Source organism: Manacus candei, unplaced genomic scaffold (genome assembly GCF_025592945.1).
Source record: "Manacus candei isolate 608988 ecotype Guabito, Panama unplaced genomic scaffold, ASM2559294v1 h1tg000028l, whole genome shotgun sequence".
NCBI classification, from domain to species: Eukaryota; Metazoa; Chordata; class Aves; order Passeriformes; family Pipridae; genus Manacus; species Manacus candei.
This window is the reverse complement of record NW_026138076.1, coordinates 19,167,479-19,311,657: the sequence shown is the minus strand read 5'-3', so window position 1 is coordinate 19,311,657 and position 144,179 is coordinate 19,167,479. Positions and strand designations below refer to the sequence as shown.

At 35.2% G+C, this 144,179-nt stretch overlaps 1 protein-coding gene across 1 annotated transcript; it reads right to left on the bottom strand.

Annotated features, from left to right (window-relative positions):
* Positions 1–23,692: 23,692 nt before the first annotated feature.
* GPM6A (glycoprotein M6A) lies at positions 23,693–142,377 on the bottom strand. Its single transcript, XM_051790216.1, has 7 exons — positions 141,771–142,377; positions 60,773–60,965; positions 47,873–48,029; positions 35,276–35,429; positions 33,179–33,255; positions 31,870–31,935; positions 23,693–25,940 (listed from the first exon to the last, which is right to left on the bottom strand). The coding sequence occupies exons 1-7, from the start codon at positions 141,805–141,807 to the stop codon at positions 25,788–25,790; spliced, it is 837 nt and encodes a 278-aa protein (XP_051646176.1). The 5' UTR covers positions 141,808–142,377; the 3' UTR covers positions 23,693–25,787.
* Positions 142,378–144,179: the final 1,802 nt, after the last annotated feature.

Genomic DNA, 144,179 nt, shown 5'->3' with positions numbered 1-144,179 from the left:
AGAAATCTTATATACATGAGCAGAAAACTTGACCTCAGTGAAGAGCCTGCATAAGACGGCTGCCTGTGACAGTGGTGTCTGTTCTTTCTGACTGCTGAGCAACCATTTTAGTTGTTCCATTTTCTTGTCAGTGGCAAATTAACTAATTAATTTTTCATTTAAAACATCTTCTGTGAAAATGATGGCTCTGCACTGTACAAGTGACAGCTGAAAGTCTTCAGGGTGTTAAAATCTGATACATGAGTTAAATCTGCAACATTAGGAAGAAGGAAACCAAACCTAAGATAGTGATTTACTAAGTCAGGCCCAAAATAAATCCTTTTGTAAAAACTTCAGAAAGTTCTAATTTACTTCTGTTCTTTCTGCAGCTGGATGGCTGTTATATCGTTTGGCTAGCTGCACTTTTTTTTTAGCATCAGTTCTCAAATATTTTGAACAGATATCCATTCTCATTCACTTCCCTTTCTTCAAAGATGAATTGCAATAAACTTCTTGGGGCATGTAGGTTTACCTAGAGCTATATAGCAAATATTAATGTAACCATGACTTTTATCTGTCTACAGATTTCTCTGACTTATGCACTCTTGAACCGTTGAATATTTCTTCAGTGTTTTTTTAATTTCATGTGAACTCCTTCAGTGACAGCCTTGGGTTTCTTTCCTTAGATATTCTCTTTCTAATAATTTGGGCAAGGCAAATGTCACCACGTTGCCTCCCCTCCTTTGCTAGTTCACAGCTTCTGAACAGAAAATTCCTGATAAAAGTTGAAGATTCGTTGCAAATGTTTATCTTAATATTTCCTCAGATTGTACTTACACATTTGCAAGGCAGTTTTCTGGTTTGGGATAGAACAGAGACTTTCTGATTTCACATTTTGAGGATCTAGACTTCTTTATAAAAATAATAATAATATAATTTTGCTTGTGGTGTATTACTAGATTTCAAAGACTTTTTGTAATTTTATTTAATTTTTTTTTTTTTTTTACTTTTGAAAGACAACTTCATAAAGGTAATTCAGAACTCAAACCCCTTCCCTTTGAACTAGGTCATAGTGTACTATAAATACACACACACATACATATAGATATGCACATACATATATGTAGCCAAGTCTATGTTCTGTGGGGATTGTCAGGGAATTTATGGAAGACAAGCATTGACCATCCTTTTTTAAATCTACAGTTTTTAAAACGATGCTTGATTTTCCTGAATATTATATGTGGCAAATCTGATGAAATGCTTACTTACTGCTTTTCACTGCACACAGACAGTGCTATACAGGGTCTCGGCTGAAGTATGGGTATGTAAAACCCATTTGGGCTTGGGGGGATCACTGGGGGAGCCATCAGTTGACTGAGGGGGAGGGGAAACACCATTTTACTGCTTGCAGCAGTACAGTGGGAAGTTCAAGGAAGGGAAGGAGTTGGCAGGGTGGATAAGAGCTGGTGAGTTCAGCTTTGCCAGTGGCTGAACATTCTCACTGAAAGAATCAACATCAGACTGAAAGCACAATCATCAGTTGCATTAAGAATCAACAGAAACACGATGTGAAAGCTGAGGCAGCAAATGAGTTTTGCCAAAAGAAGGTTGCTGGAAGGCTGCAGTACAACAGTGAACAGCAAAAAGAAGAGGAGGCATGATGAGAACACAGTTCCTTCAACTACTGTTGGTGAGGGTAGCTAAATATACCTACTACTTACAAGAGTGGGAATGAGTGGGAAGAATGGTGAACTTTCAGCTGAGCTTTCCCAAAAAGTTATTGTGAGATCCAGGCTTTAGCTCTAACATGGAGTTGAACACTTAGTAGGGAGCTGCAGTTTTTCAAACATTACTGGTGTGCAGTTGACGGACTAGAAATTGCCAGCGTTAAGAATTATTTTCTACTGCCAATAATTTTAAACTGCCTATTGGTGTTGTTTAAACTACAAAGTATAGGCTTGAAAACCTTTGGCAAAAAATAACTGCCCATATTTGCTATGAATAATCCCATTTCTATTTGCTGTTAACTTGAGCTGATAAGTAGCATATGCAACAATGCTATCAGATAGCTTCAAACCATAGGAACAGGATCCAATGTGTTGGAAGAGACCTCTGGAGGTCCTCCAGTCCAAGTTTCTGCTCAAAGAAAGTCAAGGTGAAACTGGTTCTACAGCCTTTCTATGCAACAGCTTCCAGTGCTTGACAGTGTTTCCTCAGAGCAGAAAAAATCTTCATGCCTTTGAAGTTAACTTAAATTTCTCCATTCACTGTATTTCTGTGAAAATTTGGTAGCTCACAAGGTAATAAATGAAAAGTCTTATGTGTTTTTCACCAAATTATGGTTGCAGAACTTTTTGTTTTTACTTAAACTGGCATTCCAATCAGAATAAAAATCCAGCAAAATTTGTCTAACTTTACATTTGGAAATGCCTTAGACATCTGCTGGCAATCCTCACTAAGCCATATGCCAGAAAGTGCCACTCTTCTGGCAGAGGTATGAATCCAGTTTCCTCAGGCACTTTGACAGTATCACACCTTGATTCTCTAAGGACACTGACCCAGAAAGCAGCAACAGACAAAAAGGAATTTATTTGAAATTACCCGATAAGGCAGAAAAAGGCCACCTTGTGCTGAAGAGTCTTATTCAGGGATTTCAAACCACCTACACACAGCCAGCTTTTTGACATCTATGAACAAGCACAAGCACCAGGAGGTTTTGTGTGACAGTAATTGTGCATGTGTTGTTTTGTTTTGCTGGACAATAGATTGTTACTGTCAGTTAACTGCCAGTTAACATCAATCAGCTCATTAGAAGCTCTTGGCTTTCTCATCCAAGCTACTCACAAGGTCCAGTAAAAGAATGCAGGCAGTCCTGGGCTGGCACTCCCCCTCAGGATATCAGAAGATGATCAAGAGAATATTGTGTTGGTGAGGTGATAAAGATTAGTAGCAAGACTGAGATGAAGACATGATTTCTGGTGCTTCTGCAATCATGAATAACAACACTGAGGAGGTAGAAAAGAGCATGAAATTTGTTTACTGCTACTGTGAAAGCAGGGGACTAGCAGCATGTATCCAAACCCCAAGGTAAATTGCATTTGGTACACCTCATCCAAACTGTTCCTCACTAATAACTAGGTGAAAAGTTCAGATTCACTTCCCGCACTTAAAAAGGAAAACAATAAAAAAAAAAGAGGAAAAGAAAAATAATAAAAAAGAAAAAATGTGAGAAAAAGGGAAGTTTTCCTAGTCATCAGGTCATTTATACAGCTTACTACAGTGTAAGGCATTCTTGTTCTTCCTTTGACTGTAGTCAAGAGTGTAGGTTAGAATACGAGTACTGCAGTCCTAGGCATGATGCTATATACAGCTACAGCACATACTTAAGAAGGTACAACCTATTTCTGATTTGTTTATTGTAGATGGATTTTTGTTTCATGGGGTTTTTTGTTTGTTCATTTATTTTAGTTTAATAAAAAAAATGTAATCTCAAGATTACAAACAGAGAACAACTTCAAGTCAACTTGGTTTCTTCCCCCAGCCCTGAAGAGGTTTTTTGCAAATCACACAAATTTCTAAGAGATTTTCAAAATTATTGCACCCTTCACAGGAGGCTTCCCTATATTCTAGAGTTCAAAGCCTCTCTTCAACCTTAAAACTGACAAGTCCTTAGAAAGAAGTCATGATTCTATTAATTGTAATTGAGGTATTAATCAGGTTCCACCACTTTGTATTACTCTAACTGTTTTCTGAAATTTTATCGAGGACACAAAGTTCCAAAATAACTGTTATAAGACAGGAGCGGGTGAAAATTCAATAGGAACAGTAGGATTCCAAAACTCACAAAACTTTCTTGTGGCAAGGGAACTTGTGCCAAGCCTAATGACAATGCATAAGAGCTGTCTGCCCAACTTAGATAAATCCACCAGTTACTTTTTGGACTCCTCTTCCTCAACAGTGGGATTTTTTGCTGTAAAAGCAGTCAAAGTAAAATCAAGCTTAAGTTAATCTTGCAGACTCACAATTACGTTAAAGAATAGGTTTCATTTGAGACACAAAATACTATTATCACAGAAACACATGTGGGAATCTGCTTATTTTCTATTCCTTCATTCAAATTTCTTGAGTGCACACTATAAATATCAGATTAGAACAGAATGGCCCCTCTCTTATGTGTTTATTCCCCTGATATTTGATATCATAATCTAAACTCAATCTTTAAAAGAAAAGAGTGAAAAACTCATTAGACTTTATTGCTATTGTAAATTGTCCCGCAGTGCACAAACTATCCTTTTATTACGATCTTGATTACAACAAAATTGTGCTTGTCTTTGTATCAAAGTTAATGACCCAAGAGAATGAATGGAGTTGCTAGCAGCAAATAAAAGTGTTATTAAGGGAGGTATGCAATTAAATAGCTTCAATTAAAGTGTTTATGTCTTACTGATAGCAGAACTATTCTTCCATCTACAAGGAACTTCCATCATGAGAAGAATTGCAGAAGTTGTATACTGATGAATCTTTATAGTAATAGAATTGGTCAGTACATACCATGATTCAGAAGATCAAGAGCAATACCTTTAAAATTGAACATAGAAGACAGAGCAGTGACAAACAGTCCTGAAAAAATATGAATACTAGTTACCAGAACAACATTATGGATCCAATTTTGAACATGTAATTTTTAAGCAACTTCAAAATAAAATACTGGAAAAGATGTTTATGGGCTTAAAAACAATGAAAAGTATGTAGTGGATATTTGCAGTGTTATAGGGAAAAGAATATAAAAACAAATCAATATGTAAATCTATATGGTGTGAACTAAACACATGGTGCTGCTTATGAGTGGAATCTGAGTTTGTCCCTAGCAACCAGATAAAAGAACAAAATCGATAGAAATGTCGTGATAAAGACATAATGCATAATTAATAGATGCCAGAAGAATAGATCAAAAGTCACTGATTTAGGATCCAGAGCCTAGATCCAGGCTGCTGTATGAATGTAACTTGTTCACTTAGTGGGTCACCAGCACATGTACCAGTCACTACACTTCCTGCCTAGTTTATCATTCTAATGCAAAATAATAGCTCTGGTGTCAAGTGGAGTTTTGCTGATGAACCAGTTTGATCACATCAAAAGAGTTGTGAATGTCTTCCTGACCTATCCAGACCCTCAGGGAAGTGTTTAGTGGCTCAGCTCAACGTAGAGTAATAGAGGGTAATATCTGAGTACCAACAAAATGACCTTTGAAGAAAGTAGAGGACTTGAGCAAAACAGAAACTGGAGGGGCCAGTGTTGTGCCTTGGAGCATACAGACATTGGTCATGGGGATCACATATGTATTGTGATCCAACTGCATGTTCCAATTGTTCTGCCTAAATTGTGATTTCAACAGATTACTATCTCATGCTGCTTAATCAAAGTCCTGTGTAGAGTCAAGTGTCTTCAAAAAAGTAAATTTGGTATTAAAACATTAAACCCTTCATGTGTGGAATATCTAAAAGACCGGTTCAGAAAGTATTGGAACCTGACATAACCAGTCACAATTATGTATAATTAATCTAGACTGGAAATTTGTGTGCTCAGTTTGCCAACAGGCAACTGTATGCAAGTCTCTTCTTGATTTGATTTTAGCCCATTCCTCTTCTTAAGTCATTATATGCAGTATTTTCTCCATTTCTAATGGTCTGTAACAACACACAGTTAAATTAATATGCTTGATTAGTAAGCAGATTCAAAACCCATGAACATTCTGTTTCCTGCAGCTTGATCAATCCACTGCTTAACTTCCTCCTAAATGAAAAAAAGCTTTTAAAATGTCTTTCAAACAAGTGGGTGAGCTCTGAAATAATTTCTGTCTCTGCTAAACTAAGTACTAGCCAAACCAGGCAAAATATTCTAGCAAAAGAACTCATTAATACCATGAAGATGTAAATCCTTTTATTCATATTATACTTATTTCATAGTTTCCCGAGGTCTGATCTATGTGTATTAGAACTTTTTGCATTTAGTTTCCTCTTATAGAGTGGCAACAACCATTCTTATTTGGATTCGGCATTATAAGATGAATTTTTATAAACCAGTATATTTTTCCATAACTATAAAACTAGAATGTTGACATTTAAATGCAGGATAACAAAACATTAGGTGAATGAATCATAAGATCAATTTTAAATCAAAAAAATGCAGAAAATGTTGAATTGAGCTCTTGTAGAACCAGTACTAAGTAACCCTTAGGATTATACTGTCCAAGTTATTGAAACAAGTCTACATGGTACCCTACAACACCCAGTGAAAAGCTATTGTGCTTTCACTAATATTTTATTTGAATCATTGATTTGTAAGATGAAATTTCTCTTCCACAGTTTTCATACAGGAGTACAAACTATAAACTATAAGCAAACTTCTTGACATGAAACATCACTTTATCCCCACCTTGTGGAAATTTTCTGCATATGCTATTACTTAGTGAAAAATAAATTTGTGGGTATGATCTGAACGAGTCTAGTAATGTAGCTGTAGTATGTAATGTATCCATAGAGATCCTCTTACATTCACCTTGTCATGGAGTTTATAACTCCAAAATTAGGTTTTCATTTAGATGAGCCTGAGCTGAATCTGTTAATCAGGAACACCAGGAGAAAGGATGAAAGGGGAAGAGAGGAGATCACAGCAGCAGAGCAGGTAAGAATTCAGATTTGAGTTTTGTTCCAAAAACTGTTGATTCCAAACTTGGATCTAAAACATAGATAATAAGAAATGAACTGAGCTGAAATTTTGTTGTTGGATATTGTACAATACAGCTGTATTTCTGAGCATTAATCCTATCCATTCTACAAACAATTCACTGAAGTACTGAATAGTTCATTTATACAAAAATAAACCAGGAACATGGAGAAATAATGAAAAATAAATTAATAAAAAAATTAATTCTTACCTTGATCTGGAGTTGAATCCCATAGAGTAAAACTTCTTTGACAGGTCCACTGTAAAATCTGCTTCTCCCAGTTCTCTTCTGCAACTGAAAATGCATTATCTTCTTGCATTTAGTGGTCTGGATAAACCCAGAAATGCAGAAATAGAGTGATCCCTGGCATCATTGCATTTGGTTCCTTTCTATTATTAAAAATAGTATAAAATAATTTCAAAATCACTATTCTGTTTATGATGCTGAAAATATAATATTTTTTGCTCTTTCTATTTTGCCATTAGAAGGTTGTTACAGAAAAGCTTTACATCCAAGGTTAGGAATCTTGTTTTTAATTTGCAGCCTAAAACCAAGCTGGTTAACTTTTACCTATTTATTCTTTTTCTAATGTTAGCTAACTGACCGAATAACTATTTGCCCTTCCCTAGTGTTCACTGTCACACAAGTTTTCGGTTACTGACAAGAAACAAATTCTCTCAGCCTTGATCTGCTTGGCTAAATATGTTGTTCCCTTCATGGCCTCTTTTCCATTTACCTGGTCATCTTTGGAACATTTCCATGCATTTTTACTAGAATCAACTCCTTTGAACTGCACACAGTGTCTTAGTTAAGACCTTACACAAGGTAGTTCTGCTATCATATTGAAGTGTTTATTCTTATTTTGCATGACAACAGAATCACAGTTCTGCAGAAGGTCTGTCCACTCTGCCTGCATTCAATATGTTCAGAAAAATGTATGTTTTCTTTAAATTTTTTGTTTACCCTCATTCTGTTGGCAAGTTATTTGTTTATGTGGATAGGAGAGAAACAGCATTAAAATGAGAAAAGGGGGTTTCACATTAATTTTCAGCTAATAAAATACCATATCTTAAATGTTTTAGGTTTTTTTTCCTAGTCTTTATTTAGTGAGGTTTCAGATCTAATATGTATATATTAAATATGGAATTGCTTATTTCCAAGTCCACAAAAGAGATGAAATTTTACTAGTCAGGTAAAAAAAAATAACAGAAGTAACATAGACTGAAATAGTAGTCTTAATATTTTTTTAACTGGTATATTTCTTTCTACTATTCTTTGCATGTTATTTTTCATTTCATCTTAGGGAAAATAAAAAAAAAAAATAAAAATGTTGAGTTTTTTCTGACTTTAGAGAAAGGCAGTGTTTTACTTCTTGTATAAAACCTTCCAGGATTTTAAATCTCCTGCTCCAAGCTATATCTTAATGGAAGAATGTCAAACCTTTCAAAAACACAGAATACAAGGTACTGACACCAAAAATGCTAACAAAAGGAAGGTTACGTAAAAAACAGAACAAGGCAAGGGACTGTTATTTCAGTGCAAATCTAAGTAGTACAGACTGGTCCACATCCATGCTGTACAGCTCTTGACTGTGCCTCTCCTCCAGCCTGTATCTGGTATCTTTACAGCTCTGAAATATAATTGTTATTTTCTTTAATTACTTAAAACTTCACAGTGAAAAACATAAAATGAAGGACATATTGTAATCCATCAGAACATTTTCCATGCAGAACAGAGGAAGAGTGTCACAGAAACATGAAACTATGGAGAAATAACAGCAACAAACATTATAAGTGACTGGTCAGGGACTTTGCAAACAAAACCTGTCACAGTCTCATCGTTTTTGCCTAGTACACATCATCCCACAAAAACGAACCTTGTCATTGTCCGTCTGAAAATATATCGGCTGGCAAACCGAATTAGCAGTGAATCAAAATGAATAACCAGATATTCAGTGCTTAAATTCACCTTTCACTTCAATCAGAATGTAATCTTAAGGGCAAAACATACAAACTGGCTTCCTGTGTGACATTGTAATTATATTTTCAGATACGGAAAGCAAGTGCTTCATTGGTGCATTGCTCCAATGAGCTCAACAAAGCATCAGTGCTGGGTGCTGGGTGCAGAGCTGGTGGCAGAGGACATAAAAGGCTTTGAGCTTAGGCTTCTAATACTTCCTTGATACATCACAGTGTCAGTGATCTTTCTTTTTTGTTTTTGGGTTTTTTTTCATTTTATTACAGTGAATACCTAGTTTTTATTTTCTCGTTGTGATAAACTTGTAAAACCATATTTTATCTGCCTAAATCTGCAGAAAATCTGAAAGAAGGTCTGAGAGGCTTTTTTCTAACCATATGTAATCATCAGGACCAGTCATCTGGAGGGATTCACATTCAACTCTTCTCTGTCTTACAGGGTCAAACAGAAGCCTCTTGCTTTTATTCCTAAGTTACAAATTTTCCATTCACCTTATAAGAGATTTGCATACTTTTGATATCCTGCTAGGGAGAGGCAGAAATCCCTGATTTCGTCTCTCTGCTGAGGAAGTATGCCATCTTCACTCTGGTTAAAGCAGCATTCTGACAGCCATCTTTTTTTTTTTTTTTTTTTTTTTCAGAAACGCAGCTATGTGGGGTTTTTTTTGTGGATATGTAAGTAAGAGATTTTGGGAGTGGTAGCTATGTAAGTATATGTAGAGCAGAGACCTTAATAGTCTTCTAGCTGACATTCTGGCACAGCATCTAATCCCACATTTTTTTTTCTCATGTATTTGCACAAGTAAAAAGTCAACACAAATAGTGTATCATTGCCATTTTTTATATGGTTATTAAATTAGTCAGAAGGGTTTGCTGTTCTTTTCCAGTCTCATAAACAAACTCACATACTCGTCTAGAAACTACATCAGACACTAAATATTTTCTCCTTGTTTAGAAAGTACAATATTACAAAACTAACACAATCCTATGCGTAACCATTCCAGCCACTCTGTGTGACAACAGCAGGTGGCAGCAAGGAATATGGATTTAGTCTTTAGAAAAAAAAAGAACAAAACATCACGGTTTACAAAGCATGGATACAGTAGGGAAACAGTTATTTTCTACAGGAGCAGCTCCTCTTATGAAAATAATTTCCTCCAATCCAAATTGCTATTTGGGAAAGTGTTTCCAAAATCTTTTTGATTGAAATTGAAATAAAATAATTTAGTTTGGTTTAATTCTACTTATCCTGAAGCTACCTGACATGTTTAATTTCAAAATGATTTAGAAAATCCTAAGACACTAAACAGTTTCCTTAATTTAGGATATTTAGGAAGAGGTAACATGAGTCTACCTAGTTTCCTCAGCTAAGCTCCTGAATGTTCCAAGAGCAGTCTGAACATTGAAAATATGGGCCAACCAGCTCTGACAGCCAAATCTGCAAGGACATACTGAAGGCTTCAATTTTCATTCATGTGAGGAATAGCAAAATAATTTGATGACCAAATAAAATACTTCAATTTCAGATATCCTGAAACAAAAGGTAATAGGAATATGGAAGGACATGTTCACACTATGCAAAGTCAATTTTTTTAGGGCTTTCTATTTTTTTTTTCAATTTTTGAATTTTAAAGTATTCAATTTACACATTACTAAAACAGAAATATTTCTGAATTTCACTAATTTCTGGCTATCTTCCCTCTGCCAATTCTAGTGTTCTCCAGCTAATCTGAACAGACCCTTACCAGAACAGACCAGAAACACTTGTAAGGAAGTAGGCAATCTTTCATAGCTTTCATTTGTTATGATTGTATCACCTGGCATCCCCAGGCCAGCATATTTTTCTGCTTGTTGCTAGACAAATATAGGGTAAAAAAGGCTTCCTGATAGTTGAAAAACCGTATAGCAATGAAGATGCAGTAGACAAAAGGAAACTAGGAGATAATCCTAGCCAACACGAAAGGCTATATGGACTTCACCATCTCTCAGGAGTCAGAGACAGCCACCACCTCCCCCAACCTTTTAAAGAAATGCTCTATAGACAAGTAACACAATAGACAATTCCTATCATGCAAAACAAATGGACAAAACAGATGCTGATAAGGACAGCTGGGATGATTATATAACAAAATGAAGAGGTATTAGAAGAAAAGTATTGATGCTGCCTTCTCCTTCAGCTCATATCAGAGAGACTTCTATGATGGATCTAGGAGGCTTCATCTGCATTAGTCCTGGTTGAAAGATGGATAAACTTCTGCTTCCTGGGAGACTGTTGATTTCCTCCTGGTGGGACAGCAGTGTAGACAATTCATTTTCCTCAAAAGATATGTCATGCTAGAAATATGAAAGTATAACACCTTCTGAACCTAAAAGCAAATATTTTCACTGTACTTAATTTCCTTGGTTTTGTTACATTTATCTTTTATAATTCCTATTCTTATTCTCCTAATTCTAAAAGAAACAAAGAAACAAAACAAACCAAACAAAAAATTACAAGCAAGTGGTACCAGCCTAATCACATAAGCTAGAAAACCCTTTGTGGTGTTCAGAGGTACATTAATAGTTTTCAGATATGTGAAGACTCAGTCACAATATGATAAGACATTTTCCATTTCCAAAGTCATGGAGTAGAAAAACAAACTACAGAAGACAGAGCAAACAGTAGTATAAAGTACATCAGTACATTTGTATTTTTATGGAAAAAAATTACCTTTGGGAATGATTGTTTTATTTCCTGCAATTATATACTGTATATATTTGTAATACTCTACACAACTTTTGAAAACATGGTAGAGAAGTCTCATTAGATGTTTGAAATCTTTTTGCAGTTGCTATAAATCTGATGTCAGAAATAAATTCAAAAGGAAGTACTTTTATTTCATTCTACTCTCTGGCCACAGGGGATCTTCTCCCTCAGTCTCAATGACTGAGTCACTGCAAAGTCACAGACTTATAGAGGAATATCTTTCTTCTTCCTTTTTGTTCAGTATTTCAGCCTTATTATAGGTGTTCTCAGATGTCTGACTGCCAAGAGGCATTTTATATAAATGTCTCTCGACAGCTGTATTTTTTATTTTTTTTATTATTATTTCAAGGTCCCACTGAGTTTGTAAGTTGAGCATAACTACTTTCTCTCTGGACTTATGTCCAGGGTCTCCAAACACTGCTAAATGGATTTATATCTCTCATCACAATACCTATTTTTGAGTGTTGTTTTTTTCATATGCTTTCATATACTTTTGTATGTTCATTCAGATCTGTGCTCTAGTCTCATGTCACATTGGAAATTATCTCCCTGCTTGGTGCTTAGGGCATGACCCATGGCTGCTGTGCTTCCACTCTCAGGGGTCCCTGCTATATTGTATCATGTTCTGTTTTGCTCCCATCCCCTTAAGGCCCTTTGCTGTTTTTACCCTCTCACCATTTTTTTTTGGTTGCTTATTTTCTTATTGCATCCTCTTTGCCTTACTAACAATAGCCATTTGTTCATTTTCCAATCAACTGCTTTGCATGTCCATCCATTCCGTTGCCTGCACCAGTTTATTGGAACAATTTCCTCTGCTCTCTCAACACTGGCTCTGAGACAGGTATACACAAACTACCAAAATGTTTAACAGCATTATGTATAGCACAGGTGGTTGTGTGGCAGTTAAGGACAGACAGTGTCACCATCAGCACAAGTACTGATATGTGGAAAATGTAGTGTACAAAATAAAATTATCAGATATGTATATTATAAAACTGCATGCTAATAGTTCCTTTTCCTGTGCTTAGCATCAGAAGCCAAGTTCCAGGACTCTTTCCAGACCACAAAGACTGCAGAAGTAACAATGAGAGGCATACAGGAAGATATATCACACATTTGGGGAATGAGAGGGAGGAACAACAGCAAATTCAGGTTTTGAGAACTAATGTGCTTTTAAACCCTGCTGACATTCCCACTGGAGCTAGAAATTTGACTACAGATATTCTGTCTTTGAATTTGTGTAATCACTTATTCTAGTGCCTTATTCTGGGCTTAGAGACTAACTGACTGTGCAGCCAGTTCTGAATTACTTTTAAGAGGAAAGGTTTGTGAAGAAGCCAGTGTCTCAACAAGGAAGTCTAGGGTTCAGGAACACAGTGAGGATCCTTTCTCATCACAAATTCACTGGTTACCTCTCTCTAACCATTTTTTTTCTTCCTAAACTGCATGGACCAAAGTCCTGTATTGCAATCCTTCTGCTCTGTTTCATATGCTCATACCTCAGCAACCTCTTTCAACTACAGAGGAAAGACAGAGCCTTTTGTCTCTTTTATCTCTCCCTTTCCACTTGTAGCTCTTGTTTCTTTGTAATTTACTACTCTTCCCTGTCCCTGTGCTTAGAAATTTAGTTATGACATTTCTCTTGATCCTGTTTATTTCATAGCACACCTTTCATTTCACCTCCAGCCTTAAGGATTTATTTGAAAATCTTAAAAATATAGCCCCATAATATCTGCTAGATGAATATCTGTTTGAGCCTGCAGTAAGGTAGAATAGGACCTCCAAGAGATAAAACAGTTCCAGGCATTTCCAGGACTTTTGTGAAGAAGGAAAAAAACAGCAGACCCAGCTCTGACATCCAAGCAGATACAGTTTGGCCATGGGATAATATCTTGCTTTTTACCAAACACCAGTTGCAAGAGCAGAGGAGACTTGTGACTCAAGTCTTCTTGATTATCAGATTTGGATTCAAATTAAACTAACTTGAGTTCATAAGGCTGTACTTTTTGGTCTGAATTAAATTTATCACAAAAAAAACCCTGAAGTACTTATAGCATGTCTTTATTAGTCCTGGAACTCTGTACATTTTGGTCATGTGTTTACTTCTCAAATAACACTCCTGATACTTTTGGAATTATCAGGATGCTTGAACACCTGAGTTCATGTGTTTGTATGTAAGAAAACTGTGTAAGATCTCTTCACAGCTAATTTAGATCATAAGTTCAACTCAGCTGCCTGATTGCATGTAGAGCCTTATGAGATTATGCTCTAGCATACCTGTGATATGCGTGTGGAGCTGGCATGTGAATCCCAGGAGACTTAGACCTCTCTGTACTGAAAACTGGAGGTCAAGTGGGATAGCCTACAACAGCTCACTAAATACATCTAGGCAACTGAATCAAGCAATATCAATAATCAGTGGAGCTTGCAGTGATACAGCCAGCAAGCTCCTGGGCATCATCTTTTGCTGATCTGAATTGTTTTCTAGACTCATTGTACTGGAAGAGGAGCTTAGACACTAGGTAAGATCATATACACACCTCACACACACAGATGCTTCTAGTTGTCTTCTTGTACAGATGAATTAGTCTCTACTGTCCCACTCAATAGCAACACTCATCTGTGATCCCATATAGATCAAAGAAGGACATTATATTTTTTTTAGGAACACAGTAGTCAAATCATACATTCAGTCTGTTAATATATTAAAAAAAACAAAACCAAAACCAAAAAAAAAAAAAACAAACAGAAATGCAACTTGGTTATGGTCATTACTAATGAAAAATGATTCTACTGGTTTTGACCCTGTGATGGGAACTTTCTAAAACCACTTCTCTGAAATAAAACTATATTCCAAACTAGTCCAAGTTACTAATGTTCTAAATAATATTTTTCTATGTGTGTGTTTAAAAACACTTAGCAAATATGTCTTTATGATTTTTCAGTTATATTTGCAATTACTCATCCCTAAACATTAGTGATGCCCATGAATACTGAAATAATAATTTTAATGGGAATAGCCTTTAAAGAAGACATCGCCTCTTCCTTATTATCTCTAAGAGACTATTGTCCTTTTTGATTTTGGCAAGAAACATTTGTTGACAAGTAAATAATAAATGCTTCAAATAAAACCAATATTTTATACTCAAGATGCTTTTTACATTAATTTTCCAGTTATAATAAGGTAATTTGCTATCATATTGTGGCATTAACCATCTATGTTTTCATATAGTAATGGCATCAAATAATCTGTTAGACCTTTACATTTGGTACAGAAAGAGTTTGTATCACCATATTAATTCTTACTGGAAAATAAAATCACAAAAGTGGTCAAAATGTCAAATTCTGCATTTTCATTGATGTTAAATTTATAAAGATTTTACAGTAAAAGACAGTAATTTTCAATACCGGTCAAAGCACCTCTGGTAAGAGGTAACTGACATTTTTTTCATGAACACTAAACTGAATCAAAACTGTGATAAAAGTTACTGCCCAGTTTTCAGGATGTTAATAAATCATGTGCACTATGTCTCTTCTTCTTAGGAATCACAGAAAAAACAACCAAGTAAAAAAACTACTTATGTGAAATCATTGCTCTTTGAACCAACAGTTCTAAAACTCATAGAGAAGCAAGGGCTTAGCTGAAGGGTTTCATAGAATGCTTCATTAAAGACAAAAGTACAATAACCTAAATTCAAATAAAATTAGTCTGGATATCTGGAAAGTCTTAACACAGTGGGCTCCAGAAATCAAAAATACATATTTATTATCAAGAAGGAAGTTCTTTATGCTTGTTTAGGGAGATAAAACAAGTTTTTCTGAGAAAGGTCTCCAATTAATCTTAACAATTGTTTCAATCAAGCAAGAAAAAAACATGTAATTTATGCCAGCTATTGTCCTCCAGACAGGGTTTATAGGCAAGTAAACTTAAGTATCTCCTAAAATTAAGCAGTGGCTAAAGCACATTTCCCATACTTAAATATATCAAGAAAAAAATTGTCAAGAACACTATTTTTGTGCTAGCCTGGAAGTTTCTTCCTGGAAAGGAAGAATGCATTGTTAAACTGAATTAAGAAAGAACTAAGAAAATTATATGTTTGGTAAGGCATTCAGCTAATTTTTTTTTTAATAAGGCTTTACTTCCCTTGCTAAAATAGTGTTTTCATAATGAATTAATTCCTGACAAGTTTCCCTACATTTAGGGAAAATACCATAAAAAATCAAACCACATCACAGCTGAATTAGTGTTTTTTAAAAAATATTTTCCATTTCAGTCACCAAGAAAGTCTACTTTAGAGAGGCACCAGAATGTGAAGGGTTAAGGTTCTCTGCTGCCCTAAGCGGTAATCCTACCTATTTTCATTATTAAATCAGATCTATATTTTAATTATCTGTTAAGGGGAAATGCTATATCAAGAGAAAGGCTACACGTGTGATGTATGTACACGTTCCTCCAGCTGCGATTCCGTGAGAGCCGGAAGAGCCACAGATGGATTTACACGTGTTGTCTTCCTGCCAAGGAACCCAGACTGGAGAGCTGAGCCAGGGACAGCAGCACAGGGCTGGCCCTACAGACTTTGCTATGCTGAGAAGCCCGAGCCAAAACACTGAAGGTTTGGAGAAGTAAGACTCACTTACCTAAGCGTGTCATTTTTTGGTGTCATTTTCCATATTTCAGTGTTGGATACCCTTCACAGGTATCACACCCTACCAACAGGTGCGAGATGTCATGTTTGACACTCCTTCTGGAGAAGTAGCTGAAGACTAGGTGAAATACCCTGAGGCATCTAAAATGGCCATAAAGCATCATCTGGTCTATGCCCCTCCATGTTTTAGGCTCTAGAGATAACACAACTTATTTTTGGACAGCTGCTTGGCTAGGTAGATACCAAGGCAACTTCAATCTGTAGAGGTAACACCACTGACCACAGTAATTAGTTGCTCCACAATCCCACGGCTTTTGAACCAAGCACATCTTAGCACCACAGAAACTGTTCTTGTTGTTCTAATGCCAAGGGAGGTTTAGATATATCTGGAAGTTGCTGCTACTAACACTCATTAGTTTATTAAATGTTCTATTCTAGAAAGTGACAAAGTATTTCTAAAAGGCTAGCATCCCTAGTTTCCCACTAGGTAAGTCAGCATCATAAGAAGCATTTTTATAAATTGTACCTGTAAAATACAAAAAAAATCACTCTACTGTACAAATAAGTGTTATTTTGGGGGAGGTGGTGGGCAGTGTATGCGTGATGATTCAGAGAACTATCTTGCAATGATAACTATGTACAAATGCCATTTCTAAAGTAGATGGGAAAACCTGCTAAAGATTAAAAATCCTTTTAGAATAATAAGCAATGCCAAGAAGTCAGGTTTCCCACTGAAATCCTTTAATTATTCACTTTCTGTTACTTGACCAGTTGTGACTAATATTTAAGGGATGAATCTACTTATGTGTGTATATATATATATATATATATATAAAATGACAGTGTGTTTGTGTGCTTTAAAGTCGTGCTACAGAATAATTTTTAAATATACCGAAGTATAAAAGAAACAGATTGATCTTCTGAAAATGATTATTTAAAATCATACTCTCAGACTAATTAGCCACATCCTTCGGTTTAAGCAGTTTTACCACCAGATGTCAGTAGTTTACAAGTTTCAGTGAGAGATTTACCAGTCTTCCCCTTCAGTCATTTTTCTCATTGTCATTAAAAGCTACAAAATAATACCTGACATGTATAATCTCCTTGTGTTGTGTTTTGGGGGGGGGGGCGGTTTAATATGCAAAAATACTTAAATTTAATCAGGAATAAGCAAGAAGATCATCATGTTTTCAGTTTATCTACAATTGAGTCTATTAATAGAACACTCAGCTCTGTCATACAGCCGGGAAAAACAATCCATAATATTTTCACTTCTGTTAGGGTTTTCACTGATGTTTATTTAAATTACACTAAGGAGGTGTGACGGGTCTGGTCATCAAGAAACAAACTACTTGAATTTCAAAGGAAGATTTCTGCTGTTTGTACCACATGCTGACATGTAATTCAGGACTGAAAAATATGTCTAATATCCAGTTTCAGTGTCACCACAGCACTTTTACTTGATTAAACCTTTTGGGATTTTTTGTGAATCTAATTATTTAGGTAGAAGAAAATGTATCTGATTCTTCAGATACATTTTGAAACTTTTAATGTTTCAAAAAGAAAGGTTAAGTACATTAAGTTAGTTTAGTTATATTTCTCAGTCTGAACAAATTCCTATAAAGAAATAGAGCTGGAATTATTGCATTTTCAAAAATTCATATGAAAAAAATTATTTAAAATTATAAAAAAGGGTTTTAAAATTACCAAAAAGCTCAACATCAAACAAATTGAATACTATTGAGAAAGTCTCTCTACTTACAACACAGAAGAAATTAAATTAAGTCACCTGTAAGTATATGAAGTCAGGACTGCAGGTGCAAAAATAAAAACATAGAATAAGTAAGGGTTACTTCCTGCAGACAAGTGAGAATTTTAACACCAGATTTTCAAGGCCATACAGTCTGTTGTTCATGACCTGTGCTTCAGAATGGAGAAGAAAATAATAATCTCTGCAACATTTATCAAATTGAAATGTAGCACTAGCTTATGCATTTGTTGCCCCTGCCTAGCATCAAACTAAAAACTCACAAGTATAGCCAAACAATGTTAAATCAAACACAGATTGTTTTCCACCCAGAAGGCTCTCTATAATTTTTTCTTTTTTTTTTTTCCAGGTTGATAAAACAAATCAAAACAATTGAACTGTTAGAAAGACTATGATCCTAGAAAGAGATGCAAACTATGAAGTCTTCTTAGTTAGCCTCCTGGGAAAACCTGTGACACAGAGTTCAACTGTAATCTTCTGGAACATAGTCAAATTTTCTGCATGTCTATTCATAAATACCTGTTCAGCAGATCCGGCCCATATACTAGTCCAGGAACTGAGTGGATTTTGTTCTCAAGAATTTAATCCAGTTAAAGAGATTAATGCAGATAACAAACTCTTACTGCTCCTCATGGCACACAGGGAAACCTTTGGTAAGAGGAGACGACTTTCACAGTTCAATAGGTCCTTCAATGCACATGGCCTTCAGTTATATTTTAATAAAATTAAACACAAATGGATATATGAATCTGTGCATTTGTTGTCAAAACACAAAAATTTCACACTATACACTAATTACCAAAACATTAAAATGCATGCCAATTCTGAGTACTGTTAGTTAGTATTGTACTTCAAATAAAGACAGTCTTTTAATCTCTTCTTTTAATAAACTTTTTTCCTTTGGAAAAATGATTAACATCTCCTAAAGTTCATTGAAGTATATCACATAAATTATTGTATGAACTCACATAATTATTGTCAACATTTTCTTTGTAAACCTAGTGGATTTGGGTTTTTTATTATCATTTGCTTTGCCCCAGATAAACACCCTTCCTGATTTAGGAAAACATTATTTTCTCTAATATTACTATTTATCATTTTGCTTGATTTTAAAGAGGAACAATAATAAATCTTGAATATCAGTTGAAAAGTATTGCCTATCACAAATTTGCATAGGATTTACTGTAACATGATATGTATAAACTTCCTGATTTCCCTTATGGTTACATTAAGATTATCGAAGGATGATAGAAATTTCTTTAAGGAGCTCAGATTTTTCTCCTTAGTTAGTGTCTTCTCCATACTCTTCTTCACGGGGTACCCACATTACCTCATATTTGAATAATCAGTTTGAGAATGTGCTAGGAGAAGCAGGATGAATAACCATGGACTTAGCTGGGTACAGCATTGTGCTTGATCCAAGTCAGGTAAGGTTAATCCTAATGCCATTCTCAGCTGCTTGCAGGTGGAGCAAAGCAGACTTGCAGAGATGAAGGTGGAAGTCAGGCCCACCATGAGTTTGCCCAGTGCCAGTGATGTGTGGGTGAAGGAGATACCGGGAAAACGCTAGGAAAAAGTGAGCATGAAGGCACAGCACCTGTGGAAACACTCTGGAGGCTGTGCAGTGAGAGAAAAACAGTATTGAACTTGTTAAAGAAAGACAGAGAAAAACATCTGCTCATGCATGTACTTGCATATGTTAAATGCTGTCCTAAGTACTTTTGTGCTTAACATTTCTGTCTGGATGTTCGGAAGAGCTGTAGGGGAAAAAAAGAATAACACATTGAAGGCTCATAAAGAAAAGTCAAAGCTGCTATTATTTCCAAATGATCTTATCATTTGCACAAGTATGTGACGAATATGATAGAGTAAAATTCATGCCAATTCTTGTGTGAAAAAAATTTCACCTAATCATTGAATTTGCTCTTTTTCTTTAAGGATGGCATTAATATTACTGTAGCAGAGAGGTTTATTAAAAATAATATATTTTATAGACTATATATTGTATGTGTGTGTGTATGTTATGAAAGATGAAAAATGCAAGTGCTTAACTTTAACTACTACATTACAAAAACCCCTAACATGTCTCACATACAAACACCAGACTTTCCAGACTGCTCAACCTCAAATCCTGACTTTGTTTCCTTCTGTTAGTGAAAAACAACCTTGCTCCAGTGGGACCAGGATTGTCTGCAGTGGTAGTCCTCTTCCGCATCATTCCATGAGTTGCTTTAAACGACAAAAACTCTACTCCATTGTTCCATGCAGCTGCATATGTAACACATTCTGCTCTGCCATCATATTACTCATGCTGGGAAGAGATCTTGAGAACACATGGTCAGATGACCAGTGACTTGGTCCTGCTGTGACAATTAAAGGTGACTTGCAGCTACAAGTTTTCCTCAGCCATCTGCTCCTTTAAGGAGAAATATGGGTTTGGACTGTCCAAACCCAGTATGTTCCAAGCAGTACTTGCCCTTTGTACCTTGTCAAAAACTCTCACTACTCTTTAAGCCCTAGTTCTGTGAGGCATATTTGTATATAATGCTTTAATTGAGGCATAGGTTTGGAGCCCAGCTTATTAGCTTACAGCTAGGGCTTACTAGGAAAGGAAAATCTTACATTTCCTTTTCCCTACCTTGTTTTTTCATTACCCTCATCCCTCTTTCCAAGCATGTAGTACATCACCACTCTGTGACATTAGTGAGATCTCCCCTTCTCAGTAGCAGTAGTTTTATGTTGCTTCAGTTTCAATTCAAATTATGTCACAAGGAACAGCATGTCACAGGGAAGAAGCAAATAATGAAAGGAGAATACAAATATGAATTAAACACCTTAATGCAGTATTCCTGCCTAACACATTGTTTCATATTTCAGAAGATAGCATCAAATGAGGCTTTCAACACTACCTTCTTGGTAAAGGTTTACATCTGCTTAGTCAGTTCAAACCAGTCAGCTGATGAACTGACAATTTTCCTCTGTGTCTAACCATGTGATTTAGTTTATTATTCCAAAAAAAATTATACCAAAGTTGTGAGGGTGTGATTGTATATCCAAACTAAACTTGCTGAATTATAGAATTCCAGGAATTAATTTGCATGTTTAAGAGGAACACTAATTTGTCAAGGATAAATTTGTTTCCCGATGAGATTTGTTCTTAAATTAATATTTATTCTTAAGAAGAAATACATGTGAATAAATCTGTTTAAAAAAATGCAGGATTTACAGTCTCAAAGACTAAAATATTCTTTATTAACCCCAGGAAAGTGATTCATGCATAAATATCCTTTTCCTGGACAACTGAGGAGAAAAATATTTAGATCTTTTGGAAAACCTAGCTCTTATCATCACTTTTCTGGCTTACACAGCATTTCTGACTTGAGTAACTCAACATGCAGAACCATAGGATATTCATGCAAGTCTCTAATTTGTTTGGTTTGGTTTTTTTTTTAAATAAATCCTAAAGGAGATTCACCTGCCCACAAACCACCCCTTTCAGCCACGAGGAGTTCAGCAATGCCAATTCAAAGATCAACTAAAATGATCTTCCCTGGGACTCACATTTATCTGACTAGACTCTAGTCGACTCAGGGAAAGAGTCCCCAGTAGCTTGTACAATGTGGGCAGAACCCTTTTCACAAGGTAAATTTCTCCTTGCAAATAGCTGCAAATGTGTTTAGACTACTGCAAGCCAGAGATGCTCCACTTCTCTACTAGTCACTACTCTCTTGCTGTGCCAGCAGAATCACTTACCTGTCATTGTCATTGCTAACAACTGTTAAACACAGAAGTAGCCCTCTGATGTGTTGGGATCCTCTGCAGGCACCTGAAAGAACAAGAAACTACAGCTGAAAACTCGAAATTAAGACACTGCTGGAGTTTCTCTATTTTATAAAATGCAAGTTAGAAGAATTCATGTGGGGCAGAAAGAGCTGTTACATATACTAAGTGCTTTGAACTTGGTCTTTTTAATTGATAGCTGCCTCTAAAATGGAGGCAGTGCTGAAACGTGATATCACCTGGAGACATAAATTGGTTTGCTGCTTAACTATATATATATGTGGAGTTTCTGTGCAACTCAATGAATATGTTGCTTTTTATAAGAGAGAGCTCCTTTCCTCCTGGAATGAAATGTATTATAGTCTGCTCTTCTATGTTTTATAAATTGAGCTGTGTTCTTCAGAAAACTAGCTACATTAGCACTTGTGGTAACCCAGAACTTAATAACTGAAAAATGCATTGGATATTGGATCTTGACGATGTAAAAGACTCTATAAACTGTCGCCATTGATTATTATAGAAGTACACTACAGAAATATTCTGTCTTAAAATCTACTACACCAAGTGAAGGTGAATTGCAACCATGGTAATGTTCAACAAATCCTTACGATCAATGCAAACATAATAAAATTTAAATAATTGCACTATAATTAAGATTAATAATTGCATATATTATTAAAAATAATTTATAGATATATTTTCAGTTATAGTTTAAATCCTCTTACTTTAGCTCCTGTGACAAAAAAATACTATTGTTAACTATTTAGAAATAGTAAATTAACAAATAGTTTCAGTGCATCCTGCTTTTAACTATACCACATAACTATATGTTACATTGGCTTCAAGAATAAGGCTGCCTTAAGAATTCCCTTTCTCTCTACCCCTGGTGCAAACACAGCCCCACATTTGCAGTGCACTGCTCTATTGCCTGAATCATGCTGATTGAATGTTTTATGTGCTTGTGCTGGAAACAGAAACGCTGATATGATCCTGCTGAGGGAGAAAATAACCTTATTCAAAAAAAAGGAGGTGATGTGAGTGGTGGAAAATGAGTGGGAAGGATTTCTACCTGAAATAACTTTTTGGATCTGTTTTGTAACATGCTATGAGCACTATTGGTGGGGCATAGTAAACTGTGAAGAAAATGCAGAACTGAGTAGCTAGGGCTGGAAACTTAAACTGAAATTTTTAATTTAACTGCACCCTTTTGTGCAGCAAAAACCTGCACCAAACAGATTGATCTACAATGAGTTTTTTTGTTTCTGAAAAGCACAATAGTCAGATGTTTAGACTAAGCACAGAAGAGTCTATAGAAATCAAGATCCATGCAGCCTACCTCAGGAAAAATCAGCTTAGGGTGTCAACAAACAGAGAAGAGTCTGGAATAAACCAAATATGCACAGACTTTGAAGTGAATCAGTTATGACTGGTGTGTTGTGCTATGGGAAGCTCGTCTCCTCCCTTGGCTTGTGCTGCTCCTGAAAAATTGTTTGCTATTATGGCACATGTTCTCACAGAAAGCACACAAAGAGCTATATAACAGCTAGTTTACCAAGAATAAACACATTGTGGAACTGTATTTTAAATAATTTTCTTTAGTGATATCATGTTATTTGGCACAGCTATAGATTTCTCTTAACCATTTAATTTACTTTCTATGCACATAGCAGTATTGTTATCAAGGTTTCATAGTATTAGCTACTGTAACATCCTGCAATCAGTATCCTCAGCAACATTCAAACTGATGTCAGATCACGTTCTGTTGAGCTGTTCCAAATGACACTGCAGTAATGTTGTGCCCAGTTGTTCTTTTGACTGATATGTTAAAAATATAAGAATGGCTCATGCTACATGACTTGTCCTAGACTGTGAAATTCTGCTCTGAGAAAATATTTTACTCTCTCATTCTTAGGATATATAATTTCTGACACTAAATTCTGATTAAGAGACATATTTGAAGCAATCTGCACAATAGCAAGGTTAATAGAAGGAGCAAGCTTCTTCCCTTTCCGGTTACAATGATTTGTTCAGTATAGGCAAAGAAAACTACACAAAGAATTAACAAGAACACAAAGTACACAAGTGTGTTTATTACATTTTTGCAAGCACTTTGTTCTACATTTCAAAAACGCCACCATCAAGCTGTTGGCACATTTATGTACAAAACAGATTAATTGTAATGCCTGCTACAAAGCATTCTTTGTGAAAATACAAACTCTAATACCAGAGAAGAGCCAAAAGCATTAACATCATTACATGAGTTTAAAAGACATAGTTTTAAAAATCAGCACAAACATTTTAAGACACAAAACTGAAACACTACAATATAGAATCCAAAAAGAGGTTCCTAATACTTTTTGCAGAACTGTAATACCGGTACTGCACATTATCAGAAAACTGTTGACCCTGTAGGACAGCCTAAGTGTAAAAAAAACCAAACCAAAACCAAAACCCCAAATCAAAAACACAACCAAAAAACCCCCAAAACAATCAAAAGAAAACAAAAAGAAAAAAAAACTCAACCAACTAATACTACTTAATGCATTATCATGCCACAAGTAACTATAGTATTACCTTCTACTTACTACAAGAATTGTTAAAAATTACTGATGATGCATGACTAGTAATAGTACAAAGAAGAGTTTTACTCAATAAGTTTTATTAGAAATGCACTTACACTGAGAGAGAATTCACAATGGTCCAATAAGTGCACAAAACTACCTAAGATTCTTAACACTGACAAAAATGTCTTGTCAGGCTACATCACTTTAAAAGACACTTTACAGCATTCTTGTAGCATTAGAAATAGGCAAAATTAAAAAAAAAATCCACCAAATTTGGTCCAATAATACCGACTGTTCTTAAATAGGGTTTTTTGTTCTGTTTTTGATATAGGTAATTCTTTCAAATTAAGATGACCTATCTTTCTGATAACATTTTCCTATCAAAATAAAGGTTCAAATATATTGCTACACTTTCAAATAATAAGCTCTGTAGTGGTCGTTCACCTTACTTCAACATAATACAGGTAAACCATTATGTGTAGGAAAGCTAGAAGCCAAGCTATAACATTTACGGAAGTCTCCTTTAATGTATCTTTGACGGTTCAGACAGGTGCAATCCATTTAAATTTTTAAAGCAGGTAAAAAGACATCTGACTCCTATGGTCACTGTATTTTTGATATATTACTTTCATAAATGTAGCCAAGCAGTAATTTCTTACATCATCACATGAACAGCTCCAATTTAGCATAACCAGCATTGAATTAAAGAGAGATCATTCTGTAAAAAACTATGAATAACTATATCACTTAATTAACAGTTGTCTATATACCATAACTTTTTAACAGGTAGCCGTGGTATTGAATTCCTCCAAAAGGCAAGTGGCCATGCATTGTTAGCACCACGGACTGCATGCTCACAATACAAACAGGAATTATCACCCATGGAACTTGGAACAAGAGAATATTCTTTAAAAACATCAATAATAATACAATGTTAACAAAGATAAGAAGCACTTTTTTCTTTTTTTTTTTCCTTTTTTTTCCTTTTTTCGCTTTTTTTTTCATTTTTTTTACCCACTATTACAAATTTAGAAATTGCACCTTTGAGCGTTTAAAACGTTCTTAGGACCTTCATTCAAGTTGATCAGGGTCCATCTGGCAGATTTTCCAAATATAAAGGAAAGTCATCAGAGTGTTTTCTTTATATATTGTACACCATGTACAATGGTCCCTTTGAAGTATACCTGTAGTTAAAGTAGTTACTTAACTCAAAACTAAAAAGTATAAAAAGCTACTTTTTTTCCAAAAACATATAAGAAACGATGCAAAAGGTGTTATGCATAACACATACAAAGTGATTAAAAAAATCAAACACATAGTTGTATTTGACAATAGTTTAGTATCCTTGATCTATCAGAACTAATCAGCTTAAAAGGATTCAGGAAAGGCTATTTAGGAGCTCTGTGGTAGAGAATGGTCACACAAAGTAAGAACTAATTAAGAAACCAAGTGCTAGACAACCAAGAATTGTATGTAGGTGATATGTAAGTCACCCAAACTATCTTTTGTGAGAAGCACTTTCAATTGTTTTTAAAATGGTTGGATGGCCTTTAGTTAAACAACAAAGCATTCACATGTTAGGAAGTAAAACAAGGTTTCTCTTATGTGTAAGCGTTGAGCCGCTCTTTAGAGCGAGTAGAATGAATATCATGAAGCTCTTGTTCCTCCTTTGATTTAATATCCTCATATTTTTGCATTCTGCAAGCATCTTTCACATAGGCCCAGTTGGCAGACAAGACCATGAGATAATGGACCTGTAAGAGAGGTAACAGAGTTAGGAACCAATAGATCTAGTCAGAACTGAGCATGTTCAAACTTGAAAGTTATAGAGATTGGGTTCTTATCTGCTGGAACTAGGCATTCTTAAGTCAACAAGTAGTACAGCACCATGATGGTAAGTTCAAATTTGAACTTAATTAATCCTCAGATTAGTCATCTCGCAGCTGTTACTGTTATTATGACTAGTAGTTGGCAGCAAGGCTTGTAAAAAAAATTAAAAACTGAAAAATCAAGAAATCATCCCTGCATTACTGTTACGGCTAGTCTGCAAATCTACGTATGAAAATGCCTTCTGGTTATTTATTGGAGACTTTTCCCCACTGAATCACTATTTGTTAAAATAGTTCTTAAAATAGAAATATGCGGTCAACACATCTATAGTCTTATAGTTACATACCTAATACGATTACAGAAAGTTTTGCTTTTTATTTTTTGTTAAAGTTAGCATTGTCTTTCCATTTAGCCATGACTTACTTCTTTCAACTATAACTCTAGCTATTTATTTACCAGCTAATTTGTGAAAAAATTGTCAGCAATTGAAAAATAAATTCAAGTAGGCAAAATGTGACAACTTATAGCTACAAAAAAATTGGATGCACTGTTGACTTAGTATTCCTCCAGAAAATAAAAATGTTCAATAATGATATTCAACTGTTTTATGCTAGGACCCTCTGGACAGTTATTCCTTCCCTAGCAGGCTTTCAGACACTTTCTGATGAGATAATCTCTTAAATTTATGTTTAAGAGGCAGTGGATAATTTCCTGAAACCCAAAAGATTCCACCCCTCCCTAAGAAATCAAGAAGTTATACTGGGTTTCAATTAATTCAACTCCTGTTCATGTTGCACTGTTGTAGATATGAGCATCTTAGATTCATAGTAAATGAATGATCCATCTTAATAGGTTCTTTTTCTTTTGAAAATGCCAATGTTGGCTTTTTTCACAAATGTTTGTTGGCAATTTTTGCCAATTAGTGCAGGCAAAAGTGCATTTGTTAATCTGGATAATTAAGATCAAGGAAAGCATTCTGAAGTCCTCCATAAGATAAAATATTTTCGGTATCTTTTTTGTCCTCATGTTTTACGGCAAGCTCCAAGTTAATCCTTATTTGAGCAATACAGACTGGTTTGAGGACCCACAAAATGGAAAGAAATTGTTCAGAGAATCTGTCCTCTGGAAAAAGAGTACAGAGAGTGTTTCTACATATCTTTAGGAGTTCCTTAATATCTATACTACAGTATCAGCAGCACAGCCTGTGATGATAGTACAAGTGTTGTATATGGCAGCAATTAATGTGTCTCTGCAACACTTTCTGGTCATAATTTAGCACACAGGAAAAAGAAACACCTTCTATCTAACTCAGCTGTTCCAAAAGCTTTCACCATGAGTAGTTTCTGGATCAAGCATTTCTAGATCGAATGAGAGGCCCTAACGCTGCATCCTCACTGTGCTGAATAAAATGCCTTAAATTTCCTCCATAGTAAAACTGTTGAGAAAAATCAAAAGAAATAGGCAAGTAATTCTAATTCTGTCATCTCAGACAATTACAATTTGCATCTAATGGAAACATGAGTGCTGGTCTTCTGAGGGCAAGATTTCAAATAAAAAATACTATCTGAACCTCAAACAGATTGTAGACATGAGAATCCTGAAAGTGGGGGGTATTTGAGCAGTGTACTCATATCTTCCTGACCTTTTAAAACACATCTACCAGAAAACCTTGCAACTGAGGAATGTGTGATGAAAATGGGATGATGTAGGCACATTTCTTATCCTCACAAAATATATGGTAATCACTCAGTAAGATGCAAATTTAAACCCAATATCTTGCAGTATCACTTGTCATTTTTCTTTTTTTTATTAAAAAAAAAGGACAAACCATTTTGAAGGTACATTGGCCACAGTCTGACCTTCATTAAACTCCCATTCTTTGCCCATACCTTCCTTTAAAGTTACTAAACCAAACTGCTAGAAAAACCATTGAAGACTCTTCACATTCACTGTAAGTAGGAAGACTTTCCTGGAAACAACTACTTTAGCTCATGTAATCTCAAATACATATCAAAGTTTTATAATGACGTATACCTTGAACAGTCCTGCCACCTCTGTTTTTTTGTTTAACACCAAGTTCCTAGATAACATTGCCACACTGAGGAGGTCATCTCTAAGTGGCTGTCTAATTGCACTTCACAATCCACGACCTGAATAGCCTGATGCCGGGGGGGCCCCATGAGGGCTTATTTAAATTGAAGCTGGGCAGCTTCCACAGTCTGCCCCAGGATGTTTCTATTACAGACATGCAAGACAGTGCAGGGTCTTTCCATACCTTAGATTTCCTCACAAGGTGAAGGTTGGCTTCAACCTTCTCAAACTCGAATTGCAGCTAGGATAGGAGGGTTCTTGTTTTGTTTTGTTTTGTTTTTCCATTCAGGACACATCATTACTTCCACGGGACCCAAGTCTAAATAACTTTTTTCCTGTCTTTGCATGTATCTACTATCATGCAGAAGAGCACAATTATACTGGGGAGAGAGACTAGACCACTTTTTTTCACTTGTTCCTGTTTCAGGAGAATTCATCGCATCTCCATCTTACAGGACCTAATTTCTGTGTAAGTCCGGGCAAAAGAGTACTGCTCACTTTTTGAAAAGGGAAAAGGTGCATCTCATAATTAAGTTTTTTCTGTAGTGATTTTGGGAAAACATCACAGGTGGGATGGATACTGGCTTTACAATGAACTCTTTGAAATGCTAGATTTTACACTTAAACAACTTCTGTCTTCTATCAGACACAAGATTGACAACAGCAAAATTAATACATATTACTGCAATGATCTTTTCTGTATCCATTGATTATCCATTCAGACATAAGAAAGAACAGTACTTTTCAGAATCATACATTGTACAAATTAAATATGATTCAAAATCCTGGCTATTTTTTCCATGATCAAGATCATAAAAAGCATTTATGACATAAATTATGACATTCTATCAGGGGTTTTTGTTTTTTTTCATCTTGGTCTGATGTCTAAGAATAATAAATTTTCAAAGCAAACTATTTGACATCTTCCTTTGCTACAAAATAAAGCTTTCTCTGACACATACGGTAAAAAATATGAGGTTTTCTATACATCAGTCCAAACACATACGACAGTTCTCCTTTTGAACCCCAAATCAGCACTCTTCTTTGCAGATTAAATATTAACATTCATATACAAATCTGAGCCCAAGAGAGAGGTTAAATAGTAGATATGGAGAAATTGTGACTTGTGACTAAATGTTTTTTCAAGTATTAACAATTTTTGTCATGGATTTGCAATAAAAAACTACATTTTTTAAAAAATATGTTTTTAAGATACAGTTTCATGAGAAGTATCCTGGAGAGAGATGGCCTTAACATTTATGAACGATCTGGTTCTTTGGTGAATTTCGTAGAATCATACTGGCATTAAAGAGTTCAAGAAATCTTCAAATATCAAATAATCTGGCACTTGCAAACGTCTACAAATCCAGAAGTGAGGATATAGCTGAGTATATTGATGTCATGACTTAAAATGTCATTTCATAGAGCAGATTTTACCAACTCGGTTATTCAGCAGTCTCATTGATGATGCACTACTATTAACGGCTGGCCATAAATACAATACACTCACCACTTTAGTCAGATGGACCTATTCTAGCTTAAAGTAACTGTTTGCAAGAAATGTTTTAAGAGGGTATTAATTTCACAAGCTTTCTTATTTGTAAAGGATTGGTATTTTAATCTCATTTTTCTGTTAAGTCTTGTTGAATTTCACAGACATGGAGATCTGCTGCTGTTCTAGATATACAGAAACATTATCAATTCATATTTGTGATTATTCTTACAACAGTACATATAGTGAAAGGCATTCATTCTCCACTTACTTAAATGGCTTCTGCACACTTTGTTCTGTGCCCTAGCCCACTGCTGATACATTACCTCCATCTACTAATCTGAGTGTGGATATTGGGGGGAAAAAAAAAGGACTTTTTCTTCTTTCTAGATGAGATATTTAGGACAAAAATTCATTTTTTTCTCCTTTAAATTACTTTTTCCTTGGGAAAGTAAACTTCCCTAAAGGAAGAACCTGCATGTCCCATCACAAAATTCTGAATTTTCCCTCGTATCCTGTCCCTTGTCATTGAGCTATTGTGTCAAGTGTGAAGCACACTACTCAATCTATAAATGTGGCCTGGTATGCTGGATTTAGAAATTATCACCATCAAAGAGTGAAATGTGCTGGTCTTCACTAGGTACCTAGCAGATTACAATGATGGGTTAAAAGCAAAAAATACAATTACAAAATTGAAATATATATAACACAGTTGCAAAAATTAAATAAAACTTATATTTACCAGCATTGGGACACTACACAACTTAGCAGCACTTAGAATATTAATTTATATTGTTGTCGAAACAGTGTTATTGTGGCCACTCTGTGCAGTCACAGAATCCAATAGAAAGCACACTTGGGTATGGGTAACACTTAAAAAATATGTGAATAAATATGCACCATCACAGTGAATTCCTAGGGGATATGTTCTTCTTGTAACACATCTATGGCATCTTTGATATGGTGAGCTTTGAAGGGTGTTTTTTAAAACTTCATTGAAAGTATCATGTATTTAAACTATGTGGCTCAATGTACTACTTAATTTCCTTTCACTGAGGATGTGTTCCTTTTCATTGAATATCTTTTGCTGGCTATTCTGACTCAAAACTCTTCTTTGAAACGCAGAATTTTTATCTGAACAAAATAGTATTTGATAATTACCACTGATAAAATTAAAAACAATAATGCAATGGAAAACTAATGATCTCTTGGATAAACTTTCCTGACACTAATGATATATTATAATAATAGATATGTGGTCACAATTTTTGCAGCTGTAATGAGACAAATCTCAGATTGGAAAATCAATTAAATTATTAATATGAAATGTATTCTACTAATATAATTATTATTTGTGGTCTTGAAACAAAAATTACATTAAAATATCTATTTTTAATTTAGCTATCTTTGCTATATTGGCAGGCTGTCATGTAATACTGAAAAAAAAGAAGGGAAGAACAAAAAAAAATCAATAATATTACAGGAACACTAGATTCATTGAATATTCTCTGACTGTCCCTTTTTATAAATGTAACTCTGAGGATAACAAAAAAATCATGGCCCTAGGATTCAACAGAAAATTACTAGTATAAGTAGTATATAGTAATCACCACCAACAACACTTTTCTTATGAATGCATCAGTACCACGTAATAGTTATTTTTCATTTTCCATTCCAGTGTGCATAATACAAAGCTACAGTGGTACAGAATCATGAGTCTAAAAATATCTTTATGTTTAAGCAGATACAGCAGACAAAAGGCAGAAGAGCAGGGTAATAGCTCTTACACTTTTTTGTCAGTGGAGCATTCTCATTGACAAAATGTCATCAAATTTAAAGTAATCTTCATTATAAAGAAGCTAAAAAATTAGACTTGACAGAAAAAAACCCACAACATTCACATATATTCACAGAACTGACAAAAGTATTCTGCTCCTAAAATAGCATCACAGATCATAAAAGTATAATACTATGGTCATGAGGCAGACACGTGAATTCAAATACTTGTATGAACACAGCAAGAGAATAATAAAAATTCTTAGCATGTACTTACACGTGCTTTTTTATTTAAAAAACTAATAATGATATTCTACTTCAAAGGGAAATCATCAATATATTTAAAAAAAAGAAAAAGATAAAGAGTATTAAATTACAGAATTATATTTTAGTAATAGCATTCAGTGATAGTACAGAAATGGAGCAGCTGATCCTCAGTCAGAATCAGAATGTATTAGCATTTCAGATGAGGAGTAGAGTATTGGTCAGCTTACCATAGCAATGACTGCTGCTCCAGCTCCAGCAAGTGCCACAATGAACAAGTGGAATGTCATATTTAGCTGCAAAGGGAGACAAAGAAAGGGACTTTTGTGGTTGTACACCAAACAGAAACTGAACAAAAGTCAGAATAACGTAGTGCAAATAATTACCTCCCTGGTGCCTGACTAGGAATACTATTTCCAAGAAATTAACATGTACATCACTACATAATGCTTGTTTTTGTTACAATACTCATATTGGAGACAAAGCATTACTCTATTTAAAAACATACCATTTAAATAATAAAATATTAAGAAAACTATTTAAAAATAAACACTACAACATTTATTTTTTGTTACAATATTAATCTACAGATTTATGTTTGTGGTGGCTTCTCTAGAGTCAGAGCCAGCCTAAGAAAAAACCATTTTTCCCTTGTTAGCAATAGCTTTCTATCTTCACATGTTGATCTACTTTACTCTCAAATTTGCTGATTGAATTTGTTCGTAGTGATATAATATAAACCAGGTTACTTGCATAATCCAAATTAACCACCTTCCTCACCTCAACCCAAATCAAATGATTACATTTGTTTTTAATTTCAGTAACCTGGTTTACACAGCAGCCACAGAGAAGAGTTGCACTGGAAGAGTTGCATTGTATTAGATGCTAAAAGGTATAAGGGCAGATTGTGCACCTCCACTCAAAGATTTGTTCAAACATAGTAAGACCCAGTGAAACATTTAGCAAAGCACCCTTTAACTTCAGAGGGATCAACATTTTAGCCTCTCTTTGTTTTAGGTAGATGTAATTTTGTTTTGTCCCTCCTTCATCTTTTATAACTTAAAAAAACCCAGAAACCTCAGCTGCACTGAAACAGGTGGCATTTGCCCAAGGGAAAAGCTACAAAGAAAAGTGTACTGTTACCACCCTAACACACTACAGGGCCTGGCCAAATCCATTTGAAATCTTTACTCTCCTGTCACAACTGTAATCATAAGATCTTCAATAATGATTCAATATAAAGATTATTCATTGTGCAGCAGGTGTGTTAGCTTTCACAAACATCTCAGTAACGAAGTAGATGATAATGGAATTATTAAAAAATCGCAAACAAAAAAACCATAAGTGTATTTAGAAAACAAATGGCTGGAGAAATTGCACTGACTAAATTTGGTATTTGGCAAAAGACTAGTTTTCATTATGATTTTATTCATCACCATAAGTATAATTAGAATATTAACAGTAAGAAAACACACGTCAGTTCCTTCCTACTATAACATATACTATGGATTTACCAAAAATGTTATCATACTTATTCACCTCATTAGAGTCGCACATCTTGATGAAACTTTCTGATGAGGTGCAAACCTTCTTTTCCTCCCCAATAGTTACAATACCTGAAGAAGAATAAATATTCACATTACTTAGTATGCCTACTATATATATACTTACTTATATGAGAAAAGCTAAGAAATAAAAATTTTATTCTTCTTTGAAGAACTTATTTTAACATTCAAAATCTGATTTTTGTTGACAATCAGAGGCATGGAGCAACTCTCCTGTGAAGACAGGTTGAGACACTTGGGATTGTATAGCCTGGAGAAGAGAAGGCTCTGGGGAGACCTTACAGCAGCCTTGCAGTAACTAAAAGGGGCCGACAAGAGAGACAGAGAATGACTTTAGGCAAGTGCATGTGGTAATAGAACAAGAGTAAGGGCTTAAACTGAAAGAGGGTAGAGTTTAGATTAGATGTAGGGAAGAAATGCCTAATCGTGAGAGTGCTGAGGCACTGGATCATATTTCCCTGAGAAGTGGTGGATGACCTAATCCTGGAAGTTTTGAAGACCAGATCAGATGGAGTCCTGAGGAACCTGATCTAGAGGAAGGTGTCCCTGCCCATGGTTGGGGATTGGAACCAGATGATCTTTAAGGATTCTTCCAACACAAAATATTCTAGGATTCTACGATAATTTCAGCCACAGAGCTACCACATCATCTATTTAGTAAAAGCCCTAGAAAAAAATATGTGAGTAATAATTTTTCAGGCAGTTTTGAAAATACCTTAATTCTTCATTTTTATCAGTATATACACTTACCATGTTCATATTCTCTACCTTCATGTGGAGAAATTTGCTGTATATTTTTTTCAGACATGTTGATCAGGTACAAAGCTGCTTTCACAAGTTATAAAATAGCATTGCCCAAATATATACTTTATTGTAATGATAGTTTCTCTATCAGCAAGAATAAGTAGAAACTGCTACCTTGCTTCCTTTAGTTAATGTCCAGATAATAAAGACTAGTTTGAAGAAAACTGTAATAACTCAATTATAATGAAAAATGTACTGTTCTTTCCTATTAATAATCAGTCAGTTTTGCACTGAATCTATAGGAAACAGGTACGTTATACCCACTTTATACGTTAGTGTTCTATACACATTTTAAGTACAATTAATAAAAAAATAGGCATGAATATTAACAAAATAAAAAATAATACTCTTGATGGGACCTATACAGATAATGGCTTTCTCAACTCACCTGTCATGCAGTGTAGGGAAAAAAAAACCAAAAAATAAAAAATTCCAACTTTTTTTCCCCTCTTGAAAGCAATAATGTCAAATATTTTATTTCAGGTCAATTGGAATGTTTACTGTGAATGAAACTGTTTCATGCCCAATCAACACAGTCTCTTTTATATATCAAAATAACAATTAAAATTTACTGTGATTTTATATTAGACCAAGGCAACAAAAGAAAACCAAGGAACTGCCTAACAATAGTAAGATTACCCAAAGAGAAACCATTGAGGCCAGAACATCTAGAATTAAATCAGTCTTGTGGAAGAGAGGAATTGAATCACCATTACTCACACAAGAATTCTCAGACTTTTTAAGATTCAAATCCCTTTTTATCCAAATTTCCCTTCCCATCAAAACACATGTATGTGTATATTCCTCACACTATTCTAACCTCCACCATTCAGGTTTTAGCCCCACTCCTCTCTCTCATTCTCTCTCTCTCTCTCTTTCTCTACCATTCTCTACTGTTATCAAAACTTTTGAAAGCAATGAACCTTGTCCTGTCCCAGTTCACCTCCGCAGGGACAGATAATACCCAAGGACCTCACATCTCCAAGTCAGTGTCCTACCACAAGATTTAAGAGTCATTCTTCAGGTAAATGACTAATTAAGCATTTTAGGCAAGTTCCAGCAATCTCAAAAGAAGACACTAAACAGAAGCCCCAGACCAAATTTTCAGTACTCTGGGAAGATGGACAAGGCTGACTCAATTTTATCAAGTCTGGAAATGCAGTTCATCTCTCATACACTGCCTTGACTAGTGGGTAAAAGGATAGAAAGAGACGCTTAACAATTTTGTTAAATCTTGCTTTATATTCTGTGTTCTTCATTCACATACCATACTGGCGAAGATCCAAGCAGAGATTAGCTCCATCCACTACAGTGGCATTTCGGCAAATGGTCCACAGGTTGAAGTACATGTAAACAGGCAGAGAAGTGAAAGCTGTAACGCCAAGCCAGGCCAACATAAAGATGTATGTCAGCATAATAAACTGCAGTAGAAAAGAGAAAAACAAAACCAGTGGTAAGTCAGAACTTAACTGATACTCCATTGCATAAAAAGGAACCACAGAGAAGTAACAAATGCATTTCTGACTGGTTTTGTCAGTTTCTGTCCTCACTGGAAAGTGAGTGACTAAATAGAGAAAGTGATAGCAAAGTCTATAACAAATATACAGTATCTTACAGTAGATATTTTTTGTGTCTTATTTGCTTGATATAATAGATGAAATTCTATTTCATCTATTGCAGGGAATATAGTCAACACAAATAAGTACTGTTCTGTACATGCTCTTTGTTTTTGTTTGTTTTGTTATTGTTCTTTTACTGTTTTCTTTTTTTTTTCCTCTCCATATTACAGTGTTAAAGCTAATGAAACATCTTCTGGTTCATTCTCAGGCACTCATTTACAAATAAGTACTTGGAAAATTACTTAGAAATGTAGATTCTCTTCAGGGCTATGAATTTTCGACTAAAGTGTTACATCTCAGTTTATTATCAAGCTAAAGAATTGCACACATTTTTTTCTAAGGCAGGAGCAAGAAATAAGAAAGAAGACTGCCTCAGTACAGACTTTAAATTTTCATTTGCCTATATTCTAGAAGTACTTTAAAAGTAAAACCAGCAACCTAGCTTGTATTCTATGAGTTTTTCAAAACCAAGTAAGTCTGAAGCCTTACTTTTGAGCCTTCCAGAATTCATGAAACAAGTCATATTTAATAAATTTAGTATATCTCTCAGTGTAGCACATCCATAATAATTTAATGAAGTCCTAAATCTTTTATATTAGTTACACTACTGAAATGTAATAACTGTTTTTATGACTGGGCTCCACACAGATTTGAGAATCCTTCTATTGTGTGATTATCACCAAATGGAGGAAAAAGATCAGTCTTACGATGCGAATTAAAATTCCTATTTAATATCTTTTTACTTTCTGATCTGTAGTAAGGATAAAACTCCCTGTAGCTTTGCTTACTTAGGAAGCCTGCTGAAATAATACAAAGCATTGGTATAGCAAACTGGGGAAAAAATTAGAGCTTATTAGCCTCTAAAAAAATCTGCCTTGGGCACAAAATAATAGCAGGAGAAAACTGTCAGATGATAGCTGCCTTCTCAGAGAGAACTGCCTGATTGTTTATGGAAGGGATTCTTTTTTAAAAAAAGAATCTGATTGGTTATCTCAGAAAAAAGTGGCTCAAGTGATGATTTCATTTTAAAAACATATTTTAGAAAAGGAAGAACTTCAGTTTTCCTCTTTCAATCACTTCCAGCTGAACAGCCAGTGACCAATTGCATGTTAAATTTCATGACATAACACCAAGAAGACAGAGGGAAAAAATACAGAAACTTCCTTTGTTTTGAGTAACTAAAATACAAAACTTCAAATTAAACCACTTGGTAGATGTGAGCTATGCCTGGAAGCTGCAACCACTGATATCAGTAAAGCAAACCACAGAAATGTGATCTGGGCAGTAATATATTTCCTGCTGCAAGGACTGTAAGAAAAAGGTTAATTTCGCACATTTATAAATTCTTGTTAGAATTTAATGAAATTGTGAATTATTAAAAAAAAACAAAAAAACAAAAAACCAAAACACTGGAAAGACTAAAGTCTTTTTTTAGATAATTTTCTCTGCTATTACAATCTTCCGTCTTTGCTCTAGAGAACTTGTAAGGAATGCTTAAGGAGTCTGTTCACTCCAGGAATTAAATTCAGAATTCAATCTCCTGAGATTCAAAGGGATCTTTCTCCTTTGAAGTAGCATTCTGCTATGTGACAAGCTGAAGATTTCTGAAACAGCATCTTAAAGAGGTATCACAGTTTGTTCTTTAGTATGCTACCTATTGCATTTATAGTGAAAATTACTTTCTCTGATCAGTTTGATTTTCACTCTAAGGAAACCCAAAATAAACTGGAAGTGATAGGGAAATTCATCTACTAAATCATGAAGATAAAAGTTCACTATTTGATATTCAGTTCACATTGCCAAAAAATAGCTAAAGTGAATAATTATTTGAACAAACAAATCTTTAACCTCTGTAGTGGTTATATTCTTGTACCAACACCAAGGCTGGTAAAACCTTCTTGCCAGACTATGTAAACCTTTCAGTGCCAGTAATGGCTTTCCTGAGTTATGAATTATTAAAGTAGGCAAATCATGAACCTTCTGGAAAGATTTCTTTTTACAAAAACAGATCAGTGTCAGGAAGTAGATATTTCAAAGTGTATTCTGAAATGGTATGTATGCAGCACAACAGTTTTCATGGTGGTCATAGCTGGTTTAAATCCTGTTTCCACAGAAAACATTACCCAAATCCTATCTATTTTAATAAGATCAAGATTTCAGTTACTGCTTTATTTTTTCCTTCCTTCTTTCTAATTTATGGGTACTTGTCCCATGAAAAGCACATTCATTAAATTTCAAACACTGTTCTTGTTTTAGTTTTGTTATAAATATTTTAATACCCCTGAAGAAACATTGTATGATGGCTTCAGTGACCCTAGGGATAGAGACAGTGACATCATATCTAGAAGGTACTGTTACTACAGAGAGACATGGACTGAAATGGAAACAAACATTCATTTTATTTTATGAAGACACTACTGCTTACAAGAAAAATAATACAGAAACATAACAACATATTAAGAAGTGCCCAAATAAAATTTAATTCCAGAAAACTCATGTTGTCATGTAATTTTAATTTTGTTCCAAACCACTCAATACTTACTTTTACACTTCCTCTCAATCTAATCATATAGTTATAATATATGAACTCCATGACATGAGCTCTTGTAAAGAGATGTACACATTGTTGCGTTTATATTTCATCTAGATTTATTATCTTATGCTCACTCACACACACACACACAAAATGTTTACTTCCAGCTAGATGATCTAAGAGGTTCCTTCCAAATCTCTTCACAGCCTCAGAAATTCCTTTTGACAGTTTTTACCAGAAATCAAAACTGCATCTAAAGAGATCATGTACCTCCATCCTGCCCAAAGCCTATTGTGCTTCATTATGAAACCCTGTCAGTGCTGGACATCACCTAAGATGAGCCCAGGGTTAGCCTGGCTTTCTCTTATGTAATACTGGGAAGCAGAGCAGCTGACCTCCACAGTGCATTGTGTGGTTGTGTTTCTGGGTGCATTTCCCCAGCTGCATGTCAGAGCAAGGCTCTGTGTACCATTTGATGGCCAGTCAGAGCATGAATGGAAAGAGTTTTTCAGTTTCTTCCTGAATTACCCTGTCTCTCAAACATCTCATTCACTTTCAATTGCCCATATATTTGATTTTAATATTAACAAAAACTTTTTAACTTTAGCACTTTACCCAGTTTCAAGTTCATAAGTGACCTTGGCTTTCAAGCCTTCTGCCTCAGGCTTGTTAATTTTTACTAAAAGAAATTCCTCTGAGTTAATGCTACTGTCTCCTTATCCTGCGAGCATTCTGCATAAACACATTTACACACTCTTTTTAAATTATTCATTGCAGTTGCCACATATTTTCTCACGTGCTAAAATTTGTCTTGATGAAGTTGTACTGATAGAGTGCACGGTTCTTTCTTCAGTTTACAGGAAGTCAAATTTAAAAGTACTAACATGTATTCCTATCTCAGACCTATTGTTTATTTGCATTAAGTGTTTTATAATGTATGATTTGGACTAGTACTTTACATCTACAGTCCAGACTAAGTAACCTCCTTTTATCAATAAACTTTTACAACAGATTAGTGTAAAGAATAGATATTTTGTTCCTGTTCATCATCTGTATTATTACACCGCAGGTGTTTAGTTCTCACTTTTGATAGGTTCCGAATTCATCCAGCAGACTTTTGCAATATTTTGCATTTTTAAAGAATGATCTCTACATAAATACTTTAACTTCTTCCCAATGTTTGTTTGTAACATCATCTTAAATGTGGAATTCCCCATATGCAAATATGAAAGAGAGTAAGTAGGAAACTTTCTGAATTCCTCTGGAAATTATTTTAACAATGAAGAAGCTAAAAGAGCCTTTGCTGCTTAGTTTAAAGTGAACCAAAAATACTATGATTTATTTAAACCCAAATAAATCAGACACTGAAAAAATTACACGGATGTCTTTAAACTCATTGATATATCAATGTTACAATCACCCTTTGCCATCCTAACCAATCTCTCCTGGTATGCACAGACCCCCTTATTACACACACAGTATAAAATCTAAATATGTTTAAGAAAGACTGTTGACTAGCTTACAAGAAAATGGTCTCTAACATTCTAATTTCTGTGCTAACTAGCATCTCCAAATTCCTGCCTCATTCATCAAGAGAAGTAAAAGATGAAGTAAAATTTCAAATTATTGCATTTTACGTACAATGTTGCTGGAAGAGACTGTTGTTCGGATATTACCACTATAATGCACTGTAAATCACAGAAAATGCACACTTACAAAGTCTCTTCTGCTTGGTCTATAATATCACTCTCATTGCTAACAATCACTTGTTGGGCATTTATTATTGTCTCTTCAAAACATGTTCATCCCTCTCTCTCTCTAACATATTATACTCCCAGGCACAGCTCCAAGAGTCTTGTTGAAACATGGATAGATTTCATGGTATGCTATTACTGTCATATGGTTGATTCTTTTTGGCTTGCATTCAAGTCAACTGCTTCAAAAAAAAAAAAGTCAATATTGGTCCCAGTTTCTTTTCATAGGCTTCTTGGGTTTCATCCATATAGTAAATACTATCAAAGTGTGACACTCCTTTGATAGTTAAAATCTATTATCAGAAAGTTATTAAATGCCAGAAAATTGGAATTCCATTTTATGGTACAGTTTTGTTTAGGGTTTTTTAAATATTTTCCTTCTACAAATAGTTTAGATGGAAGAAAAATTGATTTTGTGAAAACTAGGAGCAATTCTCACAGTTAATTTCTGCTTTTTCATCTGTGAATACATTTTTCTAAAATTTCCTTTAAATTTGTAATTCAAAGTTAAAATATTCCATGCATTATGTCTATTGCTTTCTAACCATTTAGATGCACATAAAAAGCTGGGTTCCTTTCTGATTTACACTGTTGATTTGTTAGTAACAGTGGGAGAGAAGATTTCCCCTGTCACCTCAGAAATAAAAAGAGAAGATTTTCTAACAAATTGATTCACTTTTTGAAATGTTTTGTAAAAAAATCCATGAAATATCAGTTTGAAGAAGATGGCTTAAGGCAAGACTAGATTTTCCCTGAAGATCATATAATTTGTCTGTTAGGTACTTCCTCAAAAACCAAATAGTCTAATTTTTCTTTTATTTCTGAATTTTCTTTAGAATGGTGATGGTTTTGTAGCATTGTGTTGCTTAAAGTTGTTAGCATTAGTTATTTTATGTGTCCTTCAGGCAACAGTGTAATTTTTGTAGTCCAACAGGCTTCTGGAGCCCTACAGAAATTTATCTTTGGATCTTTACTGCTACTTAACAAAATCAGAACTTGCTATTTAATTTTGCAATCTTCCAGATAGGAATTACTTTTTCTCAAAATGCATATATTTTCACATTCTCAAAGTTATCCTCCTCGTTTTGGTTTTCTTTTTGGTGGTGTTTTTCTAACACTGTCTGGGAACATAGCTAAGCTATTGGCTTTGTGTCTAAATGTAATTACAGATAAATAATCTGGCTTTAAAATTGCTTTTTTAAAAATGTGGAGTAGATATCTTCATTAAATACTCCTTCTTCATGGGATCTGCAGACTATGGTCACACAACTATTCAATTCAAAGACATAAAATATGAAAAATCAGTTTCATCATGACCTACTCCCTGCCAATGTAGGCTGGTCCTAGTAGTAAATTTTCCAGGTATTTTGTTTCCAAATAGTTGATAACCTATTTAAAAAATCCTGATCTATACTGCAGTGGTCTTCAGTGGTGCAAAGTTTTCTATACACAGAAGATATAGCATTCAGCTGGGAAAAGACTGCACTATACAAATGGTTTACATTTTTCACATTGCCAAGATTGCAATTTTTGTTCAGGAAGTTTGCATGGATTGTACTTGGAAACAAGACAGTGAAGCTTAAACTAGAAAGCAGAAATAACACTTATAACTTCTCTAAACAGATGTTTATACTTGGCTGTCAAAAATATGAACATGAGCTCTTTCCTTATGTATTCTTAATGGGGTTTGAGAAGCCTATGAGAGAATGAAGGGGTAGGGACCTTTCTTTCTCATTTTCTGTCTTGCTAAGCACTGAAAGTCAATAACAATAATCACCCAAGGAATTCTAAAAATGTGACCTTTAAAAAGTCTTAAATAAAATGTAACCACTCTGGGCAGCTTATGGTTTACATCTGGAGTGCAAAACCTCCTTCCTGGGCAATCGATGCCAAAAAATATTTAGAAAGATAAATATGAGTTTATAAGACATCAATAGGAAGATGTACTTCATATGAATGAAGAACTGTTTACAGTTTCCATGGATTTTGCAGACAGTAACTTTAAGTGGGAGAACTGAAAAACAAGCAGGCTAGAAACCACTGAATAATGGATAATGATTACATCTTGCACCAAAAGAATCATGAATTTATGATAATATCACTGAAATTCAAAGGTTTAAATAAGTATAAAGAGAGTAAGATATCTAGATGTACTGAAAAATAATAAGGGAGACAGGTGCAAACAAGGATCAGGGAAAACAGTGATCATCTGATGAAGCATTCAAGTTAAAACTGAGAAGGATTATTTGAACATAGGGGAAATAAAGCTATCATCTTGAACAATATATGATGATCCATAATAGAAAGGTAAAGCCCATGGAGAAAGTGTAACAGCTCCCACTGTCAAGCACACTTTAGAAACGTATGGCAGCACATTTTCAGAAAACAGTTTCGTTAACAAAAGTTATTTATTGACTGAGCTTACAAGCCAAGAAAAAAATCTGCCCTTGATATGCAAGACACACAGCACAATCTGAAGTAAAAACCTTTTGTCTGGTTTATCACTAACAATGACATTTCTGTCAGCAAGCAGCAAGACCAAGAGGAGCTACTGGTAAGGCATATTATAATGTCTACCACACTCCTATATTAAAGGAAGTAATGAACACTGCAGTCCACAAAAGGACTGAATATACAACACATGGCAAGTTATGTGAGAAAAGGAATGATCAGATGAAAGTATGATTTTATAAGTGTGATATCCCTGAGTGAGAAAATCTGGAAGTATACAATAAAGAAAAAAAAAAAAAACAAAAAATCCTGGACAGATTAAAGAAGTAAGACAGAACAAAAGTAGAAATATATAACAAAATAATTTCTGAGCTCACTGCAAAAAAATTCTCAAAGTATAACAAATAGAGAAAAAAAGCCCTTGCATTCTTTCTTCTTTTTAAGTAACCGTATGTATCTTAACAATGTAGTTGGAAGAGCAATGGCATAAAGATATTTCTCTCAGCCACTCAGCTGAACTCTGAAGTATTACTAGGGCTTGTCCTTCCTATTTCAAGAACAAGTGCAGAAGATTGCAAGGAACCCAGTCCTCCAGAGAAATTCTAACACTGGTTATTTTATCCAGGGATAAAATGACTAGCAGAAATTGCTAGTATGTTTTATTTTAGTACTAACTCCAGCAGTGTTTAGACAGTAAATGTTATTCATCTAAACTCCAATTAAAGAGACCAAGCAGGATACATCCAACTAAATGTAGATAATTGATTTATGCACTTAATATAAAGGACATAACTTTAAAGACTTGAGGGTTATTGTCTTTGCAGAAAATAGGATAGTCACTAGCAGAAAAATTCAGCTTATCTGAGAATGTCTGTCTAACCCTCTCTCTCCTTTAACTACTGAAGGAGCATAGGCCTTTCTCTTGACAACCTTAGTGACATTCCTAGTTAGGTGGAACACATCTGTGTCACAATAAATTCTCTCTAAAGGTGACTTCACCATTAGCTTCTGGGTGGATGATTTCTGGCAATAATTGATGTTTCTGTTTTTCAACTAGGCACTCTAAAAGGCCAGAGCACCATATGAATCTCATCCTCTCAATTTCCCATGTCACTGTCTCAAACTACTTATGGCATACACTGCTTAATGTGTATGGGGACAAGTGGTTTTTAGACACTTTCCTTATTTGATTGGATTAAAGGATTCTAGACCCATAAGTACATCTGCTGTCTTGGAGAGAAGGTCCTTTATTTCTCATAAATGAAGAAGCATGGTGGTATGAAGCATTCTGCATTCCTCAGATAGAGCAGTATTCAATCAGAGGCAAAGCCTCCCTGTCTGTCAGCTCAGCATTTTTGCACCAGATAATTCAGATATGGTATCTAATTTCCAGAAATGAGAGCTTCATTTCTTGCATTCAGAAATAATGCATCTGTTCTGGGTGGGAAAGCCAGATGAGCCTGCACTGAACTCTCTTCCTCCTATTACACAAAGAATCAAATGTCAATATGATGCAGTTTCATTATCTCTAGAATAACTGGTTTGGTAAGGACAAGATGAAGTGACAAGTTCACAGGTGGTTTTTCAAAGCACTTGTGCATTTGTGCAGCCTCCATGTTTTTTCTTGCAAAATAAAATTTGGAAATATTTTTGGAAATTCATGTTTTAAGGACTCATGAACTATGGGTCAAATAATACATAGGTATTCAGGTAGCCAAAATTATTTTCAAAGGCAGAAAAAAATCCAGTCATTAAAAAATCCAGTCATTAAAATAAAAAGTTCCTAAACACTGAAGATACAGAAGAAACATGTCAGTGCAATTTAAAATATAAACCATCTTTCTCTACAGCCTTCACAGATTCTTTTAAAAAGTAAGATGCAAAGAAATAGAAATACAACCGTCAGGATGAAGTCTTTATACAATGTTTTCTGATGAAAAAAAAAACTCCAATCCTTCTTTCCAATTTCATAGCGTAAAATGAGGAAGAAATCCTCATTGTGTTTCTTTCTTAATTTTTTTTATTTTTCATTTTGACACTTAAAACAGATATTCTAAAGCAAGGTGTAAATGAGACTTTCCAGGATCAAGTTAGATGAATATAAATAGGGAGAGTATTAAATTGCAAACATGTGAACAGTGTTACAGTTGGCTTCAGGCCTGTCTCCCATTCTTCACTAATCATGCTGCAGTACAGTTATATATAACTGTTTATTTAATACTCTAAAAGCATGTTCTGGCATTGAAAAATGAAGACTAAAAGCCATCTCTCCTGAAATGAGACTGGTATTGTTTTATTGCTTTTGGTTTACTTTTCACAGTAAATTAATTCTGCAAATGTTGCCAATGAGACTTTTCACTGTCACTTTCACAGGCACTGTCTCAGATATAAGAGGTTATAGTCCATGGCAGCACTGGCATGACTTGGATGCTAAGCCTCTGAATGCTCAGATCGGCTGATTAATCAACTATACAGTAACTGGAAAGGTTAGGTTGAACTATTTCTTTTTGCATTACTTTAGGCAAAAAAAATTCCTTTTCCCCATGCAGACCTAGAAAGTGAGCTATTTACAGCTAAGGAGGGAGGTCAGGAAGAGCACATGAAAAGTTCCCAGATGTTGGCTATCAGTGTTCTTAAAAGCCTATTTTTCAAAGAATATATCTCTAAGAAGGACAGAAAGATGGTACTTTTCTTATTTCCGTATATAGAAATACAGTTTATCATACAAAGTTAAAATAAACTTTTCCTCCTTCAAATTTTCTAATAGATTTTTGTCTCCATCTTCATAAAAGGTTTAGTTACAGACATAAAGAATTTATTCATGCAAAATATTAATGAGAAGGAACTGGTAACAATGGTGAAGCTGCAGGATTTAATTCTCAGATCTTATCATGCTAAATTGCTATCAGGAAATACATCAACAAATTAGATGTGAAATCATACAACTGGATTTTTTTACAAAGGTGTTCTTGATGTGGCACCATTTTTATAATTTTAATTCTTCAAAACTACAGATATCCTGTGTGTGCATTTAGTTTTAAGGTATTGCTAAAAGAAACCAATTGTTCAGTTTTTGACAGCTTAGATTTTAATAATTACAAAATTACTATTTCAAAATGATATACAAGGAAGCTTTCTTGCAACTTCTAGTATCTGCCAACCCCTTTCAATAGCATGAATGACAAGAATGTATTTAACTCATAATAATTGATGGATTAATTTTACTTGCAATCATAAACAGTATACAGCCTTAATGTTAGCTGCACAATCAACCCAAGGTTTCTTGAAGTAAACCACAAACATTGCAAATTACTGACAAGGAAAGTAAAATGCTGAAGGAATTAATTTTTAAAAAACATTAATAACAATAGCATTATTAACCATACAATAGTTGTTTAACTGTTTGTTTCTTTTAGACACATATGACAGAATTACAGTTAATACTGCAAGGGCATCAAAACTGTGAGAGGATGCAGCACTTCTCTGCTGCAGTATTGAGGACAAGCATTCATGGGAGCTGCGAAGAAAACTAATGTTCTGAAAATTGTGCTGCTCTGTACAAAATTTGAACTAGCTTAGTAGGTTCTCAGTGAATATAGATTAGAGATTTCTTTCCAGGAGATGAAAGCAGTATTGGTATAAGCAATAACTGCTCTTTATTTAAAATGTTTTCAGTTTTTATTTATATATTCATTTAAAGGTTTCAAAACAACCTTAGTCAAAGTACCAAAATCATACAATGGCACCTGACAGGAACAACTGAAAAAAGATGAAAACACTGGATTATTGTGGAACGTGTTGCATCTGTGTAGGGATGGCATACATGCTATATTCCCCAATTTACAATGTGTACATCATCTGTGTTCAGTTTAACCTTAAATGTCAGGATATCCAAAATACTAGTTTGATAGTCTTTGTATGACTGGAAGTATCTACTTGTCCTAGTTAGAACAGCTGGGACCAATTCATCACTGTATGGGTGTAACCCAAAACTGTGTATTCTATAGCCTTCCATGCCATTTCCCAGAAACTGTTATCCATAGACTATTTACACCCTCTGCCCAGAGCAGCCTGACTCCTCAGACTATAAATTAGGTGTTAAGAGGCCTGTGAGATAGGAGGGTGCCCCCTGTCCTCACACCCATTGTGGAACTCCCCACCCTGAGGGAAGTACTGGGCATTCCTATCTGAACTGGAGAATATATAATCTTGGAGTCTTGGAACTTTTTTAATCAGTCTTGGGATCCAGAGGAAGACTGCAGATCAGTGCTCTCAACCAGACTGCAGACCACCGCTGTCGACTGGACTGCAACCACCACTTTTCAACCAGACTGCAACCACCACCCTCGACCAGACTGCAATCACCACTCTTGACCAGACTGCAACAGCACTCTCACCAACAGGTTTTCCCCTCTCCTTTTCCTTTGGACTCAGGGGGCCCAACAAACACCACTCTGTTCATGCTCCAGGGTGCTGGGTTATACGTTTGGGTTTTGTGGGTTAAAACCAATTGTTTGTCTGTGTAATCGTACTTATTGTATTATTTTATTAAATTATTATTCTGATTTATAATCTCTCTTTTGAGTTAGGTTCATTTCCCCTGCCAGTTTACCTTAAACCAGCACACTACTGCTTATATTTGTTCTTAGACTATATTCCAGTGTAATAAATATTGACAGTTGTAGTACAATGGGAAACCCAAACATTGCTACTATTTTATATAACAATTGTTGTTAATAAAGCAAAAAGTTAAATGTACCATAACACCAAGATCTACTTGGCTGTATTTAATCATTTACTTTTCATCACAAATATGATTTGTTGATACTGATAGTATTTGCAGAAATATCCAACTTCAACAGCTACCAAATGCACAGACCTCTTGCCCTAGATGCAGAAGAGTCAAATACCAAAAAAGTTAGTTACTTACCTGCTATTGAACAGAGGTGTTAAAATAATCCCAGGTCAAACAGTCACCAATTTTAGTATGACAAACTTGCATTTAATTCCCAGTACAAATTATAATTTTTTGAATCTAGGTTTTCCAAGATCATGAGCGAATTGCCTCTTCAAACCACAGATTAACATAGAAGTAAAAATGGGCTGTTTGCCATTTAGAAACTAAATAAAACCTGATGACAGGCCTCTGCTTGTTCCAAAGAGGAACAGGAAAGATTCCTAAAATAACTGAAAATATTAGTAAGAAATATGTCCTGTCCAGTAGAGCTGGAGGCATTATGCAGTTTTAGTTCTATCCAGAACAGTTTATGTTGCTGAGCTAATAAGCTTTTCCATTCAACTGGTGGAATTAATTGCTCCTAACTTAGTGTTTCACCAATACAGAGAACATTTGTAGTGCTCTGTTCTGCTTTGCTATAATTTTTAACCACTAAACTGAAACATCACAAAATATTAAAGAAACACAAAAAATTAACATCACAAGGCACTAAAAATATACAAAAGATGTTGAAATTTTCATAAGTACAAAAGTTTTCTTAACCACTTACCCAGGCGCTGACACATCTGCCGCAAGTAGTGATTTTGAAATCTCCGTAGAGATCCTTGATGGCACCAGTTGTAAAGAACCCCTCCACCATCAGCAAAATGCCATATACAAAGAATGCAGCTGCTACACCATATATCACATACTTGAAGATGTCAATCCTGTAAAGAACAGCAAAAATTAATTATCTGAATAAATATTAAAGCTTACTCTGAAATTTCAGGGTGAGATAATCAGACCCATTAAGCCTCAAAGATTTTACACTGGAGTAAGCTTAAGTGCTGATGTGCCATAATGACAGCTGAAGCTGAGAACGGGAGTGAACTTTGAAATAAAATAGCATTGATATAAGAAACACTGGGCCAATTTCATTTAATTAAACATAAAAATTATTCTCCCATGGACAAACTGTCTAGCAGAATAACAAAGTCATAAAGAGACATCCCTAACTTCAAAACAGAATCATATTATCACAAAAATAACATCAGATCATCTGGATTTCTTCTATAATGAGCCTGTAAAACATCATTTCACAGACCTAGAGCTGAAGAAATGGAAGTGTGGCTTGCAGTGTAACGTGTAGAGCCCTCGAAGGCTCAGTCCATTACAGACAACATTACCTGGGTTGTGTGGTTGTTCTGTCCAGCATTGCCTAAAAACTAAACACTGGTTCAAGGAGACTCTGCCTCTTAAATGTTCTCTCATTAACAGAGTTTTTGAAAAGATTTATGGCAGCGCCTCTCTGCCCTAAATGTTTTGTCTAAACTTGGAAACATAACTAGTAACCACTGCCTTTGATTAACAGGTTTGAAAGCTTACTTGAATTTTTCTGAAAATTAGCCACAGTAAATTTCCAGTTTATCAACATGACATGGAAGGAGCTGTGCAACTCTCTAGAAAATGGTATTGTGCAGATTTAAGATATGACTAAGTTCCAGTCATATTGTCCAGTAACAACTCATAACAACATAAGACAAAAAATATGGCAGAGACCCATCAGGATCTGCCAGATTAATTTTGATAAGCACCAAACCACTACCCATACTTGATATTTCTTAAGACAAAGATTAATACTTCTACTGTTATGAAAGGCAATATTTAATGCTAACATTTTCTTAGGAGCATACTTTTTATCATCACCCAAAAGACAACTCTCAATACTCATTGTATGTGTACAATACAATAACAAAGCTCAAAAACCCATTAAAAACTCATTAAAATATCTTTGCGTTTGAATGGTTTTCAAAAGATTCAAAGTCAGGTTCTTGTTTATAGTTGATACTTCAGACATATGACTGTGTCTACAACTTTATTGAATGTATCTTAAGCTTGGATTAGTCACATAACAATGCAATTAAACTTCTGACCTGACTTGGGGTGGGAGAAGTACTGTAAATGTCTTGGAATGACAGGATATGTTTTTCCCTAACATTCCAATAACAAATCTCTTCCAGCTCTTTTTCTACATCTCTTTTCTTTTATACTCCAGTGAAAACTAGGATAAATTAAGATACATGAACTATTTAAAATGGTGAAAAAAATTTAATGCTATAGACAGTATAAGCTGATGCAGATGACACTTATTTTAATATATATAAATCCTGATTACATTGCAAAAATCCCATTTTCCTAATTTTTTAACAGAAAAACCGTTTTAATCCCTTCTTGTCATTACTGATAAAAAAATCACAAAAACAAATAGCAAGTTTGTGACTATTCTATAAAAATCTTCATATTCCTATGTTATATATCTTAAAAGGTTGTGATCTTCACCAGTGGTTGAAGTATGGGAGTTCTGTTAGCAGCAGCTCCTCACAGACCCCTATGTGCTCAGTTACAAGTCATCACTGCCCTAAAGAAATTAAGACTTTCAGGAAGTCCGGAGACTATTTCAGTCCTTACAACAGCCCTTTAAACCATCTGTGCTGAGTCTCCCACTGAGCTGCTTGTGTCAAAAATTGTACTAAGAGATCTCTGCTTTTTCCTTAGCCTTATGTGCATCTACAGGAATAACTTTCACTTAAGGCTTCCTTCCCCAAAGAAAAAATATATATAGCTATACACTAGCCAAATATAGAAATCAATTTCTTTCTCATACACACATTACAGAGAGTAGTAAAATCTCTACTGATCAGACTACATGAGATGAAATAGCCAGATTTATCCCAAGGCAAAAGGATCTTGGATATAGCAAAGAGTAAAAAGAAAAACAAAAATTGTGAGATGATCACTTAATTACCTCTTTAAAAGCCAGATAGAATCATATTGGAATATAACCACATTTAGTGTCTGCTGTATTTAAAGAAAACATATTACAACAGTAACGTTATATATGTATATACATAGTTTTGAAGATAGCCTTGCTATCAAATTATTCTGCAGGATGTAATACAGTTCACATAAACTTTTATTTTCTAATTAAGTTATAATAGATAATAAAAGATAGACCTTGTAAAATGCAAATTGCCGTTCTTTAAAATAAAACGTGATTCTTTGTGGATGAACTCAGGGAGATTAATTGCCATCTGTGCTTCAGCAAATTCTCAAATGCTGTAGAAAGAGCTTAAGAGCAACCAGGGAGGTAGAAGGGAATGGCAGAAGGGGTGATGAACATAAGCCAATGGGCAAGATGGGTAAGGACAAAGGAAAAAGACAAGCAGGGCTTACACTTGTGTAAGCTGGAATGGAAGGAAAGAGGTAGTTAAGGAGCAAAGAAAGGAGGTAATCATAAAGATAAATTTTGTACTCCTGACAAGATTGGAGAAATATCTATTAGGTTAACCTAATAGATTAAATAGATCTTGAACAAATCTTTTGTTCAAGATTTCTTGAACAAAAAGAAATCTTGAATACCTAGTTACTAAACACAGAAGTCCCATTAGTACTATATAATTATGAATTTCAGGTCACTTTCTACTGAAAGTCAGACAATTAAGATTATGAAGATAACCTACATTGCTGAGAAGAATAAGATGAATGGTGAGCTAAACATAAAATAATTGTGGAAAACATCCTGATTTTTTTTTTAATATAGAATAATCTAAACCGTATTTTTCATACTGTATTAATCTGGCAGATGGTCCACAGATTCTGGATCTGCTTTTCCTCACAACACTGCATTCAGAAATGCTAAAAACACAAACATTACTGTTTTCAATTTGTGATTTAAATCAAGTTGGTCTTTCAATTTTAAGGTCTTTGCTGCTGGCTCATTAATTATTCCATATTAAGGAGATTCCCTAATTCATCAATCTGAAACTGGATTCTATCCAACAAGATGAATATTAAAATATCTCTAGAGAAAACACTTTCTTCTTCTGGCAGAAGGTATTGATGGAAGCCATCAATGCTAACTTCTCAACGCGCAGGTTGAAACTGAGTACTGAGTAGACTATCCCAGCAGAGACAAGTCAGAGGTGAGTGAAAACATTCTCAGTGGGTCAGATCAATGTTGCAGATTTCCCACTGTGTATTTTCATTGTGTTTTGGCAAATTCAAGGATTAAAAAATAAAATAAATCAGCAAGTAATACGACAATTTGTTGAACGATCATGTCTATGTGTAGTAGGTTTTTGTGAAAAGTGTGCTAATAATGCTTTGGAACAATCTATGTACTTGCTAGGGATTTTTTCTTTTTTAATTTAGTTAATATAGAAATGTAGTGCAGACATTTAACTGTAATCAACAGCAATTAAAAGACCACACTAGTCTGTCCTGTGACACGCAGTTCTCATGCTGTCCATAAAATCATTTTATTCACTTAAATTATCTGTTCACTTAAGCCTGAACAAGTGATAAAAGCTTTATATTGGAAAGATTTTCATTGGCCTAGCCCACCAGAGTACTAAGTATTACTGTGGGACTAGTTTTTCAGCATTTATAGTTCTGCCTCACATTTCTCTTGCTGAATTTATAACATAACTTCTCCAATATATAATATGATACTAAGATATTACAGATGTTAAATAGCACAATATTGCTGGTAAACTGTACCTATATTCTCTGAATGCAAGTAAATTCGGGCAATTACATCTATGTCCAAGCTAAAAAAAACCCCAAACAAAAACCCAACACAATAGGAAAAATAAAGTACCAAAACTATCAAAGTACTAAAAAGTTTGTAAGATTACCATAGTACAATTCCTAACTAAAAACTTTTTTTTTTTAGCTGGCAGAGACAATTTAGAAAGATGAGAAACATATGTAAATGCTACCATCAGGGTAGGACTGCTTCATCAGCTTTGGGTGTTTGTGGTTTTTTTGTTTATGTGGGGGTTTTTTGTTTGGGTTTTTTCAATTACAGGGAACTTTGAATAGTTCATGTTCACATCTAGAATGCACAATAATCTCTGTTACTCTGTAAACCAGCAATGGTGACCTCTGTACTCATCCTCTTGCCCCCTGAGGGACTGATCCTAAGAGGCTGTTAAGACACTGAGATAGCAGCCTCCCCCCTCAAGCTGTCTCAAGCGTGTAGAAACAGTTTCATAAATGTGTTTTTATGAGACAGACAAGATATAAGGGGATGTTTGCAAGGAAGAAGGTCTGTTTAGGCTATGCAGAAACCAAGCCACACGCAAGTTTTTAAAAGATGTGCTCAGGCTCTCCTGGAAACCAGTTGGGAACAATTTCTTGGTGTAAGTTCATGATACTATTCATTTAAACAGATTGAGCAAAGAAGATAGTTGGTACCGTGAAACAGAGAGGAATTGTTCGTAGAGGGAGGAGACAAGCAAAGGAAAACCTCAGAAGGAAGACATATAACCAGCAGTGAAAGAAGGATTTATTAATAATCATGTACTGCCTGCAAGGCAAGAACAAAAAATTGTATGTAACAATAACAATGAGGTAAAAGTAACAGAAACATTCTCACTGTGAAGGGAAAAATGAAACTACTAAGAAAATGTCCATGACAAATTTTAGATTAATACAGAGTCTAAACTTCTAAATTTCAGGTGGAAAGAAAACAAAATTGACAGACAGAATGCTCAATAAAGTTTGTCAGGAAATGATAAAAAGAGAAGGGATTTACTGGAAGACAAAGTATAAGACAAACAAAACCCGATAAGTAATTTTTAGTAAAGTAGAAATAAAACACATTAGGAAGAGAACAAAGACTGATAATTCTGTATTTCTTAAAGAAATTTTGTATGTAATCATACAAAACATTTGATAAAAACAAAACCAGACCATTAGGATTATATAAAGAAGAGATCATCATACTATAATGTGCAAGTTACATTTGCATTCTGCAAGGGGCAGATTTTCTCATTCTACTCTGAACCAAAGCTGATGATCAAAGCTCATTGATTTTAATTTGTGATGTACAAAGTCTCTACAGGTATGCAGAACAAAAGCCTAAATCATCATCGTCTAAAAGTTTGATTGTTGCATCCTTCTTAGGAATGGGACAGTTGAGTGGAGATTTCATGGAGCCCCTCTAAAAGCAGAGGAGAATCCAGAACCTAAGAGAGGAAGAGCAATAGTAGCACAAACCACAACTCTGCCCTATGAGTCTTGTTACTTTCTTGGAACAGGAAAGGATCCAGCATATGAATTTAAATAATCATGAAATCTTCGAGTTCAGAACACAAAATTCTGACTATGACATATGGACAAGGCTGCTTCTCAAAGTTGTTGGTTGTTGGTTTTTTTTTATAATCTAGTCTTGTTCTGTCTGCTCACCTCTTGCAAAACCATTTTCTTAAAAGCATTTTTAGAGATGTTAATTACAGAAGAAATCAGCAGCCTTCTTTGCCTGAAGAAGGCAAAAAACCCTGTTGGAACTAGTGCACAGTAACATGCTGACTGGTAACATGGTGGATTTACATGATGGTTTTTGTGTACTATGGATACTGAATTCCCAGGCAACTTTCTATAGCGATAAAGTGTAAAAAGATGTGGCAAAAGCACATCACAGGATTTGTGAGTGTTTCTTCATTACAGCTGTAAAGTAATGAACATAAAGTACATACTGATAGTGTAAGACTGAAAACTTGTTACTAAAAGTCCTAATTGGGATGGTAATAGTGAATTTTACCCTTTTCAGATCTCCTGTGGAACAGTGAGTTATCTTAATTTTATATGGCACATAAAGTAAAAATTTAGCGATATGTATTTTACATAGAAATATACACTTTCCATTTTATGTCTATAAAGTGAACTAAGACTAAAAGGAAATAAAGATATTTAAAACAGAAAAATGTATTTCTTATGGAGAACCTATTGAGAAAAGTCTATTGCAAGTGCAATCACAGGCATGCAGTGATTATAGCTAATCTAAGATTCCAGTCACCCAGCAAAGAGAACTGCTTAACACTGCACTAAATAATATGGATATCTGCCTAAAAGTAAGAGACTGTATTTGCACAGATGAAGACCAATAAATTCTTTATGTAAGATCATTCTGCTGGTACAACCATGTGCTGCGATGAATTTCCTTATCCAACTATTACATAAAATGAGGACTATGTCTTTGCAGGCACTTCCCAAATCCTAAATTTTACTTACAGAGGTTCTTACTGATGTTCATTCTAACAGAATATAGAACACTAGGCTACATAATACTGCTGAGTAGGTAGTAAATATGAATTTTCAGCACTGTATAATCTTTTAAAGGTCATATTCTCAGGTGCTCGCATTTTTTGTCAGATTTGATGCATCTACAAATCAAACAGTATTTAAAATGCTATGTTCTGCATCTAATCTTTAAAATGATCTGTTACAATATATATGTGACTCGACCATTCCAATGAAATAGAAATGTTCTCCTTAAGTAAACTGCATCAATAACATTGTGGTCTCTCTTCTGTCAAATTGCAATACACAAATAATACACATGGGCCAAGGTTAGATCTTCCTTGCAGAATTAACTTCATTGTTCTACACATAGACAGAATCCAGGTGCAGGAACTCATGGAGTGCTGCTAGTGAGAACTCTCATTAGGCTAGTTAGAAGTCATCTTACCAGTGAATGCTTCCAAAAACACGGTATACATCTCCAACAAATGACTGTACGTGACTGGAGTAGCCATCCTACTTGTTTGGTATATGCAAATCATGTAGACATTCACTTCTTTCCTATGTCTTCTTCCTGTTCATAGGCTCAGCTAGCTGAACTGGTGCCCAGCTGAATCTTTTCATCACAGAACCAGTGAGATCATCTGCCAGGGTTCTTTAGAATGGTTGCTGTTTCCAAGCATGATACGACACAGGCCTGCCTAAGTCAGCAAATGTTTGTCCTAATGCAGAGCCTTAAATGTTTTGCTTCCCATGATACAAATTGCGTTTAAAACATAATTTAAGTCCAAATTTGAAGAATGCCAAGCTTTTTTAAGAGACAAACGTGTCTCTTAAAAAAAAAAATCAGGGAAAAACAGGGAAAACCAGTTTAGTACTACTGAGTATAAAAAAGATGACTTAAACAGAATCATCACACAATTGCAACTACATTGTAATACCTTTCACAGTATTCCATTAGTAGTAGCAGAAATAAAAAAGATGATAACAGTAATATTTTAGTGCTGCCTGTATTTAACTTGTTATATCTGCAAAGTCAACAAAAACAAAAAAAGATAGCAGATCAGAATAACATCCACTTATCTACCTCTCAAAACATTTGATTTTATCACTGAGGGGAGATATAAAAACTTCTACACATGTTCTTTGGTTTTTCCTCAAAAGAAAACAGTTGTACATCCATATGTATATTACTAAACAATATCATCTTAATAAACACTGACTATACACTGACTAAGAGAAAGGTTATCGGCAAGCACCAAACTAGGCCACAGCAGTACCTGAAACACAGGTTTTCACATTCTGAAAGGAAGGGAATTTTTAGCTCTAGGAAGGTGGCTTCAGTAGAGTGTCTGTGGCACTTCCAACAGAGAACACAGTGACAACAGATTTACAGATTGTAACTTCAATTAGTTTACTATTTGATTTCACACCTTTAAAAGGAAGGGAATTTACAATAACCTGAAATAGCTTTGACTGTAGTAGGAAAATGGTTTTAATATTTCTATCAGGGAGGTTTCTTCGTTTTCCATTTTAAGAGCATGATTCCCTTGTTCCGTGGCCTATATATCACAAACATGTGACAGATGGCACTAGCTGGCCTTGCATACTGAAGAGAAAGAACTGTAAAAAGATGCTCTTAGGAAACACACCCAACATATCTTGTGCTGCTGATTTTCTAAAAAACTTCATTTGGAAATTGTTCCACACACCAGAAAAACATAAAAATCCAGCTGATACAATACATGCTTGATAATCATGTGTCTATTTCTGCTGCATTAGTAATCTTCTCAAAATCAGTGATTAACTAAGCAAATCTAGTAATACCTGGTACTTTGCAGATAGTGTTCACTGCAGTTTATTACATTATAGAAGGATAACTAAATCCCACACCTAAGTCAAGCAGATTGCTCAATTTTAGCAAAGCCTACAGAGCTCTTAAACTGACAAGATAGGTAACATAAAACATTCACCTCTTACACTTAAAATACTATAAAGGCAGTTTTCAGGGTAATTTAAACCATCATATTTATTTTCTTAGGCTTCCTTTGACTCTCAAGGAACTAAAATAACTACTCTACAACCACTGAAGGAATTAACATGCCAAACAAAAGCTTATGACTTCTGCAAATTCCCAAACAGGCATTTCTTTACTTGGTGGGGGTAAAGAGAGCAGGGGGAGGGGAAGCAGCTACCATTAGAATGGTGATAATGTTGATAGTGAAAATGTCTGGAACTATAAGGAACGAAGTTTCACAAAACTAATTTAGAAAACAATATAATTAGAGGTTAGTCTCAATGAAAAGGGATTGATAATTCCAAATCATTTTATAACCATCCAATTTATTAAAATTTCATGGATTTAGAAATGACTGTTTAAAGAGAGAAGAGCCTACCATTGAAATTTGTGATTTTTGAAGATATGTCCCCTCCATAAGGAATACCCATCTGTACAGTATGTGTTCATATGAATTTGAATACATTTGATTTATATTAGCTTACAAGAGTTTAAAGTATCTGTTTTACCTGTGTCACCCTGAAGAAACTAAAATCAGGCTATAATCTAGCACTTTGAGAAAAAATACTGTAAAAAAATTCTTTGTCTTTTTTTTAGACATTTTTGGATTTGGGGTTGTATTTTCCCCCTCAAAACAAGTAAGTAAAAAAGAACTCATTCTACCCTACCCAGAATCTCTCTAGGATGCCTCCAGGATTTTGGAATTATTGACCACGATCATTCAATATTTTAACTTGGAAATAAAATCATAAATCTGAGAAAATTGTAACTTCCTGGCATTTAAAGAATTCAAAAACAGCTTCAAATTTACTTAATTTTTTAAAAATTGTAAATTTTTATTACTTATCTATATTTCCAAAGCAGATATGAACTGCAACTGGTATATACTATTTGAACTCAGACAAGAGTCCAGGGAGATGAAATCAGAGACCAAACAGCAGGGCCAGCACTCAGATCACCTCTTCTATTCCAGAGGGCTGCAGCTCTTGGCTGAATCCCCAAGGGCTGAATCCTCCAAGGGAAGTTCATGGCCTATTGCAGGTTCTTAATTAATTCATCTCTCCACAGGCCTCTAGGCACTGTGGGGGATGTAGGTTCCCCATGGAGCAGACAGAGAGTAGGGCAGTTGTGGCAACCAGGGCAGCCCCAAACCCATGGCCAGGAGAGTCTGTGGTGAGGGACTGAACCCCTCAGGCTTCACTGAAATGGGGTCCTGGACTAACGGAAGGGTGAAGAGAGGCCCTAAGGGAGGCCAGGCAGGAACAGTCAGGGCTGTTGATGCCCTCAGGGACATTCATATAGACATTTCTGAATGGCATTGTTGGATCTAGGTACTTTGGCTTCTATTTTAGGCACTTCAGGAGTGCTGTGGCTGTTCAGACTTTATTTATGCCCTCATTATGCCCTACTTTCTCTACAGGGGTCTGCTACTTTTTTTAAATTGCCGTAAGTAGTAGCACTGACCAAGATAAAAGATACAGGGTAGCTTGTGAGTTGTGTTATTTTCATTCAGAACGAACACTTGTGGACACAGTTAAAACAGACCTTATCTCTTACCACTCACATAAGTAGCTCTCAGATAGGGATTGATTTTTATTCTGAATGACATTTGAAATCCAGCATGCTAATAAAAATATAGATAGAAATCATAAGTGTGATTAAAGATAATCTAACACACTTCACTCCACTGCAGCATCTGCCTAGCACATTTATCACAGAAAGTCAGACTGCAGGCCAATCTGAGACACTTCACAGCACTAGAAGCATTAAGAGCCCAAATGTATTAAATAACGTTAAAAAGGTATAATTTCGTAGAGCACACTGCTAGATTTTTTTTTTTTTTAATTCTTATAATTTCTAATCAGCACTTTGAACAACTAGCTTTTATTTACATTTCAATATGAATCATGATGTAGGCAATGCACTGTTTGTTTCTACTTACATATTCTTCCTTCTGCTTTTTGGTCTTTCAAAACTATCATTACCATAGGGCTTTTGTACTGTCAACTGTTAATCAATAGTCATGACAAAATATCAAGTATTTTTTCTCCCTACAAAATTATTTTAAAAAGCACAGTAATATCTACTTAAACAGGTAGAAAATTAATGTGTGCAAATTTCTTTGCAAGTCACACAGTTTATCCAGTTCAAAGCAATGGTTCATCTGCTTTTAGTCAAAATAGTTGCTCCTTCTCCCTTTAAGACATAAGTTTAGAGACCTCCTTCACAACTGAATAAACTGAAATTTCAAATACAGTATGTCTGCTAAAGAAAGAACTGGGTTTAGTATATCTTTTAGTAATCAAAGGAAACAAACAAATCAAAAAGCTACTAGCTAAGACAATTAAATGCCAAGAAAAGAAAAATTACCTTTATAATTCCTTGATCTTTTACAGTGAATTATATGCATTTGAACTATGCCCCCTGACTGATATTTTCACTTAAGTATTTGACAGAGAGAAGCTGGAAAACTTGCTATGAAGAGAAAGCATCGATTTGTGGCTGTTCTGCACTAATGGCTTCCTAGGGAATAATAAAATAAGTTAGAGCCTAATGAAATGACTGATCTTTCGTTCAGGATAACAATGAACCTTAGCCGTCAAGTCAAGTCAGACTCATTATTCTAAGCGACAAGCCAAAAAGGCAAAGCAGAAGTTACATCTTCCTAGCAACCCAATATATTGTTATACAAGGACATTTAAATTTCTTGATCCAAAGATGAAATTTTAATATGGCATAGCAGTGACATACTTATTTGGTACATGCTCCCTTCTGGCTACTAATCCCACAAAAAGTACACTTAACATTCACAGAGAATCTTTGAAAAGGATGCTGATAATATAGCCCTTGACAATTTAAGAAATTTAAGATTCTGTTTCTAGCTCTCATGAAAACATTGGTACCCAGTTGGATCAAATATATATATCTTGTTCATTTTCCTACCTCGAACAATGAATAGAAGGAAAAACTAAGAGCAGGCATGTTAACAGGATAACCCCCAACACTATTCTAGCCTCTGGGACTTCCTGAATTGGCTAAGTCATTTGACTGTCATTAGAAACCATCAATGGATTTGTTTTCCAAGATTATCCAGTCTTCCTTCGAGCCCATAAAATTTTTTGGTATCCATAATATAATCACAATATATAACTAGCTTCAGAAATCTTTTATGAAACAATTGAAGAACCACCACTTGTTCCTTCTGGACCTGTTTCCTCTGATACCTCAAACTTCTTGTGCTGGAATAGAAAGACAATCTAACCTCATGCGCCATATACATCATATCCCGAATTTACAGACCTTTAGCATAACAGTTCTTCATCATCCCATTTCTAGACCGAAGAGTCCTATTATACTCGATTTTTAACCATATAGCCTCTGTTCTATAATTCTAATCATCCTTTTCTGCCTTCTTTGGGGCACCAATATTGTATACAGTATTAATGAAATGGATGAAAGATGGATTTATACAATGGCATAAGTGTGTTCTCTGTTTCTCTTTGATTTTTCTGGTAGTTGGTATTTGGTTTGTTTTTTGACTGCTGCTAAGCCCTGGGATGCAGTCATCATGGAACCATCCATCATAAGAAGTCAATGTTTTGACAGATGATCAAATCATTTCACTTCTCAAAAAAAGGGTCATGAAAGAAAATATTTACAAATTAAAGGATAGGATTCTTCAGCTTTAGTTGTAACAATTAGCAGCCAGGTAAGAATTTGGATTTCAAATACCTGAAATCATTTTTGAAAGAGAACATTTTAAAAATATTAGAAATATGTAATTTAATTTAAGGATGCAGTAAACTATTTTGTTAAATGTAATAAATTTAACAAAGAAAAGGAGATGCTCGACAAAACAAAGGCCTTCCAGAAATAGGTTTCCAGGAGTAGCAAAGCATGGAACCTTCAAAACAGATTAATACTAGATATACCAGAGACAATACAATTTTGACATTTCAAGTCTCAGGGTTCTGCACAACTCTTTGGTTACTTCTTTATTGTATTTATTCCCAGAACTGTTACTTGTTGCACACTCCTGTTTTACCTATTTAGAGTATAGAGTTCTGGGGGGTTTTGGTTTGGGTTTTTTTTTTTTAAAGCAAGGATGTATGGAACAAATTCATCAACATTATTTGAAGTACTCTTCAGTAAAAACTTAAATTAAAACTGTGGGATATTAAATAGTATTACAAATTGCTTGTAAATAGTAAAAATATCAGCACAGTCAAAACTTTATCTGCTGAGCTTATCCAAATCATTCTTTCTATGATTTTCATTAAAAGACATTTTCTTGAGTCAAATTTATATCTCTGGAGGAATTTTTCAGCATTTTTAAAAGGAAACGAGTAAAAGAATCTAGTAACTTACATGGTAAAGACATCAATAACATCTCCTGCAGCTCTTGTCATCTCAAAGTAGGTTTGCAGAATGTTGACAGTTCCTGAAAGTGCTTCATGTCCGCATCCACAGAACAGTGCAACTCCAGCATACAGCAGGATGGTAGCAATCAAAGATGCATAGGGAATACCTCCCAGGCATTTGATGCAACACTCGAAGCATCCTACAAGAAAAAAATCAAGTTCCAGATTATATCAAGAAAGCAAAAAGAAAGCTTTTACTCTTGAGAAACACTTTCGAAAATTAAAGACTTCAGGCCAAAGAGAGCTTCGGTCAAGTTAAACAACCCAGATCATCAGAAAATCTGTGAAAGGTTAATTCAACTTCTGAGTTTCCTCAGTTGCTTCTTGACCTGTTAAATGTAGACATGCCCTCTGATTAGCATGAAAGGTTAGAAAACAGGACGAGGCCTATAAATTTGAAATGCTTATAGAGACAATGATCAATTAAAACTGACTTATAAGATGTTCAACAGGTATGAGCCAATGTATTTTAACATGCTCCAAAGGCTTTATGCTGTGCTAAATCACAGAAATACCACAGATATGTTAAAAGAAAGAAAAAAGGCACAAAAAAATGTAGCTTTGACATGTAATTCCATATTTTGTCCTTTAAGTTGGTAAGTTTCTATTTCATTTAGGCTAGATAAGAAAAGTAAGAATTTCCTATCTGTTCAAACATTCATTCATTCATTTACTACTTTTAATGAACAAATATAAATCTGTGATATATATATATTTGTCATATATATATGTTTAGCAGCTACTTATATGCAAGATTCTCTGAAGAGTTTAAGCCATTTTCAAATAGACACACATTTTCCTTAAATAGAAACCTCTTGATATTTTTGTACATGTAAAGAATACTACAAAAGGCAGTATTCCAATGACTGGATAGTTTCTGGCAGAAAAATATAATATACTGAATATTGAATATACTAAGCATGTAAAAGACAAAATAATTCCCAATTATGCATGCTAGTTTTATAAAAATATAAAGAGAGTTATAGTTTGAGACTACTTTTGGTTAAGGATAACTTGCTATAGCAGAGCCAACTGTAAAATACCAAATGTAAAATGTGCAAATTTGTATATTTTAACTGCTGCCAAAGTTTTGCTGAGTAACCTGTTGTACAAGTTGGTCACCTCCAGCAGCCATCACACACATCCATGGGTGTAACACTTTCCATGCTTCCAATACTTTGGTAACAGCATTTCATTTTCTTCCCCCTCTCTGAGCCCATGCAACTCTGGATGAAGAACACATCTTGCAATTCATGTCATTCTACTGTAGAGTGGCAGTGGGGAGCTTTCATATTCAGCAGCACAAAGTTTTGAATGTCCAGTGATCACGTTGTGTCTTTCTTCACAGTGATTGTTAGACTGTGGGGCTTTTATACCCAGAAACTCTGTGGGTGTTTCTTCAGTGCAAGGTCTTAGGAACAGACTAAGAAGATAAACAAATTCTTTTGAAGTAACTAATTCTGCATTTTAAGGAAACCTCTTAAAATTCCTTTGGTTCTGTTTTCTAAGATTACCCTTAATAATAACCGTGGTTAACTCCTCAGTGTTTAAAAGCCTACACAAATACTAGAAAAGAATCATTCACTGGAAAATCTCCTATCTAAAGGGCAAAAAAATTAACATATATTTAAAAGATATACATTGAACAAGAACTACAGGTAAATAAGTAGTTGCTTGACATCAGAGTTTATTAAAAAATTCCCATTGCAATTTTCAGCACAGAAAAAGCCTCAGAAAATTAGTACCATTGCACATCCATAAGCTTTATATGAAAAAGTAAAAAGAAGGGGAGAGATTACAATAGACTGATAATGAGAGTGATGTATGAGGGCTTGTAAAGTCAAAGATGAAAAAATAAGGTACACCTAAATATTTTCAGGGACACATAGACTGTAGGGAGAGTGTTTCTTGATATTGCAATAGCTTAGGGCAGAGTAGTGGAAGAGAGATTTCGCTAAGGCTTCTTTTTCCCCTTCCAAGAAAGATGAAGTTGGAAGAGAGAAAGTTAAAGAAATGACAACACAAGAATAAGAACAGTTAATAGTCTGAACTAGAAGAAGATTCATTAAGGCCACATCCACATAACATTGCTGTATTTAATACTGTGAGCATTGTTATGCAGAAAAGGCTGGCTGTGCAATACCTCCTGCAAGGTGCTGCACATCACTCTCTAGGTCAAGTGAGAGTTGAGTACACACCCAGAGGTCACAAAATAAGATGTCCTCAGTACCCAGGGTCACAAATATTGCTTTAGCTTTATTATAGTGAAATATTGTAAAAATATTGTAGCAAATGTGGGTTTTGTAGCAAATGTGGGTAGAGCCCTTCCCAAATCTTCGTTTGCAAAGCCTAGCCATGATTGTAAAAATATAGTAAAACAGCATAAAAAAGTAAAAACTGCATAATACAATAAAGTGATGACATGTAAAAAGGAGCAAAACAATGGAAAATTTAATCAGAAATAAATCCCTTTTTTTCCCCCCAATTGTTTCAAAATTTGAAAAATAACTGAAACAGATTCATAGTTTTTGAAGAAGTGTTTCTATTTATCACTTGCATTAAAACTGTTCACGCTTATAAATCTTTGAGGGAAGCTTTTAGTAGTAGAATATTTTACCAATTCAAGATCTTTTCACTCATTAAAAAAAACTCAGAAAAAAATTAATTCAACCACACTAAATTTTCAGATAATCAGGTATTCTCAAGGTCTTGCTCATTTATTCAGCTCTTCCATAGGCTTACTACCTTTCTCACTATTCATTTCATGAGTAACTCTAGACTTTTCAGGGTTGTCAAATCAACTCAAAACTAGAGAAAACCAGTGAATCAGGACTAAAATTTTAAAATGGCTATCACACATCATTCATACAACACGAGGTAATGTGCTGCAGGTAGCATTTGCTCCAGTTCTTTTCTTTCAGTTGTTCAGAATTTGAAAATGGCTGTTTAAGAACAGAACAATAGAAATGCTATTTTAACTTGCACAACGATATTGAACCACCAGTACAGAATTGTGACTCAGCTGTGCAATGTGTGAATGTCTGTGTGAGACAGGCAGTCATTCACCGCTCTGAATATCATCTTCACAAGGCAGTTAAAACATACAATCACAGAAATAATTACTAGGAAAGATGAAAAAGACTCTATGTTGCTTTGATGTTTGTTTTCATCTTCAAATACAGTTTTCAGTACTTTTCACAGAGTTCACTTTTCACAATAAGCTCATGCTATATAATTCAGCATCTACTGTACTTATTTTGCTTATATGTACCAATATTTTTCCCTCAGGTAAAAATCTAGATCTCCTGGGACCATGTGCCTTTACTAAAACCATCGGAACTAATCAAAAACACTATTCTTTGGAGCTTTCAACATGAACTGTACTGTTGTTTTTTTCTTTATTTTATCAAAATCATTCCATAGAGAAAATTTAATCATGAAATACACAGAAGATGACAAGACAAGGAATTTTATTTTACATGGATAAAATAAAACTTCAAATACTTGCTATATTCAGCTATCAAAATGAAGCACATTAATGTTGCATTATATACATCTACCTTCCAGTCAGCAAAGATCTCATAGACCTTTGTTCCTCTTAGTACAATTATTGGTCTACATGAGAAATATGCTTGATGTAGATATCTAAACTTCTGCTTTAAAGGGCTTGAAAAGTGTTCCTTATATAGGCAAATCTGTGCACACCTCTTCTAGTTTCTGGGTTTTGGATGCAAATTTTCTAACACATCTCCAAGTGCCCTAGCCAAACATAAGTTGACCTTCTGTTTATACAACCGCTTCTCTACATTAAGAAGGCAAAGGATTTAGATTTTGAGCAGCAGAAGAAATTGTCCCTGTGATTTACATCTTATTAGGCACACAAATTGCACCACCACAATAATTTCTTTGTTTATGTGTTAGTGGCATATGAACTCTGCCTCCTCAGTACAGATCAGGAGATACGCCTGACAAATAAAACACCTAATCCATTTCTGGCCAGTACATTTAAAAGAAGGAAAAAAAAAGATTCAGGACTTACGTCTCTTCCCACTTCTGTCTGTGAAACTGAAGTTTAAATCAATGATATCAGAACCAGTTTTAAAATGCAATTATGCTACTGTCTTTTACATTAGTGGATAAGAAAACCCATTCACCCTAGACATTAACATGAAGAAAATAAATATTAAAAAATACATAAAAAATAAACAAAGAGAATATGGTTTTTCATAGAGAATATTTCTGGTTTTGTTTTTTTCATTCTTTCCAAGGCATTTTCAGCTAGAACATCTAGGATGATTAATCACAGACAACTACATCTCCAAAGCATTACTGATTAATCACAGATAATTACATCTCCAATGGGAATAAGTACCTCTGATGATCATATAACATTTTAATAACATTTTTTCTTATTTTTATTAAAGAATTTTCTTTCTAATATGAAGAGATAGGACAGGAGAGCCAAAGTAAAATGCAAGAGAACTACATAAACTTGAAATAAACAAAGTAACAAAATCTTCTGTGCCTTCCATGCCTGGTTAGGTATGCATTTTTTTACATCTAAATTTGTACCACTTGTCACACAGCTTTCATGGCCAATCAACTCAAATACAGAAATACAGTTTCACAGACCATCATGAAACATGCAGATTAAATTCTGAATTCTATTAAGGTAGACTTAACCTCAAGAAGTCAAGCTACTGTTATGTAATATTTTAATTGATAAATACACCCATCAAAACACATTGCACTGAAGAAAAAGTAACATATTTTACTTATATCTAGTATCAAAACCCCCTCAAATTATTCAACATGTGGCCAGACTTTCTGATCTGAAACTGGTCACCAAGGCATCACAGTATAGCAGCACACAGAAGCAATCAAGCTTCTTTAATATTGTCCCAAGTACAGAAGAAAGACAAGACATTCAAGATGGGGCTTTACTAAGCTGCAAATGAGGTGAAGCAACATTTTGGAATGAGTCAGCAAAGATCATCCCTGTACTTTGATCTGAAAAACCTATTCGAGAAGGGTTGCATACACAATCCCACATATTTGCCCTCTGTGTCCCAGGATCATTCATGGGATACACCCCCACTCTGCTCCCACCCTCTACTGTTATACAAGATGCTAAAAACTAAAATGCTTTTCTTAGTCTCACTCAGGAGATGACTTCTTATTTAAATTAGCTTTCAGTTAGAATGATTACTGTTACAGAATTAGCTATCAAGTAACAAAAGTACTTTTACCACAAAATTAATTCTGAGATCCTGACTGCTAGGACCACAGTGGAAAATTAAACTAGACAGTATTTTGATTGAATTGTTAAGCATGTAAAGCAACATGTTACATCAAAAAGCAAGAATAATATCCCAACAAAATCACAAAAGGACTTTCAGGAAAAATGTTGACTAATTGCAAGAAAATACAAAACATATGCAGGTATCTTTTACACATTAAATTGTATATCATTACTGGATCTACTTTGACTTGTTATCTCCTTACATGTTAGCTAACATATCAGCTAACACCAAAAATCAAAATGTTAGTCCCTAGGTCTTTACAGTAATTTTGCAGTTAATAATTGCATCAGTTACTGCACTCAACATGGGACCAAGGTTAAGAGGAATCATAAAGACTTTTTCTTATTTAGATGCAAAATTTATCCAACTAAATTGAAATACCTAAGGTTGTGCATTGTGCATGTTTGCTCATAAGAATCTCCCATCCAAGGTGATAACTTTAAGTAGTGGGGATGTAATCCAGTTATACTGTATCCAAAAATTCTCCCTCTGTAGAAACAAAGCTTCACACAACTCCTCCATTCACATATTTTACCTTTGCAAAATCTATCCCAACTGACTGTGATTCTCTAAGCTTCAGTCATCATAAGAAAATTACTTAAGATATTTAAATGATACTGAGATTATCTCACCATGGACATGTCAAGTCTTCACACAGCCCCCACTGCCCCCCAGACCAACAATAATAATGATAATATTGCAGCATAAACATCCACAATTTTCTCTCCTATTGCATACCATTACATTTTGCCTTTAGGTTATACAAAGAATTTTCATCAACATTAAAAAAATTATAAAATCCTTAAAAGGACTTTCAAAACAAAAATGAGAAGAAAAATTGCATACATATAATAAAGTGGTCTGAAAATGGAGCCTTAAGAGACTGAAGAAACTGAATGCGTATGTGAGGAATTTTTTAGTAACAAAAGATGCACAGCTTTATTGCCAACTTTGAGAGTTCATGTTTTCTTACAGGGCTAAATGCTGAAATAATTGAAATTGAATCAGTAAAGGTGAAATATTTGGTCCTTCAGCACATTTTGAACTACAGAAAATATTTGTAATCTTGTCTGTAATCAGCAAAAGAAAAGGAATAGCATTTTTTTATTTGTAGGTTCACAGAAATAAAATTGAAATAATCAACTGTTATTTACTCCATCCTATATCAATACAAGATTGCTCTGCACTTGTACTAAGAAAATACAGACCAACAGATACTGTTGTAAAAAGCCCTTTTCTAAACTGAATTTAATTCTTTGAGAAATTTTATTTAGAGATTTTAGAATTCTAATACCATCTCAGGTCAGTAGTCCAATGTAAATTCAAATGTGTCATGGAATGCAAGAAAATTGCACAGTAAAACATTTTTTTTCAAAAGGAAAACTACTAAGACCTTCAAAGACCTGATTTAAAAACTCATTTATGAATGTAAAATTATTTTTTTCATTGTTATTTTCATTTGAAATGTAGGGATCTTCAGATTACATGGTATTTTAATAAAATATAGTACAGTACACAAAATCTCTCCCTCTCTTACTCATATGGATGCTCTCTTGATCTGAGTAACAGAAAATAATAATTAAATCTGAACAAAGGCAATAGAATTTGTACATTTTTGTACACGGCTTAAAATTAGCTATGATTTCATCCAGAACTGCCCCTTGTTCTTGTTGTCCCTTGTCCCTTGTTAAACACTCAGTACTCCAGTTCAAATTGTAATGTTTAAAAAACTGTATTCACTAGAGAAAAAAAAATTAATTCAGCAAGCTCACTACAAATCATGGTACCTCTTACATCAGAAATATAACTTAGATTTGCATTTTCATCATATGCATTGAACACATTTCTTCACTCATATTCAAGTTAATTAAATCTTGAATGGATTGCTTATATAGATTCTAAATAATCAACTGTTTTAATGTAGTGTGGTAGTAAAATGAAATAAGCTACTTTGTCAATGAGAAGGAATATTGTTCCAAGAAATCTTCATCTATAACACTGACCTATTTAAACAACTATATTTAGCAAATCAACATAGCAGAGATCTATAATTTCTGGGTTACTATCACCTGATACAATAAACTTTCAAAGCCAAATTAAAGATGTATTTTATATTTGATCTAAATTATATTAAAAATCAATTGTCATCTAAGTTTAAAGACAGAGATAACACAAAGAAACATGGTTTTAATTCTCATCAAAGTACAAAGTATGGCAACTTAAACAAGGAATAAGTGGTCATCTCTTTCTCCTAGTTTGGGAGTCATGTATGTACTTATTCCAAGATAACAAACATGTTTCTCTTGTTCCATCTATCTTAACTGTTCTGAAATCTGAAGGGGAAAAAAAAACAAAACAAAAAAACCCAAACAGGCTATCAACAGTCTCTTTTCCTGGATAACTGAGACACAGCTGTATATGGATAAATATACAAATAACATATACACATATATATGCACACACACAGTTCTACTATGATGTCCAGCAGGAAAGAGAATTAAACGAAAAATCTACCAACCTATCTGTTGAATATATGTAAAAAGGCAAATCTGAATTAACCACCATGTACAATAATTTTATCCCATCTTTCACTGGTCATACTTCAGCAATACTCAATGGCGGAAGGACAAAAATTAATTTTCCATCATACTGGATTGTATCAATGACCAAACAGCTTGTTGAATTCCTCTGTTGCACCACAGTATTCTGCCAAAGTATTTGTTGCACTTGGATGACTTTCTAATGAATTATGTGAATCACTAGGTATGATACATTAATAAAAAAGCACTGTGAAGCACTACACCTGATTAGTACCTTTTGGCAAAATGCAGATCTAAGATGTAATGACAGCAGAGAATCAGTGGTTTGGCAGGAAAGTCTCATCATGAATCATGATCAAAGGTCTAGATTTCATGTAGTGAAGGTGCATTCCAAGCTTTAGCAGAGACTGCATAACATCCCAAAGAGCTACTCTGTATTTCTTTCCTCCTCCATAACTCTCAACAACAAAGGGAAGCTATCTTGGATTAAATGGAACTAATTTTTTAAAGAAAAATGTCTCATTTTCTTTGCCAGCCAGACAGGAAACTAGCCTTTTCATCACTATTTTTTTTCTTCTTCTTTGATGAACAGGTAAATCATCCTGCATGCTGTATGCTTCCTTTAAAGTATCAGTGTTACCTCTCCCAGCCCTGTCAATTGTAATTTTAACAAAGAACTAATTTAAGCAAAAGCTCCTGGCTGCACACCTCATGGCTTGTCAAAGAAATTGGCTCAGTTACTATTTAGGTACCTACACAAGGCTCCATTTAGTAAGGCATTGAGCATGTGCTTGACTTAAAACATGTGGCTTGTCTCATCAACTTAAAATCAAATTAACACTGTAACTTCAATAAAATACAGGATATGAGGTAGATATCCAGAACTAAATGGCATCATATCAGTAGATATGACATCTTTTTTGTTTTACATTCAAAGAAGAAAAATTTACATGTGAGATATTTATAAATATCCATATTAGTTTTGTTTATCTTGGCCCAAGTAGATAATGCTTCTGATGAGAGAGGAACAGATTATTAACTGAAAACATCAGAAGAGGGATCTGTACGTGCTTGAGAAGATTGGTTTTTACAGGCACTGTTATAGCTTGTAAAGTAAAACAATGAGATTTTTTTAGAGAAAGTATTAACTAAAATAATATATGTATATACATGCAAGAATGTACACACATCTTTGAAAGAAACTACAAACAGAAATGAATCCTTATATTTGGGATATTGATGATTATTTCAATGTACAGAAAACTGTGCTGCAACTAGCTGTTATAGAGTCTTCAGTACTTTAGGTTTATTGCTGTTTAATGAGACAAATCTTAATCTAGCAGTTAATAAGTATTAAGGTTACTGACACAGAGCAGTCATTGCCTGAAATACAAATTAGTCAGGCATAACACAGTCAATCTCTGTAATCTTAAAAAAACCTTCTGGCTGATTTAACAGACAACATTTGTCAGCTTCAAAATCATTCTAAAGCTAAGGGGACAGGAATGAAACAAACTAGTTGCACAAATGTGATAGAAAGAATGAAGAAGTGGGTAGATTAATTCAAAGTTTGTCCATTGCAGGTATTTTTTATATATCATGTATCTTAGATTTGCACATTAAATAAATGTACATTATTGTTAATAAAGAGGGTATAAACATGTTAATAAATAGGTTATAAAAATGTTATATGTATCAATAATGCATAGATGATTATTGGAACAATTATAAATGTTTCTGGTTTGATCTGATTGAAAACAATAACATTTTGTAAGAACATTAATTCCATGCAACATTTAGTATATGCTCCTTATAAAGTGAATGACAAGGCTATGGATCATAAAACTAGAAAATAAGTATCCTTTTTATCTCTCTCATCTAGAGTTCATAGAATCAATTCCTCAATTCTTTTCCTCAGCCTTGAAAAGAGCTATTTCTTCCAAATGGAAAGTTACTATGGAGTATGAACTGAAATGTAATTCTGCACTAATTTTTTCTCATTCACTAATAAACTAAGTCATACTGGGCTTTAAACCACATCTTTTTTCTTTCATTTTCCAAATCTTACAAACACAGAAAACATTGGACAATGAATTTTCTGTGCACTCATCTGTTTAAACAGAATGTTCTATAAACGTCTTATATATTTAATAGGTCTTTGTGGTTTTAAACATCTTCAATTTAGAGAAGGTAGCATCCTCCTTTTTTTTTTAAAAGTGGTGTAAAAGAGGAACAAACAGATTATTTGCCAAGTGACTTTTCAGTTTGGCTCTCAGAATAAGATTAATATGACTTCTCAGAGTACTTACACATATATAGCTCTTTATATAATGAAAGCACATTTTGCTGTTGACATTTCCAATTCTCTGTGCTTAAAACTCAGATATAACAAAAATACAATTAAAGGTAAGTTGTAAGTACCTTGATCTCAGGAAATTTTCCAGCAGTTGTGCAGGGCATAGTGGCCAGAAGCATATGAATAAAATACCAAATATTCAGCTGCCTTAAATGATCTCTTTTACCTTACAAATCTTTTCTCTGCTGAAGCAGACAGGGTCTGTAGGTTGTACAGCTATTAGCCAATAGCAGTGGATTTCTAGAACTCAAAAAGCCTGGACCTTTGGATACAGTAGCAATTAAAATTTTCATTTACTTGGCATTATATAGCCCTTTCTCTTTATTCTACATCATATGTAATTTTTGATTCTACATCCTCATATTTTATATCACGTTTATCTCAAAAGTTTCTCTTCGCTTCATCTGCTCCCTTTACCCTCAGGCTGTCTTCATCTTGGCTACTCCTATTCCCTTGAACACCTATGTGCCTAAGAAACAATCAGAGTTTATAATCTTGCTAATTCTCTTCAAAACTGGAAGACAGAAAGCTCAACTGCTCTGTGGAATGTGCACTTCTCTCCCCACTCTTGTTTTACCTAATTCCACCACTCCTCTCCAAGGCATTGAGATAACATTGAGATATTCCTCAATGAAACAGACATGTACAGGTTGTCACATTTACTACCCAAAAGGGTAGAATAACTCCAAGTAAAGTAGTAGAAAAAAGAATTATAGAAAGCTTCAGTGTGAAATTTTGAATTCTTCTGGAAAGAAAGCCATAACCTTTTAATAGAAGCATTATATGACTGTCATTCTTACATCTCGGAAAGGAAAAATATTAAGAAATAGATGGGGCAGATAGCCATTATCCTTCTGGACATGACCAGTTAGGTGGAAAACTACTCCATGAAACTAATTAATGCCATTGCACATATTTTTCAAAAAATACATGTGAATGTGTATAACACTTTAAAATGTACTACTTGAACTGCTCTATATAGTAATTAACAGCTTAATCTCATTTAAAACCAAAAACTTATGAAACTATGAGTAAATAGTTTTCAGACATAAATAAAACACAAACATAAGTGTTTGCCAGTGAATTTAGAATAAACAATCTACAGGCATCATTTAATCAGTGCAAATTTACATATTCTTTATTTTTATTGATAGCAACTTTAAAGATAAAGGTCATAAGCAAAGTCTCTGTGGACCAGTGTGTTACATAATTTCTTAAGTCTACAACTAATAATCTTAGTGATATCAAACAGAAAGGTTTTTACTGGAACAGAGTAATTACATCCTACCAAGATCTCAGGTTAAGTAATGTATTTCTTGTGAACAGAAACCTCTGCAACCAACTTCTATTGGCTTCAAATAGACCATATATTTAAAACTTAAGCTATCTCCCACTGGAGTTAAAGAGCCTTTATTATTGATTCCAGCAGGAACAGAAATCTCAACAAGTATTTAATGCAGCGACAATTTTTAAAGTAAAGGAATGAATAACCATATTGAGGAAATTGACTCTCAACCAAACAGATTAGAACCTAGTGAAAGATCAATATGCTTTAAGCATGCATTTCATTTTCACTCTTGATGTATAATGGAAAAAGCATTTATACTTTTGTATTGAAATACTAAAAGATATTTACAGCTAATACATGGGAAACAGACAAGAAAATTTCATTTCAAGAACAGACTCTGAAATAATATTTCATATTACTCTTACTCATCTGCTCTTTTTCCATGAAAACTACTTTCTTGTTTCACAAAGGTTCTTTTGTAAGACACCTAGATACAATTATTTTCATTAAAGTTTATAGTTTAGTCAAAACTCAATAGGATGCTGAAAGTCACTAATAAATTTTAATATATTTTCAAGTTAGACATCCTGTAACTTTCCGTTTTTGTAGTTCTTTTTGCCCCTAAGTCTTTCTTCAATGAAAAAAAAATTAATTTTTTGGAAAGGATGCAAAAAGTAGAATATTCTACTGATTCCGTGCTTTCTTGAACCTGTTGATCTTATTTTCTTAGTTAAGGATAAATTGAAGAATGAGAAGGTAATATAAAACACTGAAAAGAGTTCTTCAAGAGCATAGAACGTGAAATATAATTATTATGCATCAGAGACTTTTTTTCCCCTCACAGAAACCTAAAGTAAGGGAACTATTTTTAAGACAGGCACACAAAAGAGCAAGAAAAAAATCTGTGAAAGAGCAAAGACAATAAAAATTGGGAAATATGCTAAAAAATAAAAATGAAGTTTCCATTTAATATTTTTATCCTAATGGTCACAGACTAATCACTTTTTTAACCACTGATTATGAGTCCAACTTAAGGGCCAACTTAAACCTTACACTAAATGGTGTTAAGACCGTAACTTAGAGTTAAATAGAGTTTTCTTTCTAAAGTTTCTAAATTTCTTTTTAGAAAGAAATCAAGTATTAATTTATGGATTTCAGATAATGTATAATGAAATATATCTACACTTGATTTGGTCAAAATGTGGGACTACAAGACTGCATGAAATTCAGCAGTACACTGACAGTATGAATAGATACAGATATCATCTAATATTTATATACCAGCAGCACCTTCCTATGTCCTTACCTAACTTTAAAACAGGAAATGCCTGCAGTTTTTAGGTATGGTTTATGTTGGCTTTAGAATGCTTTATTATTACAAATTTTGTTTTTTTCCTAAACTCCAAATACTAAGGAAATGAAAGATTTTACATGAAACAGAAAAAAGATAGGTCAATCCTGAAATAAGAAAGCATTTTCCAGAAGCCATGATACAGGCTGACTGGTTCTCATTTCTCATGTATCTCCTGTTCTCCTGGCTTGCTCTACAGACAGAGAGCTCTGTAGTTCTTCACAGTTACACCAGTGTGATAGGATGCTCTCTACTGTCACATTTCACAGCAAGCAATAACTACCTTCCAGTACATTATTTCACTGAAGCAGTTCCAGAAAGAGAAATCAAAGCAAAACTCAAGAAGACAATATAGCATATTTGGAAAGAAAGCATAGATATAAAAAGATAAGTTCAAAAGAATATTTCAAAAAAGGATTAGTACTTTGGTAGTGAAAAAAATTCTTTCAAATTCTATTTATAATATGTAAGATTTATATTGGATTTTCTTTACGTAAAAGATTTGTAATTATTTTATTGTGGTTAAAATTTCCTGAGAATGTATTAGTCTGTTTTTGAGACACAAATGATTTTTCTCCTACGCTCAAAAGTTTTGAGCTTAAAAGCTTTCTAATGTAACATATTATCTTATAAAATATGCTGGTGCTTTAAGGTAAGGTCACTACAGAAAGGAAACAACAGATACTTTAGGAACACATACCTGTTATTACTATACAAATAAAAGGCATTTGTCTTTTTACAGCAGTGATCTTTACCTAAGATTGCTGTTATAAGTCCTGTGTTGACTATGGTCAAATTTGGTGAATATTAAATTTGTTTTCATTTTATTATGTTTAATTAAAAAGTTTACTTACTCACTCAATAAACACAAGCTGAATAGCATTAACACTTGTTTGATAAAGCAGTTTAATGTTATGTATAACTTTGTTAAAAAAACCTTTTTTTTTAAGAAATGAAAACGTAAACTTTTACACTAAAATTAAAGTCACAATAGTTGTAAACTACTATTTTTTTGAAGCTTGAAACTGTCAAAATTAATCCATTTCATCCTTTCTGCGCTAATTTAATTAGAATAGCACAGCTATCTCTAGAAGTAAGCCATTTAGCATTTAAAAAAGGTCACAGTCTCAGGAAGTCTTATTGAGCTCCTGTACAGTCTCTTCATTGTATCACTATGCTAAGAGTAATATATGTTACTCCTGGGAAATGAAAAAAATATAGAAGTGAAAAGGTCAACAGGCAGAAAGGTTTGAGATTTAAAAAAAATAAAACAAAGACAAGCACATTTGAAGAAAAACAATTTGCTACTGCAAAAGATATGGATCTATGTGTATCCATAACATACTTACCTATAAGTATTTACACAAGTTGATTTCCGTTAAACTGCAGTTTTTTGAAAAGCAACTGGAGAATGTGTCTTTTCTACTGTATAAATCTGTATGTTCATGGCAATTATATCTAGGATTGGGAATGCAAAAATAAACAATTCTGCCTGGGATTTCCAGTATGCCTTTGCAGTGCCATTATTCCAGGCACACACCTTCACCTGCATTTACACAGGAAACTCATCACCTGCATATGAGAACAAAGCTGTGTCCTACTCAAAAGCTGTTACAGTGTGATAACAGGACACCATCAGGCTACTCACAATGGTAATACAGACAAAATTTTTAAAATGGAAGAATCAGACACATTTGTGATCTAATATAATCCATACAAACTACAAGTAGACAATTCATTTATTTTGGCTGCCACTACACTTCTTTTTGAGGTAGTGAAGGAGCTGCATAGAGCTGTACAGACTGGCAAAAGAGTTTTGACTATGTTAAGAGGTGTTTTGAGCAATGCTTTCACCCACCCTCCCCAACCATTCCAGAAAATATTATTCCTTTAAACTAATCTGTTGGAAGGGAAATTATGATTTTCACAGATCTTTCAAATGGGTTTTTTTGTTTGCTTTTAAAATGTTTTAGCATTTTCAAATGGATGTTTAAATTTAAGCTAATTTTCTTTTTTAACTGTTTTTATATTGAAGATTTGATTAAAGCCAAAATTTGATTAAAGCCAGTTTTTGATAAAGTCAAGTGATTTCTCTGAGTTAATAACTAATAAAAGAAACAGATTTTACAACTTAAGCTGTTTCAGGATAGAAAAGTTGTACACAGAACGCACAACTGATGCTCCTTGTATTTTAAGACTTCAAAGAAACAAGACAGGGAAAGGCTTTGGTTCACTATATAATTATCTATTTCTGTTTTTTTTCCAATGAATTCTAAACAAAGTATTAATACAAACTTCCTACTTTGCCTCTTGCATTACCTGTTCTGCGTGGAGGTACTTGAAGAGTTCTGAACTTTTAATTTGTAATAACTTATATTAGCTGCATCCTAGACGAGCTTATTCTGATTCACTTGCCAAGCATATGGACTATATCTTCTCTGAACATGCAACACAGGAAAAAAACTGAGAGCAGTAAACATCATATAGAGGATTAAGGATTTGGAAGAGAGCTGTTTTGCAGACCAAATCCTCAATGTATGCGAAACAAAATAGACTAAAATACTGAATTTTAAGTGAACTCCAGCTATTCTGATCAGATGTCAACACCACTGAAAGCATACAAACAAGAAGATTAACTATGCATAAAAAAACCCCCACAAGTTAATGGCATTCACATTTCGATAAAAGTTTGCAACCAGATGTCATAGATGACAGCAGAAACCAGGATACTAGTTTACTATTTAATTTATTGAAACAATATTGATTTGAGAATTTCTATTTTATGAACAGGATATTATCCAACATGGAAAGTTATGATATTCTCTGTTTGCTAAGACATACAAAGCATGAGCAAACTGCAAACAACTCACACATAAAATGTTATAAAAATGTTTGAATTACAAATACTTTGCCAATAACATTGACACAATATTGGTATGGATTTATAATGCTGTTTTTTCAGTTTACTAAAGACAAATCCTTCAGACTTTTTGATTACACACAGTCCAATCTAACAGCGTCTGAGTGCAGAAGAATGCACAAGAGTTCTCTCCAAAGTCAATGATCTCCTCTCTACATGAAGATTTTGGAGCTGTGTATGCTGAAGGCAAACATCTTTAGGGAGCATTAAAAAGAGTGTTCTGACTGCTATTGTAACAACTATAATTGACTCTAATTCTACATGCTGCAGATAAATATCATGGGAAATTTCCAAAATTGTGCTCAGATCACTGTTAGTCACTCTGCTGCATTCTTATAAAAAAATCGGAATCTGACATTCCATTCCATCTTAATCCAAGGAGCATATTGGTATGTTACATAGGTTTTGCCAATCACTTTCCAATTATGGATTAATAGTAACCAAGCTAGGTTACAGACACTAGCACAGGAATAAGAATTCATCTGCCTCCAGGGATTTCATCTGCTTCCTGGGCTAGTACAAGTCATTCAAGGAGATGATGGAACAAAAATCAATTTGCAGTAAATGATCCCCTTGTGTAGCTCACAAAAATCACTGAACACTGTGAGCACAGTTGCTTTTTGAATGTTTAGACAATTCCTGATGGGCAAATCTCAGTGTGGATGCAGGACACGTGGTCAGGGAGGCAAATGTGCACTTACTGAGCATATTAAAGAGTAAGCATTTAGAGTTACAGCAATGCTATAAGATTACCTTACATGTAATACCACAAAGGCTCCAAACAGACATTACAGACTAGCTTCCCTATTGAGAATGTAGACACTGCATATAGAAGCTAAGAGGCAACATCTTCCTTTTCATGTTACATAATTTCTTGTATGCCTTTCCTTATCCTTATTCAACATTACACACCAAGAGAGGGTTTGCATAGCCAAAGATATACATTGCAAAAAAAAAAAAAAATAAAATTGTTAGGTTGTTTTCTGTTTTGGTTTTAGTTTTTTTTAATGGAAAACACTACCAAAATCTGTTCACCAAACTTGGCAAACTGAAAATTCAGGCCACTACCAGTGTACTCAGACTATTGAAGATTCTGAGTGAGGTCAAAATCTCAAAATGTTTACATGTAGCTTTAAACAGAATTTTAGTATCCAAAGCAGAAACTGAAGGAGTCCATAAGTAAGCCAAAAAAACAGGTAATATGAGATCCAAAGCAATACAGATGAAAATGGACACTACTTTTTTTCTTCTTTTTTGAGGTATGATCTTCTAATAGTATTTGAGAGTACAAATGCTTCTCCTACAACAAAATAAATAACTTCATAAACACTTCAAAAGCAGTGAATTGAGGATATAAAAATAAGGATGATGTGTACAAAAGAAGAAATAATCCCATTCCTGAAATCAAATAATTACATTCCTGCAGTTCAATGAGATACCAAAAAAAGGAGCCCAATGGCCTTCTGAATAAAATACAGTAAACACTACCTACAATCACACAAAGTGGCCTCCTGAAACCCATCCTTAGAATTTGTAGATTAAAGCTGGATTTTTTTTGAAGTTGGCTTGTGTTTGGACTCTGAGCCATGGAAGAATGGCACATGTATAGTAGAAAGCAAGTATTATACAAGTAGCCATATAGTTTTATGCAAATGAATTTCCATTAAAGTAAAAAGTTCCATTTTCCATAAATTGTCAAATATAACAACCGAAAACTTGTATTTGCTGTCACTACAGAAGATTCACACTTCCTTCTAAACATTTGATTCTAAAGTAAGACAGGTTATTCTGCTTACATTTGCAAATAAATATAAATTTCATACACCTAAAATGCTGACAAGGAGGGCCAAAAAAACAGAGTCAAACAAGCATGGTTTTCATTAGATCCTCAAACCAAACAAACTTTTTTAGAGGTTAAGGGAGTACAAAAACATGAAGGTTGGCAATACATTTTGCCAACCAGTTCCAGTGAACTCAGTAAAATAATCCTAATGAATCTGCAAGTATACATCCTCTAATGAAAGAACACTGCTCATTTCCACAAAGCACAAATGGCAATATGTTTATATGAGCTCATCTAAATGACCTTAAAAGACTTTCTTCTGTTTTCTCGAATAGTACCTTCTGAGGAAAATCACTCTAAAAGACATGAAAAGGTCAATATAATATAATACTTTAGAGGGCTACAAGGAACCTAAGGATTCTTCTAAGGCTTGGGCATACTTTCAGACAGAAAGTATACACTTCAGATCCACTCAACTAATAAGAAGTCAAAGACTGCAGAAAGTATCTAATGTGGAAGGGCGAGGACAACAAAGGAAAACTGCAAAACACACGGCAGGGAGCATCTTTAGCCACACATACTGCATTCTAGTAAAAATCCTTTCTTTTGGAGACCAGATGGTATTTCAGCATGGAACAATTTGCAGCTCTGCCGATGGAAGGTTTTTTGTAGAGGTTTTTTTTGTTTTGGCCTTTTTTATTTTAAACCTTACTACAGCTTGAAAGACTCCTACGAACAGGCTTTTGAAGAACTATGCTGGCTCAACGGGCTCCAAAATTGCACTAAAAAAAGAAGACAGTTCATTTTCTAGATGGTGCCCGTGCCCACACACCTAAAGTTAGGATAGTTAAGTATCACCAAGATGTTGTTCACGTTCTGCTCCATGTGCAATTTTTGTCAGAGTAAACAGCCAGTACATTGCCTGGGAGTCTGGTGAAACATTTATTTGTCATGCAGTGTTAAGGTACTCTATCACACATACAGTTTCCCAGCCTGAAAGGCTATTCCTGGACATCATACTGGTATCCAATGCCAGATGGGTCTCAGGAACCACTGAACATATTCCAGTTAATTTATTCACACACTTTTTTGCAAAGAAGGGGATTATAATTTCTTATTAGAAAGACAGACTAAAGTTCTAGTCCCCTGGTCACACAAACACACCAAAAAAAAAAAAAAAAGGCTAATGGATATTATTTCTGGTTGTGTTCTCAAGATATCTAGGAATGGCTTTTCTGAGGGATAAAGATCTCCCTGACAACTGCCCAGGAAAAGCTGAATATTTTAAAGGTCAACAGCAGTACATTACAGGTCCTCATGAGAAGAGTATTTCTACAGTAATCTGTGTACCAGTATTATAAGGACAAGACAAATATAAATGCAGAAATAATGTAAAAATAAGATCAGTAAAACAATGAACCAACTGGAACAAAGAGAAAGCTAACCTGTCTTAATTCACAAGTTAAAGTAGAACAGTGTTGAAACTGCAGAACCATTATTATTATTGATGTGAGCTCTCTTACATAGAAAAAATATTTTTAAGAATCTTCTAGCAAAAACCATGCAACATCTTTGTCTCAGTAAATGAAAAATAAATTTACAGTGACATTGGCCACAAAATATGAACTTACTGCTTGTCAAAATCAGTTAAAATGTTAGAAGCTACTTCTATTGTGTAGTTTGCATTTCCAAGTCTATATTCTTGTCTTTCACTGTTCTGTGTTTTAGCCGTAGGCATTTGTGTGACAACTGTAGGTAAAAAGGAGATTTACAGTACTGAAAGTCTCTAGGAGCTGTATAATCTAGAAGATTAGTTTTTAAGTCTTCAGGAATAGTCTTATTCTGAAACTCTAGTACTTTATACAGCTGTAGGAACACACTTGCAGATAAGATTACCTTAAAAAAGATCCTAAGAGAGAAACACAGGCTCAATAGGTCACCATGATTTTCTCTATTAAAATGCAAATACACGCATATGTATTCATGATGCTATGAAAAACACTTTATCACCAGAACCAGGATTATATGTCAATACTTCTGCTGTTTGCAGAAGAATAAAGATAATAATACTGCTCTTTGACTGATCATAGGCATCTGTCAGCATATGGGTACTCTGCAGTTTACTTCCTCCTAACCCCAGATGTTTCCCAACTGGGATCCCTTCTTTCCTCTCTAAAGGCCTCATAATTAGATTTACAATATCCAGTTTCTCCAATACCCATGGTTATCTTCCCTAGCTACATAAGTGTTTTCCATGGATTATGTATGTCCTGAGCAAATGTACTACAGAATGAAAGTAAAAGAGTTGTTAAGAGAGCAAGGGGCAGCCAGTGCCCCTTGGGCAGGGAAAAACAACTGCATTTACATGAGAGGGGGATATTTAGTGGACAAAACCAAGACAATGTAAGTTAAATTTTATGAAATTTCTTCCATCAGTTTTTTTCATTAAAACCTGTTCTTAAAACCCCATGAAGTTGTTTATGTTGTTTTAGACTTCCTTTCAAGAAGGATAAAAGTCTTAAAAGAAAGACAGAGCACAGGAAAAAAGTATGGGAAGAAAGAATAGATATTCCCAATACTAAGGAGGGCATATACTTTTTATATGCTCTGTACAACATTTTTTAGAATATTTCAAACATAATTTCATATTCTTCTCTGAAACATTTTTGTGTCAAGATCACTAGCGAAATTCAATTGAGATACCAAATAGAAATCCTTTAGTCTTCTATTATTTCAAAGTATAATTTCATATTTTGAGTACTTAATATTAATGGGTTTTTTTCACAATATTCCTTCCGCTGCATTGCCCCATGCACAACTTTATGTTGTGAAACCAAAGTGCTCTGGAATTCTTTTTCTTTCTAATTATGTAAAATCAACCTACAGCATGCTACAACAAATTAAGTCAGTCCAAAAGACATAATAACTTAGTTTCTTTTTCTACTGCTTTGCAGATGAAAAAGGACTCCAGAATGTAGGAGAAAAAGTATGTCACTGTGATATCAGTGTTAGCATGACACTGATAACTGTAACTACATGTTTTTGTCTTGAACTGCTAAAGAAAATCTTACAAGTTCGCTGACAATATAAAAATAAATAATTTTTTTTCTTCAAAAAGGGTTGGGCTGATCAGTAGTAGTTTTGCTTAAAAAAGTCATTGCAAAGAGGTTAGTTCAATGGGAATAAAATATTTTGCAGGAACATATCTGTTTTGATAAACTGTATTTTGTCATTTCTAGACTGGAATGTCTGTTCAAAAGTACAGCAGAAAAACAAAGACCTACCTTGTGGTTACATTCAAAGGTAAGATATAAATCTATTTTAGAAATTAGATATTTTCTTGCTTTGGTGAACTTTAGTTTTATTTTGATAAAAAATATCTGGAGTCCTAAATCCTGAAAAGTGGAAAGTACGTTCTCTGTTCAGATCTTGTAGAAAAGTTGTCTTTAAGCACATCCCAAATAGTAGAAGTACTAAAGCATTTTCAGCTCAAGTTCACTGTTGGAAATTACTGTATCCCAGTAAATTTCTGTAATTACTGTACCACAGTAATTTCTGGAATTCTAAATCATACAGATATACACTGCAGTAAGCTCAGGTATCTTCATCAGAGCAGTTGTGTTATCACATAGCAACACAAGCTCCATAATCCACCTGAGAAACCCACTTGGTTGTTGGTCTACATTCTTTCCAGTGTACACTGATAAGAATGCCAAAGCAGTTTTTTATGCATGAAGGAAGATCAGAGATGTCTCCAAGAGCTGCAGTCATATTTTAGCTTCTTATTTCTTCCTCCCTTTAAAAGCACTGTCATTTTACAATAGGTCCTCTGGACACATCTATCTCGTTCTTGTATCATTGTGATAAGAAGATTCTGGATCATCACAGAGCAGGTGAGTAAGCTAGGTTGCTCTAATTGAATTTTATTTTATGCACATACTCTATAGCTTTTATAGTAAGCTTATTTTCTCTCTCAGCAGGCTTAATAAGCTACAAATGTTATTTTTCTGGCGTAAACAGTTTTCAAAAATTTATAGTGACCATTAGATAAATAAAGATATGCATAAGATAAATGTTTTTTTGCAGCTGGTTTAATTTGACATGGTCTATGCAAAGGCAAAGGAATAATTTAAGGATAAAATGCATCTACTATTTCTAAGTAAGCAAACAGAGGTGGTGGCAATCAAAGTAAATGGAAAATAAAGTTTACTACAGTATGAAACTCATCAAATATTTACCTCCCTCAAGTGCACAATATCCATGGGACTGCACAGGCTGAAAATATTTTCCCTATTTGTTTGGGGGGTTTAGCACATATTCATTTCTCAAGCACAGTTTTACTATCAAATCCTATGCATGTGTTTTGCCCTAATGACAAATTTTGATAGTTTACAATATGTGTAATTAAAACAACATTGATAAATTCAAGATATTAAAAGTAAAATAAAAGAAGTAATAAGATTTATTTTAATAAAGAATAAAACTATTGCAACTAAAATATATTCAGTGTTGCTAAGAATGGAAGAATGGATGTAAAGGGACTTTTGCTAATACTGTAAGATTCCCATCCAGAAAATTGTCATATTCCATTGAAAAAATCAGAATCCACACAAATTAAAATGATAATATGTTCTGGTATAACTCACCATTTTTTCCTATACTTAATCAGCTACCTCACCACTTCACACTCTTCTTCCTCTTTCTGGATTTTCTACTATAAGCTCCAAGTATCAAGATTTATTTCTATGGAGCTGAATCAATGAGCTCTTTTGCACTAGTTCTGAATTTTATCTCATCTGCCAAGGTTGCAGAATGATGTGGAATAAATGAACACCTGCTCTTGAAAAGGAAGCTATCTGAAACACCAGGCTTTGGCAAGATCAGTATAGAATACGCATGTCACCCAGAAAATCTGTTACAATGGCCAGCTGCCAAGGCATTTGTTCCCAGTGAAGCACAGGTTAAAACTGCTGTCAATAATTTGTCTTAAGACAAAGAATCCAGTCAAAGGGGGAAAAACCCACAATGTTCATAAAGCATACATTTGAAAAAAATTTGCAAATAAATAGATTTGAGTTCCTTCTTTCCTACTACTTCTAAAGAGTTAGAAATATCTCATTGATACACTGAGTGATGATTCAGTCAGAACTGAGTCATAAGTTCATTATTCTCCTCAGGGGGGAAAAATTGTTCAACATACTTTGTAACAAACTGAATTTGATGGCAAAAATGTGGTACAAAACCTCCCTTAAGCTCCTGTATTTTGTAGTGAAGAATATTGAAATTTGTATCCAAAGAAGTCTGACTATTTAAATTAATGTTTGTGTGTTCTGGTAATGAGACATACAGGAAAAGAAAAAAAAAAAAAGAGAAAAAAGTGAAATTCAGTATCAGAAGAAAGAGAGAGAGATGAAATTCAAAAGAATTTTATTTCCAGTCTCAAAATGTTTAAAGAAAGAAAAGAAAAAGAAATTTGTTTGGGAGAGAGTTACTTATGACAGAACAACGCATACATATCCTGTCACAAAATCACTGCAAATAAATTCATGCAGGTTGAATTTCATTCTCTCAAGGAACTGTAAGCTACAAATAATACAAGTTTAGTCAAACATTTTTGTTTACTGTGATTTTCAATACACAATGAATTGACTAATCCTAAATTATCACCTTTAAGTAAAGCATTCAGACAAAATGAATTCTTCTGCATGGTCATTTCCTGATAAAGCACTGATAAATATCTTCAGAAGTCTTAAGAATTATATATGCTAAAATTCAAAAACTATTTCTGCAAAAAAAATAGTGGCCTAATAAGTTTCATGAGAATGATACTACTAAATTATGGGTTTGACTGTCAGCAGGCCATACTAACAGCATCTGCTACTTCCGTAAAAATTATGTTCTCATACAATTTACGAAATTTCTTCTGGCTTGGTAATTGTTTAAAGATAGAGTCTTCTCTGTCAGTATCTTTCAGAAATACAACTGTCTTTGATAGAGTCTTAAATTTTGTTTTGAATATTTTGAAAAAATAGGAATAATTTTTTTCTGTTTATAAAGGAAACCATTAAATAAAACTGTAACTTTCTCCTAAAGATACCATCAAATTCTCCTTCTCCTTACTTGAACATAGAAGACTGCTGAGGGTTGTTTTCTTCCTTCATGACAGCATTTGGCATATTCAAGACCAAAGCATGCTTAGTCTTGAATGCTCAGCTGACTATTATTTTGTCTTCAACCAACAGTCAGATATTAAAGCTTCACCACATTTTCTCTGTTCTCTTCATATTGTCTCTGAGTACTGATTTGAGACTGAGACAGCTCCTTACAAGATTTCTACAGACTTCTTCAACAAAATATCTGTTCTTGATGACTGCAAAGTCAGACCATTGCAGAGTTCAGTTGAGTGTAAGATGCAACTTTGGCATGTAAATCTGGAAAAGCTTGCACCAGATTTTTAAAGAGAGCACAAAGTCTTGTACAAGTTAATAAGAAAGCAATCTAGATGAATGTCTAGTTCCGTAACTTTAGGGTAGGGTAGTTTTTTTTCTCCTAAAAATAAAGAGGTTAAGAATTTTTTTTCTTGATAAGACTCATCTGCCTTATTGATTATTAAGTTATTTGCATTATTCGCATGTCCAATATCAGGGTCCTGAGGTGAAGCTAAAAGTGGGACTGACTCCCCAGCCAAAGAGAAAGCTCTCAGAGATAACTTTACAGAACATCCTGCTCTGCCCTCCAAAGACATGGTGCTCTTAAAAACCGGTATAGGGTTTGAGGGAGATTTAATGATATTCTTGACAAATTTGACAAGGAAATGCCAGAGGGTTTCTTGATCTTAAGTAAATGCTTCCTCTAGTCTGGTTAACATACTATTTGGTTTTGGGCATTTAATTACACATGTTCTCCACTACAGAAGTAGAACACTAAATTCTCAGTAACCATGTGAGATCAGTAGAGCAGATGTCGATTTTAAAGATAATGGCCTAAAGATATTTTAGTGTTTACCATTGAACAATTAGTTCAAATTTCAACTTGTATGGATTTCTAGTTGCGGCAACCTTGCCCCTGCCTAGCAAAGCTGATTTCACTTTAGTCTTTGCAGCACCATTTTATGAAGACTTTTTTTTCTTTAATTTTCTACTTCTTTTCCAAAGGATTTAATGGCTTAGTGCTCAAAGCAGTTCTATTGGTCATAACATGGCCTACACAGCTCTAGCTCCTAGAGGGTCCTGGAACTTCATAAACTGTGAAAAGCAGATTTTGTTCTAACATATTCATTCTTTTCATGATACTAAAAAAACCCCATAATGACTTATCAAGCTCACAGAGTATATGGGTAATTTCCAGTCCTAGCTTACTGATGACACTGAGTTGTAGTGTTCTACTAGGTGACATGAGGTCAGTATAGGAGTAACATATGCCAAATTCTCCCCTTCCCCCTTTATTCTTTTGTTCATTTGTTTTAACCCAGAATGGTAGAACAGAGTTGTCTGGAACTTCTATATGGACAAGAGTATAGTATGTAAATATTTTAATTTCTATCATATGTAGTGGAATTTTTTAGCTGTGTTTTGGTAGTGTGGGGGGGGGGTACAGGGGTGGTTTCTGTTAGAAGCTGCCAGAAGCTTCCCCTGTCCCATGGAGTCAATGCCAGCCGGCTCCAGGATGGACTTCCTTCTGCTGGCCAAGGCCAAGCCAATCAGGAATGATGGTAATGCCTCTGGGATGACTTATTTAAGAAAAGAAGGTTGTGGCGCAGAAAGAATTCAAACCAGGGAAGAACGGAGTGAGAACATGAGAACAACAATGCAGACACCAAGGTCAGTGCAGAAGGAAGGGAAGGAGGATCTCCAGGCACTGGAGTAAGGCCCCTGCAGCCCGTGGTGCAGACCATGGTGGAGCAGCTGTGCCCCTGCAGCCCATGGAGGATCATTGGGGTGCAGAGACCCACCTGCAGCCCATGGAGGAGCCCGTGCTGGAGCAGGTGGATGCATGAAAGAAGCTGTGACCCCATGGGAGGCCCAGGATGGAGTGGGGTCCTGCCGGAGACCTGCAGCCCATGGAGAGGGAAGCCCACGCTGGAGCAGGGTTTTCCTGGGTAAGACTTGTGGCCCCTGTGGGAGACCCGTGTTGGTACAGCTCATTCATGAAGGACTGCACCCCACAGAGGAGTGACCCACAGGACAGCAGTTTGGGAAGAGCTGCTACCCGAGGGATGGACTCACGCTGGAGAGGTCCATCAAGGACTGTCTCCTGTGGGAGGGACCCCACGGGAGCAGGGGAAGGACTCCTCTCTGAGCAGCAGCAGAAACAACAAGTGACCACAACCCCCATTCCCTGTCCCCCTGCACTGCTGGGGGGGAGGAGGGAGAGTATGGAAGGAAGGGTGGGGGAAGGTGTTTTTTACTTCGAGTCTGTTTTGCCTGTGAAGGTAATGAGTAAGTGACGTCTCCCAGCTGTTAACTCATGTATCCTTAGCTGCTTTTTTTTTCCCCTCTCTTCTCTGCCCGGATGCAGAGGAAGAGTGAGAAAGCGGCTTTAGTGGGTACCTGGTATCTGGCCAGGGTCAACCAACTACAAATATGCAAAAGTAGAGGCCTCAAAGAGCTGTCTAGGCCATTTCCTACTACCATACAGAAATAATCATACCCAATGTCCTTATATCAACTTTCTAGTATGTTGACCAGAAAACTTCTTACCAATAGATATTCCATATACTTCCTTTTAAACAGATTTGTTTGGATTAGCTTTTCCATACACCTAGCAGCCATCATTCTTGTCTATTCACGTAACAGTTAATAAAGGTATGTTGCCTCTTCTTATTTCAAATTCAAGAAGGTAAAAGAATAGAGGAAAAGTCTTTAAAGGTAGAAAGGGTTGTAGAAATAAACCAGGAATACTTGTGGAAAACAGATCTTCAAGGAAAAAAAAAGTCAAGAGAAATGAAGATCCAAGCATTACATTTGTCCACAAGTATAGTTTAGGTCAATCATCATTCCTTTCTTGTTAAATATGAAAATTACTTAAATATATGGATATTAATATAATTTCATGAGATATGAAATTTAAGACATATCTGACATTCTATGTAGTGAATTAAAATATGAAACTTGTATAGTGAAAAACGTATCAGGAAGACAAAAGCAAAGCTAGGGAGACAACACATAACTTGTTCTCATACTTCATATGACATCATTTCATCACTAACTATTTATGAAGAGGAAATGAGTCACTAAAACAGTTTTCAGGCCTAAGACATTTCTGTAAGCATGTAAATATTTTCAGTTGCCAGTATTTTTACACCTACTAATTGAGGACTTTTCTGGTACAAACAAATGTGTGCCCAAGGTCTTACAAATCAAAAAACTCCCACAATATTTGGGTTAACTACCCTAATAAAAAACATATTCCTCGAAATTTCAGAAAACATTTTCATATTAATAATTTCATATTTACCTGGATGCTTATATCCACAGCCAGAGCAGTCAAATAACTATTTCAGCACAGTTTTAATGGCAATATGTCTTCCCTGATTTTAAAATGGTAAAGAATATTCTGTAGGAACAGAATTTCTTTCATTTAAGGAAGAATTACGCTATTGCTTGAAAGATCATTGTTCTTCTATTATTTACTCATAAATCATTGCTACAATAAAACAAAACAAAACAGATTTTCCTCAAAGTTTTTCCTACAATTACTGCAGAAAGGTATTTGGGGTGCCAAAAGGTTCTGTCACATGGCTGGTACAAAATATCTGAAAACCTTGACCTTATTTTGAAAAGAATCAGAGAGTGGAAAGCTCTTCTCTTTCTCATAGCTGAAGTGTTATAAATAAATAACTTCCTGACACCTGTTTTCTGATAGGTCAAATATCTCTTTCTGCATCAGCTTAAGAGAAGATCAGAAGTATAAACCGAAAGAGAGAAGAAAGCATCCATTTTGCTTCCAAACGGTATGCTGCTATTTCTGTAGGCATTAATACCAGTATTAATCTAGTGTATTCAATGAGGTAACATAGATAAAAACCAGGTCTTTTCTGATCTTATTGGTAAATTTAGTTTATTCTAACCTCTACATCTTATCAATAACTTGACCTGTCAGAACTGAGAGAGACAACTCCTCATAATGGTCTTCTAAGTGTGTAGAGCTGGTGTAAAAAAAAAAAGTAAAAAAAACCCAAAACATCATTACTTTAGAGTCTCAAGGTAGGCAGATTCTAACAGAGGATATGAAGTAACAAATGAAACTTTAGCAGTATCTTTGCTTACAAAAATACACATTAAATGCAAGGCAGGATCTGGAACCTGCAATAATTTCCAGAGGAATTGTCAGAAGGTTGCATATTGCAGACAATTTCACTTGCACAGTCCAAGGAAATGTTCCAATGGAAGAACTGCTTTATTAAGCTCCCTCTACAGCTGCAATCTAGAAAAAGGCTTCAATACAAAGGAGAATTTTTTTCAGCTGTACTCCCATTTTTACTGGGAAATCTGCTGGCAGAATAATGCAAAATGGTGTTGAAAAATGCTGAATAAAGAGAAAACCTTAGCATCTCTTGTTTTAATAGAAGAGGAAGAATCTTTCAAGAGGAAGGAAAAGCATGGGTTGGGTTTTTGGAGTTGGTAATAGACATAGGTGAGGAATCCACTGAGCTCTCTAGGATGTTTAGAACTTTGTCAAAACCACAAATCCATAAACAGTATGGATTTGTGCAGGCTGATTTGCACTTCAGGTTATTGAAAGAACTTCTTTAGCAGGAATGAATACTTGGTAGAAGAATGTTATCATATGTACATTTCTTGAGGCTAAAGACTTCAGGCTTTACTCTGCAAAATATAATAAACCATAATACTACCTTCTCTACAGCAAATACACAGCAGGACTTAAGAAACCAGCTCCTGAACATTCAGAAAAACCACTAAAAATTTCCTCAGCTGTAGCAACACTGTAATATTTCTGACTATTTTAGCCTGAGGATTTTGAAACATTTCTTTCTCCAAAAACCATCTAGTTAGTGTCAAATTCCTTCATTTACTGCTCCATTCATTTCTACATAAATTCATATCATACAGATAGGAGTTACGACAGCCAATTTTACTTGAATCTTTTTATTCCTGTTAAATACCTGGTGAATGCCAAAATACCCCTTCCATTAGTTTAAAAGCGTAACTATGGGAAAGAACTTCATCTTGCACACTTATGACACAAGGCCATTGTCTTCTAGAAATTTTTCAGGTTTTAAAGGAAGCTCAGGGTAACAATGGGATTAAACTCTCTCTAAATATTGAGGAAGAATGAATAGAGTCCAATAAAACCAGAATATTTTGCTACTTGATGCTTGTTGTTTCAGTTTCATTCACAGTATCACCTCTTCATATATTTGTCATCATTATATTTCTGGAACAGATATTTTTTAATGGAAAAACAGAGAATATCAGGCAATAATCCCAGATGCTACCGACACTACAAGTTTCCCTGAGTATGCTTGTTACCCACTTGTGCCTTTCTGACATGTGGTATATCATGCAAGGAAATCTGCAGGTATTCAAAACAAAATCTCTCGCACCAAAATAAACCTTCCAAAGATTTTATAAATATTTGTCTTCATTATAGACCTACACAAATGGCATTTGGGGATATGGTTTAGGGGTGATTATGGTGCAGCTAGGTTGATGTTTGGACTAGATGAAAGTCTCTTTCAACTTTGATGATCCTGTGATCCTGTGATTCTGTGAAACAGTGTCAATAAGAAAGAACAAAATTGTAATCAGCAAACTTGGGGATTATTTTGGGTTTTATTTTGCATTCATGAATTTGTCTAGTAATAGTAGTTGTTTTATTGACCCACATAAACAGATGTGAACAGTCATGATGCTTATAGAAATTACTCATGGTCATATTCATTTAACTTCAAATGCTAAATGGCAAACTATGATGTAAAGTCTGAAAATATAGAATCTGTTTTATATATAGCATTAATGAAGAGAAAGAAACATCAGAAATATTTCTGTACTATGCTAATTTTAGCAACTAATTTATTAAATAGAAATTCCATGTAAAAATATTTAAGATTTTTACTCATGTCACAGAATCACAGAATATGCTGAGTTGGAAGAGACTCAAAAGGATCATTGAGTCCAACTCCTAGCCCTACACAGGACTATCGGTGTAGGCAGAAGACAATATAAGTTAAACATCAGCCTTTCAGTCAGTAAACACCAGCCTAGGCATAACTTGGACAAATTCTGGATCATCGTTAAAATAAATACACTTTGACTCATTTTTATGCTTATTTATTCAAATATATAATCCTCCAATGCTTGATAAATAAAAATTCAGAAGCAGTAGTTCCTACCATTTATCTACAATTTCTTAGTGACTAGATCCATAGACAAGCTGCAACTAGCACAGCTTTATGCCTGAAATCTTTTGACTGGACTCACTTCAGCTGTCACTGTGGATATGGCCAGAATACAAATTCTCTTTAACAAAAACGCCTTGAATGAGCTTTTCCTATAAGACTATCTTTACTTGAAATTTAGAATTCAGAATGTGTGATAGTACAGTGGTTAAAACAAACAAACAAACAGTTTATGAAGAAATAGGAGATTTCCAATGAAATACTGACTGCCAGAAATACTGGCAAAGAATTTGTATACTCACTTGATTTTGATGTGGGCTCTTCTGTATATTTCTTCAGTAATCTTTCTAATGCACCAAAGTATTTATAAAGGCACTTTATAAATGCACATTGTCAAAAAAAAAAAAGCGTGTGCAGTTATAGAAGTCACAAAGGATGTCTGTACCATATAAAGATCGCATCTGAGATAAATGAAGACTGCTTACTCTAAGTCAGTGAAAAACCATTAAAGTACAATCAGTGTTCTATTAAATTTTTTATTTATCACATAGTAAGAAAACCCCCACCATTTAAATTACAAGCACATTTTTGTATTTATAAGAAACTAGGAAAAAAAATGTTTCAGGCATTTTGGTTATTCTTGCAAAATATGTAAAACTGTCCTTACTTCGTCAACTCTGGCTTAGCATGGTGAAAACAAGATTTGAAATTATAGTTTGATAATACTGTGAACTATCTTAGCTGTACTTCCCAGGTCAGAGGTGTGTGAATGTTTGTATTTCTTCACTAAAGTGCTTAAGAGCTTCAACATAAGACAGTTACACAATGTTATCAATGAATTATTTTCTGTTTAGTCCAATAATGAGGGCAAAAATTTTCTTAATCTTTCTTATACAGTTATTGAAAGTCTGATGTCATCACATCTTCAAAACATTACTACACCTTTAGGGTGAAGCTCAAAGGAACTTTGGAAAGTCTTCCCCTCTACTGACCCCACACACCACCCAGCTCTAGGGAAGGGCAGAGATGCAGCAAACAGCATGGGGCTGGGTCAATCTGCAGGACATTCAACTGCAGATATTCTAAGAGTATCAGCACCTGTCATAGACAAAAAAAAGTCTTCCATCTTAAACTGAGAACATTAACAGTTGCAAGATAATTGGATGTGTGTGTATAGGAGAGGTGAATGCCAAAAACTCAGGTTTTGAACTTTCAAGTAGAAGTTTGCTATTTCCCAGCTGCAAGTACAGTCTGATTGTAAATTTTTCTAACATCTGTATGCAAGTGACATATTCCAATTTTTAGAAACATAAGACAGAAACACAAATTAGGATGCTGATCACACACTATGCTTAAACTGGGAGGCCTGGGGCCTTGGGATTGTGGAAAGAAAAGTAGGATGAAAAGGAAGGGACCTCGAGAGAAAGTGGTGAAGATTCTGGCTGCAGGAAAGATCCTGGAAGTGAGAGGAGATCCAGGAGATCAGGCAGCTGGATGGAGATGAATGTTATGGCCACCTGAGGCCCTTGGCTAAAAATGCCCAAGATGAGTAAGTAAAAGCAGAACAGGAACCAGTACAACCTTCTGCCTAGCCATCCTGGGACAGCAACAATTTCTGTGCAGGGAAATTGTGGTCTACTGAACACATCTCTGCTGCGGATCTCTGTTGGGGAGACAGAGGTGAATGGGGCAATATGAGTGAGAGAAGCAAGTGGAGGAAAAGCTCTAGTATGGTTGGTTCCTAAATAAATCAACAAATCAACTATGGGTTATTTACAGCATCTCACTCGCAAGACCACCTAAAAACTTAGGTATCATATATATTTTATAATTACGGTATCTACCATATCTGTATTTCACTTTCAAGTAAAATGAATGGATTTTTTTTTAAATGCAAGTAATTTCAACCACACAAAGCATGTACTCTGATGTGAATTACAAATGGACATAATGAAAATTTTTAAATGATGGAGAAAAATGCCCTAAGGTTTTTCTGCCTTACAGACCAGAGAATTCTACAAAGTAAATACTGAATTGTATTTTAGTCACATAGTGCAGTAACAATTTTCTACTTACCAGTTTTTCCTCTGTGTACACATTTCAACATGATACAAGACATTAACAACAGAATTCTGGGGGAAAATTCAATTCTCAGTCTTATCAGGATTCTGCTCAAGTACAATGATTGTTGCTCTGCCCTCCTGCTCCTGATTTGCAGATTTTCACAGCTGCAGGAGCTTAGAAGATCATAGGAATCTGCAATGTATTGCCAGGATATACTGAGAGCCTTCTGGAAAGAACTGGCACAGGCTTCCTGAGATCATTATTAGAAAAGACATTTTTATTTCCAGTGTTTCTGCCTACTCGGAGGGTAGGACTGTCCACCTTCTGCTACAACAATCAATAGTCATCACTTCCAAGGCTGTCAATTATAGGAATTAAAAATACCCTCTGCCTTAATGACTCCTACTTCTTCATGATCTTCAGACACTGACATCTGCATCTCAGATCTTCACTTTCTTTCGCTGCTGCATCCCTACAGGCACTCCAAAAACTCTCCAAATAGAAGAAACAAAGAAACTCATACTTATCTACTTCTTTTGGGGAATATTTTACTGGACGAACCTGAGGAAGAAAGTATGCCAGCTAAGAGAGCTGGTAGATACTAGTCTCTTCATTTCAATTTTTCTTGTGATCGGTTACCTCACTTCCCTCAAACAGCAGCAAATTCAATAAGGAGACATGACCACAGATCAATCAGGTATCTCACACGATGGGTTTGCTCTGCCCCATGTGCAAAAGACTACCTACCCACCTGCAGATGCTTGCATAACTGAGCCTTGCGTTCCTTCAAAATAAAGTGTTCCTTGAAAAATGTCACATCCAAAACCATAGAGAGAAACAGATATTGCTAAAATATTGAACTTAAAGAACAAAGACAAAAGATTTAAATACAGTTCCAAAGTTGCATCATGGATAATACCATATAAACTTTCAGTCACAAGGACCTCATTTCAGTCCTAAAAAAGAATTTTACTTTCATTGCATATCACAATTTGTGAAATCCAGGTTATATTGAATTTGTAATAAAATTTGAAGGACCCTCTCACTGCAATTAAAGGAGCTTTCTAGTGGCTTTTAGAAAGAAGATTAATTATGTTTAAGTTTTGCTTTAGATAGGGTGAACATCCCATTTAAGATTATGAGAAGACTGTGAACATCATCTAAGCATACTGATAGGGATTTGGCAATAATCCAGTTTATATATCCTGACCTTAAATCCTGGACCCACATTAACTTCCCTTAGGTTTACCTGCATACACCAAAAACAAAGCCCTTGAAAAATTCTTCCATTCTGTGAACCTCTGCCAAAATGCACAAACTAGTTGCCCTACCCATTGTGAGTGAATTTGCCTCACTGAACACAAGGTAGATTTTCGGACACAAAGATTTCATTTCTGGGACCCACACTGAGGTTCAGTGATATGGGTGATATGGGGAATTGTATCTACCAAACCTATTCAAGAAAACAGTTGTGTTTAGTATGCACCTCTGAGGCTGGCACTTGGTTTCCATCTCATTTGTAGTAAGTTCAGACTTACTACAAATCTACTGGTTGATATCCCAAACATTTTGGGAAGTATTCAGGGAATCATTTTCTAAATGTCAACCCTATTAGGCTGGTACATAAATTTCCCAGATGTATCTGCATGGTGGAGAATGCACCTAACCCAGTAAAACCAGGCCTTCCAGAGAGAAATTTCAATCAAGTTACCAGAAAGCAAATTCTGCATGTATTTTCTGCATGTATTCCAGAAAGACAACTACTTCGTCCTTAGGTCTTCCCTGATGATGTCTCTGCATGAGAAGCATATGCCACCTAAGGGAGAGTGTTGATGCATCCAGAAGAAATCACACTGTGCTGCAACTCCATGTTCTTGACAGATGACCACCACATACTTAAGAGAGCCCGCAGTGATGCATCATGTGGTTGGAATAAACTGGAAATTCATTCTGCTTTACATAAAGCTTATATAAATACAAATTACCTTTTTTTTTCTAGAAGACCACTTGAAACCATTGGCAGTCTGCAGCAGCGTTTCAGCCTAACAACATTTTAAGCTATTAGGTACACACATGCCAGATCCACATCAGGTTTCCTTCATTATCTATACACAGCTAACTTAGACTTGGATTTGTTTCTATCAAATTACTTCATGGTAAGTCATTGGAACCAGATGGAAATTCAGCTCACCTTTAAGGCCTGCAGTATGTAACATGCAAAACATTAGTGGGGTGCCGAATATACTGGTATTTTTGACTCCTCCTTCAGTGATTAATTGCCCTCAAACACAAATTGTTTTCTATAAACTACCAAATGAATTTACAAAAGAGGGGGAGAAAAAGGACAAATATTCATAAATTATGTCATAATCTCTGTACAGTTATGAGATAAGCAAGAAAGAAAGGTAAAGAGGTAGCTATGATAATGAAATATAAGTATTTGTTTAGACCCCATTTCCCTGACTATTGAGTAATCCAGAAAGAAACAATAGGGATTTGTGACATTTCTATTTATACTAGCTAAATTTCTTCTCTGACACTTTTAATCAGTACAATTAGCAATCTATAAATTAATATTTCTTTACATATCTGAGAGGCAATAATTATCCTTGTGAAGTGATGCTTACAAAGGCTAATGCCAAAAATTCTTCTAGAACCTAAAATATGTACCATAAAGGAAGTTACCAAAACTATATATCTATTTTATATCACTAGTTGAGCAGGAAGACAAGGTTCTGAGCCTCTGGAAAATGTGGTCCATTAAGGGAAAGAAAGAGATAATATATACATGAGGAAGTGGTGTAAAGACCATCATCAGGATGTCTCACTGAGTAATAATGATCTTTCCAAATGAATATTAATATGTTTAATCCCCTGCATGTCATCTTGTATTATGTTTCCCACATTTTATAATTATTATTTTATTAATAATAAAATAAAAAATGTATGTGTTCATACTATCCATCTGTGCCTAAAGCCAAAATCTTACCTACCACATAACACAATGCACAGCCATGTGCTCAGGCACCAGGATTTTCTCCTATCCAGCAAGTCCACGGACCAATGATTTTGGGCACCCAGCCAGCTATGCACAGCATTCACACATGACTTGTGTGCCCTCAGCAATATAAAGACTGCTGGTGCAGTATGGAGACTTACCAAAACAGGGAGGATGAACAGCACCAACAAATAAGTATGAGGGACTTTGAAAATTTCCTACTATGACAATGCTACTGGCACAGTAAGTTTTCACTAAATATGGGTAGTTTTCACCAAAGGAAGAATTTGGGGAAAACCAGTCAAACTTGTTGTCATGCCAAATCACAGTTGTCACCCACTGAATGAAACAAATGAAGGAATTTCAAGAAAAAAGATTAAACCTGAGAAGACCTGAAAGAGTGGACTGGTAATAAAAGCAAAACACAAAATGAAAAGGTATGAAAAAATGCTGATATTATTGCTATCATTTGGTCAAGAAGGAAACAAATTCAGATGAAGAAAAAAAGAGGAAGAGCTTTATCATGATACAGCTCCATGAATATGTAAGAGCATTTTTTGTTATGATTCTTTACCTGAGCATTTTATAATAACTTGTAGCCATAATGCCTGACTTAAGTGTTATAAATAATTTCTTATACTTGCAGTTTTCATCACCATTTAGTTCAAGTAAAATATTACTTCAGGGAATGGATAATGTCAATGGAATTCCTCACAAAAAGTACATGGAGAGTTTATAGTTTTTAAGGCCTTAGGTCTTCTTAACTATATCCCCAGCACATCCTCCACAGTATCAAGCACGTAACAAAAGTGCCGCACAGGAGCAGAAAAAATCTGGGATCAGCAGCAGGGATCAAGAGAAGTGAAAGTGTCTTGAGTAAGGCTTGAGACACTCTGGAACTCAGTAAAATATTGGATACCTCCTTCACTCCCAGGGCTATGGAACTGAATGTAGGTACTGAAACAGTAAGGAGTCCACAAATCAATGCAGGGTGTTAAACTAAACAAGGTGACTACGACTATTAGAGAACATATGCTTGGTCTTTTGGAGGTCTTCATGTCATATTCAGATTGAGAAAAAGCATATTATAAATTAATTATAAAAGCAAAACCAACAAGAAGACTAACTTTGTGAAGATTGTATTTCTAGAAGACCTTCCCATATTCTGTTTCTACTGATTTCCAGTGATTTGGAACTGGAAAGTGAATATTTGCATATAAGCAGAAAAACATCGCAATTTCTCACATTCATAACAAAGAAAAAAATTCCTACCCTGTGAAGCTAAGGTAAGGTATCACATAACTCATGAAAAGCTAATCCTGAGCTCTTGCATGGCATCAAAATTTTAGAGCCACTTGCCCAAACAACATTTTAGGAAACAAACTGCAGAAAATGAAATCTATTCTCTTCCACAATAAAAGCAAGAAAGCAAATCTTCTGCCTCACATGTGAAAGTATTTTTTCTTTCTTTCTTTTTTTTTGTTTAAACTTTTATGAACTATAATTTCTGTGGGATTTTGTGGAGAAAAGAGAGAAAGGAGAAAATCAAGGCCCACTTTTGTTTCAAATTTCTAAAAGAAAAATGTAATTAAAAAATCAACTGATTAAATCTTAGTATTTGGGACTAAGTTTTTCTTCTTAAAGAAAGAATAATTCATTTAACCTACCTTTCCTAATATGGTTTTATTTTCTCTTTATGCCTTCATACTGTTCCAAAAGCTTTTCATAGATCCTCTAACCTTTTTTATGAAAATAAAATAATTTTCCTTTTGTGCTCTCCTCATTTTCTTCATTTCCAGTTTAACTAATGCTGGTATATTACTTTGTTGCTTTCCTTTTCTTTTGGTAGCTATTTTTTTTTCTCATCCTTACATCTTTAACTGCATCATGAAGGCACATGGCTTTTTTTCTGTTTCTTTCATTCTGTTCACTTGAAGATGTGATCAGTCATGCCTTAACCAGTGTGCTTTTTAAGACTGCTCAGCTGTGTTCCATTTTTGCACAATTTTCTTGCAGATTTTTCACTTTACTAACTAAATTTGTCAGTTCCTCTAAAATTTGCTTTCCCAAATTCTAAAATTCCTGTGTGGATATATGCTATTAGAGCTATTGCATCCAGTCTGAATCAAAGAAGGCTGCTAAAACTGGTATTAAATGCCCTAATTTCATACAATTTCTGATAAGAGTTTATTTTCTGTTATTTTTTTTGTTATTGACTCTTCCTATGGCATTTAAACCCCCCAGAGTATTGTACCTTAGGAAAAACAAATGCTCAGTCATACTACAAATACTTGATCATAGTACATATATTGAAAACACACTAATAATGTCATGCAAATGCATTGTGACAAAAAAACCCATTAAATAAATATGCAAATAAAGAAAAGCATAATATATATTTTTGATTAACAAAATGGAATTTAATTTCTCATTCACAAATTATTTTTTGCAGTTTTTGTGTTACTATTCAGATAATACCATTATTATGCTTGGCACTTTACAGATGTCTCCAAAAATGAGGTCACTGCCTTGAAGAGCTTATAATTAACCCCCCTGTGAATTATATACACAGTAAGTGAGGATAGTGTATCTATCTGCCCATGAGCTATATAGGCAACATTATTCAGGGTTACGTATTACATATTTATATTACTTTGGGTTCCAGTTTGTGTGTTATCTGACATGAAAATAAAAACAAGTGAATGGTGGAAGATTTAAGAAACAATTCTAGCCAGATTACTGTTTTCTCATTTGCTTTTTCATAGATGTAAGCAAAGTGAATGGGTTACCAAGACAACCGTTTCATAAAATCAGATTGTCAAAACCTGTTAGGAAACAAGTAGTCTATAATATGAGCCTTTGGCTAAATGAAGTCATCTGATATGATATAACTGTATAAATTACCTCATTTTCAATTAAAACGAGTTGCACCCATTTGGTCTCTGAATGCTGACCACTATCATAGTCTGCAATTCTCATTCTCCAAATAAATAGTCAAAATTTAGGGAACAGATTCGGTAACCCTTTCCCCTTCTGTATTCTTCAATACTCATTTTCATTGTGCTGAACACCGTAGCTGAAAGCATATTTTTACAGAGCTAGCATAAAAAGGTTAACATTTTCCCAGCCAAAAAGCTGAACTGAGGAGAGTGTTTAGTATTCACAACATCACTTCTATCCTTCCTTGCCCTGTCTAGGCAACTAGGGAGTTAGATTCTGTGTATATAAACCAAAGAGAATAGCTTGAGAAGAATAAAGGCTTTGCAATTTCCACTTATTTTTGTCACTCCATTTTCACTTCTCTTTTTGAAGTTCTCACATCTAAAAGAAGCATAAATTTTTCACTTGCCAATACTATGAACTTGCAATCTGTATTACTATCAAATTAATGATGTACTATGAACATCACAAGCAATCTCCCATGGAGCGTATATCCTCTTTGTGACACTTGTCTTATGTATGATCTCTTTACAACTGGGAGGAAAAATAATTATAATAATAATAATAATAATAATAAAAGTGCTAAAGTTTATTTCTCTTTGTTTACATATGGAATATATGCATTTTACATGCATGTAAAAAGCATTTTGTATATTAAAACACAGAAATACACACACAGTTCTTTAAAATTATGTGCTGCTTATTTCACATTGCTTTTCCTATAAAAAATATTTAAGCTTAACTAAGCTTCTGAAATGGTCTGGTTTTTCTTTTGGTAGATTTCTAGAATCTCTGGAAAACACTAAGAGCTCCAGATGGAAGAATTTTTTGAAAAGCTTGATTCAAGAGACTTCTGAATTTTGGCAGATAAATGCTGCATATGTTGTGTGGAGGTGATCTCCTGTGGGGAACAGGAAGATGATCTCTTAATGCACACCAACTGTCATAAGGCTCAAAAGAATATGCATGTATTGTGCAAAGATACTTATCAAAATTTCAAAACCCCTGTTTTCCACTGCAAAAGCTAAAATAAATCTTAAAAGTGAACTGTCATGTTCTTCAGGGGATGAATTAAACATGCTGCTAAGAGTATACACCATTGGGGAAAAAAGTGGTCCTTTTTAACCCATATTTATATAATTCTCTTTAAAAATACACACTCCCAAAAGCATGTTTTATTGAGAGAAAAAAAAAACAACCCTGAGCATGCCAGCATCACATACAATAATCCAGCTGATATTTTCAGCCCAAGTGAATGTACAATTCTAAACCAAAATAACCAGAATAAACGAAATAATTAACTAGGACAAAAAGTTGATTCTGTTTAAACAGTGGCAGTGCACTAACCTCTTCACTTAAAAGGTTTACTGATTTAGATATCTGTAATGCTTTCATTTCAGATTTTCAGATCTGTGGCCTAAATATGCAAAGAAAAATCACAGAAAGAAAGTGAATTCATCATTTCCTGTAGACTTTTCTACTGCAAAAATCCTCAGAACTTCCACTGGGATAAAACCAGGTTTAGAACTAATTCAGTTGTACCACTTGTTGACAATATACATAAAGTCCCCTCTTCATCCAATAGGTCAAATGTTCATACCAGGTTGCAGTGGCATAACACATAAGACTGCTTCGGAGAATATTAATAAGTGTTTTTCTTAGTTACCAAGGAATACTCTTACAGGACGCAGGAGAAGTAGGACTCCTATTGCAAATGGGGATCTCAGTGCTCACAAGGAAACATTAGTCCCCAGAGGGCCACTAACTCTTTATACTGTTCTGTAAACTCAGTACAATTGCCAAGTTCTTCCCTGTTCTGCACAGCCACACACAAGATTGGCAAATAGCTTTTAAAATGCTAAAATCATTAACATATTACAGAGAAAACCCCACCACACAAAAGGCCTTGAAAACATGGCTTATATCCCACAGGGAGATTAAACACTCACACCTCCCTCAGGCCATTAGGTGAAGCCTGTACCATACCATTCTTTCTTAGCAAGATGAATTATACTTACAACACAGAACCCAAACATACAAAAGTTGGAGAGTTCTTATACAGCAGTCAAGATTCCATGCACTATTTCATAGGACACAGAAACTTGTTAAGGCAAACAGCCTCAATATTTTCTTTGCATATCACAATGTTGTGGAATGGAAAGCAGGCAGCAAAAGCTTTCACATCAATTTATTTTCTTAAAGAATGTATTCAAAACTTCTAGATTACAAATAATTTAAATAATTCTCGATAAACAGACATGATTCATGCCTATATTGTATCACTTTTGAATGCGAAGGGCACAGAAAATGGAAAAATAGGTACCCATTGCAAAAACTGCCCCTACGTTTGTCTGAAGTTAGTGTAAGGAGGAAATCTCATGGGGGAGGTTCCTTATTGTACACATTGAAAATTAATTACTCAAGTTTTAGACGATGTCTGAGACTATTTTTCACACATAAAAAGGAAAAGATTATTGTTGTAATAGTAAATGGAATTATTTAACAAAATATTCCCCAAATTTAGAAGAAGCATTTTTTCAGAAACTAATTTTATATTGAGAAAAAATAGAGAGTGCCTAGATGAAAGTGATTGAGGTTTAGTAGCTTTAGCACCTTTGATCTCTCATTAAAAATCATTATGAAATAAGTCTGATCAGTATGTCTTGATGAGGAAACATGAAACACATCAGGTTTTGAAAGAAGAAAGTGCTCATAACTGGCAACCATTCTAGAATTATGAGGTTATGGGGGAGATCCAATGGAAGAGATGAGCCATTTACTCCAGAACAGATCTAAAAGCTACACATGTAAAAACTTCCAAGCAGCTTTAAAAAATGCAATGTAAAACAGGCCCAGCTGTTGTTTTGGTTCCCAAGATGGCCAAGACAGCTCAGGGAGATCTATCATGGGCCATAACTGGTGAAAAAACATGTCCCAAAAGACAAAGCTTGGGAAATACTTCTCTAATGGCTCAAGGCAGTATATAACCATACAATAATGAGCTGTGCTACCCCAAAGGTTTTACCAGAAATCTTAACATCCCAGTCTTCTATTCCCTAGTATGGAAAAAGGTCTTGCTATGAGGGACACTGCTTATATAGGAAGGATAAAATAAACTGGAAAACATAGTTCAACAACAAATTATCTCTTTCATAAACTCATTTTAGTATCTACAAGGAAAAAGAATTATCACCAAATAAATTTTTAAAAATAAAAATAATTAAAAAGCTTTTACATACCTACAACTAGGTATATTTGACAACTTTATTAAATAGACCAGAACTGGCATTTTTCAGTGAATCTTACCTACATGAGTACCGAGGTATGGTATTTAAGTACATTAACCCCATTCAACTACAGCTCAAATGCTATTTTCTAAGTGGGAATCATATATTTTAAAATATTCAAAGAAAATTAATGTAATTTCCTTAAAAAATGCCAAGATTATTTTTGAAGAGGCAAAAGCCTCTTGTCAAAGCATTTAGTAATAAAATTTTGTTGCTATGTAGTTAATTTCTAAAGCATTTTGAGCCTTTAATACAATTTTTAATAAACATTAATTGGATCCCAATTACAGATTATTTTAAAATTAGGAAAAAAAGAAACTGAAATAAATCCTTTCACTCAGAAGCCATTTGATTAGCCCATCCACATATTTTTAAGCACAAAAATCTGGATTATTTGCTCAAAAATCAAAGCAAGCAAACATTCTATTTATTCAAAATTATTTTTTTATAAAATTGATATCAAATAACATACTTATCTAATGTAATACTTTGGAGACAATTTTTAACTGAGGTTGACTAAAAAACTCCTTGTACCCAATTTATGACTTTTTTGATGGTCCCAAACTTTTGCAAATTGTACTTCTGGAAACACTGGACAATAAGACTCACAAACATATGCACTAGTACTTTTATCCCTGGTTATATGGGAATCTTATATTAACATGATTGTCTTGAGAATATTTTAGCTTACTATACAGAGTGTTGAAACATCCGGTAGAGGGATGCTCTTTTATTCAGAAGAAAAAAGAAATCAACCTGAAAGCCAGACAAAATTTGATTTATTCCTTCAAAATAAGGCATAAAACTACCACATATTGGACATTATTCATCTGCTAAGTTCTGGCAAAACTTTATTTTTCAATAATGATGACATTTTAGTTCAGAAAGAAACTGTTTCATGAGTTGAAAATGCAACCTTTATTAGGCAATTCTCACATCCTTAGGCTCCTGGCATGTCATCCAGCAATGATCTTTTTTTTTTTTTTACTTAGAAGACAATGATTTAGTGATATAAGACATCCATACATTCATAGGATAGCCTGGGTTGGAAGAGACCTCAAGGATCATCTAGTTCCATACACTCTGCCATGGGCAGGAACACCTTCCACTAGACCTGGTTACTCAAAGCCCCATACAATCTGGACTTCAACACTTCCAGGGATGGGGCATCCACAACTTCTCTGGACTTGTTCCAGTGCCTCACCATTCTCACAGTAAATATTTTTTCCTAATATCTAATCTAAACCTACTGCCTTTCAGTTTGAATTCATTCCCCCTTGCCCTGTCACTACATGAACTTATAAAAAGTCTTCTCCGGCTTTCTTGTAGGTTGTTTTCAGGTACAGGAAAACTACAACTAGGTCACCCGGAAGCCTTCTCTTCTCCAGGCTGAACAACTCCAAGTTGCTCCATCCCTCTAATCATTTTGGTGGCTCTCCTCTGGACTTGCTCCAACACATCCATGTCCTTCTTGTGTTGAAGAACTCAGAGCTGGATACAAGTCTCCAAGTGGGATCTCACCAGAGTGGAGCAGAAGGGAGTAGCAGGAGAGTATCATCTCCTCGACCTGCTGGTCACGCTGCTTTTGATGCAGCTCAGGGTACAATTGACTTTCTGGGCTGTGAGCGCACATTGCTGGCTCATGTCCAGTCTCTCATCCACCAGCACCCCCAAGTCCTTCTCAGCAGGGCTGCTCTTGATATGTTCGTCCTTCAGCCTGGATTGACACTGGGGGCTACCCTTGTGCAGCACCTTGCACTTGGTCTGGTTAAACCCCATGAGATTCCCATAGACCCACTTCTCAAGCTTATCAAAGTCCCTCTGGGTGGCATCCCATCCTTCAGATGTACCAACCGCACCACTCAGCTTGGTGTCATCTGCAAATTTGCTGAGGGTGCACTCGATTCTTTTGTCTATGTCATTAACTAAGACATTAAATATTGGTCTCAGTATGGACCCTTGAGTGACCACTTGTCACTGATGTACATCAGGACTCTGAGTCATTGACCACTACACTCTGGATGCGACCTTCCAACCAACTCCTTATCCACCTAACAGTCCACCAATTAAATCCTTCTCTCTCCAACCAAGAGAGAAGGAATTTGGGGTGACAAACAAAGGCTTCACAGAAATCCAGATAGGTGACATCTATAGCCCTTCCCTTGTCCACTGATGTAGTCACTCCATCATAGAATATCAGTAGGTTGGTCAAGCAGGACTTGCCCTTGGTGAAGCTGTGGTCTGTCCCAAATCACCTCCCTGTCGTCCATGTGCCCTGGCATAGCTTCTCGGAGGATCTATTCCATGATCTTCCCAAGCACAGAGATGAGGCTGACAGGTTGGTATTTCCCAGAGTCCTCTTTTCTACCCTTTTGAAAGACAAGTACAATGTTTCACTTTTTCCAGTCATCTGAGGCTTTACCTAACTGCCATGACTTTTCAAATATCATGGAGAGTGGCTTGGCAACTATGTCAGCCAATTCTCTCAGGGCTCTGGGATGCATCTCATCAGGTCCCACAGACTTGTACGTTCAGGTTCCTCAGGTGGTCATGAACCGGACATTTATTTACAATGGGAAGCACTTTTCTCCCCCAGTCCCCATCTTTCTGTCCATCCACTTGAGAGGTGTGGGAAGAGAGGTTGCTATTGAAGACAGAGGCAAAAAATTTGTTGAGTACCTCAGCCTTCTCCTCAATACGAGCCAAGTTTTGCCATTTGTCCTCTGTAATCTGAATCCAGGGAAAGACAAAGACAGCGTTGCCTTCTGATACCCCAACAAGCACTGAAATTCTAAATCATCTACTATTGTGTATTTTAGGAACAATTTACGTACTTATAAGACATAAAAACAAAGTTTGTCGTTCAAGAGGGGATACTTAAGCTTCAATAAAGCACTGAACTTGCAAAATTCAAGCTTAAAATTATTAAAAAGCTAACCTTAAAAGTAACAAAAAAGTGTAATTAAGGCTTTGTTTTAAAATATTCAAAAGATTTTAAGGGTATATGTAAGTCAGAACAGAAATATAAATCTGGACATCTTTTTGTATAACTTGGTGCATTCCTGCGTATTTACCAAAAGTATGATCATACTCTTCTTATTCTCTATGGTTTTTTACTTTCTGTGGCCAAATATTTAATTGTCTTAAGTAATACAACACAAGAATTATTTTTTTTAATTAGTTACACCATACCGTGCAAGTTAATATGCAAAAGTGAGAAAATCATATCACATATCTTTTTCACTCATCACATAACTCATACAAAACTAGGTATTTATGATGACACTTGGCATATAAAACAGTGACTCGGCTCATTAGGAACACAAAGGGGGTAAATTCAGGTGGGGTTGGAAAAATAGAATGATTTAGACTAATTAGCACAGTTCAGAAAACTGAACCAATTTGGATTGGTTCCAAAAGAAGACAAACATTTCTGCAATGCCTTAGCTTAGTTTGTGTATAACTTACTCAAGTACAGATGCGGGAAATATTACAAGTATAGGCTTTAAAAAATGATAAAGAACTATCTTTGAATAAATAATCTTCTCTGTTATACTACAGACAGACTTCCCTTCAATGCTAAAATATGGTTACCTTTTCTCCCTCACGTGTTTCCATCTGGAAACCTCTGAAATGGACATCATAGTAGAACCACTAGAAAAGTACTGCTAGATAAGAAGTACTACTTTTCAGTTGCAATTTGGTGTTTTCACGTTCAGATATGAGTTATACATGCTATAACACCCAGATTCCTAATATGCTATGAAAACCACAGATGGGTTAGTTACTGAAATGTACAGCTCTCATCTGGAAAGTTAAATGTAGACTTTTATCCTCCTCACAATATATTTAGACCTATGTTTTCCATATGCAAACAATTAATGCTGGGGACAGGCACTTTACACTACACTTCATTCTAACCACCCAGTTAACACTGCCACACCATCCAACCAGGATACAGCTGTGTTTTGCTAATAAAAGATTTCTAAAATCACAGAATCATATAAAAGCTGATGCTGATTCTAACAAATAACTGCCAGTGAGTACTGTATTTTCAACTGACCAAAAATGTTGCTTAAAACTGTTTTCGAATGTGTCTAAAAGAGCTGTCCAAGCACACAACAAAAAAATAACCAAGACTAGAGTTGTACAGCACCAGTAGTATTTGCTCCAGTAGTCTTTGCAGAGACAAGTAATCTCTCTGGGTCTCAGAAGTATCACTGTAATGATTATTGACATGAAGAGAATGTGAAGAGGTAGCTTTTAAAGAATAAGCCACAAATGCAAATTGGTTTTGTCTTGAATGAGCTGCTGCCCATATGAAGCTGAAATGTATGCAAAGTAGTAGTTTTATCACATGCTAACGCAGACAGAACACCAGACATGCTAATGCATAAGACCTGACTAGTACTTGACTTTACAGTTCAAATAAAATAGACAGGATTTAAATGGATTATATCACAAGTACTCTGTGCATAGGGAATGCCTTCAAAACCTTCCTGGCATGAAGCCGCTTTCAGGTAAAAAATATTCCATTTTACTAGCAAGCCCTGAAAAGTCAAACCAGATAAATATATTCAACAATTTATCATGCCAAACATTTCAAATATCAACAAATTTAGCATGCACACACTGAGAAGCTTTGTGTTAGTACTGAAGTTTTTAATAAGGGCAAAGTCATATACATACACATGTAACATAAAGCATTTGAAAGTGAAAAGTACATCACTGTCAACCATAAATAACTACTACATATATACTAACCCACAACTCATATAAAACCAAAATATCTGAAATACATATCTAACAATAGTATGTGTACACTGAATATCTGATTAATTGTGATTAAAAAGGCATGCTGATAGGCCCACCACCAAATGTTTCACAACACTGTGTTACCTAGAATATTTCTAGAAGGAAGACAGTGAATAAACAGGGTTAGGTACCTGTAACAGTAGTGTTTTCATAAACATTATTTTGCACCTATGAATCTCTTCTGCCTCACATCCAGCATATGTGTATTCTTTGCCTTCATCATCAAATTATTCCTCCAACTGACTTGTAGGATGAACACTCATTTTTTCTGTGATCGTAATGCTTGATAGACCTGCTAAGCAGAGGAGTGATGACTGGCTACATGCAGCAGAGCATGGTACAGTCAAGGCTACCATGGTCTGACATACGATTGTGTGTCTGGCTAGACAGCTTCCTGACACCTCAAAGCTCAGAGATCCATACTCTTCCTCAGGATATGCAAATTACTAAATGAAAATAAGGCTGAGAGATTCTTTAAATCTTACTTGCCTAGACTGTTTATTTTAGCTTTCACATTTAAAATTATGGCAGAATGTAACTGAGCAGGTAGGAGGGATGCCTAGAAGAGGCATACCCTCCAGAAATATATGTTTCTACTACAGAATGAAGGAGTACGCTCACACTAAATGTGGCTTAAGAAACTTAAGTAAAATTTAAGTAGCCAGCTATCTTACTGAAAATTAATTGATGACCATGGCCCCAAAAGAACAGCAGTTTTGAACTAGAAGAAACCACGAACAGTTAAATAATTATACAGGCATGACACAAAAGCATGGTATAGAATACTCTTAATGGAGAAGACTGTATCAACAGAAAAAGCAACTTAAACAACTGCATTTGATTCTTCCTCTGCGTAAGTAAAAATCAGCAGTGTCACCATCATATGCAGCAGTTTTCTACTGGTAAGGACAAGAAAGATTATCAGTGGTCAGAGAGACAATACAAACTTCTTAGAAAAAAATTCAAATGTGGAAGTCAGTATGACTATCAATCCCCATGCAACCATGCCCATTTAGATGTCAATACATCTATCACAGCTCTGTACTGCAAGTGCATTTACAGAAACTTAAATTTGATCATATACAATGAAAAGAACAGAAAATCAAATATTAAAAAAATCAATACAAAGAAAGAATAAATCAGTTTGAGAAAGAACTCCAGGTTCAGATTTCAGAAGGACAACCAGTTGGAGCAAAGTATTTTTGGGCAGAAAACTGTTTTTTACTATTTCTGACTGTACAAGAAAAATTAAAAGTTAATGAACTTGTCTTTGGTCTTGCATTGCTATTGCATAGACAAAAACAAGTGGAAACAAAATGCTCTTTTTTGTTTCACAATTTAGAAAAAAAAAATGAAAAGCAAAAGGTTTCATTAAGTCACAGATTTTTGTCTAAACTCTTCAAACAAATCAGTTGCCGATGTCTCTATTAGCCTGCATCAGAGTGATTTAAGTCTGTGTCCACGGCTTCGTAATGTGGCAAAGATGAAGGTTACTTGGCTGCTGGCTTTTTTAAGTCAATAAAGACAGACAAATCAAGGATCCCTCGTGGCATATTTCTCATCAGAATAATAGACTGGGTTAAGGAACAGGTTTGAGACTTGGATGATCTGATGCAGCAGAGATTAATTCAGTTAGGAAAGTGCAAGATGGACTCAAGAGGAAGTATGTTTTTCTGCATTAGCTTCTCCTATCCGTTAACACAAAGAAGCAAGCACTCTGAACTGAGTACCAAAGCAGTGTGATGCTGCAATAACCAAGGGCAAGAAAATAAAACTCAAATTCATTTCAAATTAACAAAAAAAACCCCAAACTCCAAACCCCTAGCCCCTGTCGTAAGAACAAATTTCCCAAAAATTTCGTTTTCTCAGTTCTGCTTAATAAAAAAGTAGGAGAGTAAGCAAAACACCACTGCAATACTAAAGCTACAACACTAAAGCTGCAATACAAACCTAGCAGTAAAGAGGTTAAAATCACAAGTTGCATAGCAGTTTCTGTAATGCTGTCTCAGCCTTTCCTCATAGGAAAGTAGCTCCAGCCCTCTGATAACTTAATGGCCCTTCTCTGGACTTGTTCCAACAGGTCCATATTTTTCTTGTGTTGGAGGTGCCAGAGGTGGACAGTTTTCCAGATGGGGTCTCATGAGAGAAGAGCATACTTCTTTTGATGTACTCCAGGATGTAGTTTGCTTTCTGGGCTGCATGTGCACATTGCCAAGACATGTCAAGCTTCTCATGTACGAATTATTTGCCTTCAATATATTAAGTCATTGCACTCTTGGAAAATTTTTTCTGTGCCATCTTAATCATATATTTTTTACTAGCAAACTAGGTATCTTCAGTTTAATTAACTTGGATGCTTCTTTGTATTTTCTGGACACTGAGGGTAAAAGGAAGGCATATTTTAAATCTTAATAGGTCAAATAATGTTTTAGTTGATCAGTGTAGCTGAAGTACTCTAGTCAGGCAGAAGATTAATTCTGACCACCAGGGATGGGGCAATCCTGGATTTGCGTATAGACTGGGTAATGAGAGGTTGGAGAGCAGCACTGTGAAAAGGAACCTGGGGGTCCTGGTTGACCGCAAGTTGAATATGAGTCAGCAGTGCCCTGGTAGCCAGGAGGCCCAACACTGTCCTGAGGGGCATCAGGCAAAGCATTGCCAGCTGGTCAAAGAAGGTGATTGTCCTGCTCTGCTCTGCGCTAGTGCAGCCTCACTTTGAGTCCTGTGCGCAGTTTTGAGGGGAGACCTCATCACGATCTACAGCTTCCTCATGAAGGTAAGCGGAAGGGCAGGCATTGTTCTCTTCTCTGTGGTGACCACCGATAGAACCTGAGGGAACAGCATGAAGCTGTGTCAGGTGAGGTTTAGGTTGGATACTAGGAAAAGGTTCTTCAGTCACAGGGTGTTTGGGCACTGGAACAGGGTCCCCAGGGAAGTGGTCACAACACCAAACCTGACAGAGTTTTAGAACAGTTTGAACAATGCTCTCAGGCACATGGTGGGATTCTTGGGGCTGGTCCTGGGCAGGACCAGGAATTGGACTTCAGTGATCCTTGTGGGTCCCTTTCAACTCAGCATGTTCTGTGACTCTATGAAAAGTCATACACAGTGGTATGAACCCAGGTGGAGAGAATTATACCAGAATAAAATAGGTAAATGAATATCTCCCATCAGAAAGCTATTAAGCGTAGTTGCAATAATACAAAATAGACATTTAAGATATTCATCCTCTTTCATGTTGATTTAGTTCTTTTGTAAGCTCAGTATGAGTTACGGTTGCTAACTAATCCATTTTCTTCAGGATTTCTTTGTCCTGTTTAATACCAGTTACCAGAAATGCATCAGAAAGTGATTTGCATCACTTTTTTTCTAGTTTTTTTACACACTCATAAAAAAATGAGATGGACAATGAGACAACAGATTAGAACAATTTAAAATTTATACATCTTTCTTACTTTATCACATTTCACAGAATTATTCAAGCCTTTTTAATGAATACTTCATTTACTAATGATATATAAATAAAACAACTTCAAACACAGAAGACATCAGAACAAAGCATTTCACTGTTTCCTTTGTGACGTCTCACTCATTATATAAGCTTCGTTTTCCCCCCAGCACATTTATCCTAAATCATCTTCCATTAACTACTATGAGCTAGTACTTTTATTTTTCGTTCAAATATCTCAAAGGAAAAAAAGATTTAAAATTTTAAGACACCTAATATTTGCACAGGACTGTGTCAGCTACATGCTTTATTTTCATCTTTCACACTTCATTTGCCACAATATTTCAGATTTAAGCTTTTTAGGAAAAAGGCTCCTTTTTCACATATTTGATTAGAATCTAACAGATTGTAAGTGCTTTATTAACATATAAAAAAATGTACCCATTAAATCTTGAATTTAGTGTCCCATGTATTCTAATGCTATAGAACAGACTGAAAATAAGTGTGTACACTAAACTGAAACACTCTTTGAAGATTCAAAAGGACCAACAGCACTGGAATCAGCTGTATTTTTAGAGGGCTTTGCATTTATTTTATTGTTTCCAACTCTTGGGACATAAGAAGGATAGGGACCTGTTTGAGCATATCCAGAGGAGGGCCATGAAGATGAAGATGTCTTCTCCTATGAAGACAGGCTGAGAGAGTTGGGTTTGTTCAGCCTGGAGAAGAGAAGGTTCTGAGGAGACCTTTTCGATGCCTTCCAGTACCTAAAAGGGGCTGACAAGAAAGGCAGAGAGGGACTTTCTATTAGGACTTGTAGTGATAGGACAAGAGCGAAGGCTTTCTACTGACAGTGGGAAGGTTTAGATTAGATGTTAGGAAGAAATTCTTTACTTTGAGGGTGGTGAGAGACATACAACCTGTTCCAAACAGGTTGCCCAGAGAAGTTGTGGATGTCCCACCTCTAGAAGTTTTGAAGGCCAGGTTGGATGGGGCTTTGAGCAACCTGGTCTAGAGGAAGGTGATGATTGGAAATGGATCATCTTTAAAGGCCTGTTCCAAATCGAACCATTCTATGACTTAAAAAAAAAAAAAAAGAGGACGCCTTTATTATGGTACATAGTGGTTACTGTTCCTATATTAAGACTAGAAGTTTTTTTTCATTCAGGTATCAAGACTTACACACACTAAGCTAGAAGTCCAAAATGACCTCGGCATCATATCTTTTTTGCAGCACGTGACATTTTTTTGTAAGATGCACTTTCCCTAGTTAAGGTAAGGGCAAGAATTACAAGAAAGTAAACTGTGATAGTCCAGCACAATAAGCAAACTTATTTCAAATTCTTCTTTCAATAATTTATTTAGCGATATCTAATTTAAAATATGCATGCAAATGCTAGTCTTTATCATCATGTTCTCTCCAGTGTTCCTTTTTTTCTTTTCTTTTCTTCCTCTCTGTATTCTACTGAATCTATATTTTCAGTAAAACCCAACAGTTTCAGCAGAGCTGGAATGGTCCCCATTTCAACCTGACATACAGCTCAATTGTTAGAATATATTTAGGGACATAGGAAATGTGGGTGAGAAGAGAATTGATCCCAAGCATATGCTGTATCCATTAACTTAGCACTCTCTGGTGCATTTTCAGATCACACTTCTCAAGATGAAACCTGTAAGTGAGCACAGGCAAAGCTACACTCTGCACATAGATGAACTGCACAAAGATGTGAAATCACTAAGCCCGTTACTGGCAGCTCCACATCCAGGATGTCTCTAATACAACTTAAGATATTTTGGTACATACACATTTTAAAAGACACCAGGATTAGGCAAAACATCATGAGGTTTAGTGAGGATCAGATTAAAATGCACATACCGAAACTCTAACTCACTTTTGGATGAGTCCTAAGTCTTCCACTCCTTTTATACAGACAACTGCAAGAGATTCAGGCTGGGAACCTGAAAATCTAGCACTGCTGTCCATCACAGCCTACATGAAACTACTGCCACAGGAAGCCTCCCTTCCAGATCCAATCCAAAACTGTGGAGGTTCTCTGGGGACAAGCACTTAGGAAACTTTAGAGGAGGAGGAAGGGGGAAAAATAAAAGCCCATGAAAAAACAAACCACAAAGTCAAACAACATGATCAGAAGCTTTTAGATCTTCCCCTTGATACTAGATAGCTTTTATTCCCACAATTTCTTTTGCAAGGAGTAGAGCTAGCTTTTCATTATTTTAAAATGCAGATATGCTTTAAGGCAAGCCTCTTTGGAAGTTCATGACATAAACACTTGATACAAAGCCTTGAGGAGGACTGTTGAATATTTTGTGGCAGAAAACATCCAAGTGTATTGCTAACATATCTGTGACTTCAGGTTGCATACATGTTGAAATAGAGTAAAGGCATTCATATTTTCTTCTGCATATGAACTCTGACAAAATTATTGTCAGGTCCCAACATTTCTACTGCAGAAAGATATCACAATAAGAGTTGTGTTTCCTTCCATTCCATTCAAGCTTTTTGACTTCAGCTTTTATTCTGTTCCACTACAGAAGAGAAATGGGGGGGAGGAAGAGGTCTCTGAGTTTTCAAAGAAACTTTCAAATAAAAACGACAGCAGCATAGGTTACAATAACACTGTCTACTATGCAGATAAGAAACATGGAGAGAGACGTGGCATTCCATTAACTTAAGTGGCATTCCATTAACTCTGAAAGATCTTAAAATACAAAAAAATGTAAATAGGCTCTGTGATGTTTCGATCTACTAGGCTATGTACCTAAGAATGTAGAAGTAATATCTGCATAATCAAAGATAACTGGAAAAGATACTGGAAGAAACCCCACCTTGCCAGAACCCAGCAACAAAAAAGGATCTTCTCATCTCTTTACAGTGCTTTACATATCTGTTCTACCTTTCGCTTCTAGTAGGCTATTCAAAAGATATGACAGTCAGGCCAAGAAAGAGGTGTGCATTTCACCTTGAGTTACAAGTAAAATATTTAATCAAAATAATTTCAAAATGAAAATGCATTTCTGCTCTGGAAAACCATATGTCATTTTATTTAGTTATGCAATAAATTGCTTGTCAGAAATCAAAGTGAGTATTTTTAGGCTTATTTCATTTGGGGGACCTGGGCATTTTTGGTGCAGGAGAAAGTTATTTTTCCTTAACCTCTTGAAGATATCCTTATCCCTGACACACTTTGCTGTTTGGAAGTTGGCACCAGCTTCCTGTACGCTCACTGCAGTCCATCTGTTAAAACAGACATCCAGTGAGAATTTAGGATATGCTTTGCTACAGCTACTAGCTGTCTCCACATACATGGTCTAAGGGAGGAAAGGACATCACTGGAGGTGAACAAAATTGAATTCCCAAGTATTTTGACAATCAAAAGTTAATTTTGGAAAATATGCAACACATTGAAAATAACAGTGAGATAAATGGGAATAAACAGGAAATAAAAGCAGAGAAAGCTGTGAGATTTAAGACTGCGCCATATGTCCTCCACTGTCTTGTGCACCCACTTGAAAATAAACTCCTTAAGCATAGCCTCTAGAAATTTGAGTCCTCCCTACTAATGGCTGGAGTTGTGGCCATTTTATTTACTGTCCCTGGCTTTTTTTGCAGTTCCGTCACTCACATTCTTTAACACGTTACAATGAAATATGATGTTTTTATTCATAAACCTGGAGAGATTTAAAGCACTGCAGAGGTGAATAATTTAAGATCTGACTATACATAAGTGAATTCTGTGCAGTTTTACCAATTTCTGTAAAAGCAGAACAAAAAGAGTTAGAATCACAGGACTACAGGGGTCAAACTGAACAGTAGTGTGTCTACCTATTTTACTCAGAAGAGAAACAAACAGCAAGACAGTATTAAAGAAATAGACTACAAGAAACTGGAAACTTCCTCTAGAAAGAAAAAGACAATTCTTTTATAAAAATAGTAGGAAAAAATTGAAAAATTTTTTACACAAGATTACTTCTAATTTATCAAGGAACAAGTAATGTTTTCAAAAGCCATGGAGTTTCTCCAAACTTGAATTGAAAATGAATGAAAAGGAAAATTTTTCTCTTCTCTTTTGATGAAGAACAAAATATAGACTTGCTACTATATGTATGCCAGCCTTTAAAAATGCTTATGAGTGGTTGGTTTTATTTTACTTCCTTACTAAAAACATACCTTTAATTGTCTAGGTGATAAAGCATTAAAAGTGAAAGGTTAAAACAGTCAACTAGTTTAGAAACTGTAATAACATTTAAAAAAAAAATCAAAACCTCCTGTTCTTCTCCCCTTTCTTTCCTGCATTATTAGTAGAATAATTAACTAATTTTTAATTCTTCTATTCAAAGGTTGGTTTAGTTAAACTATAGAAGGCAAGAATTAAGTCAGACAAAGAAAGAAAAGAAAGATAAGCTACAAAGAATATTGTGAGGACCAAGACTTTTTAGCTCCACATTTTTTTCCCTTTTGTTTAAAATATATACAGAGCATAACATGGCATTGCACCAGATCATGACTCAGTGTTCATCTAGCCTCAGTTTTAAACTTTAATAATTTTTATAACTCATTTTCCCACCTTCTGCTTTCAACTATTTTGAACTGAAGCCTACCTACTTCTTATTAGTCCAGTGTGCCTTTGTTTATTAGCTCATTTACTTAGAAATACTTTTATTACCCTTCTGATATCCCCAAGTAGTTTGAATTCTTGTTTGTATATAACAAGGTTTCCAAATTGTATTTTTGGTACTTCTAAAACACCTGCAGGCCCAAAACATGAAGTATGAAATATTGCATTTGATGCAATGTGAGTTTACTCTTCAGCAGAAGTAATTGCTATCGATTAGCTGATGAGGATGGAAAGCACATGAGTTGTGAAGGTGACAAAAGCTACGTGCCATATCAGGTCCAGATGTGCAGCATTATAACATTGGCATTCTTAGGGGTTTTTTTTAATAGCTGAGACCTCTGTGAAACATACAGTCCTGGCTTCCCATGTTAGCATGCATGGCAAAACAGAGCTGGCTGTTGCTACTGTTGTTAGCTCCATGGTTGCAGTCATGAGAAATTCCTACCTGAATACAATTCTTTTAAAAAGCTTTGTCACTAGAGAACATTACATGCCCTCAGCTCTGTACAATGCTTTTATTTCACAAAAATAGATGTTTTTACCAACACCTATATCTCTTCCAGTCATCAGCTACTCAAATGAAGCAAATGAACACATAGTCCATGGAGCATTGTCACTAACAAAGCTGTTTTCCCCAGATGCAGGACTTTCATTGATGCTGTGACATGGTCAGTGGGAAAGATTTTAACCTCTCTGCAACTAAAAAATTCCTTCCTTTTCCCTTCACATCCTCTCTCTTGCAATTTTAGTGGTAACTTACTGATGGCCAGTGTTAACTGTAGAAATCAACATTAGATCAACAGTTATTGCTATGAGCTTGTGGATGTTCAGATTCAAGTTTTCTCTGTGCACAGACTACTTTTCAGAAACTGTTATGAATTTAATTATCACTGATGTTTTTTGAATGTTAACATACTTAAGAATTCCAACATGTGGAATGGAATTCTGCTTCTTTATAGATTCATGCAACACAGCACTTTATCAGTTGCTCTTCTGTACAGTGTTGTGGAAGAGGGGGTGGAGAGAATAATAAACCATTGCAAGATCTAAAGCAGTTATGAAATATTTATCTTTCTTCTGTCATACATTAGAACAACTAGGTCCAACTGATGTATAATGTATTCAATCCCTCCAAACTGAAATAATATCCAAAGACTTGAGAACAAAGCAATAATAGAGTCAATTGCTGTGCATTGCTTCATTTTATTTGTAAGTTTGCATCTCTGTCCCTCCCACCATCACTGATAGACATATTAAAAAAACAAGGAAGAATCCATTCGTTGCCTGTTTCAGCATCCAAGGGATTTTTCCTCCTTGTTATCCACTGAAACCCTGTGAGAGCAGCAGTCCAGGAGCCTGCTCTGCGCATGATTCTTGGACCACTGCTGTTGCCTTGCCAACGCGAAGGGAGAACTCGGGGCTTACATCGGGCATTTCAATGCAGTGACCCACTTACTGTCTGTCAACAAATTCACTGGGACAATAGTGAGCGTAACACATTACAGAGATTAAATCTCAGAGGCTGAACAACAAAGATGTCTGGAAAAAATCTTTGTCAGTTTGAAAGGCTAGAAGACTAAAAACAGAGTTATCTGTTTTAATTCTCCAATGTATTTGTTGCATTAAAGAAGAAATTTCTACCATAATAATCTGTATTCATTATATGTGTATTTATTTTTTTAACTAGGTTCACAAAACTAAGTCAATATTGCCATAAGAATAACGGGAATTAAACAGCTTTTGTATATTGCATTTTTGGCTAGAGCTGAGGAGAATTAAGATATAAAAACCTTCTTTCAAGTGCTAAGAATCTAATGGTTAATTTAGAATATATTTGTACAGATGGCCATCGTAGGAGCAAATCTTTAAAAAAACCCCCACAGTGATTTCTGCAAGACAGTTAGATCATGCACTTATATTTAAAAATTAAATATGTGCAGGTTAGTTAGAGGTTTTCCATTCCATTCTGCCCCTTCACGAATATATTACTGAAGGCATGGTCAAAAATCTTCCCCCTCCCTTCATTTCCCAGTTTCCTTCTGTTCTTTTTATTCTCTGCAAACAGATTGTTCAAACACAAATAATTTGCTTGAAGACACTGGCAACTACCAAGAGAAATATTCATAATGGCATATTACCAAATGCAAAAAAATATATATTTAATATATGTTTACCTACATTATTCAATTTCTTAGCAATAATACTCTGTCACTTTAAATGAAAGTCAGCATTTTTTTTTAAAGGCATGTGTCACCAGTTACCAAATGGAATTATCTGAGGAACCATGCAGTGAGCAAAAAATAGCTGCAGCCTTCTGCATTATCTGTAGAAAACGCTATTTTTTAATCCACAGAGGGTTTATTTATATGTTTACTCCTAATGTTTTGTATATTTGCATTAGTTGCCTGGCTATAAGAACCCATAATGTAGCAATTCGATATTAACAAAATTCTTGTTTTGAACTGTTTCTCCACCACCTACATCCAGCAGAAATACTTTTCTGATTAACACCTAAGAGTGGGTATTGCTTCACATCTTGAAACTGATGGTTCCAAATCTTACGTGGCTGGCAGACACCCATAGTTCTTCTACAACACTTTTTATTTTTTTGTAAATTATTGTCAGGAGGTGGGGAGGCAATGCAAATGTTCCTTATGCCTACTCAAGACCACTGATATCAGACAAACTTAAAGATGAAAACTTTATTCTAGAAAATTCAGCATAAGTGAGTGGTAAATAGATTATACATAATATCCCTGCAGCATTGTCTAATAGTTCAGCTAGCTTAGAGATATGGTGAACCACACACCACCCTTTTACTTCCAGACACATTTCCCATGCACACTCTTTATACTCCACACTACTGAGCACTTGGTCCTTCCTCTGGGCTCTTCCAGTTTTATTTCTTTTCATAAAATTAAATTCTAAATCTGTCATATCTTCAAAGGGCTCCTTAGGCCTCTACTACTATGCCATGCAAAAGTAACATAGGGGTTCTCCTTTCTAGCTCCCAGGAGGGTTATCTTTGTTTATAATCTTGCCTTATTCCCTACACAGTGAATTCATGTCTCCGTTTGCTGTTCAAAATATCAGAATACTCTAAAGCCACCTAAGTTAAATACACAGTACATATTTTATGAAATCCATAATCTCTCATTCTTTACAGATATTACATACCAGTAATACAGATATTCAGCTGTGTTGATTTCCTCTTTCTGCTCTTTCTCCCTCTTCCTTACACTCAACTTCTTTCAAATGTTGGGACTTGCATCATTATGCCAATATTTTCCAAAGTGAAACACTGTTTTTATTTACTAATTTTTCAAAATCAATTATTAAGGATGCAATTGGTTATGCATGGTGTCCCTCTAGGCTGCAATCTCTAAAGTTACAGTCAAAAAGCCTCCCACTATTCCAAGGAGTGAAGTTAAAGAAAAACATATTAATTTGTCCTCAGGGGTGGGAAATCTAGTAAGCTTTTCTTTGAACAACTTCAAGATTTACAACTCTAGGATTTACAGGAGGGACTTGAAAATGGCAGTGGGATAGGCATAATCTCAGAGGTGTGCTCTTTGAAACAGTCCTAAAAATTCCCTCAGACTTGTTCCTTGAAATTACTGGTACACACACATGAACTCAGAGGTATGCTGTGTCTGTGGAATGACTGTTGTCAGGAAAGCAGTCCACGTCAGCTGGGGCACAGCACAGCATCTCCTGCATCTCTGCAAAACAGGACATCAGAAGAATCGTCCTGAACTGACTGCATCATATGGAAAGCCTATGGTGCCCTTATGAAGGGTATCTGGTGGTTTACCAAATGCTCACCATGATTTCCAGTTCTTGGTGACTCTGTAAGAATGAGTACAGCCCCGTCTGCTGTTCTTAATTGCAGGACATACAAGGTTTCCAGTTCCCCTCTGCTCCCCACCCCAAGTCATCTGCTTTGCATCTGCCAGTGACTAAGAGATGCCTAGGTTTCTCCCCAACACATCCTTAAGTGAGAATCTTTGTGAGAAAATGATTTCAGAATTTTCGCCTCCATGGAAGTGGAGCTTTCCAAATGTCAACAATGCCAAATTGGAAAGAGAGTACTACTTCAGCTTTCTCTCCACTTTTCAAACCACATCTCCATGAGAGACAGCAGCAAAATACTTTAAATGGTAACAAATGCCTCCTGATACTATGCTGCATTTCCCAAAGCCAAAGATCGAGGGCAGTAAAAATGAGAAAATTCATTCTTTTGTAGTAGAGAAACATTTTATGATTAATTGCAATACTGCATTCAGCTTTTGGGAAGTAGCACCAAAGAACAACTTTAGCAGTGGATTATGCTGAAGTTGCTGCTCAAAGCAAAGTAATGTTTTTGTAAAAATTAATATGCACATCCTATGCAGCACCGCAAGCTAGCTAATGATACCAGATAGCTGGAAGACCATTACTGTGAATACGACCAACTTCCAGATGACCCGGAAACTGTGTGGGATCTGCTGCTCCAGTTGGATCCCTACAAAACTACGGGGCCTGATGGGATTCATCCCAGAATCCTCAAAGAGCTGGCTGATGTCATCACAAAATCTCTACCAATGATTTTTGAGCAGTCTTGGGAAACCAGAGAGGTTCCAGTTGACTGGAAGCTGGTGAATGTTGTCCCAATTTTCAAGAAGGGCAAGAAGGATGACCTTGGAAACTACAGGCCTGTCAGTCTCACTTCAGTGCCTGGTAGAGTTATGGAGAAGATTATTCTGCGAGGTATTGAAAAACACCTGAAAGACAACACAGTCATTGGTCACAGCCATCACGGCTTCATGAGAGGAAAGTCCTTCTTATCAAACCTGATTTCCTTTTCTGACAAGATAATCCACCTAATAAATCAAGGGAAGCAAGTTGATGTAATCTTTTTGAGTTTCAGTAAAGCTTTTGATACTGTCTCTCACAGGATCTTTCTGGACTAACAGCTGGATCAACACATCATGAGGTGGGTGAGCAATTGGCTCATGGGTTGAGCACAGATATTAACAGTGAATGGGGTGACATCAGACTGGCGACCTGTCACTAGTGGTGTTCCTTGGGCTCTATCTTAGGCCCAGAGCTCTTCATATCTTCATAAATTAATTGGATGCAGGTCTGGAAGGGATATTAAGCAAGTTAGCAGATGACACAAAACTGGGAGGAGCTGTTGACTCCCTTGAAGACAGAGAGGCCCTGCAGAGACACTTCAACAAATTAGAGGACTGGGCAATCACCAACCATATGAAATTCAACACGGGAAAGTGCTGGATTCTGCACATGGGATGGGGCAACACCGGATGTTAATACAGACTGGGGAATGAGATGTTGGAAAGTAGTGCCATGGAAAGGGACCTGGAGGTCTTGGTCAATGGCAAGTTGAATATGAATCAGCAGTGCCCTGGCAGCCAGGAGGGCCAACCATGTCCTGGGGGGCATCAGTTAAAGCATCGTCAGCCGGTCAAGGGAGGGGATTGTCCCACTCTGCTCTGCACTGGTGTGGCCTCACTGTGAAGGAGCAAGATTCAGGATGGGAACAGTTCCAGGCATGGAGGAAGATATACAGCAATTGACAGGACTTTATTATACAGACTTTACAGTTTTTATGTGCTTATAAATATACACATTGTATGTTGCCCCTATATTTATATTTCCCTGGCGTGCCCAGGCATGCCTGCTTCCCTGCTCCCTGCTTCCTCGCTCCCCTCTCTGACTGGCTGGAGAAGCTGCAGAGAGGAGACAGCCACCATTCGCCCTTTCCTTCCCCGGCTCCTCCCACGTTCCTCCCCCTTTTGTCTGTGTCTCTATCCCGATTTGTTCCCCCGTTTGTCTGTCTCATGCTCCACCCCATGTTCTGGTCCTTTTCCCACCTGAACTGATAAAAAATCCCATGCATGCCTCAATAAAGCTTTCCATCTGCACCCCTATCTTGTCTCCGAACCCATCCGTGCTGTGTCACGGCCCCATCCCCCCTCGAACTGTGGCACCTCACCTTGAATATTGTGGGCAGTTTTGGGCACCAGAATATAAGAAATATATTGAGCTTTTAGACTGTCCAAAGGAGGGCAATGAAGATGGTGAAGGGCCTTGAGGGGAAGCCGTATGAGGAGCGGCTGAGGTTACTTGGTCTGTTCAGCCTGGAGAAGAGGAGACTGAGGGAGACCTCATTGCAGTTACAACTTCCTCATGAGGGGAAGAAGAGGGAGGGGGGGCAGACACTGATCTCTTCTCTGTTGTGACCACTGATAGGACTCAACCACACAGCCTGAAACTGTGTCGGGGAGGTTTAGGTTGGATATTAGAAAAAGATTCTTCACCCAGATGGTGGTTGGGCACTGAACAGCCTCCCCAGGCAAGTGGTCACAGCACCAAGCCTGCCTGCCAGAGTTCAAGAAGCATTTGGACAATGTTATCAGGCACGTAGTGTGATTTTTAGGGTGTCCTGTGCAGGGCCAGGAGCTGGACTCAGTGATCTTTATGGGTCCCTTCCAACTCAGCATGTTCTGTGATTCTGTGATACAGGGCTAAGAGTTCATGGGAACTCTGCAGCTAGGAGCAGACATAGCATTTTCTGTCTGTCTTCAGCTGTTGCCTGGGGGAATTGCTACAGTCCTTGAAACTTCCTGGCTGAAGTCTGAGTGCCAATGTGGCCCCGAACAGCTTTGCACAGATCCAATATAACTGCTACAGAAACTCCTTCTAGCTGAAAAGTGATTTTGGTTTTCTTCTCTCAGCTTCTTGCTTCAATAGCAAGTAGCAGAAGTAAAATATCGTATAGATATCATATCACATTCCCTAGACACAGAATAAAAGATGGAGACTCTCCTGTCCTAACAAATCCCTCTCTACATTAAAACACTCCCAAACTATATAGGTAACTAATTTGCCAGCCGCTGGCAATTGCAGCAGCTATCCACCCTCTGACTCCATGTAAGACCACACAGCCCCAACAGTCTCTGACCCATCAGATGTGCTCCACTGTACAGCTCCTGCAAGTGCAGATCTTCATTGAAAAATGACCTAACACTTCACAGTGTCTCTATCCCCCCACTGCATTTTTCTACATCCCTAGATACAGAGCCTCCAATTATACGTCCTCAGTAGCCCTGTTATTACCAGAGCCAGAAAATCAATTATTAAAATGAAAGAACCTGCTAAAGGACAACTTTTACTCAAGCAGCGGCTGCAGGGAGTCACAAGCCTTACTATCATAAAATAGTTAACTGTATAAGAGTACATCAATTGTCATCAACTCTAAGCAACTTAAAACAAGTTTGGGGTCTTCTTGTTTTGCCTTTGTGTGTTTGTATTTTGTTGGTTTGCTTTTTTTCTTTGTTTTCTAAAGGGTCTTCTATTCTTTCACTCATTTTCTGGTTCCTGAGCCTTAAGAACATTTCACACTTTCAAGATGTGTCAATTTTTTATTACATTGAGACTGATATTTTCAATTAATCCTTATTACCAAGTCCTTGGAAATTTTGTAAATATAAGCAGACATGACATACAACTTCAGGCAGCAGCCATCCTACGTACTGCATAGATGTTCAGAATTTCCTCCCAATGAAAGTCCTCTTCACTCTTTTGTTGTTCTTTCGTTTTCCAGTGGTAATGAATTGAGGTAATAATTTGTTTCTTCCAGACTAGTTCACCCTCAGATCTACTTTACTTTGCTGAACACTGGAGCATGAGAAACCTGCAATCACTTTCTATTTTCCTCTTTACTAATTTCACTTGGTGAGGGATACCAACATACAACTGTGCTCTACCTCTAAAGCTAGCACAAGAAGTCTTATTGGCCTGTTTTATTTCATGACTCTGAAATATTATGGCTTAAAGTTTGATTCACAACAAAGGCAAATATTCTACAAAATGCATTTTTTTGTCTCAAAATATACTCTTGAAGCTCTGTTCATCGTAATTTATAATTTATAATTTGTTCCCCAGAACTGAGAAAACTAAACTGTTTAGCAAAATGTTATATACCCTGCTTTTCTAGCAAATACAGTATAGTTATATTCAGAAAATAAAATAGTTATTGCATAGCTAGTACAACCCACTATGGATTATAACTCAAGATTGCAAGCTCATGCTACATTCTTTTTCTAAGCATCATTTGATACTACTTCACCTGTCTCTAGACAAGACTCAGAAAACCACTGTTTCATGACTAAACAATCCATTCCCTGTTTACTATCTCTTCCACCAGTATATCTCTCTCCCACAAACAGCTTTGTTTACTTATGGTCAAATAGTTTTCTATGTGTGTGTGCTGGTTTTGGGCTGGAGTAAAGATAATTTTCTTCACAGTGGCTGCCATGGGGCTGTGTTTTGGATTTGTGCTGGACACAGTGATGACAATATAGAGATGTCTTTGTTATTGCTGAGCAGTGCTTACACAGAGCCAAGACCTTTTCTGCTTTCCATGGTGCCACACTCGCAAAGAGGTTGGAAGTGCACAAGAAGCTGGGAGGAGACTCAGTCAGGATAGGTAACTTCAGATGACCAAAGGGATATTCCATACCATCACGCTCCGTATATAAACTGGGGGGAAGAAGGAGGAAGGGGGGGGACATTTTGAGTGCTGGTATTTGTCTTCCCAAGTAACCATTACGTGTAATGGGGCCCTGTTGTCCTGGGGTGGCTGAACACCTGACTGCCCATGGGAAGCAGTAAATTAATTCCTTGCTTTGTCTTGCTTGAGCGTGTGACTTTTACTTTTCCTATTAAACTCTCTTTATCTCAACCCATGAATTTTTCAGCTTTTACCCTCCCGATTCTCTCCTCCATCCTGCTGATGGGGGAGTGAGTGAGCCACTGAGTGGGGCTTGGCTGATGGCTGGAGTTAAACCATGACAGCATGTCTCAATACAAAGAAAGCACTGCACTTATGTATGGGGAAAAAAATCAAGTAGAAACCCCTTTCAGACTTCCCAAGAAATTTCTTTAAGATTGGATGGAATTTTGAAGACAAAAATCTTTTTGAATTAATAAATGGAATTTCATAGGTTAGTATCAAATTTGTATAAAATTAATGCAGATCTTTCTTTTGAATACCTTTTCTTGAAAAAAAAGACTGGAAATAGTTGGAAATATGCTTCAGTGGACTGACTTAGCATTATCATTAATCCTCTCTAGCAAGCTTACCCTGCTACTACAATTTCTGACTGGATGTTGAATATGAAGGTCCATCCACTTTTCCTCAGCCCACATACTACGAGAAAACTTCAGAAAAATTTATGTTCTATACTTCATCTGTTTAAACTGTAATAAGTTCTTCCTGCCTACTTTTATATCTAGAGAAGTTTATAATAGTTTATAACTGCTTTCAGTCATTCTAATTGCAACATTTGTTGTCTGAGGACAGAACTGCTCTTCAGTATTACTCAGCAAATTAGTGGCAAACACTAGATCCATCATGTGCTTTGACATTAAAACTAAAATACCAAGAGCTGAGGGCTACTCTTTATCACAGAAAAAAAAGAAAAAGCAACAAAAAAGGGAAAAAAAAACCAAGACCAACTAATAATATTTCAAATTATTTAGAACTATGCAAACAAAAACAAGAATAGGCTCATGCATGCTGAAAGTGTCACCAGCACTGTCAGGGCCTCCATACAATCCATATTCTATTAATATAATATATTATATATGTAATTTTAAGGATAACTTTTTTATTGAAGCCATGAAGGCCAGAAATTTGCTTTTGTAATGAAACTGCTGAGATTTTGTTCATATCACATGATTTCTGGAGCTGCTATATATGAGGACTTCAAACTTGCAACAAAGCAAGGGGCATGCAGGAAGCTGCTGGTTTCAACAACTAATCTAATCGTACATCTAGTTAGCAGACAGCAGTGTTAAAGAAAGATCTATAAACAACATTTAAACAAGATAGCCTAAATAGCACAAATAAATCTTGCAGTAACACTGCAGAGCTCACCACAGTGCACTCTTTCCACTAAGATAAATTAGATGGTGGTGCTTACAGTTTTGGATAGAGACTGGATGCACTGTGACATGATGGGACCACATCCCACACACCACAGAAGATGCTCAGAGACTCTCTTTGCATGGTCAGTACACCAAATTTATTTAAAGAAAGCAGATACATTTAAGAAACAGTCTTTTAAGCATATTTCTATTAAGATTTAGATCTGTTAATTTTCAGCCTGAAATTTTCTTCATATTCAGGGTTATACTCTATCATGTGCTGATATAACAGTCTGTTTTTCTGCTGCTGAAGACAGAATAAATTTTGTCATCATTTCAATAGCTGAGAAAATATTACAGTCACCTTCCTAAAGAAAAACAGTCATTCATCTGAGAAAAATGTATATTTTTAAAAACAAATAAGCAAACAAAGGCTAATTTTTCACTGTTGAGTATCACTTCTGTAAAATGAGTAAAAAAGGCACTAATCCCTAGTAGAATAATATCTGTCCTGACCTTTCCATTCCACATGTCTATTATCGCTAAGAAATTCAGTTCTTTTGAAGGAGATGAAGTTAACAACTTTCCGAACTGTTCCTTCCTTTGGCATGCTGTACAGACATCCACCATATGTATATCACAGCATTCTGCCTTAGATTATGTCACTGCTAAAAATCAAAGGTCTGCCACTCCTCATTTTAACAACACATATGCCATATGCATAATGAATGCAACTCCTTTAGTTTTGCTCATTTTAATAAAATATTTGGTTAGAAATTAGGGTGGGACAGACAAGAATCTTCAATTACCCTGTATTTCACCTTTAATAGAAAAGAACATTTAATGCCTGCAATTTGTTTATTTATTTACCAATCAGTAAGTATTCCCTGGCATAATTCATCTTGCTTTAGTACCTAGAGGCCTCGGCTATGATCTCCATAGTAGAAATATAAAGACTACCTCTATTAAAGTGATAAGACATAGAATGAGCTGAGGAAATGAAAGCTTATTTATGTCCTATATGGCTTTTCACAGATGGGAAATCAAGACACAGTGTGTTCCACTAAGATTTTTCAAGGGCACAGATAATCTCTTTCACATAGTTCATACCTCAATTCAGAATCTTAAATGATGTCCCAATAATTTTAAAAAAATTATCTCTAAAATAGTAACTTATAAATTACTGACTGAAAGAAGACCTTACTTTTTAATCCAATAACATAACTTTTGATAACTTCACTATTTCATAACAATTTCATTCCTCAGAATTACCAAGTATGATGGAAATTATTGCTGTGACATATTTCCTTTTTGTAACTGTGTACATTTAGAATCTTAGAATCACAGAATATCCAGAGTTGGAAGGGACACACTAGGAATATCAAAGTCCAGCTCCTAGCCCTGCACAGGACCAGGCCCAAAAATCACATCTTGTGCCTGAGAGTATTGTCCAAACGCTTCTTGAACTCTGGCAGGCTTGGTGCTGTGACCACTTCCCTGGGGAGCCTGTTCCAGTGCCCAATCACCCTTTGGGTGAAGAACCTCTTTCTAATATCCAACCTAAACCTCCTCTAACACAGAGAATACACGCAATGTTTGTACTTACTGAAGCTCACACTACTGAAACTACCTTAAGGCCTTTGATCGGATTTTTGTTGGTTTTTTTTTTCACTTTACCCCATTTGTTGTAAGGCAGTTGTTGGTATTTTGTAAAACTAGTACACTAAAGCAATTGTTTTTACAACAAGTTTATCCAAGTAATTGTTCTGCCTCAAGAAGCCTGGGGTATGGCTTTTGTTCATTAAGAAATTTATTTCATTTTCCCCAGAGGTTTGCTTTCAACCACATTAACATTTTTATGTTTCTGTTGCAGGAATTTCATAACTCAGTTTCACAAACTGAAAACTATCACCTCAGTACTGCTTTCTTTAAGTGTTAAAATAGATTAAGATGAGCTGGGAGAACTCACTAACATAATCTTATTAATTTTGCTGCATATTCCAGCTCTCATTTACAGAAAGTGAGACAGTCTCCCAAGTATGCATTGAATACAAATGATCTAACTTCTTGCTTTCAGTGTCCATTACCATTACAGTTGCAAATGTTCTGGCTAACTACCCACCTTATTAGCTCAAATATAACAAAAAACTGAACAAAAGCATTTTGTGCTGTAAGGAATACAGTTGAATGATCTAATTTTTTTTCTTCTATATCCTTTTGAAAAAATCTTGAAAACACTTTTAATTGTGTGATTTTTTTGAGTTTATTTTCTCTCAAATCCAATCACAAAGCTCAAAAACTTCACAGTATTGTTGCTTACCTTACACTACCATTACCAGTATTTAAGTTGTAAGTTAACAATTGGAAGATTTTGCCAGAGGATTTTTGTATCAATAGATACTGAAAGACTGTGTACCAAATACAAAATCTTTAAAATATACAGCACTCCCAGTTTTCTCTATCTTGATAACGTATTATTTGTTTGTGAACTGGACTCAGCATTTTGTGTTTTGATGGCCACAAACTACATAGATAAACTAAATCAGCTGTGGTCCTCAGTGCACTAACTGTACCAAAAAGGAAGATAAGTTTATGATAAACTAGGAAGAAGGAAAATAAAGAGCAACTAAGCAAGCAGAATGATGCTCTGGCAAAAGAAGCTGAGCTGATAAACCTGAACCAATGTCAGAAGCACAGAGACTCTGGGGTACATCATTGGCATTCTGGCCTACACGATCATTTCCTTCTATAGAGAAGCAGGGGGGATTTCATTTATTTACAAGCTGCGCAGTTCACCAAAACAGAAACATAAGAGTGGAACAGAGATAACAAGCCAAAAGACAGTATTTCACTAGCTGATAGCTCAGAATAAATGAAAGCATAACTGATAGCAACAAAATAAAAAAAGCATACACTTCTGCACTACCCTGATATTGAGGAAACTGTTTCTTTAAAGTTCTTTTTCCTATATATTTGTCCTGAAATAAGAACAGTATCGAAATAGCAGAAAACAATATTTTAAAGTGTAAAGAAACTGTCCTCGGGCATTACATTTTTACAGTACGAAAAACCTCCAGAACTACCAACTGTTGAGCGGTTTTCCTTAAAATATGGTTATTATTACTTTGAATATTCATACCTATTTTTCAACTTCCCTGAACTGTTAATAAGTAGGATCTGCTGAGTATATCTCTAGGCTGAGTAACTGAGATACAGAACACTTATCACACCACTACTACTGAGGATGTAAAAAGACTGAACTGATACCAGTATAAATACATACTACAGAACCAGCTCCATAAGCTGCTTTAAAAAAAATTCTAAAATGTCAGACATTAAAGCATATATCCTCTACATATACATAAAAGACCAATTCTGCCCCTACTGAATACTTAAGATTTACAATAGCTTTGTTGGAGTGTACAAGAAATACAGAAATGAATAACAGAAATGTGGATATTTTATTAGCTATCATAAGAAAATCATATACTGACATGAGTATTTGTCAGCCATTATGTCATAGAGAAACCTAGTTTCAGTTTTAAACGATTGCATATTATGAAATGAGAGCACACTGAATGAGTCATTTCCATTAAAACTATGAAGTAAAATTGCCTAGTAACCAAGAAAATTAATTCAGAGATTAAAATAAACACTGTGACACTGACAGAGCAACTGCTATTCTACCCCAACAGTCATAAAGACACTTAGAAAAGAGGTGTTTTCTTAATTCTTCTTGACAAAGGTAAAACAAACAATCTCATAAAATGATTGATAATGCACAAAGCATAAAAACAAACAGTCAAAGCAATGGCATCAAGCAAATTCAAATAATTACCCTCTTTTACATAACATCATTAAAACAAAAAATATTGAAAGTTTTTCATATTCTGACAATAGCAAACAGATTACTGTGGAATTTTCTAACATGTTTTCCCACATACAAAGAGAAAATTTGTTTCATTATATTAATTCTATGTAAGTATTCTATATTTTACTACTTACTAGTTTAATTTATTATAGAATTTATGACCATGCCTACCTGGAAAAATTCTGTATCATTATGACCCACTACTACCCCTAGTCAAATTATTCTTAATCACACTTCTGTATAGAAGCTTTTAAATTATACAGTTTATCACACTGAGGTTGTTACGGAAAAAAAACGTTAACAGATTAAGCACAGTAAGGATGACTGCAATAATTTAGTTTAATGGCTGCTACGTTATATTGCTTGTTACATCTGGACCATTGTGTAATTCATTGTCCCTGAAGGATCACAAAAAGCCTAGTAAAATTATCCCTTTAGAAATAAAAAAACCCCACATTCTGTAGCAACATTGAAGTCTATGACCTTGTCAGGATATTAGATTAGAGGAATGATTACAGATCAGCAATTCTGGAGTGCCAGTACTTTCATAGCTCTAGTAGGAGACAGTTCATCTTTCTAACTTGAGGTACAGAGTTTGTACACAGTCAAAAAAAAGATCAGGAATGATGAAGTCAAGAATAACCAAAGGAGAAAAATGATATCCCAGAGGATATCACAAGATTTAGCAACTGCAGCAGCTACATCAAATGCAGTTGAGTCTACACTAAAAGATAATAACAAAAATAAAACAGTATGAGGAAAAAATCAAGACAGACAAGCAGGAATAATTGTGTATTATAAGGTAAATCCCCAGGCACAGACATAGCTACTTCTATCAGGAATGAAAAGTGTATTTTAGCTCTTTGGTTGTGTATAATATTAACAAAACAAACACACAGCTAGCTACAGGTACTTTTAAGTCTTGAAATCTGCATATTAAAATCTCTAGATCCAGTTCAGAGGTATTTGAACTGGACTTTAGAAGTCAATACTGTCAATAAATATGTAATAAAGTACATGTATGCATCTTCTAGAAGGGGATATGACAGGTAATAAAGGAAGGATATCTGCTGGAAGCACAGACAATACAGATGATATAGACATGAAATAGATCAAATGAAAAAAATATTAACAGCAAAAGTCCCCCATGTGCAAACACATCCATAAAGCAAATAAAAAAGCTCAAATGTCCTTAACAGGTTCCCCTGTGTCTTAAATATTTGATGACTGTACCAGATGGGAAGGGGGGAGAAAAATGTCTTGTCTGAACCACTAGCATAAACACAGCTGACCTAAAAGACCTATTCACCACTGGGTTATAATTATTCCAGTGTTTTCACTAGTGAACAGTGTCCATAAATCTAGAATAATTTTGAGAGATTGAAAGATAACATCTTTGAGAAATGGTAGTCTCCATATGCTGTTGAACAGCTGAAATTAATTTTTACTTTCTGGCCTTTGTGCCACTTGTTATGGGTGTGGTTGTAGCATACATGTTTTGCTGAACTCTTAGGATAGTCACAGTGATGATCACCTTTTAAATTAGTTTTATCTGTATAATTAAAACGATATAATAAAACTAGAAGATACACAAACTCTACATATAGCTAAAAATAGTATCTTTTTTCCCTTTAAAATTTTAAACAGCACAGTTTTAAGATAAACATGTCAGAAAAAAATGCCTACTGCTAACAGTAGACATTGCCAGAGTCCAGAACCTTCTAATAACAGAAAGCCTTGTAATAGATCCTCAGTTCAGAAGGATTTATTAAATTTACTCCATCTATCCCAAAAAACACAAGCAAATAACCAACATGCTGCTCCAGACCTGCATTCAAAGACCAAAAGTCTCATCTATAGTTTGTTACAAGAGGACAGCACAAAGGATAACACCAGTGTTAGCCCTTGCACTAGCAGGAGACATTTAATAAAAGTAAACTCCCAGATAATCTTAGAAAGCAGACCATGATGATGTTGCAGAAAAAAAAAGGTAAAAAGAAGGTCACTAGTAGCCTGCCTTGGGAAAAATTCCATCTGCACAGAAAATTTGATGATCATTTTCGCTTAAGTATGTGAACAAGACACACTAGCAAAATTGTTCAATACCACTACAAAGTCCAGTATACCCTGCCCAGGAGTAAATCCGAATTCTACTAATTCAAAGGAAAACCACAAACAAAAACCCTTAAAAAATAAAGCATTTAAGGAGAAAAAAAATAATTTTGGAACCTGAAGACAGCGACAGGAGACCCCAAAGCATATTAATCACTGTAATACCACACAAAACAAACAAAAAAACCCCCTCAGCTCATAAACAAACTCCATTCAACTTTCCTTCTAGTCTCCCCTCAGGCCCTACTAAATTGCATCATCATATCCTTTCACAGATTTCCTGCCAAAACCCTGACAGCTACATGCAAATTACTCCATGGCATTGTTAGGTCTTAATCTTAGAGACTAGATGCGCTTCCTTTTTGCTTACATTGGTATAAAACCAATGGGATTACTCACAGTGCAGGACATCAAAGATACATATTTAAGACTTTGCAGGATCAGAGCCTTGGTCATTGATTTTTCAGATTTTTAAGTTACTAATATGTATAATTTTGGAAGTAATCAAGGGCAATATATACACTTACAAGCAAATCCTAGTCATTGCCCAACACTGGTGGGCAGTGTGAATAAAAGGGGTTCTTCATGTTCTACTAGGACTACGAATTTTCCAGCAAAAGGCAAGCATTATGTAGTAAATATAGTCAAGACTAAATAGTAGAGATGTTTTATGGCTCAGAGGAGATCTCAAGCTGATTATGAACACTTGGAAAACAGGATACTGTTTCATTTCAATCTAGTTCAGCCACCTCGTTAAGTAACATGCCAATACCATACTTCACTAGCATGAGAACTGCAAAGAGAATCTGCAGATGTTTACAGGGAACTGCAACCTACAACTAAGAGGAAAGGTAAGGGAAATCACGGTAATGTTTTTTTATAACATCAAATGTGTGTGTTGGTCTGAAGTAGTGGTCAACCTCTCAGTAAGAAATTAGAAGGCTGAGAAAGTCTCTGAAGATTATTGTACTGCTATATTGAAGCACCACAACAATTAGGAAAGCATTTTATATATCTAACATACACTATTACATGATAAAGTAAATAACTGTATTTGTGTCATTCAGCTAGAAATGTAAGTTCCTTTTCTATACAGGAGTGGTTTATCAACAAGTCATGAACACTGGCAAACCATGTTAAGTGGGAAGCATTTCACACTAAAGCTACTTAGTTTAAAAATCAATAATACAATATTCAATAATATAATTGAATACTTTCATGACTAACACAGTGGTTAGTAGTCAATGGTCCTTTTTTCAAGGCAATTTCAGACAGTTACTTTCATCCTCGGTTATGCATATTGTGTTACTATTTATAGTGACTTATCAACCTACTAAACCTGAGTTCAAGTCTTTATTGGTATATAACCTTTTTGGAAAATGCTATCCTTCTAAAGTTTATGTTCGTTCATACCATATACAGAATTGAGAATATTATTTATTGTACCACTATAATTATCAGTAAAAATAAAAATCTGTTTACAGATTAAGGTTTTTCATAATGCCCTAATCCAGCAGGCAAAGAGGTTGAATTCGGGCTCATTGCATCCATTGGCAGCTACTGCATCCTCTTTCTTCTACTACAGCTACCTGACCTGTTTAACATTGTACTCAGGCAGGGCATAGAAGAATTTGTCTGCTCCAAGTGATGGCAGCACCTTCAGCTCAGTTGTTCCCCTCCTCTTCCATTGAAAAGGAAGCATATCAAATGTAAGCATCCCACAGACCAGATCCCAACTCCAAGTTGCACCATGAACATGGCAAATAATTTATTTCCAACTACAAAACGTAGTTGGAAATAACTGCTCATCATAGAGGTCCCAGAACAAGCAGGCCAGTAAAGAGCAAGGAGTTGCTGAATATAAATCACCTAGTACATATGACGTGAGGAAACATTATGGTATTAAACTGGCAAAAGGCAAGGATTAATTTTCTGTAAAGGTTAAGGTAATTTTACCTTGTCTATTGGCATTCACTGACAAGGAAAGGAATCCTCAACTGAATGACTTCACAGTTAGTTAGGTAACCACAAACACTCCCCAAGCATTCAAGGTACTGAGAGTAACTTTCATTGAAACAGAGTGGAAGATCTTTTGAAGGTTGAAGGTTGTTTGGAGTGAGATGTGTCATAGAAGGGTAAAAGAGATGGGGAACAAACAATGTGGCAGATAGAAGTAGAACATAACAGCATGTATGTATCAGCTTTCTTCTGGAGAGATATGAATTTGAGCTTTGTACCATCCAAACATAGGGATGAGTACATACTGTGGATAGGTTTTGTCATCTCACCCTGCGATACCAATAAAAACCATGGCATCAGAAACTCAGGAACTACTCCTGTATAAAAATAAGCAAGCCTAAGTTCTTAGCTATGACCAAACATGAACTCACGTGAGAGCTGCAAAGACATATGCCAAGCTCTTCCCATGGTTGTTTTCTAAAGGCTTTTAAACTGATTCAAAGTTATGCCAGGTGCTTACTATTGCATATATCTTAATAGACTAAAGAAGATTTGGTGGGAAATCAGGGGCTGGGAGGTTTTGACGAACTACATAAAGAAAGCTAAGCTGATTCACCAGTAGTAGAGGGTGTCACTACACTGTAGAACTTCCCACACTGGCTACATCACCTTGCTAAGCAAGGTACCAGCTTCCTTCACCACAGAAAGTAGGCCAACAGGTCAACTGTGATAACTTTTTCATGAATGTGAAGTGATATACTTTCCTTTTCCAACTAAAAGAATCTTTCCTATCTCTCATCACTTCAAGGTAAAACCAGACTTGCTCCCCCTCTTTCCCTCACCTCTAACTTCAAATAGCTAGAAACTGCCCACAGTTACAATATTGCCATAGTAATATTACAATATTATCATAGTAGCCATGAACACCCCTGCTGTTTTACTTGGTGGGAAAAAATGTTTCTAAAATTATATATTCACTATTTTTAAAAGATAATCCAAATTTATGCCCCTAATAAGTTCTTATAAAACTTGTCAAATATTCTTTTAACTCTTATATTGTCTTCCACCATGGTTTAGTGGTGGAGTGCTGGGCTTATGGTTGGACCCGATGATTTCAGAGGTCCGTTCCAACGTAAACAATTCTATGATTCCCCTATTTCCTTATCAGTTTCAAACTTCAGAAGCCCTCTGAAAGTCTTTCCAATTATATTGCTTACTACTTTCTTCTTTTCATCACATTACCTCTCTTGAACGTCTATCAGCACAATCATCAGTCATCTCTACTTTTTTCCCGTTGTGTCTCAATGCAGAGCAATCCCTGCAAATCCCTGCTATCACTGTGCTACTATACTCTCTTCCTTCAAATTCCTCCTTAATGTCCAATTTTACCTGTATAAAGTCATTGTGCTGCAATCTGAGAAGTAGGATGTAACCAGCTATGACTTAATTAATAAACATGCAGCACTTGTCATCTTATATTACATGTTCCCAAAAGAAATTGAAAAATGGTGCAGAATTTAATTTCCAAGCCTTCCAGGTGCTAAAAAGAAAGTGCTTCCACAGAAAATTGAAGAGCAGGATAGAAATCAATCACAAAGAGCTTTTTTTTTACAGGAAGAGGAATAAAAATAAAACACACTCTTGGGGTAAAAATGGGAAGATACTGACGAGTGAGGGAAGAAAAATAGTATATTTTCCTCCTAGTTTGTTTACATTCTGGTAGTAGCACCTCTCCTCATATATCAAAAGTGCAGCAAATGCATCTTTTGTTCAAGTCTAGTTTTATACCAGAACTGCAGCAAATTAACTGCTCTCCTCATGCCATTATTAAAAAGACAAAATTTTGTTAAAATTTATACGAAATTTATTGTGATATTCCTTTGATGTATAGTTTTATTGTTATCGCTATTGGGAAAAAAATGAAACTTTCACTATGTGAACCAAATAAAAAATCTTCGGAAACTGTCCAACTGCAAATATCAGGTGTATTATAACTGTAAAGAGAAGAATAAAGCTTGCATTGAGTAGCAGTTGTATTTTAGAATCTGTTATTTGAAAAAATGTTGTCCCAGATGGCTGAAGTACAAATTTTGGAAGGAGTACTGAACTCCTACGTGATAACTAGTATGAAGGAGATGAAAGTTTTAGAGGAAAAAAAGAATACAAAATTTAGCCTTCTTGAGACAGTGCATTGAGGCCTAAGAATTGTTATGGACAAGCTAAGAGAATACTTGAACCATTTTTTTTGTGACAGTGCTGTTCCTTCATAAGGCCCTAGAGCACATGTACAGAAAAATTTACAGTTTTCTATATCTCTGACCTTCACAGTTTTGATGCTCTGAGTTTGGTCTCTCTCCAACTAAGAAAATGACAAGACTTGTTCCTTATGCAGTGGAACTGAAGCTTCTATAACTCCCCACTCCCCAAGCAAAAGATTTGTGACAACACATCAATTTGAGACTTGCTGTCCTGTCTCAGAAATCAGCCATGTGATAAGATATCAACAGGAACTATGCATTTTAGTTGCTTGAATTCACTGAAAATTATTCTAAATAGAATTGTTCAAACAGAATATGAACTGAAAAAATGTTTATAAGATCAATATTCCCCTTTGCCTTTTTACATTCTGATTTTCAAAGGCTATCAGATGCTTATATTCTTTATAGGTTTTATAAAATCATTAACAGTGTCTACAGTCTGAGGCAGGATAGACCAAAAATGTGTATTTTTTTCTTTTTGTATTTTCCACTTAATCCATTGTATAAAACTACTAGGAGGAAAAAGCATATTATCACCTGCCTATATAGGGAGAATTAATAGTGCCCTCCCCAAATCTTCGTTCGTGAAGCCTAGCCATGAATAGCTAAAAACTATTGTATCAAGAAAACAAACATTATTGTTATGTGAGGCCAGCAGCATTCCATCCATTCTTCCATCTTGAATTTTAGTGCAGTGGTAGGCAACTCAAAACAGGTAACAAAGTCACACTGTTAAATTTTTTTAGAGTACTTATCAGAAATTAATTCATAGTCACAATCTAAAATTAATAGTTTTCAGATATTACGTATAACAGTCCCTCAATCATTCTCTATAAGGAGCCTAAGATCTAAGCTGACTCAAATTTAATTTTGTTGAATATACAGTATTGTATTATCCTTACTAAAAAAATGCTTATTTTTTCAGAGTAATAAGAAAACCAGAGTAGCCCTTTTTCCCCAAAGGTGAGCCTTTACTTTCACAAAGGGTAGAAAAAGTTTTTTATAAATTCATATTGCTATGTTGACACAGTATATTTTCAAAAATTATCATTAACTTAAAATACATTCAACACCTTTTTTCCTGGGAAATTACATCTCTTATAAAAAATCTTTTTGATATAGCTTATTTATGAAATTGACATCCAAGTCTCAAAATTACCATGAAGACTTAAATTTTCACACATTGAATTGAGGATTCCATCTGCCTTAGGGCAGTTGGAATACTTTCTGCCCTGTAAGAGTGTATATAAAATTTCAATTAGGTCCTATTAATGCTGGATTTTCATGCCTAGGACTAGTATAATGTTAAGCCTGTAAGAAATACAAAGTTTTCTAGCGTTAACAGAGACACTTCAATGTTAAAGATTAAATAAGCAAGCAAGACTAAATTTATTTACATCATTATCTATGAATAAAAGCCTAATGTGTTGAATAATAACATATTCAAATTCCAGGTCTCCAACTCACTGTTCCTAATGTAAGAATATTAAGTAAGGTAGCCTGTAGTTACTACATAAAGGAGAATAACTCCTACAGTATTAAAACAATTAAGTTCAAATTCATATTGAATGTTATTGCATTTTTCTTTAATAAACCATATTGATTAACTACTAAGGAGAAATACAGCAAGATACTTCACCAGATGCTAAAATTTACTTCCATATTTAACATTGATTAATAAGGAAAATTATTTACTCTGTTAGGGACTTTGTAATTAAGTGAGTGAATATTTTATCTGATGCTCTTATAACACACACACTTTTAAAAACAGGCAACAATAAACATGACGAAAGTTAAGATCATTCTACTCTGCAGCAACTTGCAAAAATCCAATCTGACCACAAGCTTAGGAACTAAGCCTACAGTTGAAAATATATTCCCAAAGTAAATAAAGATCGACATCTGCCCCCAATGTTTTCTTTAAGAATCAAGCATTACAAATCCATGTTTTGTATGAAGAATATCAGCCAGTAAATGTCTGCAACTTCCTACTTAAAAGGTCAAATTTAAAAACCATTTCCAACTTGTTCGTGAAACTGATTGCACTTCAGAAGTCCTATAAGACTAGACATAATACTAACAATATAAAAGGATCTTACTGAAGATAATATAAAAAGGATCTAACTGAAGATACAAGCATGGCCTACACTTAGTGTGACATATACATTAAAGAATGAAAAATAACTTCTCTGCTTTATTTACAAGTGTGGTCACCAGACAAAATCAAAGTGCAAAATATTGATATTTTCTCATTTTTATTTTAACCAACTTTGTGTGGCAACAGTCAAAAGAGAAACTGGACAACTCTTCTCTCTTAGAAGTATATAAAAATATTTAGAAGACTAACTTACAAAGGATGCCAGCAGTGTTTTGACTATTTGGCTGTTAGTTTATTTCTTAATATGAAAAAACCCACATCACTTTCATCTAGTCTATAGAATTCTACTAGTCAGAGTCTGCCATTTTCCAAAAAGTAAGAGGAAATAATTCAACCTCTCATGGTTGAAGAAGCAGGGGCTGTGTGTACATAGCACTGATAGCATCCTAAACTCCTTATGATTTTCTTCCAAAACTCAGCTTAAAGCTCTCCTTTAATGGCATGCTGTGGTACAAATGAAAAAGATCTGATAAAAGGCTGCAGATCCACTTATATCACTCATGCAGACTAAATACCAAGTCATTATTTATTTTCTGGCATTCAACCATTTCTTGTCACAGATAATACTACACAGTTTTTTGCTATCTATCAGTGGAACCTTATCTGTGTTTGTTAGGTTTACTACAGCCAAGAGAGCTAAAGTAAAATTAGTTTCTTCCTCATGTTTACTGCTGTACAAACACAGATGCTCCATCCATTCCCAAGAGTTTGTTTTATAAAGGAATCCAAACTACAAAATGAAGTTATGTATGAATTATTAAAAAAGCAAATTTATTTTCAATTTAGTGCAAGTGGTATGACTTACTATGCTGCAGAATGTTTCTTTTTTCTGAAACAGATTAAGAGGTGAGAGTAATCCTTAATTTCTCTGTACCAAGTCCCTTACAATTCAAAAAATTACAGTGCCTGCCCTCTGAAAAGTTCTCTGTGGAGATGAATGGGTGGATAACTGGGGCTGGGAACATCATTTCAATCTTAGTGTTTTCAGAGAGGGAAGACCTGAAGCGCAGGAACTGGACCTATAACTTTTTCCACATAGCAAAGCTAAGAGTTTGACATCACTGTCTTTCAAACACTGGCAGTTGAGACCTACCACTGCCACATGCAAATTTATGCATGAAGTTTTCAAAATTAGCATGCATCCCTGAAGACATCAGTGAAACTTCTGCTTCTAAGTGGAGCTGATATTTTTTGAAAAATAAACCAGTCAAATCCATTGCAAGCTTTTGTTATCACGAGTTTTCCAGACAGTGAATTTGCAGTCAAAAGTCTTAGTATGTTACTGGTCTAGGCATGTAGCATAATGCCAGTGTCATGGAATATTTGGAACGTGTTGATATTTCTGAGATGTTTTGAATCTGTGCTTCATTAGAATATGTTTTAGGGTTCACATACCTTACATTTCAGCCAGATTTCCTATACTCTTTCAGTTCTTAGACAGCTACAAACAGCTGCGTAGCAAATACCTTTGAAACATTCTCCCCAACCTGTACTGGCTTCCTAGCAAAGGAAATGTGGTATCAAGGGGAAAAAAAAAAAAGAGGGTTGGGGGGGCACAACAAGTCTTCTAACACTTTAAAACAGGAAATGTATGAATACAAAGTATTCTTGTTTTCAATGTTTACATCTTTACCCATGAGAACTGCTGGACAACAGCATTATCTCAATTTACCATATTAAGGGTACTAATGCCAGTATGAAAACACACTTTCTGAGGCCAGTAGAAAGAAAATGAGGAGAGGGGGAGATGTCCATTACTTTGAACTATACAGTGTCCAGTAATTAATTATTTTCAGAGAAAAAGAAAAAAGGAATATATTTCCCTGCCAACAATTTTCCAAGATACAGACATAAAGAAATCATAATTCTTAAACATTAGAATGTTGAGAGACTGTGACAGAAGGTAATTATTTGGAACTAATATGCTAAGAATTATGTTTGCACTTAACAACATCTTATTGCATAAAATTCTCAAAAATAATAAGACCTCCAAATCTGCTAGAGCTATCTTGATTGTATTTATGAAATGCATCACTATGAAATTATTCATTTCCATCATGGCTGCTAGCAAGACGTAATGCTGTTCAGTGGGAGGTTCAAAGCATCTGCTATGAAAAGCGCAAGAGTTGATAAGCAGTGACAATTTATACTCCCATTGATTTTGTAGAAAGCAGAGGAAAAAAAGAAAGAAAGATTTCTACTCAAGATGGCAGGAGGATGAAAATCAGAATATATGAATTAAAATTACAGTTGCTGAAACACTACAATTAGAAAAAATAGTCCAGATGACCTGGAACTATACCATGGATATCCATTAAATGCATCATAGGTATATCATGCTAAATAAAAGCAGAAAAAACAGGAACTATTAAAGAGAAGTATCGAGTCATAATAGTACTGGTCAATATTTTTCAAGTGCAAAGTGCAAAACTTAAAGAGATCCCTGATTTCATAATCATCCCTATACTTCCCTATCATCCCAACATCTGCATTCAAGCACCCCCAAAAATTCAAAACTGAAAATATTTTTTAATTTCCCTTCTGAACAGCAAATTTTCTTTAAACTCTAACTACGTTTTAAAAGTTGTCATAATCCAAAGAGGAAACACGACATCTTGACATGACAGGTTCACAGGTATGGTCACAGAAACTAAGCAGCATCCCCCTCCACACCAATAAGGAAAAATACATGTGATTTGTGAGGTCTTAACATTCTCCTGCCACTGTCTGTGATGACAGCTGCATACTGCTAAAGGAAAAAAAGGCTGAACACATGGCATTGCAAACGGGGGGTGGGAGGTAAGTAGTGTTAGCTGTTGTAATCACACTATTAATCACACCATTTTGAGTGGCTATTGGTCATTTAAATGCTTATCATATGAACAATGAGGACTCAATTTATCAATAACAACATGTTCTTTTAATATACAAAAATTATTCTTTTTTTCTCTTTTTTTCTATCTCTAATAAGAATTTAAGCATCTTGAATTTCTCACTGTTTTTTCAAGCAACATCTTTTGGTAACAATAACGTATTTTGATTCATTGGTCAAATAGTTCAATTCACTTGTTTCTTGTTTTAGGAAGGAGAACGCATTTCAGACTTTTTTAAAAAAAAGCATGTCTTCAATTTCTAAGTGTAAAACACCCTAAATTATTTGAATCATTGTAAAAGTATTGATTTTACCTTCAGGAAAAAAAAAAAAACAGGAAAAGAAAACAGAAAAACTGAACTGTCTTGTACTTTCCTGTTCTTTCTGTCATTTGCAAATAATAAAATTCAACTGAGGAAACTGCTGTAATCACCAAAGAGAAACTAATCTATTTATCAATAAACATCATATGTATACACACAGAGGGGGCACATAGATCCTCCTTTAATGTTCTTGTCACTATCTACTGTGCATCAAGATCAAGTCAAGACCATAAGCAATTCAAAGCTGCATTCTGCCTAAATGGGTCACTTATAATGAGAAAGCACGACATTTACATGTAGGAAGCAGATTGATCAGGGAGCAGAAAAACAGAATATGGCATCATTGCAGAAAAATATGCCTTCACAGGCAATTTATATTACATTATTTGGTGAGTTCCTATATCCTCCTCAAAAGTGGAAGTGAATTCAAAATAAATGTAAAAGTATAAAAATTTAATATGGCAAATATTCACTAGGATTACCCTTTGTGCTTGCAGTAAAGTAAAATGAATAAAACATTGGTTCCTTTCACTACTGTCATGTCGCTTGCACAGAATAACACTTAAATGAAAAGACCGAAAACACTGTATATATCAAAGATCCATACCTTAAAAAATAGACCACAATCACTTTAAATTGCATCTTTAAGTGCTAACACATCCCATAACATTCAGTTATTTTCAACTTGACCAGAAGCTGTGGAACAGAAATGGTCTGAATATGCTGTGTACCTCTTGCTAAAGCAATTTCAGCTGCAAACTGCAAAATTCATTTCTGCAAAATGCATATCTGTGCAATGAAAATATTAGAACTATAGCAAGGCTGCTTCAACACATTGCAAAACCAAAGTGGAAAAAAGACAGAGGGAAATTTCAATACTGCCTAAATATGTACAAAATATACTCCATGTCTTTGTTCAGCCTAGATTCTCATTCAAGGTGTAAATACCGGTTACATTGTTAGATATCCAACTGCAACTGGCTCCAAATATTGTGTGAGTAGCTCTCTCATAGTTCACACTAGACTCCCTTGACCCAGCTAGACAAGCGTGAAAACATGAAATAAATGAAGGTTAACAAAGACTGGTCTGGGAAGCAGGCTGCATTAAATGCCTGCAATGTTATTAGTATACATGCAAAATTTGCTACTTAGATTCTTTTAATACTAGATTTCAGATGATAGTCCCTATATTAAAGCTAGGTGCTATTGCAGAGAGACAAATTAAGTAAATGATATGAAAAAAATATATCTTTCCCCATCTGTCACATACGGATATTCCCTAACATTGCAGCATGCTGCTAAAGCAAATAAGGAACGGCAAAATAATTATCTCCATGCAAAGAAAAAGCAAATTTAACACAATACCTTTCTGTGTTTGTCCCTCTTCCATATTCTCTTCCATGGCTACCTTTCTTCGCTAGAAACAGCTACAGAGAATTATCAAAAGCTTCAGTCAGATGTAGGAAAAAGTGTGGATTTTTTTTTCCCTGGGAAGCTCCAACAGCAGAGGCTTAGGCAAGTCCTCAGAGCTTAGCTAAGGCTCCCTCACTCTCCTTGTTTGCTTGGAGACAGGCTGTCAAGTGTAATTTCATTCAAATTACTCTTCCGTGAAGATTATCAATTTTTCTTCTCAAAGATGCCCATTGTGTACCACTGTAAGCAGGTATTCAAATGAACAGCCTGCGAATTTTGGGGGGAAATTTGGTCTGAGCCTTTATGGCAATGACACTGATTCATAAGCCTCACTTTGCATATAAAATGGAGTAAAGAAATTGAGGTTTGTATTGAAATCTGTGTTTTAAATTGAAAACAGGCTGTACTGAAAACAGATGGAGGGGTGTCCTTCTAACGGGAAGCAGACCACCAACCCATTATTCCCCCTATTTGCTACTGAAGTGGGAAAGCCCAAATGCCTGTGGGTTCTTTATGCTGTATTACTTGTCTTTCTCTCTCTTTCTCTCTCTCTCAATCTCCCCCCACCCCCGCCTCTCCCCTCCTCCTGTATCAGCACATTTAAGAATAATATGACTCTTCATTTCCCTTCTTCTCATATATCTGTATCATCTAGAACTAGCAACAAATATACAGTTACCCTTACAATATTCTAAAAAACATGATTACAACAATACCATTTTGTATGTGTGTATGTGTCTGCATACACATACAAGCACAATTTAACATACGACATTAATCACTGCAAATTATATGCACCCTACACATTATCTGTCAATGTCACAGTAAACAGGAATTTAGAGGCAGTTCAGTGGTTTAAAACAGTACTTGCATCAATTCTTTTTCTGATTCTTAATATCTCAAATTAGCTGTACTCTTCAAATCTCTACTAAAATAACTGGATCTTGTTAAAATGGTGAAGTACTACACGTGCATATGTACGTGAGGAAGGATGCACAAACACATATACTGTTAGGAATTTGCTCAGGAAAAGCATAGATTAAATACACTGTGAGGGCACCTACTAATTTGGGGAGCTCTGCAGTCTGATTTGGAATGCAAATTGGACGCTGCAGTCTAGCAATAAATTAGCATTTTTGTACCTTAGTCTACGGAGTAATATATCATTATTTAAGGACCTTCATTATTTCACCAAAAGTGGAATTAGAACACATGTCCAATTTTCTTTACCACTTTAATTTCTCATCCTTCTGAGGGAAGTCACTAAAACTTAAACAAAACTAAAAACTACTATGACTGAAAATTCACATTTACATATAAATGATAAATAGCTCATCCATTTACTTTATGCTATATAAATACATTGACTTGGTGCTGTCTTCTGAGTCAGAAAAAAAAAAGAAAAAAGATGTTGGTTGGTTGGTTGGTTGTTCTTTTTCTCAGCTTTGGCGGGTTTTTTTAGTGGTGGGGGGCTTTTGTTGATGTTGGGGTTTTTTTACACTATTTGCATATAAATCTGTTCACATGCAGTTCACATAAGAATAATTTTTATATATGAAGTTAAATGTATATATATATATATGAAGTTAAATGTATATATATATATATATATATATATATATATATATATATATATATAAAATAAAATAACTGAATTAATATTTACAACCTAACACATTTCCTACCCTTTTTTTTTTCCTTTTTAATTCAACTTTCTGGGGCTCCATTTTCTGGAACAACTGAAGAAAAAAAAATCAGCTTTTTTAGTTCTCAAATCTAATTGATCATTTCAAAATCAACACATTGAGAAGGTCTATACACATGGAAGTGCTGCAACACTGTAGCATCTAAGTGTCTTCCATCTTTCTAGGAATTATTCTTTTAGTCAGTCTTTTTAAGAAAGGCATATTTCATTTAAAACAGGACATCTCCTGTGTAAGTCTCTCCTGCTATTCTTTCTTTTCAAAATATTTTCTTACACAAGTATTCGTGAATCTTCATATTTTTAAAAGGGTCTGGCAAATATTTTACCTAGGGTGGCAAATTGCTTCTAGGGTGCAAAGCTGTGTTTCTTGATAGCACCAAATATTTGAGACATCCAACATCATCAACACTGATGTTTGCAACAATGGAATCTATAGGTTGCTGATGAAACCAAATGACCTTGTTTCTTGAAACAATCATATAACCTTTGTTTCAAATATAAAAAGAATCAAAAAAAAAAAGAAAAAAGGCTGGAAAGAGAAAACTGGGAGAGGTTACAACAAAGATGGTACAATCATGAGTGACATAAAACAGCTGAATAAGAAACAACTTGTTCAATAAAGGGAGAGGACTGCAAAGAAAGTAGACTCAGAAGAA

Coding starts and splice junctions, on each gene's coding strand:
- GPM6A (XM_051790216.1), bottom strand. CDS start 141,807: ATGGAAGAGAATATGGAAGAGGGACAAACACAGAAAG. Junction 60,966..141,770: donor AGAGGGACAAACACAGAAAG/GTATTGTGTTAA, acceptor TTTTTCTTGTAG/GATGCTTCGAGTGTTGCATC. Junction 25,941..31,869: donor GAGCAGCAGTCATTGCTATG/GTAAGCTGACCA, acceptor CCTCTCTTACAG/GTCCATTATCTCATGGTCTT.